At 39.5% G+C, this 144,179-nt stretch overlaps 1 protein-coding gene and 1 long non-coding RNA gene across 4 annotated transcripts; one reads left to right on the top strand and one right to left on the bottom strand.

Moving 5' to 3' along the window:
- Positions 1–32,426: 32,426 nt before the first annotated feature.
- Trim44 (TRIM family member 44) lies at positions 32,427–115,454 on the bottom strand. Its single transcript, XM_090347880.1, has 5 exons — positions 114,460–115,454; positions 96,514–96,591; positions 71,058–71,297; positions 65,838–65,857; positions 32,427–33,164 (listed from the first exon to the last, which is right to left on the bottom strand). Exons 1-5 carry the CDS (start codon positions 115,141–115,143, stop codon positions 33,137–33,139), a joined length of 1,050 nt encoding a protein of 349 aa, XP_090204006.1. The 5' UTR covers positions 115,144–115,454; the 3' UTR covers positions 32,427–33,136.
- LOC150052970 (uncharacterized) lies at positions 45,147–49,580 on the top strand. Of its 3 annotated transcripts, none has more exons than XR_016538052.1 (3): positions 45,147–45,722; positions 46,245–46,367; positions 48,696–49,580. It is a non-coding gene; the product is annotated as an uncharacterized LOC150052970 (long non-coding RNA). The 3 variants fall into 3 exon arrangements; XR_016538051.1 differs by having other exon boundaries at positions 48,978–49,580; XR_016538053.1 differs by having other exon boundaries at positions 45,147–45,696; positions 48,978–49,580.
- Positions 115,455–144,179: the final 28,725 nt, after the last annotated feature.

The following is a 144,179-nucleotide window of genomic DNA, read 5'->3' on the forward strand; positions in this document are numbered from 1 at the left end:
CTCCAAGTCCTATGATGTAAATTCAGACAGAGCAGTTGCAAGTGGAACTGAGAGAAAGAAACAGAGACAGAGACAGAGACAGAGAGACAGACAGAGAGACAGACAGAGACAGAGACAGAGACAGAGAGATAGAGACAGACAGACAGACAGACAGAGATTGACTCTCCAGTGTGCTGAAATAGCTAGCTTCCTGCCACTCCAGACCCAGAGAATCCATGGCACTAGAGGTAACTAGGTTAGATAGTAATTCTACAAGAGATGCAGTAGAGACCCCTAGAGTTCTACAATAAGCCTAGACCAATGCCTAGACTTTAACATGTCCTTGTACTCTGTCCAAGGTTTCCATCTGAATGTGGGATGTCACATAACTACATCTACCACAGATGTTCTCTGAGATCAGAGTCTTAGAGATGGAATCAGTCAGATGTTGGGCGGATATAGCAGTAAACCGCTTGATGATAAAGGATGATGTATTCAGGATTTGGGCCTAACCAAATTCAGAAAGCCCAAGTAAAGGATGTGAACAGATGGCCCAGACTCACATGGGACTTACCTCTTTTGCACCAATCTGTCTCTCAACAGAGAAGGCCTACTGCTTCCCTTGCTATGTACATGAGAACTGCATTTGCCCTCCCTATTATTATGAGAAAGAAAAAATAATAATAATTGACCATAACAACAGCCACATCTCCGGTTTCAGAGGTGCCACAACTGGCAGAGCAGCTGTACTGAATTGAACCTGCCACCTGGTGAGGCTTACTGTAATCCATCCCTACCCGCGATGTTGTGTCTGATTCTAGCTGAGCTACAAAAGTGAATTGAATTGAATCTGGGAGTGCTGGGAGCCACTGTCCCTGCAACCCTAGACTTTGGAAGCAGTAGGTTCTCTATTTTGTGCTTCGTCTTAGAATGAAGTATTGCTTCTGCTACGCAAGCAAGCCAGGACAAAAGGGAATTTCCATAGTAGCCCTTCAAATCCAGAATTGTTTACTGAATAAGCCAGGTATGGGTAGGAGGGATAGATTGTTTATGAAGAGTATTCACTCAAATAGGTATTCTAACCAGAGAAATAAGTGAAAGCTGGATTCCTATACGTTCCTCCAGAGTGCAATTGTTCTGGCTAAAGGAGATGTGTCTCTTTGGGGACACTAAATTAGAAATTTATATTGGTAGCAGGTCACCTGTGGCTCATGCCTATAATCCTAACTACCCAGGAGGCTGAGATCTAAGGATTGGGGTTTGAAGTCAGCTCAGATAGGAAAGGCAGTAATACTCTTTTATCTCCAACAAATTACCAAAAAGCCAGAAGTGGATCTGTGGCTCAAGTGATAGAGTGCTAGCTTGGAGCACAAAAGTTCTGAGACACTGCTCTAGCCCTGAGTTCAAGCCCCAGGACTGGAAAAAAGAAGAATAAATTTATATTAGTATTTTCAATTTAAATATAAGCGTATTGAGCTTGAACTTGTTTAGGATATTTTATTCATGTCTTTTGTCTTTTGTCCTGAAAAATGTTGGTTCATAATAACATTAGCAAAAGTGCTAATTTGCAGTGCTTACTACATCCACAAGAGAGTTTGAAAACAGCCCCAGCGATAGTGCCAGTCTTTGCAGAGGTTAAACATTCCTACCCTTTTGAATTAGGCTGTGTGACTTTCTTTGGTCAGTAACTTACAAACTATAATCAGCCAGGAAGCTGAGATCTGAGGATCCCAGTTCAAAGTCTGCTGAGGCCGACTCTTGCCCACAGGTAATCATCAAAAACCCAGAAGTGGAGTTGTGACTCAAATGGTAGGGTCAACCTTGGGGAAAAAAAAAAAAAAACAGCTAAGGGGCCATGTCCAGGTCCTAAGTTCAAGCCTCTTTACTTGCACAAAATAAATAGTAAAATATTCCAGGTCGAGGCTCTTCTCCTAACCTGGGATACAGGGGAAAAATGGTGTGGGGGCAAGATGGAGCCCAACATGATCATCAGTCAGCATGGAACCATGAAGAACCCTGACTGGGTTAATTTGTTATGGCAACATAGTGTCATCCAGCTCACCCTGATTTATGCTGTTGAATACAGTGTGAGATTTCTTCTTGTCCTTTTCTGAAGACTTCATATCTTATTACAGGTTCAAATGGAATAAAGACATTTACCTTGTAGAAGGGTGCAGGGTTCTGGTAATAGTTCTATCCTTGATGTTCTTTTTCCGTTCTTACAATGCATATGGAGTTTTTCAACAGTAACTCTTTCTTTGTGTGGCCAAATCACTACTAATTGAATACAAAACTATCAGGTCATTTCTTTCTGATTTTTCCATCTTTATGAATTTCTTTTCCAACTTTAAAAGTTTTGAATTGGAAGATTCACATGGTTCCAAAGTTAAATTATAAAAGAATTATGTTTATTGAGTACTAGGGATCTGTCTATTCCTGCCCCACTACCCTGTTTCTTCCGGTTTTTATGGATCTCCATTTTTTTTGTGTGAGTGTGTGTGCTTTTGGCTAATCTCTCTATTATTACCTTTTGATAGTCTAAGTGAATACATTTATATACTTACATATTCTTGTATTCTAAAGGGTACTATAGTATAAAGACACATTTATTTCATACCTTGTCTTTCTTACTTAACACATATCCTGGGAATAAGTCCACATAAGTAAATATGGATCCTTCTTATTCATGTTTTTATAGCTGTAGAATACTCTATTGATTGGAGAAACCATTATTTACTCAACCAATCCCATACTGATGAAGACTGAATTGTTTGTCTTCTTTGTCTATTGCAATTGTTGGCAATAAATATCCTTGTAAGTGTTGTTTGGTATTTCTGGCAGTCTACTTTTGATAGAGATTCATTGAAGTGGGATTTTTTTGTGCCGGAAGCTAGATAAACTCGTAATTTTGCTAGATGGTCTAAATTTTTCCCCTTCAGAAAGGTTACATCCTTTTATATCTCCACCAACAACTCATGAGAGAAAGCATCCTCAAATAGTCTTACCTATAGGCTGTGTCAGACTGGACTTTTGCCAATCTGATAGGTGAGAATGATATCCCAGTACTGTTTAAGAAACTGAGCTTTTTACCATATGTTTAATGTCCATTTCCATTCCCTATGCAAACATTCTGCCCGTTTCTTTTCTATAGGGTTGTAGTGGCTTTCTTCTTCAATTTTAGAAGCTCTTTATCCATTAGGATAAAGTGTTTAGTTAATGATATAAATTGCATGTTGGGGGATGTAAAATGATACAAACACTATACAGGAAAATGTGGGAGCATGTAACATAATTACTAAGGCCTCTTCCCTTTGACCCAACAAGCCACTGAGACACTGGACTTATGATAGTTTGTGTATGTTTGTGTGTATATTTGTTTTTGTTAATTGAAGATGTTCTCAAATATTGAACATTTGTTTATACATCTGCTTTTTATAGATGTCAGACTATCAGATTGTTATCAATATTTCTGGGTTTTTTTGTTGTTGCTTGTTTGTTTTTTTAATCCTGGGGCTTGTCCCTGAGTTTTTTATTCAAGGCTAGTACTATGCCACTTTGAGCCACAGAGCTACTTCCCATTCTTTGGTGGTTAATTGAAGGTAAGAGTCTCACAGACTTTCCTCCTGGACTGGCTTTGAACTGTGGCCTCAGATCTCGGTCTCCTGAGTAGCTAAGATTACAGACACAAGCCACCACTGCCCAGTTTATTGTTATTAATATTACTCTCAAGGCTTTCTTCTTGAATAGGAGAGTAAAGAACATCTCCACTGTTCTTTCTTTCCAATCACTATCTACCATCTTTCTTCTCCTTTTTATACTTTATATTTTCTTTCTTTCTTTCTTTTTCTTTCTTTCTTTCTTTCTTTCTTTCTTTCTTTCTCTCTTTCCTTCTTTCTTTCTCTCCTTCTTTCTTTCTTTCTCTCTTCATTCTGATGGTATCCTCACCTGGTGATTCAAGTAGTTAACAGTAGGCTTTGAGGCACAGAGCCTGTTAAATGATGCACATTGTGAAATGTCTAATGTAGGTTTCCCAGTGCTTGGCAAAAGAGTTCCCATTGATGTAGTTTTGAATAATGTCTCCCAAAGGCTCAGGTGCTGGGAACTCAGTCCTGAGCAGTGCTAAGAGATTGGATGGTAGGGGGAGGGGAGGAATGGGGAGAGGGGGTTGATGGTTGATCCATTCATAGATAAATGAGTTCATAGATCTATGGGTTAGTGTCTTGTTATAAAAGCAACCTTTCCTCTCCTCTTCCCTGTTTCTCCTCCCCTCCCCTCCCCTTTCCTCCCCTCCCCTACCCTCCATCTGCCCTCCTGTACCAGCTCAAGCCCCTTTAGCTGTTTGTCTTTATAGGCTATAACCTCTTTGGTCATCTAAATGATTTGTCTTCTCTCCTAGCCTACCTAGATCTTGTCTATTTCAAAGGGTTCTTAATGCTTTGGCTCAGCTTATGGCTGTGCTTATCATTTCCTGTGCAAGATTCCAACTTCAGCACTCAAATGTGTTGGCTGTACCCTATAGAGATATATTCTAGGATATTTATTGCAATGTCATTTGTACTGCCAGAAGTTATTAGAAATTACATGAATGTTTCCCAATAAGTCCAATAAATGATTGTGCATGCAGACAATAGGGTGACGGTGCTGTTCCTGAAAAACAAGTTTGAACTGATCTATTGACCTGGAGGGATGGTAGGATTGTAAGATATATTGCAGTTTAAAAACTGCATCAGGGAGGTGAATACCGGGTTCTCTCTCTCTCTCTCTCTCTCTCTCTCTCTCTCTCTCTCTCTCTCTCTCTCTCTCTCTCTCTCTCTCTCTCTCTTCCTCCCTCCCTCCCTCCCTCCCTCCCCCCCCCCTCTCTCTCTCTTTCCTTCTTTTGTGCCAGTCTTGGAGCTTGAACTCAGGGCATGAGTGTTGTCTCTTAGATTTTTTTTTCAAAGATGATGCTCTACCAGTTGAACCAAAGGTATACTTCTGGCTCTTTAGGGAAATAAGAGGCTCATAGACTTCCCTGGCCTAGCTGACTTTGAACTGTGATCCTTAGACTTCAGCCTTCTGAGTAACTATGAATATGGGAAAGTGTAAGACACCAGAGCATGGCTCAGGTTCCTGTGAAATATACATCTTTCAAGCGATTCAAAAAACACCCTACTTCCATTTGAGGCTACAAATTTGTTTATATATTTTGTGTATCTTAGCCTTCAATTTCTTCATTTGCAAATTGAGTATAACATTAGGTTGTTGGAAAGATTAGAGGAGTACTAGGAAATAATATGGCAAGCACAAGATGCATCTTGTTACTAAGTAAATGTTCACTGTTATCTTAACCCAGCACAGATATATAGACAGATGTATCAGAATGTTACAACTAGTTACATTGTGGCAGAAGAGAAAGAAGGAGAGAGAGACACACACTGATACTCGTTACATACTCGTTGCAAAGCAGAATTATTATTTGTGGTTAAAAAATTAAAGCAGAAATGTGGAAATTAGCATTCTACGTTATAGCTATAATGAAATGAAAATGGAAAAATTACATAGGAATGTAGAAAAATGTAAATATGGATATAATTAGAAGATTGGAACACAGGCGTTTTTTATCTTGGATTCCGTGGCTATTTCGATGCTGCTTTTCCTAGCAACTATTTTAAAAGAGGGCCCAGTATAGCTCCTGGCATATATGTGCTCAATAAATGTCAGCTCTTGGTATGATAATTTTATTTCAAGAACTGCTTCCCCAGCAGCTTCCTGTTCTTGGACTGCCTCCCAACACCACAATTCCTCGCAGACACCCTTCGTGACTCCTCGCCATCCTGCCATCCTGTTGTGCAGCTGCTTCATCCTCTGTGTGCTGGCTTATTCTTGCTCTCTGATACCAAGTGGGAAGTCACACGGATGACTGTGAGATGGGGCACTAGGCTGAATTTTCTAGGTAGGCCCATACAATCTGAGATGAAGGCAGGATGTTAAAGCTGAGCAAAAGATACTGTGATGACAGAGGCTGGAGCGATGCAGCCATGAGCCAAGGAATGCTGGCAGCTGCTAGAAGTTGGAAGAAGAAAGCAGTGGTCTTCTCTGGAGTCTTAAGGAGGAACCCTAACAGTAGCTGAGCCCCTAAAGATTCATTTCAGACATCTGACCTCCTGAATTGTAAGAACATAAATTGATACTGTTTTAAATCATAAGTTATATTAATCTGCTTTATCACTAATAAACTAATACAGGCACCTTGGCTATTACACCTGTATGTATGTGTGTTCACATGTGTGTGTGTATGTATGTGTCTCATAACAAGTCCCACAGGTCTAGATTCTCCTTTTGTGGCTGGTTAATATCAGTGACAGCAGTCAGGAATGGGCTCTGGGCCAGTTAGAGTGGATGTGTCTTCCAGTAGAGCCAGCAAGGCCTATCCCAGTAACAATGGACAGTCAGCAGGCTAGCTCTGGGGAAAGGGACCTCTTTCTGTCCAGCACAGGGATAAAACCCACTCTACTGACAATCTAGCTCAGGAAGTGTGATCTTCCAACTCTGGCATTTTCTCTAGTCTCCCTGAATGGGAGAAAAGCAGAAGAGAGAATTGAAAGTGGCATATATCGACTCCTTTTCTCACCAAGAAAAGGCCCTCTTACCAGTTCTCCCAATGATAAGTATTCAATAGTGAAAAGGTAACTCAGTATGAAAGAGGCAAAAGTACTTTTTCATCGCACAAATTATATTATTATCTGTTGGGAGCCGAGTACAGGGTCAGGTTGGCCCATGAATCTGTATCACTGAGTAAGGTAACCACACAAAGAAATGAGCTGTCATGTATGAACGTCATACCTAACTTTGAGCTACATCGTCGGTATTGTGAATCACTTTCTGCTGAGACTTGATTACCGTTGGGTACGAATGTGTTATTGCTTTATCACTCTCTGCTGAGACCTATAGTGAGAGTAAACATGTGGACCTTCTCCACCCTGCCCACCTTTGTGCTGATAGGCTCCTGCACCCTATATTAGCTGAATGTACTTCCTTAATAAACAAGTTCTTGCCTTGACGGGTCTCCCTGGCATGTCTGATTGTCCTCCAGCGAGGAAGGGCTGAGTGCGGGCTGTCAGTTGGCCCTCTCTTTCTCAGCTTGTCCTGGTCAGGGCATGTTCTCCCTATCCCTCCTGTGGGTCGGGAGGGATGGAGGACTAAAAAACACAACAATATCACTGTTCCCTCATCCTCTCAGGAAGTCAGTGGATATAGCATGGTTCTTGGCACCTGGAAGACCATTTAATAAAGGTTATTGAATGGACAAGGCTGTAATTTCCAGAGACATTCAAAATCCAGAGACCCAGGAGATTCAATACGGCAGGAAATAATTTGAATTTGCCAAGTTTTTCCCTTGGGTCACAAGGTTTAGAAAGAGCTTGACATGAGTTTCAGTTCTACCTCTTCTTACTTCTGTATTTCAGGTCTGGATTTTTCTCCTGGCTCCTTTTAGTGATTTGTTGTAAGGGTTCTGTGGAGCCCTAACCACGGTGGAGCCATTTAAAACTCAGAGTCCATTTTAAAGTTCCCAGAAAACCCACAGAGTGTCTCAATCATGTTTTCCCTGAAACTGCCTCAGCAATGGCCAGTCACCTGCCTGTCACCGGGTGACATGACAAGCCTCAGAGTTCCAGATGTTGCCCAAAGATAGCATTGTTATTAGCCCCTAGACCTAATTCTGTAACCTATAAAAACCCCTCCAACTGGAAGGTCAGGGCTCTCAATTCTGACCCGTGGCATGGGTGGGTGGGTGGCAGTTGGAAGCCCAGACTCGAGCTTGCAATAAATGACTCCCTTGTGCTTACACCAGATTTGGCTCATTGGTGGTCTTTGGGGACCCCGAATTCTGGACATTACAGTTCAAAGAGGTGATTTCCATCAAGTTCATCAACTGAACAAAGGAGTCCGCAATACCCTCTCAGAGTGGGCTTCTTTTGCTGGACATTGGGGTTTGGTTTCTCAAAGGAGAGGCAGCAATATCCTGAGTCCACTAAATTTACTCTTGAGCCACAGTACCACTTTGGGCATTTTCTGTGATTTAATTGGAGATAAGAGCCTCAGAGACTTTCCTGCCCAGGGTTGGCTTCGAACCCAAATCCTTAGCTCTCAGCCTCCTCAGTAGGTAGGATCACAGGCGTGAGCTACTGATAACTAGGTTTTAATTCTCTTAAATACATTTAACTACACATCTGTGGCTTGAGTAGAAGGTATCCATCTTACATTAGTTCCAAGGAAAGCGGTCCTGGGCTGGTGTGGAGGTGTAGTAACATTTGAACACATTTCTTTCTGTGTCTGTGCTTTACTGACCTGGAGACCCTGTTTATAGTCTCGTGATCGGAAGGTGGCCACTGTGACCCCAAGTGTCACCTCTTTGTTCTAAGTAGGAAAGAGAAGGAAAAATTCTACCTGCAGTCTGTCTCCGTTTATGAGAGAAATGAGGGATTCCCAGAAGGTCCATCCTGACAGCTCGTGTGATGTCTCTAACCAGAGCTGTGTCCCAGACGGAACCATGAGCTAGAAGTCAGGATGGGAGTTGGGCCCCCTAGTCTACAACATCTGCTGCTGCTGATGAATACAAGTTGATACTGTTGCAAGATCCGTCATCCCTGTGGGAATTATGGCAGTCTGCCGATCTTGTGGTGACCTGCAAAGAGGTTGTTCATGGAGAAGCATTCCCCCATCTCCCAGACTCCTACAGGATTGGGAGTGCCTGGTGTTGAAACACTCTGGTTGCTCAGCCTCAACGGATCCTCAGGATGTGGCATTCCCAGCTGCATGGGAAGCCTTTGTGACTGACCACATTTGCCACGGATGCCTTTGTGCATTTCTGCATTTGGGGATGGGGGGGTGTCTCAAGGAACAAGGGAGTGAGATAATTAGATTTTCAGGCAACATGAGTGTGAGGCAGAGAAGTTTATGATCTCAACTACTAAAGCAGTTAAGCTTCCCTCCATTTAAATGCTAAGTTGCTAGGCTAGGAAACTTAAGAGGAGCTAAAGGGGGAAAACTGCCCCTTTCCTTTGTCATGGTAAAACGTTGACAGCTCTCTGTAAATGGATAGAGAGACCCATATGAGGAGCAACTGAGCTGAGAAAAGGAAACCCTAAAGCTCCCAATTTTCCCAATGTTAGGGTAGGCCCAGGGACATCTCCATATTTTAGAATACCAAGTAATGCCCACCTCTCCTAGTCAGAATCTTTGCCTAAGGATTGTGGATGGCTAGAGGACAGGAGTCTTTCAACTCCTGTTTCCTGCATAGGGAACAGGAAAGGTTTTTCTCTTTCTCCTCACTTTAACCTTGTGATACCAAAATAAATCCTTGCTGAAATTTTTACTGGGCAAAACTGACTCTCTCTCTCTCTCTCTCTCTCTCTCTCTCTCTCTCTCTCTCTCTCTCTCTCTCTCTCCCTCTCCCTCCCTCCCTCCCTCCCTCCCTCCCTCCCTCCCTCCCTCCCTCCCTCTCCCTCCCTCCCTCCCTCCCTCTCTCTCTCTCTCTCTCTCTCTCTCTCTCTCTCTCTCTCTCTCTCTCTCTCTCTCTCTCTCTCTCTCTCTCTCTCTCTCTCTCCCCTCTCTCTGTCTCTCTCTGAGTCTACCTTTCCCTTTCTCTCTTTCCCTCTCTCTTTCTTTCTGTGTGTGTCTCTGTGTCTGTCTGCCTTTGTCTCTGTCTCTGTCTGTCTCTGTCTCTGTCTCTCCATCCTGAGACATCTTTTTATTTGTCACATTCTAAGGATCTGTGGTTTGGGGTGGAAACTAGGAATGTGGCCTCAATCAGTCACCTATGGCAGAAAGAGAACAGGACTGACCATAGGGCTGTGGGGACGGTGTGTCCTCTGAATAGACATGACTCGCTGAGAGCCTCTGCTATGTGAAGGACCTGTGTCACATCACCACTAACCCTCCAGGAAACTGCTGCTTCCACTTTGGTGGTGTGAACACTGAAGCACAGAGAGGGTGAATTCCTTGTTAAAGGCAGACACAGGGTTGGAAAACAAGACTAGAGCTACAAAAGTCACACTTCCTTATTGCCCTCTGGATGCCTGAAAATAAATTTGAACACTTGTGAACCTCAAGGATTACAAACAAAACCCATGAAACTAACTTTCACATCCTAAAATTCCACACAAAAACATCTTGATATCTGAGTTCCATTTGAAAGGTATAAATTTGGAGACTCTGGGCCTATCTTCTAATACATTCATTGTTGTAAGAAACTGAGGGACAGATGGGAGATTCCCTCTCATTTATTTATTTTTTGCCACAGTCCTTACTATACTTTTTTTTTTTTGCCGGTTCTGGGCTTGAGCTTAGGGCCTGAGCACTGTCCTTGGACTTTTCTCAAGGCTAGAGCTCTACCACTTGAGCCTCAGCACCACTTCTGGCTTTTTTCTATGTATGTGGTACCAAGGAATTGAACCTGGGTCTTCATGCATGCTAGGCATGCTAGGCTAAACTCCTGGCCCCTACTCTACTTTTTGATTCTCAACACTGAGGCTGAGAATGGGATGCCATTTCTTATCTTGCCTGGACTGTTAATTCTGCTTATCTTTAGTCTATTCCACTTGGCTGTGTTTTCTGCTTGGTTCTAGTGAGCATTTGGCTTGGGCCTCTAACGTGCCCACTTCACAAATGATACAAAATGATCTATTAAGGGGAAAGGAGTATAGGATCTTTGTGTGTGTGTGTGCTTGTGTCTATACTGGGGCTTGAACTTAGGGTCTGGGTGCTGGTTTTTAGCTTCTAGGCTCAAAGCTGGTGCTTTACTACTTGAGTCACATGTCCATTTCCAGAGTTATGGTGGGTAATTGGAGATTAGAGTTGTATGGATTTTCCTTCCTAGGCTGGCTTTAAACCACCATCTCAGATCTCAGCCTTCTGAGTAGCTGGGATTCTAGACGCACGCCACCAACACCCTCCTTTGCATTGGATCCTCTTATTTATGTGTATGGCCTTTTTCTTTTTTAATGTTTTCATTCATGTTTTATAATGTACTCAACATATTAATACAATATGCATGGCTATACTTATAAATAAATTATACTTGTATCTTGGAAGTATTTGCTCAGGATCAATTTTCTGATAGGATTTTGAGATAAAGTTTGAAGATGACTGTTTTGACTTTCACGATGGAGGGTTTTTGCTGTTGTTATTGCTGGGCGTTTCTCTTTTTAATCTGGGAAAGGGAGACTGTCTACTAGAAAAGTTGCTTCAAAATTCCAGACACCCAACAAACTTTCCAGCGCTAAGCAATTAAAGCAGAAAGCCACCCTGGGATCAGGAGGAATATCCCTGTACTTTATCTTCTCCCATTATGTGTTGACCTGGAGTAGAGACCTGAAAGCTCCCCGCAAGGTGCAGGATGTTACTGACCTGCCCAACCCCCCAGCCCAGCACCAAGGATCGATTTTCAGACTCATTAATGCTGTTGATGAGCTTTTAGGTGAGACAATGAACTTGCTCTCATTAAATAGAAAAAAATAGCTGTCCCATTTCTATTCACCTGCCCTCACCTCCAGCCCACACCTGCTCTTCCACTGCCTTTAACCCTTCAACCCTTCCAGCAGCTTTCTTTGTCCATGGATTCCTGACAGCCTGGAAAGAGTCAGGATTTGATGGAGATCAAATTTGAGTGTGTGCCTTAGCCATGGGCATAAGACTTGCTGCATCCAAAGGGAAAAGGTGATTGTCTAGAGGAGGGAAGGTGAGTCTGGGAGTGTGGTAGTGGTAGGTCACACAAGATTTTGGAGCAGGCATCAGGTATTGCCTAAACCTCGAGGACAAGATGCCCCAAACCTTTGCTTTTTCATTTCAGTTTACCAAATATGAGTCTGTTTTATTCATGTTAGTGTGGGTCCTGGGGCTTGAACGCAGGACCTGAATGCCTGAGCTTTTTTTTTTTTTTTGGTTCAAGGCTTATACTCTACTACTTGAGCCACAACTCCATATATATTGGTGGTGGTTAACTGAAGATAAGTCTCATGTACTTTTCTGCCTGCGGTTGGCTTTGAACAGTGATCCTCAGATCTCAGCCTCACGAGTAGCTAGGATTGTGGTGTGAGCCACTGATACCCAGCCAGACATGATTTTAGAACTGCCACAATCCCTAGGGTACAGACAGGATGGAGGATGATGTGCTCTGAAGGAGTGGAGTGAGATGAGCAAAGGTCTTGCAGCGCTGTAAACAGAGCTTGCACACCGGGGGTTTGGAACTGGAATCCAAACTGCAAAGTGTCGCCAGTGGCCACGTGCCACACTGCTCCTCTCCAGGGCCTTCAGTGAGACAGGGAGCTCCCTGAGGTCATGCCATGTGGCAGGAGGAAAGAGAAGACTGGATACAGGAACAAGACCATCGCACGGTTTCTCTCCCTGCCTTGGAACGGGCAGAGCCAAGCAGGGACAACGGTGTCTGTCTTGCAGGGTATGATCCAGCGGGAAGAGGGCTGGTGGAGCCTGTACAGGTCTGGAGCAGTGGAGAATCAGCTGGCCCATGACTTCCATCCAAACCCTGGTGAGGCAAGTGTAACGGATGAGGGAACTGGCGTCTTGAGAGGCTCAGAAGCCTCCTCAGTTCCCACCTGATAGAATCTCTGCTGACCTCGGGTCAGTTTGCTTCCCAGTACCTGAAATTCCAACCATTGAGTGACATCATCTTTCCAGATGAAGCTATCGGGAACACATGAACATTTTCAAAATGTTGGGTGGCAATAGTTCATGCCTCCCATCCTAACTATTCAAGAGGCTAAAATCTGAAAAAGCTAGCCTGGGTAGAAAAGTCTGTGAGAATCCATTTCCAAAATAACCAACAAAAAGCAGAGCTGAAGGCTTGGCCTAGGCAGTAGAGCACCAGCTCTGCGACTGATAAGCCCTGAGTTTAAACCCTAGTATCACCAAATACATACAAATAATATATATGTACATATATAATATGTAATATACACATGTATAAGGTAGATATGTGTATATAATACATAAACACACATGTGTATATTTATATGTATGTACGTATATAGATATGTAACTATTATATCTCAGTGGCTGATAGAGGTGAGTGTGAGGTGGTTGAAGTTTGTTCAGCCTTCCTGTACCTTTTGAATAACTTCTATTTTCCACTCTTGGTTGGGGTTAAGGCAGGGAGAAGGAGTTAAACCTTAGTGTCTTGTGTTTCCAACTTATTAATACCCAGTCAGGAGAAAAGGTCAAAGTTGTCAAGTGTGATGAAGGTGTTTGTGAATTTCAATTATCCACCAGAACCTTCCATCCCTTAACTCAGACAGTCTAGGGCTAAATCTAGATACAGGAAAGGTGGACTGGATGGAACCTGCTTTCATGTGCAAGATTTCCATGGTGTGGTTGCTGGTAGGTCTGGAGCCTGTCAGTTGGAGACGTTTGGGTAGAAGCTGCATTGCCTCTGCTTTGAGGCTCCAATCAGGTCAGTCCCTGGACCTGATAGGTGGAGCCAGGTTATAGAAACTTCAGGACAACCCGCTTCTTAGACAACCTGAAGTGATTGGTATAAAGATGATTTACAAAATGCAGGCACGCATTAGGCTCTCAGTCCACAGGAACTATTTGGGACTTGGGAAGTTCATAGGTCTGCTATGCTGGTGACCACAGATGGCTAGATTCAAAGTGCCTTCCCTTAATTGTATCTGGATCCATTAAACCTTCTAATTAAAGGAGAGGAAATTACCTGAGATTCTAAGATAACTGGAGCAGCTCAGGTGGTTGGTATCAAAATCACAGCATCGTCTATGAAGCCCCTCTGAATCTTCATTGAATATGATTCTCTCTCTGTCTCTCTCTCTCTGTCTCTCTGTCTCTCTCTCTGTCTCTCTCTCTCTGTCTCTCTCTCTCTCTCTTTGTCTCTCTCTCTCTCTCTCTCTCTCTCTCTCTCTCTCTCTCTCTCTCTCTCTCTCGTGTGTGTGTGTGTGTGTGTGTGTGTTGTGTGTGTGTGTACTAAGGCCTAGGGCCTTGCCCTCTTACTCGGCACTCTACCACTTGAGCCACTCTTCCACCTCTGGCCTTTTGTTGGTTAATTAGAAATAAGAGTCTCATAAACTTTTCTGCCTGGGTATCTCTGAACCTAAGGCCCTCATGTCTCCAAAGTAGCTAGAATTACAAGTGTGAACAGGTGTCTGGTTTGAAGTTGACATTTTTTAAAAGCCTGTAACATGAATCTTTTATTCTCCAGTGTATAATAACATATTCCTTTTCAGTTAGTCCTCCTAACCACCCTGGATTTAAAAGCAAGTTATAGTCTTTCCTGTGACATTACCTATGACAACTGGTGTCTGTAATGACTCTGAGCATGGGTGGAGCCGGGCTAGCTGGGGTCAAATCTCAGCTCTAGGAGCCAGGTGCTGGGGGCTCCCAGCTACTCAGGAGGCTGAGATCTGAGGATCAAGGTTCAAAGCCAGCACAGGCAGCAAAGTCCATGAGACTCTTATCTCCAATTAACCACCAGAAAACTGGAAGTGGCTCTGGGGCTCCAAGTAGCAGAGCACTTCAGGTTGTTATGATGATGCTTACAGCTCTGATTTCGATGGTGAACATAGAGAGAATGGTTGGGTGTGGATAGATTGGATGGTGACCACTTCCTGCCGTCCCTTGGAGGAACAGCACATAGAACACGGCTATGTGGAATGAAGGAACTTGGTAAGAAGAATGAATTTCATAATTGAAAGTAATGACAGCATGGCTGTCCAGAGTGGCAACAAGATATAAATAGTTGCTAATAAAATCGGCCTAATTGCTGCAAAAGTACAATTCATAATGGGGCTAGATCAGATAAGTGTTTGCACAAGTCCTTTAATTGCTTTGTTGGTATGGAAAATTGCCAGTTCTGCCCAACTCACTGTGCAATTTCAGGCAACTCTCATCACTTGTCTGACTTTCGCTTTCCTTGGCCACAAAATGAGAAGACAAATGTTATTTCTTGTAAGAAAGTGATAGCTGGGCCAAGTGCTGGTGGTAAATACCTAGAATCCTGGCTACTCATGAGGCTGAAATCTGGAGAATTAATGTTCCCAAAGCCCATGTGGACAGAAAAGTCCATGTGAATCTGTTTCCAATGAACCAGCAAAATTTTGGACTGGAGGTGTGGTTCAAATGGTGGTGTGCCAAGACAACTGACCAAGTGTGCCAGGCTCTGAGTTCAAGCTCTGGTACTGCAAGTGTGTGTGTGTGTGTGTGTGTGTGTGTGTGTGTGTGTGTGTGTGTGCACGTGCTTACACACACACAAGCAATAAACCAGATGAGATAATGTATGTAAATGGATATTTTTTAAAATTGGAGCAAATAGGACTTAAATTTAATAATTGTTGTAACTAATAATTATCCACAGGAAAAAATGTTTAGAGGTGATTTGAGCACCTCATTTTAATGTGTGAATGACCCCAAGATACTAAACTCATGTATTTTTTTTAACAATAAAACATTTCATTGGCTTTTTGACTGCCACTCTAACATAGCACCTTGGTTTCCTTGGCATCTTCTTTTGAGACCAAACAGAAATTGATGACTTGTCTCCAGCAGAAATCTGGACTAGAATCTCTTGGACATGGGCAGCTTTCTATATGAATATATTTTCTGGGTAAACATGAAAACTGGGTTAAACCAAGCACTTCATTGTGGGTAAGGAAAATCGATGTCCTGTGGGCTAGGCTGTTCATAGTTTCACTACTAAGATGGATGCATTATTTATACCTATGAGTTCTGCTCTCTCAACCATGGCTATTAGCTCCTCATTCAAGTTCATTCACAGAGCCATCACAATGGAGAGCCAGTCAGTTTTAGTTAAAAGCAACTAATGTCAGACCCCTGCTGGTCTCATCTGGTACTGCATGGGGGGAACAATCTCCAACTACTGATGAAGGAATTGGCTAAGGAAAGAATTCAGATGTCAGGGAGTCCAATTTTGCATGCCCCCTACCCCCCTATACAGCTACCAAAGCTCATCAAAATTTTTCAGAAATGAGATCAAGAAGGTTGGATGTGATTTATGACAGAAATGATTCTTAAGAGTGAGCTGCTGATCACAGTCTCCCTTCAGTGCAGCCTGTCCTCACAAGCTTCATTGCTAATAGCTTATAGTGTAGCACTTCATTTTTCCAACATGCTTTCATATTCATTGTTAACTGCATACTTTAACCTCTAGGGGGTGGAGAGCCTTTCTCCCCAGCTTCACCTCTTAAATGCGAGGGACAAGGAAGGATGGACGGCAAGTATTGTGCTCCAGGATATTTTAAGAGGATCACTGTGAAAATAGAGTTTGTGAGCCACATTTTTCTCCCCACTTCTTATAGACTGTCCTTTCTTCTCTTGTTCCATAAAACTGAAATAAAATAGGGTCTGCCTCCAGGAAACAACGAGAGTTTGGGGGAAAGGAAGTACAGGCCAGACAAGATTCTGAGTGTGATGTTCACCACTCTAATCCTAGCTAGTCAGGAAGCTGAGATCTGAGGATCAAGGTTCAAAGCCAGCTGGGCACAAAAGGGCCTGAGACTCTTATCTCCAATTAACCTCTAGAAAACAGGAAGTGGGGCATGGCTCACAGGTAGGGCAGTAGCCTTGAGCTGAAGAGCTCAGGGACAGTGCCTAGGCCAAGTTCAAGTCCCATGACTCACAAAGAGAGAGAGAGAGTTGCAAGAAGGAACCATGCATGATATCCTCAGAAGAGAGTAAAGTATAGCCTAATGGTAGAGTGCTCACTAAGCCCTGGGTTTGATTTCTCTGTACCACATACACAGAAAAATCCATAAGCAGTGTGTGTCTCAAGTGGCAGAGTACTGGCAAAAAAATGTGGCCAAGGATAGTGCCCAGGCCCTGAGTTCAAACCCCAGGGCTGGCAAAAAAAACCAAACCAAACCAAAAACAAAACCAGTCTTCTTTAGGATAGGAGGCTGGGCTCTTGAGGGTGAAGCTTCTGTTGGAAATAGCACCTTCAGTCTTCATCAATAAATATTTGAGTTTAATTCTGAAATGAAGGCCCAAATTCAAGGTCACAAAAGGATTTTTCTTCAGCAGTGAATAAACAACTGCTTATTATTATTATTATTATTACTACTACTAGTATTATTATTATTACTTTGTTAGTCATGGAGCTCTACCGCTTTGACCACAGCGCCAGTTCCAGTTTTCTGGTGATTCATTAGAAGTAAGTCTCATGGACTTTCCTGCCTTGGCTGGCTTCAAACATTGATCCTCAGATCTCAGCCTCCTGAATAGTTAGGTTTACAGACTAGAGATTATGCAACCCTTTTCTGAAATGCATAGTCCAATCACCCAGGTTTATTTAACCGCTGCCGAACAACTGGTTGCAATAATCATTTTCTAGTCCAAGTAACAGTTCATGTTGGTGTTCTGTTCTGTTCATGCCATGAGACAGGGATGATAGGTGGACCCAGTTCCAGGCCATACTTGGTGTCCACCCCTAAGAACCATGTTTTTCGATAGGTGTGAACCCTCACTGTGAGAATTGGGATGCACTCACACGCTCTGCCAGGCATGTGTGCTGTCTGCTTTGTGTGATGCTCTTTGTCTCTGGGAGAGAAAGAACAGGAGGAAGCCGAAGAAGGGGGGAGGGGGAAGACAGCTGTCTTAGCAAATGGGGATATTTACTCCTTATCATGGCTAAATCCTTCTGTGACATTCCAGTGGGTCTCATAATCTCCTAAGAAAATATCAATCCTGGGTGGTGGGTGGGGGGAGGGTAATGGGTACCAAGACATGTGAAAGGGTATCAATGTATGTGAATTAATGCACCATCTATCTGGCAAAATCATGTAACCTTTTTATTAATTACAATAAAAAATTATTTAAAAAAAACAAACAACAAAAAAAGAAAATATCAATCCTGTCTCCTTTTGCTAGGAAGGGAATGACCTCTGAGCAAAGACAGCCCATGACCACATGGGGGTGATCTGGGTGTCACCTACACTTTCTGTAAGAGGATTGGGATCCTCACTGAATCACCAGCCTGGTGTGCACACATACACAGGGCATGTGACACATGCCAGGGCATGACCAGTCTGTTAGGGTAGGGGGGCCTGCGGGGGGGTGGTGGCGTGCTTGTAGGAGGTGGTAGAGATTACTTCCGGGAATGCATTCCAGGACAGGAATTGTGTGGCCTTCCTCACAAGGAGTATTTAGAAAGCCATTTAGAAGGAAAAGCTGGAATAACAACAGATGCTCACAAATGGTCTTCTACAAAGGAGGCCTTTTGTTTCTGAGTGTGGCGCGGGCAGGCAGGGGCACAGCTTGGATGACCTTCCTCCTACTGCTACCCTCTCCTTTAAATACATACAGCCTCATGTTGAGAGAATTACAGTTCAGAGGGGCTCCAAGTTATAGTGCTTCCTGCTGTGCCTATGGGTATTTCCCACCCTCGCCCCACCTCCAAGGGCTTTGTGTCAAGACCAATGCATGCCAGGGAAGGCACATGAGATGGCTTTGTAGTCACCTCTGTTGGAGAAAAACACAAAATCTCATTGTCCATGACCTCAGATGTCAGTTTCCTCATCCCTAACATGGATGTCATCCTAATTGAAAAGAGGTCTGCCCAAGGTAGAACACCTTCCCAGAGTCCCACTGTGTCAGGATCTCCAAGTCACATCTTCATCTTGCCACAGCAAGAGTAGGTCACCCCAGAGGGTAGCTTGGAAAAAACAGCCAGGAAAGAAGAGGCAGGGGAAGTGAAAAAGGAGGAGAAGGGAGATGTGAAAGGGAGAGAGGCAGGCAGAGCTTGTCAGAGCTGCATGGCACATTAGCAATGGTGCCCCCGACACAGATGCCACACTCACACAGAGCAGTGTTCTCTCCAGAGACCCCAAGCCCTGCAGGTGCTAGCCCAGAATGAGGGAGGAGCACTGGATGTCTCTGGCAATGACTGCTGTGGGACTGGAGTCACTTAACAAGATTTCTGGGACTAAAGGGCCAAATCCAGAGAAGAGCTCTGGTTTCTCAGTAGCCACATCACTCAATCTCCTTGGGCTTCAGTTTTCTCATCAGTTATGGAAGCTGAGTTGGACTCTTTTCCAAATTAGCATTTCCTAAAATGGTTCCTTAGAACATGAAAAACCCAGAAAGTGATCATACTGAAGTTCTCCAATGCACTGGGACATTTTTTGTTTTGTTTTGTTTTTCCTGTCAGTCCTGGGGCTTCAACTCAGGGCCTGGATGCTGTCTCTGAGCTGTTTTTGCTCAAGAATAGCATTGTGCCACTTGAGCCACAGATCCACTTCCAGCGCTTTTTTTTAGTAGTTTATTGGAGATAAGAGCCTTACGAAAGTTGAACAATGGTGACTCACACGTGTAATCCTAGTTACTCAGGAGGCTTCAAAGAGTGATCCTCAGATCTCAGCCTCATGAGTAGCTGGGATTACAGGTAGTGGGTGCCCACCTACCAGGACATTCTAAAAGCCCCCTCTGTGGCAGAGGGAGGAAGTCTTCTTCATTTTGTTAGTGTATATCTTCACAGCTAGTAGAGATTTGAGGAAAATCTGGTCTCTTACTAGTCCATCCGTAAAGCTATTTCTCCTGACACAGCCTTAATGCACATGTGTGCACATGCACACATGCACTGAGGCACTTGTGTATGCCTGTGTGCCCACACATGGACACACAAACACATATACACATGTGCATATGCACATTCCCACACATGGAGAGGAAAATCAAGCATTGAATCTCCCAGAAGCATCTGTTTGTTTTTCCACTGCCTCTCACTTTGCCAAGATCTTACAACGTCAGTACTGGAATAGAATAGAAATCCTCCAGCAGGACTGACTCCATCACTCATCTGAGGGGAATTTAGTGGAAAAGCATGGCCTGCCAAAGGCCTAGCAGGTTATTTGTGCAGAGCAGGCATAGGAGTTACATTTCTTACCTGCCTTCCTTGTCTTCCTGGGGAAAGCAGCTATCTTCTGGTGGTACTGTCTGCTTTGGATGCTGGTGGAGACCTAGCTGATGCTGTCTTCCAGTTTTCTGCATCCAGAGTAATCTGGATCTGCATACTAGCCAGTGAGTCCACAAATATTGTGTGTGTGTGTGTGTGTGTGTGTGTGTGTGTGTGTGTGCACTGGGCTAGAACTCAGGGCTTCATGTTCAAACTTGGCCTTTTCACACAAGGCTAATGCTCTATCACTTGAACCATATCTCTACTTCTGGCTTTTTTTTTCTGGTTAAATAAAGATAAGTCTCACAGACTTTTCCGCCCAGGCTGACTTTGAATTGTGATCCTCAGTTCTCAGCCTCTTGAGTAACTGAAATTACAGATGTGAGCCATTGGCACCCAACAGCTACCATTATTTTTAAGTACTTAGCATGTGTCGGTCACTATACTAAATATTGTAGACCTTCTCATCTAAAATTTTCAGAATTAGCGGAGTACAGTGCCAGGACTAGAGCTAATCTGTCTGCTTCTAAAACATAGTATCAAGGGCAGGCCCATTTCATTTTCTAAAGCCAGAAGCCTGCACATTGCTCTTTCATCCTAGAGATGCAACACGAGGGTTAAGGCATTCATCATGCTAACAGGATTACCCAACAGCTATGTCCAAATTTTGCTTTTTAGTTCATTCTTCAGTTCATTACTCTTAGATCTATTCTCTAGAGACTTTCTGCTCCCCCACTAACGCACGCAAAATCAATTACATTGCATTATCTGATGCCAGTTGTGTTTACACCATAGAAGGGAGTAAAGTGTGTTTTTATGAGCAGAGATTTTGCTTTTCTATTTTGTTGCCTCCTAAGGGGAATGTGAGTACTTTTGTGGAGGTTAGACAGTGTGTGTGGTTTGGGAGGAGAATTGGGGAGGGATGTATGCACACCACACCTTATTTACTTTCTCTTTTGCGAAGAAGGGTTTCACTGTTTTTCCCCCCTCCTAAATCAAATTCTCTTACTCTTGTAGAATGACCCAAGCTGAGAAATTTTCCAAGCATCTGAAATCTGAGAACTTGTGTCTGGAATCCATGAGGTTCATGGTTTCCAGATGGAGAGATGGAAGAGAAGGTGGAGAAGTACAGGGCAGAGAGGTAAGTGGGTAAAGAGCAGTAAACTTTGGATCACTTCTGCCTGCCTGTGAAGTAGGCTAGGCCTCTCACTTGCTTTGCACAGCTGCCATCTGATAGCGTCCCAGGCTGCAGGATAGGCAGCAGTTATGCTTCTTCATGGGGCTGTTCCAGGGATTATTAGGAAATTATTCATTGTGAAACTGTCTTCTCCAAGGGCACTGATGGGCCTCAGCAGAAAATATAAAAGGATGCCCTGGGCTTGGCTTTCAAGAGGGGCATAAACATGCCACCTGGATTTTCTCACCACCTCAGAAATGGCAGGCCTCCAGGTGACCTAATTCTTCCTGTACATGTTTTTGCCCCCATACTAGAGGTGAGGGGAGAGGAGTTTTTAACAGGTAATCTAGTTAATTAGTTCATTGGTTGTGGGGCTTGAGTTCAGGGCCTGGGCACTGTCCCTGAGCTTTTCAGCTCAAGGCTAGCACTCTACCCCTTTGAGCCACAGCATCACTTCTGGTTTTCTGGTGGTTAACTGGAGGTAAGAGTCTCATGGACTTCTGACTGGGATGGCTCTGAACCATGATCCTCAGATCTCAGCCACCTGAGTAGCTAGGATTATAGGCATGAGCCACCAGCACCCAGCTCCTTTTTTTTTTTAATTGAAAAAAGTACTTGTACGAAAGGGTTTCAATTCCACATTATCAGTTTATGAGAACAAGGAATCTAGATCAGTGTCACTTCCTCCATCCTTCTCCCTCATCTCTCTCATACCCACTCAGTCCCTCTAGTTACTTCATTTTGACATACGTACAACAAATATTCTGACTGTATTCACCTAACCCTTTGGTCTTCCCCCTCTCCTTGACTTCCTTGCTCCTGAACAGCACACAGGCCATCTTTTGATGCTGTAAGTTAGCTGCTCGAAGGAGTATCATCATTGAAATCCTCCCCTGTGTACACCATATTTTAGTGGATACGTTTATATATATATATATATACACATATATATATGTGCATATGATCATGTATCTGTTTTCATCTTTATAATTTAGATCTAACTTCCACGTATGAGAGAAAACACACACTGTTGATCTCCCTGACATTTTTCACTTAACATGTTTTTTTTTTTTTCCCCCAAGTCCATTCATTTCCCTTAACAGGCAATCTTGTTTGGAGTAACAGGAAAGTACTATTTAGCTACACATGTTCTCAGAAAGAATGCCTTGATTTAATCAAATAGACCAATGTCTCCCAGAGAAAATGGCTCAAAAGCCTCTGGTTAGGAAATTAGAAATTGTCTTAAATGGTGTTAAAAATACCCATTTTTAATTGTTGGTTTTGGTCTTGAGTTTTTGAAACACGGCCTCACTAGGTAGCCTGGGTTGCTCTTGAACTCTGGATCCACATACCTGAGTGCTGGGATTATAAGGTAAGCACTACTATGCCCACCTTCATGTTTAACTTTTTTTCCATATATTTTTATTGTAATTAATAGAAGGGTTACATTATATTCACCAGATAGAAGGTGTATTACTTCACAAACATTGATACCCTTTCTCATGTCTTGGTCCTCATTTCCCTCCCCCCACCACCTCTCATCTTGTTTTCTCCCCTTCCCTATCCTATTTCAAGTAACCAAATATGCATATATACAATATATCAGATAACCAGGTAAAATACTATAACAATATGAGATAACCAAGGGACAGCAAAAGAGATGAGAGATAACATAGTACATTAAGGACAACAATCACTCATTATATGGCTTTTGTTTCCATATCCTGGTGGTCCTTTCATTTAGTGTCATTCTATATGGCCTTATGTAGCTAGGTTTTGTTCTATTGTAAATCTCTGCTAGGAGAGCCCAAGGTTTCTACTGATTATGACAAATGAGGGAAACTATTGAGCTCGAGTCTGGCTTACTTCACTTAATATGATTTTTTCCAAGTCTTTCCATTTCCTTCCAAATGGGTCGATGTCGTTCTTTCTGACAGCAGCATAAAATTCCATTGTGTATAAATACCACATCTTGTTGATCCACTCATCAACTGAGGGGCATCTGGGTTGGTTCCATATCTTTGCTATGGTAAATAGTGCTGCAATGAACATTGTTGTGCTAGTGGATTTAGTATGCCCTTGTTTCTGGACAATTAGGTAAATGCCAAGTAGTGGAATTGCTGGGTCATAGGGGAGCTCTATGTTTAGTCTTTTGAGGAACTGGATACTGCTTTCCATAGTGGTTGAATGAGTTTGCACTCCCACCAACAGTGTAGTAGTGAGCCCTCCTGGCCAAATCCCCTCCAGCATCTGTTGTTATTAGATTTCTTGATCATGGCCATTCTAACTGGCTTTTTTTTTTTTTTTTTTTTGGTAGGCTTGAACTTAGGACCTGGGCACTCTCCTTGGGCTTTCTCAATGCTAGCACTCTACCACTTGAGCCACAGCACTACTTCCAGCTTTTTTTTTTCTGTGTATGTGGTACCAAGGAATTGAACTCACGGCTTTGTGCATAATAGGTGAGCACTCTATCACTAGGCTATCTCCTGGCCCTCATGTTTAACTTTTAATTGACTTATTTAATAATTATCTGTGAGGAATGAGCACTAACTTGATTTGGGGGTTTATAGATACAACAGATTACTTGGCCATAAAAAGCATAAAGCCTATCATAAATGGAACTGGAAAACATGGTATTAAATAAAAACATTAAGGCCAAATAAAGGCAAATACTTCATGTTCTCACTCAGAGGAAGAAACCAACAAGTTGCTCTCATGGAAGTAGAGTAGAGTAGTGGACACTAAAGGCTAGCAAGGGCAAGGAGTACAGGGAGCTTTGTAATAGTTACTAAAACACAAGTATACAGGAGGAGTTAAATGCCAGCTTTTTCTAGCGCAACAGGACTATAATTTTACAAGTTGTAATACAGTTTATAAGGAGAAAATATCATCAGTGTTTATTATCTCTATCCCTAACCACCCCTGCAGCCTTCCCACCACAATTGCCACCACTACATCTAAGAGCAATCTTTTCCTCTCTTATAGTTCTGGAAAAAGTTGACTGTAAGACCTAGAATCTAGCCATCCACTTGGTTCCAAAAGGTTGTATCATGTGTGGGAAGAAACAAAATATAGGAAAGTTAGTTCCAATAAACACCTCTAATCTCCAGATGTCCTAATAAAAATAGTGTGTAGCCAACGGCCACCCTTGAGCTGAATGTTTGTAAGAGCCATCCAAGCAATCAATTGCTTCTTAACCTGATCACCAGGCCTGGGACACATAAATGTTTTACTACGTCCTGGCTTAGGGAAGAGAATAAGCAGAGGTGAACGGATCTTATAATAGCATGCCTTCCACAGCCCACTCATCACACCGGGAGGTCTGAGACTCTCCTGCCTCCTAGGCAGAACAGTGTCTAGAATTTATGAACTTCTATGGAGTATGATGTGAATATGGGGCCTGAGCCAGGCATTATCATTGGCAAAATATGGACCATTTCCCTCTCTCTCCATCCTTTTCGTATTGCTGATTTTCCTGTTTTGAAAGAAATTGGGATTTAACCACTTCTGTTATAGGTGTTACAAAATGTTGGTTTCAATGAAGTAAAAAACAAATTCTAGGAGTGATGACTGGAAGAGAGGGTTGGTATTGGAATGGAGGGGGATAATGATAAAAGGAGTGTTATTGAACAAATGCATTATAAACTGACACATTGACTGGTAACTCCATTTGTACAAATAAAATAAAAAGTGAAAATTGATTGAGATGGATTTGTACACATGAGTAAAGTGAGCTCCCTGTACACATGTATGCAGACTAAGAAAAAATGGAAAATGGTTAGTTAGATGGACATTACAACAAATGACCAAATCCAGGACTACTATCAGCAAAAGGATAGGCATAGAAAAAAATCTTTGTCTGTATACAAATGTGCACCTAATAGACTATTTCTATAATAACCAGTGTGGTGTGTGCCTTTAGAATCACGCAGCATTGAAAGCAATGCATCATGGCAGAAAGCTAGTTACATGTATCTCCAAACTTTTCTTTTTTAATTTGAGTCATCAGATTAGGACAAATTTTATCATGAAACTCAATTTCTGTGAGAAACTGTGTCTTCTTTCTAGGGCTTGGCATACACATTACATCACTATTAGAAATAAGCCATCCAAGGTGGACAGACAGTTCTAGTGTAGATTAAGGTCAAAAGTGGCCCCAAACCACATTCCCTAGGGAGAGATCACCACACAACTTCATGTTTACTTTGCTTCTGAACTCTTCCTTTTCCTAGCAACAAATAGCCCAGCAGTTTTCCAGGCTGTTACTGTTGACCTAAGATGTATTCTTTTTGCAGCAGAGCTGGAGAAATACAAGGGAAAATATTGTTACAGGTTAAATTGTGTCACACCCACCTTGTAGAGAGGGGCCAGTTTCTTTTTATTATATTCCAATTTGGCTGTAATGACTATTGCCTAAAATAAATGGGCAATTGACAAGGGCTTAGACATAATAGAGATGCTCAAAGTGGCTTTTATAGTAGCTGTATTTGTTGTCACAGAATTTGACCTGTATTCTGGTTATTAGTTTTATTCATCACACTGAAAACTTGGCACTTCTATTGTTCATGCCATTATATGCAAAGCACTGTAGCATGAAAGTCACTTATAATTTAGAAAAAACCCTCTCTAAGCACAAGAGGTTCACAGAACAATAAAACCTCTGCTCCGGGAGGTGCACGTTTTGTTTAGCTCAATGTTCTGGATTGTCAAAGATTTATTTCTTTTAATACCACTTGTGAAAATTCCTGAAATACCTATTATACCAGTTGTTGCCTTCTGAGCATAATTTGTGTGTGTGGTGGTTAGAGTCATTATTTGGGATATAATTACATTGTCCTATGATACAGCGATGCCATTTTAAATGTCCCAATAAAACAGGACTTTTGGAGCTAGCTCTTCAGTCCACTAAACTGGTGTGTGTGTGTGTGTGTGTGTGTGTGTGTGTGTGTGTACACAAGCATGGATATGTCTGTGTGACAGTACTAGGGCTTGAACTCAGGGCCTAGATGCTGTCCTTAGGTTTCTCACTCTAGACTGGCACTCTATCACTTGAGCCACTACTCCACTTCTAGCTTTTTCTTGGTTAAATGGACATAAATATTGCATGGCCCTTCCTTCCTGGATTGGCTTTGAATCTCAACCCTCAGATATCAGCCTCTTGAATAGTTGGGATTATAGGCATGAACCACTGGCCCAGCTTCCACTCAACATTTGTCTTCTTGTTGCACTTTTTCTTCCTTGACTGGTTTCTTTGGAAATCTGTTCATCTCCCTTGCTTTTAAGAAACTTTTTCTAATCATGGAGCTTTGAACTCAGGGCCTAGCTGCTGTTCTTGAGCTTTTCACTCAAGGTTACAGCTCTACCATGTTGAATCACAGGGCCACTCCACTTTTCTGGTGGTTAACTGGAGATGAGTCTCTCATGGACTTGGCTTTAAACCTCAACTCTCAGATCTCAGCCTGAGAAGTTAGGATTCCAGGCATGAGCCACCAGTGCCCGGCTTCTCTTACTTTTTCTGGTGTAAAAACCAGAAAATGAAGCATTCAGAATTGAGTGTAAGAATCTGATAGGTATCTGATTGATGGGTAGCCTTTTCTCTTACGTGTTTGCAGTGTTTATTTCAACTGGTCAGAGAGCTAGGTTGCTTCCTACTTTTCAGGCATTTTTGAGTGGGTTGAACTTTTGCTTAGTTTTGTTCCAGTTCTATCTAACTACTCATCATTATTTACTTGGATTTAAGGTTGAAGAAATAAAGACATGTGATGCAGTCAGACTGCTTAAGACTAGGTAAATAGGCTGGTACTGAATTCTAAAATGGTCTGCAGGTTGGGAACCATTTGGTTTATGGTGGCCGTCACTGCTGAACTGACAAGGGACTTTAAAGTAGCTTCATTTACCATCCCTTCTTAAAAATGGAAGCTGTCCCCAATGTCAAACTGTGGGCGCCACTTTCACCATATTTAATTACATGGGTCTCAAGTGTCAAGAGTTTACTATTTTGATATTCTAAGACCAAAGCAAAAGAAGCCGCAGCATCGATTTCATTATTTATGGCCTTAGAATAAAGATGGTAAAGCAAGTCAAATAGTTCTTTCTTTCTGAAAGTGCAGTTCCAGGCTAGACAAGGATTTCATTGCTGTCTTTAGCCTTCCTGCCTTTACTGTGTACTGTACTTCTGGGGGCTAGCAAAGGCCTACCTCATTTGCTCCAAGGTGATACTGAATGGGGAGTAAAATGGGGAGAGATGCCAGTTCAGTACAAGGTAGTATCAGCATGGCTAGGAGAGATGAGCAGAAACTGTAGTCTGATAGACTACAGTTCAAATCCTAGCTTCCACTTAGTAAAGTCCTTTGATTATAACACTTAATTGTCTAAATATGATTCCTGAGCGATACACTGAGGGATGATGGTATTAGTGCTATGAGAATTAAATAAGATGTAAAAAGCATCTAGGAGAGTGCCTGGCCCAGACAAAACTCCCTAAATGGTAGCTATTATTGCTAAGAAAAATGAATGTGTTGAAACTGCAAATTGCAATATTGAATAAGCAGTGAAAGTCAGTGTTGCCTGTTAAGGACTTCTTTGTTTGTTTTCTTTGCTGTGATGTCTTCCTCCCCTATTGAGGGCTGGTAGCCTGATTTTCTATTGGGTGTACCTTCCTCTAGTGCATTGTGAAGGCTGGGAGATATTCCAGACAAACGGCAATTTTATCTTTTATGAATAAAGGAAATGAGACCATGTGTAAGATGGATCAAGAAAAAGATCAACTTAAAAAACAAGAGCTGTTGCTTTCTGAGGGAAAGATCATGAGGACTGGGGCTGGAGGATGAAGTGTTGAGGTACTGGCACCAGGAAGTAGAGGAAGGAGCCTTCAACCCCACTGTGGTTTATTGAAACACTGAAGACTCTCAAGAGATTCAATACTGCATCCCTGGTGGAGGTAATGCTTTCAGCAACTGAAGAGGAAAAAGTGGGGACTAAGGATCAATAACAGAAGGCAGTCTGCTGTTCTGGGCTGTATCAACCTGGGTGACACTGAGTGGCTTCCCCCTACCACCCCCTCAAAGTCCTGTAAGTCTCCAGCTGCAAAAGTTCAATGAAGATAAAATTTGATTGAAATTTAAAGCAGGCTTCACAAACTATAGCTCCTCCAGACCCTCCTCCTGGCTTCTAAGATTCTACACATTTAATCTGATGCCTCTGGAAAGGGCTTGCACTTTCTAGTTCACAGTCTGACTGTTCACATGTGGCTCCTGAAAACCTGGCCCTAATGCTACAAACTCAACTACTTATAATTTAGTACATACATGAAAATATGTACTCCTGAAGTTCCACAAAGATGATTTTGTGGCTCATCTGTACTACAAAGACTTGTTTTTCCCTCAAGGTTAGAAATTGAGTTTTCTCTGAAAATTATAACGTTTCAAATGTTATTTTAAACATCACACAGGACCAGATAGTCTTCACATTATAATCTATTCAGCTAACAAATGTAATCTAGGAAAGGCTGTGTCTATATGGAAGAGAAAACATGTCTCTATAGAACAATGGACTTTAATCTGTCCTCTTCCCAGAGATCCCCTAAGGCACTCTGGGGAAGTCAGGAGTAAATTAGGTCCCTATATCCAATAACCCAAACAATCTCATCTTCAGCAATACTACAGTTAAATATGCAGGTCATCATGAATATTTACACCTAACAGGTCCTTTGTGCACAACTCAGAGAGACAAATGGTATTTCCAGTAATAGTTTATTGATTTTCAAATATACAGGGGAGGCAAGTCAGAGCATCCTGGGATAAGCAGTAAATCTCTTACAAAATAATTTACAGTATGAAAATGATAACCTGAAACATTAACTCAAATGTGTAATTCCCTTGAAAGACTGAGTATTCCCTAGTCTTGTGTAAAGAGAGGAAGGGGAAATGACTAAGGAGGGAATGTGACGATGAAGAAGACAATGGATGGGTTGGTTCTATCCACTCATGCAGTGTGGTCTGTCATTGTAAGAAGATTGGTCAAGTTAAACTCCCATCAAGTATAAATCTGCTGTCCCCTCAAGATCTTATCAAGTCCGGCCTGGGCTCACTGGTGCTTTTTGCACCAGTGTATCCACAAATATTTTCAATTATCTTTTTTTTTCTAGCTCAACCACTGTTTGCTCTTTCTGGTGTGCTCTCAGTTTCTGTTTCAGCAGGTGCTGCCCAGTATCCTAAGTGATCCTTTTTTACCACAAACTGCCAGGGAATGAGGCTTTTGGAGTGGGCTAGGGTGGGGGCTGGAGAAGATACATTAGTGAGATATGGACTTCATCTACAATGAGATTTTTGTTTTTAAACAGAAAAATCTGAATACGTTCAGCACACAAAAAACAACAATTTTCTTACAGAAGAGCACACGTTGAACAGCTATTATGTGAGGGTAAAATGTTAGGAATCAGCAGGAGGATATTTTCTAGGTGGGGGAGGATTTGCTGCCAGTACTACAGAGTGTGAAAACTAAAGGTGCGTCCTCAAGCTCACTTACAGGACCTAAAACATCATAAAAATGGGTGGGTACCCAGATTTTCCATGTGATTTGACAGGTGAGAGGAGGGAAGGAAAGAGTGCAATTACCTGCAGGACTGTCATCTTGGCTTGGTGCTTCAGGAACTGACATTTACTGAGTTATTCCTCTTTTAAGTGAACACCTATCTTCTGATTTCCTAGTGGCATGTGTATCTGGTTGGAAGAAGCCTCTATGATAGAGGGTAATGTAATTAGGGGCTGCTTTGTTTCTTGTACTGAAATAGTTTGTGATTGTGTGCATGTGCATATATATGCGTAATGACACATGTCACATTTTTCATTTCACATATAAGTGTACATACACACACATTTGCACTCGTACACCTATCAGCAGAGGAGTCCAGGTTCACAAGACTCTGAATTGACACACCCTTAGAGAATATAGATCTGGTAGCTAGGTTTACTAAAACATGGAATTTCCTTTTCCACAAAAATGAAACAGTGGATAAGTTGAGAAGTTCTACCCTATGTAGGCCAAGAAACAACTTATTTCTGGAGGCTGACACTAAGGACAAAGGCTCTCCCACTCCTGCAGGCAGGCTCCAGCTTTAAGCATTGGCTAAAGCTGAGGATCAAGGCAATCTTGATGTATTTTGCGGCTCAAACTATAGCCACAAAATGTCCTCTTGAAAAAGAATTCATAGTGGGGGAAACCTGAGTCTCTCTTGCTCTCCAAATTTTAATTGGACACTGTTGTGGAACAAAGGGCTGTCCACAAAGCAGGGAGAGCTGGGACCAAAACTGGCTCCAGCATTTCATAGCTGGGCAACTCAAGTTTTATCACCTAAGGAATGGAGGGTAAAACAGGGCCTGGCTCACACGCAGTCCTCAATGCAGGTTATTGTCTTCCTGGGCTGTCAGAGCTAAGATTTCAAGTACTTTTTAGGACTGCTTCAAATTTAGTGATATCAAATCAAAGGGTAAATCTCTCTGTGCATCAAGAAACCCAACATTTGGAAGTGAGCCAGGTATGGCTAAGTACCTGATTCATTCTGGGGACATTCATTACCTGTAATTCTTAATGACTTTTCCCTAGGGATCTCTGCAAACCAGTGAGCACACAACTCACTGACCTGGCTGGAGGGAAGCCTCATTGTGCTGGGGCTTAAGGCCAGGCAGCATGTTCCAACTCTGGCAGGAAGCTAGTCCCATTGCAGGAAGCTTCCTAGTTCTTACACTGACAAATGCTGCCAGCAGGAACTTTGGAGCCTGGGCAGAAGCTGCTGTGTGGTGTTTAATGCTTCCCTGGTTAAAGTTTTATCAGGTGCTGAAGACAGCAGGAGCCCATAAAGCAAATCTGAAACCCTTTCTAAGTAAAAGCAAAAGTGCTTTCCTTCAGGATTACAGACATCAGATAATTTATTGAGACAGGTTGGCACATATTTATATATTTTCATTTATATCTACCACATAAGTGCTTGAATTTTCTAAACACTGGCTTAAACAGTAACAGATAATCAAGTATGGACAGTCAATGATCTGTTCATTGCTAATACAAGGTTATCATTTGGAGATTAAACAATGATTATGGGAGAAAGACAACATGAACTTCCAAATACTAAAGTCTTCATTTTTCTGATAGTCTAAACTCTCAAGAATGGCCATTGGTCCTTCTTTTAGGATAAGATATAGCTGGAGGTTGTAACTAGAGTCTCCAGTTTTTGCAGACAGATAGGTAAAGCACCAAAACTATCTCAGCCATTTGTTGGACACCAGATAAGAAAAAAAGCACTTTTCTTCTCAACAGTTCAAACTCCTCTCTGATACACTATCTCTGTGTAGTGAGCTAGGTAATCTTAACCTAGAATAACCTAGAAGCATATGCCTTCCGGCTCAATGGAATGTCATTCCCATAGCATGCACGGGTTTGAACAATGATCTAAGCAGGACTCCTACATAAAGCATGTATTATTTCTGCCTCAGAACTATCCTGCACGCACACACACCAGCTGGCCCTAAAGCTTTGTAATACAGTATACAGGTCACACGCAGGCAAGCGGCGGGCACGCAGGAAGGGAGGTATTCCCCTCAAAGCAAGCTCCTGGGTTCTGCTTCAGAGGCACTAGAAGTCTAGACCCTTGGTCACCTGCAACTCCAAGGCTGCGTGGATATAGTTCCTGTATTCCTCAGAACTAAGGGAACACATCACCTACTTTCAAGCAAAAGCTGCCTTCCAACTTAGCCGTTTTATCTTAATAGTTTATATGTACTAATAGATGCTTGTTTCATATAAAAATAAGGTCATCACCTGACTTCAAACCGCTTGTCAGGAGAAACTGATGTTAACAGGAAGATGTGTGTTGTGAGCATAGTTCTGTATTCTCTTAGCACATCTGCTGCTTCCTTTGGAGGTAAAAGGCCTGGTCGTAAGGAACTGTGATTTGGGAGTGGGGCGAGGCCAGGAAATCCAGCTCTCGGTGCCTCCCTTCATGTTACTTGAAGAGAGGAGGGCTAAGTGTGAGAGATGATCTGAAGATCTGTGGGTGGTTAGTGCCAAGGAAAGATTCCAGCCATCATAAAATGAGGGACTGTCTGCTGGGAACTGGTGAAGAGATAACTGAGCAAGTTTGCCAGAGTGGCGAGACATTCCTCATACTGCATGGAAACTAACATGGCGGCAGAACTGGCAAAACCTGTGGTGAAATTCTTCATCTGGCAATAAATGTATACATTCTAGCCATTCATGATGTGACAAGCTCATAAAACCTACAGAACTCACCCAAATAACTTGTCTTAAATGAGTGTTTTTGAAACTCAAGCAATTTGAAGTCAGAAGTATTCTGACCAGCTTTTAATCAGCTTTCTTTGGTCCTCTTCTCCTGCTCCCACCCCTTCAAGGTCATTTCCTTTCTAGGTCTTCAATCATTTTTTTTTCATTTCCACATCACTGAATTATGAATCTTAAAGTCCTGGATAACCTCACATACTAAAAATATCTGTATCTTTCTAAGCTTTAACTCTTTCTCCAACCCCATTTTCAAGTCACTCATCCTAATTCACAGCATGGCCTTGTAGAACTGGACTGTGATAGACTGGCAACGTGAGTCAATTCAGCCCTACTTTGCCCTCCCTTGTTTCATGCTTCAATATAAATGAAGTAGGGGTTTTGTTTGCAGGCAGGCAAAAAACCTCCTCTTTCAAGATTATTCCAGATCCTTCCTAATGAAGTGTTACTGCTGACTTACATAGTATTATTGGGGCTTGCTTTCCCGAGTAAGTGTAAGCAGCCTTTGACAGGATCCTTGAAGAACCCTTAATTGCTATAGGTTCATCCAAGGGGCTCTTTCCTTGACCTACCATCACAAGAGAATGAGAAGCACACAGTCAATAAGCATAAACTCGCTGTTCCTTGGAGAGATGTGTGCCTGTTGCGGATCTGGGAACATATCCGGTAAAAGGATGTTTGTTGCTGGGCAGCTTTCACAGACATCAGAAGCTGTTACATACACGCTGTCACACACACACAGGGGAGGGATGATTTTCCACAGAGAATGTAAGTCTTCATGTGTCCTCTTCTTCACTGGCACCACTACAAAGGAAAAGAAAAAACAGATGAGTTAAGATGTCACAGGAAAGGAGGCAGCACAGTCCAAGTGGTTAATGGCACTGGATACATCTGGATTTAGATTTTAATCACCGAGAGTAGGTGGTGTGGCCATAGTCAAGTGACTAAACTTTCTCTGGGTTCTGAGATCTACTTCTGACTATGACAAGAAGGATGATAATAATAAGTTTGCTATCTTAGATTATTAAATTATTAAATAAAAACACAATGGTAAAATGTGGCTGGTATATAGCAAGTGAATATTTAAAAGAGCAGGGAATATATTTTTTAAATAATTTAACTGATAAAAGAAACTGCTGGTGAAAATCAGGAATTTGATTTCCTCTAAGCCCTACGCCATCCCTTATTAGGAGAGAAAACCAAGGAGACACTAATGGCACTTCACATGTGGAATAAGAGCCACGGTTTCAACTCCTAGGTTTAGATGTTTTATTTTCAGAGAAGATTCTCTGCCTAACCAGCACTCTCTGGTTATTCTCTTCCTCTTTCTTATTTCCTTCATAGCTCTTATCACATCTATGGTTTGCTTGCGATTTACTCTGCCTCCACCCAACTACATACTACTATCTATGTAGTAATAGTGCCATGAGGTAGCTATACAAGGCAGAAAGGGAGACAGGGACAGAGCTAGAAAGGTCCCTCAATACTGCCCTAATCAGTGGTCAAAACAATGAGTTGTAGATTCCCAGGCATGACTATTACTTCAGCTAATCAAGAGGTAGACCATGTCTGGTACCAGAGAAAAGACTGCCCATGCAGTGGAAGACATACTCCTGGGAGGGCAGGGTCATCTCGAGGTGAAGATATGTGCATTTAGAGTGGGCAAAAAAAAGTAGCACACTTCTTTGAGATTCTTCTCATCCACTCCCTAAAGTCACTATCTTTAAAATAGTAACAAGAGCCAACTTGATCGAATGTTTACTGTGGACCTGAGGAAAAATTCTACTCTTCTTTACTCAGTAATTTTAATTTTTTTTTTGCCAGCCCTGGGGCTTGAACTCAGGACCTGGGCACTGTCTTTGGACTTTATTATGCAAGGACTAGCATTCTGCCACTTGAGCCACAGTGCCACTTCCAGCCGTTTCTATATATGTTGTACTGGGAATTGAACCTAGGGCTTCAAGCATACTAAACAAGCACCATCAGTAGGCCATACTCAAAGCCAAAAGTTGTTTTTTTGTTTGTTTTTGGTCGGTCATGGAACTTGAACTCTGAGCCTGGGCGTTATCCCCGAGCAGTTCAGTTCAAGGCTACCGCCCTGCCCCTTGAGCCACAGTGCCACTTCTTACTCATTCTTTTATTACTCTTCACACCAATCCTAGGATGTAGGGATTCTTACAACTCCCATTTCCTAGATGAAGGGTGGAGCTCTAAAAGATGTAAAATTCAAGAGTTCTTAAAACAGAAGGTTTGTTTTGTTTGGAAAAAGAGAAGTGGTCATGCCAGGGAAAAAAGAAAAGGACTGCAGTCTACCAGCTCCTTGCAATGACTCAGAATCTCTTCATCTGACAAGAAATTCACTGTGTCTGGAATAAGATCTGTACTCTTCTACATCCATCTGAAAAAGTATCTTAGAGACTCTTACTACTTCCACTGAGGATCAAAATAAGTGAGCTGACTCTAGAAGCCAGAAGTAAGAACTTAACAACCTAGGAACTCAACCCTGGGAAACTGGCCTGTTTTCCACCCCCTTTCCTGCTGCTTGTCCGTCATGGGATGTGGTGTACATGTAGGAAGGGCTGGCCCAGTGAACTGTCCTTACAGCAGCATTTGGTGGCACTCACACCCTGCCCCCCCAAAGGGAACAGAGGGTCTTTTACGAAAGTTTCTCCACAGAGTCAAGGCAGAGCTGGAACCAGTGCCATAATTTCCCCTTTGGCATTCTGTCCAGAGCAGGCCTGCATTGTTCCTTTGTCAGTTCCCCTTCTCATATGAGAGAGAGCTGCATGGTGACTGTGCCCTTTCCCTAAGCTCAGTTCACTTTTTGGCATTCTTGTGATACAGTTTAAAAGGTTCATGAACCTACTGAAACTGTGTGCAATTCTGTTTGTGTGGCTCTTTGTTTGAGAAAGGGCATCATTTACATCATCTTCTCAAAGAGATAACAATCTCTGCTCCAAAATGGTTACAAATGATCAGATTAATGGACAAATTCTTTTCCAGCTGTCAGGTTGTTTAGTGTGAGATGTAGAAAGTGGCTTAGAGAAGTGATTAGAAATTTTAACTGATAATATTTGTTCTCATTACCCTAAAGGAGACCTATAACTGGGTCTGAAAGATAAACTTTATCTCAGTTTAAAAATGAGATTTTAAACTCTGACATATCATTCACTGATTCCTTCAACTGGCTAATTATTTATTGACTGACTATGCTAGGCACATGGCACATAGTAGCAGACACATAGTAGCAGGCCCACCAAAGACCGGGTGAGACAGGTAAGCTGGGGTGGGAGAAGGAGTAGAGGATTAAGAAAGGAAATTTTATCAGACTAGACTCTTCGAAGATAGTATCGTATTTTTATAAACATCTATTCTTCACAATAATGAAGAAAAATGATCTTAACTAAGACTGTAACAAGAGTCTACCTCACCGTGTGTGCGGACACTCTGGAAGGAGAGGCATCATTGCTTCTGCTGCACTCTCCTTCTCGCCTGATACATGAGCTAGACTGTAGTACCCTCTATAGGATAGGCACATTATGGAATGATTCTGAAGTCATCAGACTGACTAGATTCAAATTGAGTGAATTCCTAAGGTAAATCACAGTTTCTTCATGGCAATACTCTCTTACAGTGTTATTATGAAAGCTTTATGTATTTTATGCAACACACCTGTGCCCCCTTCTCATCCTGAATCAAAATCTACCTCCACTAACTTTCTCTCAATGCCCAATGTTCTAATCTGAAAGATTACATTCCACAACATGTATGTACCTATCCCCAATTCCCTTCAATTGTCTGACTATAACAGTATACCATTTTGCTTGGTGGGAAATGTTTTTTTTTTTTTTAATCAATCATAGGGGTTTAACTCAGGATCTGGGCATTATACCAGAGCTCTTTTGCTCAATGCTAGCACTCTACCACTTGGAGCAACAGTGCCACTTTGGGGTTTTGAGTGGTTAATTGGAGATAAGATTCTCCTGGGTACTTTTCTGCCTGGGCTGGCTTTGAACTGTAACCCTCAGATATCAGCCTCCTGATTAGCTAGGATTATAGGTATGAGTCACTAGTGCCTGGCTTGCTGGAGATTTTTTAAAAATGACAATTGAGCCTAATGAAATTTAGGTATTAGATAGAAAGGCTAGAAGTTCCATGGCTCTGACCCTTCTACGTGCAGTCTTCTAGAAAGTCCATCTCATGGCAATAACAGTTGTTATTGTGTAGTTGTTACCTGGCCTCTGTGTGGTCACTGACTAATCTAGTTTGTAAGCACTGTTCTATCTATAATTGGTGACCTTAAAACTGCAGTATACATCCCCTGTATCATGTAATGATGTCCCTGAAAGTGCTTGGACTTAAGAATAAGACAAACATACAGATTCTTCTGTATGTGCTGATTCCTTTCCAAAAACACATCTGTGCTCTATGGGTTCTTTTTGCTACTCCCACTTTCGCAGGCACCTTGCTATCACTTTAGAAAAGCATCAAGTACTTCTCATGTTCCTGGATCTTACAGACTGTCTTGCTTCTAAGGGGTATCTTGTGAGAGTGCAGGGTGAGAAACATCCCTCATTTTATCCAGGCAACAAATACTCTTGGCAAGATTGTGTGAACTAAGATTCCCCCCCCCCCACCCCAGTCCTGGGCTTTGAACTCAGGGTCTGAGCACTGTCCTTGGGCTTTCTCAGGCTAGAACTATACCACTTGAGCTACAGCACCACTTCTGGCTCTTTTCTATGTATGTGGTACTGAGGAATCGAACCCCAGTCTTCATGCATGGTAGGCAAGCACTCTACCACTAGGCCAAATTCCCAGCCCCATGACCTAAGATTTTAATTCAGAAGTAAAAAAGCTGTCTTGTGCTATGTCCTAATAAGCTTACTGAACTGGAGAAAATGAAATCAGACTAAATCTGACAGGGTAGATAGGTCTGGCCAGAAGAACTAGTTCTGGTAGTTAGATTATATACAATGAATTGTTGCCTATAAATTTAATAAGCTAAGTCGATAGTGCCAAATCTCATACAAACTATGCAATTTGTTAGCAATGACATCTTCTGCAACTATCTTAAACTTGATATAAACGTTAGGAATAAAAAATGGGCAAGGAGGTACATATTACTTTTTAAATTCTTTCTGGGGACATACTGGAAGCTCCTACCTTCTGAATGATCTGGTGGTGTAAGATTTAATACCTTCCTGGTTGGCGCTACAAAATGGGAGTAAGCAGTCACAGACTGCAGGACTGGCTAAGAAATCTTTTCTGCCTTTCTATGTATGATAGCTGTGACATTCAAGAGCTGTCACAGGCCTGCCACAAGCCTCAGCTACACTCAACACCTAAATACCTGCTGATAAAGTAATTTTGATGGACAAAGTTTTCACTGCCTGACAAGGTTTTATTGAGTCCTCACAGGCAGGCAGTTTTGCTTTTTAGCCTCAGAACAGTAGAGGCATAAAAGGAAGTTAATAAATGAACAAGATGGCAGGTAATCTGAATTCCAAGTTTAACAGTTTCTTTTCCTAAGCATATAATACAACATAATTTGATCTGGCATCACTCCTGTCTGATGATTTCTTAGCTATTAATTAATTATTATTGTAAAAGGATTATTCAACTCAAGAGAATACAGAAATTAAGAGGTACTGACATGAGTGAAAGGCTAGATTCAGTCAGGATTAAAGGATAGATTGAATATTCGTAAAAAATTAGGCCACACAGGCATTACACAGGAGTTAATTAGCAAATTTTGAGCTTTATTACTGGAAGAAGTAACTGTGTAGTTCCAGCAAGTATTAGATTGGTGCCACCAGAGAGACGTGCGCGTGCACGTGTGAATGCATACCAGTCTTGGAGCTTGAACTCTGGGCCTGAGCATTATCCTTGGGCTTTTCTTCAAGATTAGCGCTCCACCATGTGAGTCACAACACCACTTCTGGCTTTTTCTGTGGGTGTGATAAGGAATCGAACCCAGGACTTTGTGCATGCTAGGCAAGCACTCTACCACTAGCTCATACTTTTATCCTACAAGCCTTTTCTCCATCAATATTTGTCATTATTCAGGGGACTTACTGAATGTCCATGAACTGTATTAAACAATTTATATGTATAATCTCACTGAATGAAAACAGTAGTTTCTCATATTACCTCCAATTTACATATGAGAAATCAAGGTACTATTATTGCTTCTGCTAGGCATTATTATTTCCATTCTGTAGAAAAGTTGAGGCTCAGAGAAGTTACATGATCTACTCAGATCTTACAGTTTGTAAATAGTATATTTAGGCTAAACAGACTATAGTAATAAAACTGGACTTGGATGAGAAGTGAGCCTTCTGATCCCTAGCTCCCCAGCCCATAAGTAGCAACCATTTAAGTTTGAGATTCGTTTTATAAATGTGAAACAGGATATTTTCTTTAAAAAGTCATCACAAAAACCATGTAATGAAACAGAAGATACATGCAAGTACTTTTTAAAGATAAAAGAAACAAATAAGCAGGCCTAATGTCAGAGTGCTTGCCTAGCATGCACAAAGACCCGGGTTCGATTCCTCGATACCACAGATGTAGAAAAAGCCGGAAGTTGTGCTGTGGCTCAAGTGGTAGAGTGCTAGCCTTGAGAAAGCTCAAGGACAGTGCCCAGGCCCTGAGTTCAAGCCCCAGGATTGGCAAAACAAACAAAACAACAACAACAAAAACAAACCAACAACAACTCATAACAAACGCCAAGTAAGTGTTGGGTTCCTACAGAAGAAGAAAATACAAATCTGAGTTGGTCTCTTGGTCTTCACACCTGACTTTGATTTTATAGACTTATTTTGAGACCATCAAGAGAGGCTGGGTCTGCAGCATGGCTTCAGATCACAATGCCAAGTTTGATCTCCATAAACCTTGCAAATCTACTTACCTAATCCTGCATAAAAGCACTAACACTGAACTTTATAGATGACAAAAATGAACAGAGAAATAAGTGACAACTTAAGGTTCCACACACAGAACTGAAACTACAATCAAGGCCTGTCCTTTGTTTTAAAGTGGGCGGGAGAGTGATGAATTAAGTCAGCTTGGTAGTATTTATCTAGCCAGGTTCCAGGTGATGCCTCATTACCAGTAGCAGAGGGAGCAAACTTTGTAGTTATTAAGGATTTTCCAGGGCCTTCACAAACTCAGATTGTTTGGAAACTACTACCTTCATGCTAGGGAAATCTCAATAGTCTCTTAAAGCGCAGTTAAATTTTATTCAGTTTTTGCAACTTTAGTAATTCTTACCTAGCTAGAAGGTGGCCATTTCTTTCTCATTTCAGTTCTTGTGAGCTCCAGCAAATACAGCCATGCAAAAAGCCTACTAACAAGACAAACTCCTCTAGACTTAGGATAGTGTCTTTCCAGGTCAATTTCAGCCTCATTTGCCTTGAAGTAAGAGGCAACAAAGTCTCAGTCTTTTCATTTGGTTGCAGAGAGAGTATCTTCAATGCCTTCAGTGGATTTTCACTTCGTCCCACTGGAGAATGGAGATGATGTTGCCTTGCCTGCCTTCAGGGAACTGTTGATGGAGGCAGTCTGATAGATCCCCACTATGCCCTTGAGCCCTTGGGGCGCAGGTGTTGAGCATGCCTTAGCATGGTTATAATTAAAGTGTCAGTCTTTGCCATTTTTTTGTGCTCCCTGGACACCAAGCCTGATTCTCATTCACACCGTGTTTAGCAACATGCCTGGCACTCAGGACACACTTGGTGGCTGACACACAGTATTTATCATTTAGCTTGGTGAGGTGAGAGGTGGGAAAAGCAGACTTTCAAGGCAAAGAAAGTACATCTCATTAGGAAGCAGACCTTTTCCAAATAGAACTGAGCTGTCCATTGGAGAACTCCTAAGGGAGGCAGTATAGTATGTTATGATTGTCTATTTAGACCTGAGACTAGTACTTAGAAATAAGACTAGGACTCCTAATTAAGTTCTTCCAGCTGAGTGGTGTGACTTTGGGGAAGCTATATGGCTTCTTTATCTGTAAATAAGTAGTCAGAGGTTCATTTACTGTTTTAGTGAATAAATAATTTATTGAGCATATACATGCAATACATTATGTTAAATACTCTAATAGGTGCTAGCATTATAGCAGTGAAATAGCCTGGTAAGGTTCTTGTAGTCATGGAATGTAATTTCTAAATATGCAAAGAAAACAAATGAGTAAAGCAAATAATTTCAGATAGTCAAAAGTACTATGGTGAAAATTAATCTAGGATTGGAGATGTGATTCAAGTATTAGAGTGCTATCTTAGCACGTGTAAAGCCTCGAGTTCAGATTCCTTAAAATTATTAGCGAGATAATAGAGGTTAATGTGTGTAATGTATTTCTAGGTTTTTTTTTTTTTTTATTGTTTGGTACTAGAGTTTGACCTCAGGGACCTCACCCTTGTTCAGTTCTCTTACTCATGGCTGGCACTCTATCATTTGAACCACGCTTCCAGTCAGCTTTTTTGCTGGTTAATAAGTCTCATAGACTTTTTTTTGTCTGGCTGGCTTTGAACATAGATCCTCAAATCTTAGCCTCCTAAGTAGCTAGGATTTATAGGTGTGAGCCTATAAATTTATTTTTTTTAAACTTTTATATCTGAAAGCCAATCATTTCTCTTAGATTCATGGTAACTGAGTCCCTACTTCATGAAGGTGACAGACTACAGAGGTGTATCCATTAGGGTTTCTATCCTTAAGATCTCATAGTCTGCAAAGAGTGCACCCAATTTGCTTTGAGAAAAAAATCCCAACTGCAGAATAAGTGGCTTTATTACTCAGTGTTAGCAGATGGATTGGTATTTTCTAGTAACATATCAGGGCTAGGAGGAGGGCATGACAGGTGGAAGGAACAGCTTGAATAAATTCCTGAAGATGTGAAACAGCTTGGCATGGTCAGAGAGCTGTGAGAAGTTGAGAATGAGTAGAGATAAAGCATGCTTGAGTAGACTGAGATGAAAGAGTGACTCATTAGCAGCTGTTAGTGCTTCTCTCCATGGGTCATATCTAAGTGACTCCTAAGAAGATGGAGGAAAATGGATGGGAAAGAATAGAAGGGGATCAGGACTCCATATGGCATCTACTCTATTACAGCACTCTAAAATGTGAACAAGGGCTATGTTTACAATATTCGAACTGTGTTCTGTACAACACTCTCTGAGGCCTCACAAACAAATGTTTCAGGAAGGAAAAACCCAACACACCAGTGGTTAACTCAATATAAAGCCTTAGTAAAGGAGGGACAACATTAGGCTGCTCAACTGTGATTTTTTTTCCATTAGTACACATGTGAGATTCTGCGTGGAGGTGACACACAGAGCTACTGGGACCATACTGTGATGATAATGGGCGTTTGGAGTAAAGGCATACTTGCTTCTAAGCAGAGACTAAGGTTTTCTCTCTGCCAAATGACCAGTCACTTGTCCAGGCTGAGGCCCAGGCCACAGACAGTGAGAGAAGTCTCAAATGGAGAAACTAGAAACCATGAAGAAGTATCTTATTTTGTAACCAGGAATCTCTGCCAGCATACCTTCTGCAAGACAACTATGACTGCAGTGTATACATCTGGTGAAGGGAACAGAAAGTTCTCATTCTATTTCCCGCTTCCTACTCAGCTATCAATCAAAAGTCACTCTTGTCATATATCTCCCCAGGAAAAAAGGTAAGCAAATCTAGACCCCTTTAACCTATCCCCAATATTCTAAAAGCTCAAGATACAGCCAACAGTCTAGTAGTGGAGGAGATGAACATAGTATCCAGTTACTTTCAACTTATCAGAGGCTTTCTTTGTATTACAGCTTACTGCCATCAGAAGAAGCCAGGACTAGTCTAGTCATCACTAGATGATTCCAAACATGTGACAATTCCAAAAAGGAGCACTAAAGAAGGAGGGATGGGGGAAGAAATGTAGGAAGAGGGAGACTGAACATTGTTACCTTTTATTTCTGTAATCTCAAGACTGAACAAAGCACAGTGTTCTAAACTCAAAGTCCCCCGGATATTGGTATAGGTAAAATATGCTCGGAACTGGTGGCTTATGCCTACAATCCTAGCTACTTGTGAGGCTGACATCTGAGGCTCGAGGTTCAAACCCAGCTCAGGCAGGCAAGTATCTCCAATTAACTATCAAAAAGCTGGAAGTGGAATTGTGGCTCAAGTGGTAAAATGCTGAAGCTCTGGGATATCACCTAGCCCCTAAATCCAAGCCCCAGGAAGGGTATATGCATATGTATATATGAGTGTACACGCATACGCACATGTGCACACACACAGACACAGAGTGGTGCACTTAGAAAGTTCTAAGTTATTGCTGGGTGAGCCAGCTGTAATTTTTGAAATTGATGGGATGAGGTGGTGAAATAAGAATATTGACCTAACTGGCACCACCTTGGCATCTTGGTAGATGATAAGGAGTTGGGTCTAACTGGCACCACTTCGATTTCTTGGTGGTTGAAGATGAAGTCCCACCCCCAGGAGATGGGCTTGGCTGAATTCCTAGAGGCAGGGGTGGGGACTGGAATAACAGGTTACTGGACCTGCCAATCCTGTGCCATGAACTGGTGAGACTCTCAAGCTCCCTGTGATCCTGCCCCGACCATGACCCTATTTAGGTCCTGACCAGCTCAGCCACCATTTTTCACCATGCCTCGTGTTTCCTGACTCTCCTTAGGGCAGCATGACATCCCTCTTCAGCCTTCCATTAAAGCTGATCAGAGACTGTTTTTCTTTGTTTTACTACTCTTGTAGCTTGGTTTTCTAGCAGTATTAAGTGTATTTGAGGTTACAAGTTTTCTGGGGACATGTGTCTGTTTGTAGTCACTGGCTTTCTAATAAAGACTCCCAATTCAACCTCTCAAAATTGGCTTCTCTGTATCTCACGATTGAATTCCCATGTAACAGTGGTAGAGGATTAGGTTTTGCTAGCGATGGACAAATGACCACTGTTAAAGAGTCAGTAGAGGAGGCTGAAAGAAGCAGACAAATATTATTAAAGTTGCATTTTTCCCACTTCCTAGATTTGCTGGGACATCCAAATGACATAATCCTACTACTTCAGATCTTCTCATCTATATGCAAAGAACCTACTTATGGCTTAGTTTTGATATAAATCAGAGATTAATTTATGGTACCTGGGTAAGGAATAGTTCTCCACTGGCCCAATTTTACAGGGCCCAGCCAGAAAGTACAGTCCAAATACCCAAAAGAACACCAGGGGAATAAATACATCTCTTAGAACTAAGGCCAAATTGTACTCTAAGATTGCCTAACTCAAGGATCTCTGTCAACAATTTGGATGGCAAAGCTCCTTGCTTTAAAAACTCTTGACTATTGTCTTTGAACAGATTAAAAATAGGAGCACACTCCTTGAACACTTATTAAACTTGTCATTTAAAATATGATGTAAAAATCAACATTAATAAATTCTTTAAAAAAATAGGAGCACAAAGTGTACTTTAGGAGAAACAAAGATCTGACCCCAGTTTTTCCTTTTACCAAATATACATCCCTATACAAATCTTCCCTGAGCTTCTGTCTCCTCGTTTGTTAAGTGGAGTCAATGAGCTCAGGTTCCTTCTGAACATAAAAGTATTTAACACATGAGAAATGCTATCTAGTGACAGTTTATCTCATGAAATGATCTGGAAGACAGTGCCTTGGCACACGTTAGACTTACACCACATAATGATTCTGTTTTCTTATTCCTCTTCCTATTAGATAAGTCCTAACACTTTTACATTTTAAGTCTCAGTGAGATTCAAATTTAATACTGAAGAGTAAACACATCAGATGGGTCTTTTATACTAGTATAAGCAGATAACAGAATACATAAATCCTTTGCTTTTCCTGACAGTTTACCTACCCACTACTTGAAACATTCTACTGCAATTTTTCACTCAGTCCATCAGAGAAGAGTAGTGGCAACAAGTGGGGTGGGCTTTCATAATAAAACCAGTATTTCAGCAAACCACATAGGGAAAAAGAAGAAAGAATTCTTTGGGGCTGTTTTTTTTTTTTTTTAATTTAAAAACATCCTCTTTGACACAATAAAGCCACTCTTTTTTAACATCTATTTTTAGGGCCCTTGGTTAAAACATATGTAAGAAAGGAAAAAGAAGTTACAAAGAATGATAATCCTGTGTACAGAAACATAGCCTGTGGAACCATTTGTTTAATATCCAAATAGGGAGAAAAGGGCTTATTTATTTCCTTTCCAATCTGCTTCTTCAGCCATGTCTCCAGGGTCTGAATCCTGACAGTGCTATGAGCCCTGATGGGCCCTAGGCAGCTAATCACTTGTCTCTTCTTGCCAAGTGAAGGTGAGGGGAAAAGAAAGGCTCTGAAAATTGGGCCACATTAAAAGTAAGGGTCTAGCAAATAACCACTGGTCTAGGTAATATGATCACCCATTTAAGTCTCATCTGTTTTAAATGGCACGAGTCATCACAAAATAATTGCTGGGGCTCAGAACAAGACCCTCAAGAAATACAGAAATATAGAAACTGTTTGAAAGAGAGCAAAGAAACTCAAAACAGAATTTCATCCTAGAATCTTCTTTCCCATCCCTCCCCCTTTCTTTTATAATACCATGAGTGAAACAATTCCATTATTAGATCTTTTCTTTCTTTTCCTCTTCTCCTTAAACTATGTGCCTCTCTAGTGTTAAAACTGTAATGGCATTAAAGTTCAGGCACAATTCTTAAATCTCTGTGGCAGCTCTAGTTCTAAACTCCATCACAATGGCGTTTCCAACAGATGGTAGTAGCAATTCATAACAAAGGCCTTTCCTGCTCCAGTGTGGAATATTTATATTTTCCTTTTCTCTTTCCAAATCATTCCCCAGCCTTTGACTTAATGCTTTTATGAATACTGTGCCAAACCACTCCAGCCTAGAATCAACTTGTCTGTCAACCACCCAGGCTCACTGAACTGGGATCCTCTTTCTGAGGATAAGGAAAACTGCAAGAGAAATGTAGGAGTCAAGGACTGGTGAGACCAAGCTATCTGGAAGTAACCTAAATTAAGGAATATGTATGAACTACTAATGCTGAGACCAAGCTGGCAGCAGAGGCCTGGGAAACCATCCACACTTAGGCACAGGCAATACCCAGGATGATCTGATTACAAATGCTAAGATATAATGTGCAACATAAATGCTCTGGAGGGATTTAGAATGGAGACCGTGAACCATGATGGGACATTGGAAACTGCTTTGAAAAAGTCTTCACTGTGTGATTTGGGATGATGCAAAAAGATTCATGGCTGGGCAAGAAACATTTACTGTGAAGTTCATTTCCTAGGCACTAACTGCCCATTACCTCAGGTATTTCCTGCAGTGATATTAACTAGGTATGGATATCTAGCTATTTCTCCCCTAATCAGCAAGTTACAGCTTGAGGGTATGTGGTGTGTCTAAGATTTGTGAAATGAAGATACAACAGATTTGCCTTTTTTCCTTCATTTCCTGAATCTTAATCAGAGAAGGGTGGCATTATAGGTCCCCAAGTAGCAGGCTGTGGAATAGTGAATGGCTGTTTCTAGCAGTATGCATTATGTTCCTAAATGTAGACCATTTCTTCTCAAATAACAGTGACACTGACAAAATGAACTCCTAGCTCCCTGTATTTATTCATATTTATTTTTGTATTGCTTTATACTTTGGCTGGTGTTAAGAATATCCAAGTTTGCCTGTAAACAATCCTTTGCCAACTATACTTCTAGAAACTTCTACAGACACCGAACCAAAGTGGTAAAAGACATGAAAGTGCCTTCAGTCACTCTTCCAGATACCTGCCAGAGCTCAGGGATTCACGGTGTCATTTTGCTGGAGCAGAGCAAATTTTGCTTTCTCTTCCCGTCTCTTTCCCACAGGTACAGCTTTCTCAGAGGTTAGTTCACATCAAGCAACAAGCAGAAAATACAAATTGAGTGCCTGCTGGGAATATCTTTCTAGTATTGAGCATCTATTAAAAGCATGTAAGGAAATCTCAAGAGGTAAGTAAGAAAATACTCAAGAGATAGGATGGGGAGGGCAGAAAGGAAAGCATCTCCCTATAATGGAGGGGAAACCCATAACTTAAAAGAGCAAGCTGGTCCCAAAGAATGGACCAATCTTTGGGAAACTGAAAAAAACAGTTATCTTCCAACTACTTTCCTGCTATGATGTAAAAGGTGACTAAGAAATCTTTTTCTATATGTTTATTGTAATTAATAGAAGGGTTACATTATATTCACCAAATAAAAGGTGCATTACTTCACATACATTGATACCCTTTCTCATGTCTTGGTCCCCATTTCCCTCCCCCCACCGCCGCCCCTCATCTTGTTTTCCTCCCGCCTTCCCTATCCTATTTCAAATAACCAAATACGCATATATACAATATATCAGAAGGTGAAATACTATAACAATATGAGATAACCAAGTATAGCAAAAGAGATGAGAGATAACATAGTACATTAAGGACAACAATCACTCATTATATGGCTTTTGTTTCTATATCCTGGAGGTCCTTTCATTTAGCATCATTCTATATGGGCTTATGTATCTAGGTTTTGTTCTATTGTAAATCTCTGCTAGAACAGCCCAAGGTTCTACTGATTATGACAAATGAGGGAAACCACCCAGCCTATGTTCGAGTCTGGCTTACTCCACTTAATATGATTTTTTTCTGTCTTTCCATTTCCTTCCAAATGAGGTGATGGCCTTCTTTCTGACAGGAGCATGGAATTCCACTGTGTATAAATACCACATTCTTGTTGATCCACTCATCAACTGAGGGGCATCTGGGTTGGTTCCATATCTTTGCTATGGTAAATAGTGCTGTGCTGCAATGAACATCATTGTGCTAATGGATTTAGTATGTCCTTGTTTCTGTAGTGGAATTGCTGGGTCATAGGGGAGCTACATGTTTAGTCTTTTGAGGAACTGCCATACTGCTTTCCATAGTGGTTGAACAAGTTTGCACTCCCACCAACAGTAAAAGAAACCTTTTGTCAACACAGATGATGAGGTAAAATTTTAAGTAACTTTATGTATTTTAAACATTTACTCAATGAACACTAATTATATCAGTACTCCTATACAGTCTCTTATCCAATTAGTATTGCATCTCTGTGAAGAAGGTATGATTGTAATTGCATAGATGTAGAGAATGCAGTTTAGAGAGGACAGATAGTTGACCACATGAAACATATATTTGGTCAACTGCAAAATCTGTGCTTTTCCACTACACAGATGATTTGGGCTGATTATATTCTTGTTAGGTCTGTATCACTGTGAGTAGGTTAATGAATAGAAGGGGTGGCAAGAGTCTCCATGGCTTTTCCTGTCCACCTAATTAAAGCAAGTGTTAACCTATCAATACGAAATGAGCTAATGCAGTCTCTCCAATGAATCTTTCTTCCATTCCTCATTGATACCATGTAAAAGAATTGGAAACTAAGACATGTAGATAATGTAGAGTTGGGAAGATTACTTTCCTCTTAGTTCCAGTATCCTCATCCATGAGAAGCATCCAAGAAAACCTATATTATAAAATTTTAAACACGCCAGGTGTGGTGGCTCATGCTTGTAATCCTACCTACTCAGGAGGCTGAGATCTGAGGATTGTGGTTCACAGCCAGCCGTGGCACTAAATACCAGGAGACTCTTATCTCAAACCATTAGAAAACAGGAAGTGGTGCTGTGGCTCAAGGGATAGGGAAGTAGCCTTGAGCTGAAAGGCTCAGCGACAATGCCCAGGCCCAGAATCCAACCCCTATGATCGAAGAAAAAAAAATTAAATACTAAATAGTAAACTTTTTAAAAGTATTACTAAGTAATATATATCTTGGACAAGGTAAATATTTTATAAACATCAGCTATCAATGTAACTTCTAATTATTTACGATGAACAGCTTTGTACTGTTGTGCCAAGATTGTTCCATGTTCTGGGAATGACCCTCCCCCCCTTGTTTAGGGCCCATGTACTTGAACCCCAGATGGTAACAGCTTGGTGCTCAGTGGTTAGACACCTGAGCTCTGATTCGACCAGTGGTTTGAGTCAAATAGCCAATCAGGTAATTGTACTTTCCCTATAAAAGCAGTGTAAAGTTCTTGCTCAGGGCCTTTTCAGTGTTGCCGGCTGCTGGTACACGGAGGCCCGAGTCTAGACTCGTAAATGAAACGACCCCTGCTCTTTCGCTTTGACTGTGGCCTCTGGTGGTCTTTTTGGGGTTCTAGGAATTCGTGTACAACAGCACAATTTTTATATTTGATACTTGTTTTTATTTAGAAGGTGCTATTATAGTTGAAAAACACTAAAAATTGTGAATCTGTTTCAGAGCTAAAAACTACTACTACTACCACCATCACCAAAACCCATCAGTAGAAGTAAAGATGACTTGAATTTGGGAAACAACTCTTTGGTCTTGGGGACTGGTCTTCTTCAATATGGTTCAATTACCTTATGCAGTTGTAAACTGTCTTACAGAGCAGACTGTGAGCACCATTATTTAGAGAGTAGGAACTAGACTACCTACATAGATGGTAGGGAACCTTGAATATTTCAGGGTGCAAAAAGACACGTGTAAAGAAATCTCAATGGATTTTTATCTGTTATACAGTCCCCTGAAGGCACACTTGCTAAGAACTCTTAAAATGGACAGCTCTTGAGGAGTACAATTCAGGATGATTCAGTTTCAGTGAGCAGACAGCAATGAACTCACGGGAGAATCAGGATGTCACTGTGTTGTACCTGCTCCACACTGTAAGGGCTAAGGTCTAATCCCAAGAGAAGCACACGGACAGAAGTTCTCTACAGGTTATGGTCTTCTGCCATTCTGACACAAAGCTGTGCTGATGGTAAACTGCATCGGCCCTTCTGTGCTCTGTCTACAAAACCCTGAAACCTATGCTGTAGGGAAGCTGCTTCCTGAATCCTCATTTCTGCATCCTTTTCAGACAATTTCTAGACTGAAGCCAGACTAACCCTGCCCAAGGCAAAAAGAAAATGTGCTTCAAATCACTGTCCCTAAGGAAACGATGAATGGTACAGCAGACTGCTTGGACATGCAGGGCTCTGATTGGTTTTGCCTCTTGCTGTTTTTCTTACAGAGGATGTGGCCTAAAATACTATTCAGAGTCACAAAAATGAAAAATGTGGGACTCAGAGACTAAATTCACAGCTAGTCATTTTCATCTTTACTAATCTCTTCCCTCTCCCCCACAAACAGTGTATTTAATGCTACAGAATTTCTATAAAATAAACATTTCTATAAAAATTTCTATAGAAATTTTCAGTAGAGGACAAGTATTGGTAGTTCTTTGGTATAAAAGAAGCAAAACATAACTTCATAAAAGATTACTGCACTGGTTTTATCTAGGCTTATACCTCTAGATAGAATTGAGGAAACTAGTTCTTTCAAGCCTGTCTTCTAGCTGTTGACATGGAGTCAGGTGATGTAAAAATTAAAGGCTTCAGAGACTCAAAAGAGAAAAGGGCATTCTCAGTGAAAGATAAATTGAAGACATCAAAATTCTGAAATCTAGTTTTTTGATAGTAGATTTTCAGGAATAAAAATCTGGTGAGATTTTAAATCATTTCAAAGTTAGAGAGATGAATTTTACTTTCTCTCAAGCCTAATTTTAGAAAAGGTCTCAGCCTTGAAAAGGTATTTTTTTTGTGTGCTGGTAAAGGCAAAATAAGTATTTTCAGATCCTTTGATACGTGTGGCGATTATATATGTGTATACACATACCCCCCTCTCTATATATGTATATGTATGTATATATATATATATATATATACACACAAACATACACATTCTACTTTTGGTTCTCAACTACTATTCATCATTTGTTTTACCCTGTAATTATGGAGACAGTAGTCTTAAATAGAGAAGCCTGCTTTTATTGGAGACAACTCCTGTATATCTGGAAAAGGTATGCTATAAACATGAAACACAATATTTAAAATGCCCTTACATTTTGTATACCAGAAATTCTCCCTTTTTAACTTCCAGATTTTTTTTTGTCAATACTGGAGCTTGAACTCAGGGCCTGGCACTGTCCCCAAACTTTGTTTCGCTCAAGGCTAGTGCTCTACCACCCATATGAGCCACAGTGTCACTTCTAGCTTTTTCCGTTTAGGTGGTACTAAGCAATCAAACCTAGGGATTCATATTTGCTAGGCAAGCACTCTACCACTAAGTCACATTTCCAGACCTAATTGCCAGAGCTTTTTAATGAGGAATACAACAAAACAAAACACAAAACAACAGTGTTTTTTGAGTTATTTCCCAGTATCCTTTAAATGCTGAGATTCTCTGCCAGATACAGGTGGCTTATGCCTGTAATTCTAGCTACTCAGGAAGATAAAACCTTGGATCCTCGTTGAAGCCAGCCAGGGCAGGAATGGCATGATATTGTTATCTCCAATAATCTACTCAAAAAAGCCAGAAGTGGATCTGCAGCTTGAGTGGTTGAACACACCCTGAGCAAACGAAACCCAGAGACAGCACCCAGGCCCAGATTTGAAACCTCAGGACTGGAAAAAAAATAAATAAGTACTGATATCCTAGGCCTCAAAAAATGTTTGGCATACACACTTGGGCAAAATAAACAAACACACACACACACACACACACACACACACATATTTATTCTAAGGTATTACACCAAGTATCTCCTACAGATCTATTGATAGCCTGAATGTCTACAACATTATGGCCTCCACAAAGGCCATTCTTGGACAGATGGTGTCCCTAGCTCCTGTCACATGAAGCTACCACTTGCACAATTCAGAGCCTTAGTGCCTGCTACATGCTCTATAGCTTGGGACAATTCTCACCATAAAGGTGAACTCACATAAGTAATCCTAATCCTAGTACATTCTGCTTTCCAGTGAACTTCTGCCTCACTCTTCACCCAGAATATTGACAGCTACGTCAACATATGGCTGATTGACAGGGTGATTGCTGATCTTGAGCCCATTAGCAACCTACGGTGGTTGTGCACAAGGGCAAGGAGATACTGGGGCAACCTTAAACATGGATCCCCCTAACAAAACCTGAGTACAATTTGTGCCTACTAATAAATAGACCAAATGTTCATTCACAAAAAAAAAACCTGCTTGCACAGGTTTGCAGATATGCACAGTAAATTACCCTCAATATGCCCTTCCGGGAAAGGCCTAGACTCATTTCAGGCACACAATTTATTCTGACCAAAACATTCTATCTGCTGTATGAATGCAAAAGCATATTCACACACATAGGGCGCCCCTCATTTCCTCTGGAGTAATGGGAGCTTCGGCAATACTTTAAGTATTCATTTTCTAACATAAATTGGAATGGAGCATCCAAAACACCACTGACATCTGCACAGAAACCAATATATTCATTATGGTTGGTACTATTACAATGAAGGAAAATGCATTCATAATGGGAGGACATTTAAAATAATGTGTTGTTGGATTCTGTGTCCATAAAAACAATAATGAAGAAACAAGAAGGAGTCACGTAAATTAAAAGGAGTTAACAGGGGTGTGGGGTACCTTCAAGGGCTCTGGGAAAAGTCAGTGAGATGGAAGCTTGTGGACCCATAGGGATTAAACTTTGATAGCTAAAAGGCAGAAGGGAGGCCAGGTACTAGTAGCTTATGCCTGTAATCCTACCTACTCAGGAGGCTGAGATGTGAGGATCATGATTTGAATGAATCAATCTGAGAAGGATAGTCTGTGAGATTCCTATTTCCAATAAACTACTCTTGCCCCACCCTCCCCTCCAAAAAGCCCAAAGTGGAGGTGTAGCTCAAGTGGTAGAGTACTTTCCTTGAGGAAAAGCAGCTCAGGGACAGTACGTAGGCCCTGAGTTCAAGCTCCTGGACTAGCAGATAGATAGATAGATAGATAGATAGATAGATAGATAGATAGATAGACAGACAGACAGACGGATATAAATAAGACAGAAGGGGAAAGATAGGGATCAGGCTGGCACTGTGCAGAAGATGTGAATCCTATTTCTGCTATATCTAGTTTTGAGAAATTAGGCAAATTCTATCCATAGCTGTCTCTACCTCAAATGTTATCAAGTATAACACATCTAAATAACACATAAAATGAGAGCTAACCCCCCCCCCCCGCCCCGCATAGGGCCTCAGATAGAGGAAATGAGACAACATATGTAAATGGTACAAAGTCCAATGCCTAACAGGTATATATACAATCAACAGTAATTTCAGTTTTTTCATTGCTAAATATACGTATGGCTCTGGCATCACTTAGTGTCCCCAATTTGTTTCTTCTACAAAGTAAAACCATAAAACCCAGTCTTCTACCTCATGAGCTTATTATGAGAAACAAATAAAATTATATTTTTGGCAAGTAATATTGACTGGCTGATTCAGAGGCCATTTTTAGAACGAGACGCCTTCTCTAGGTGAGGGGCAGGTTTCCTGAGAAAATGTATACTTCCTTGGTTAACAAGAGACACAGCACAGTCCTTCTTCTGACCTTTCCTTCATTCCTGATTATGACTACAATGCTCCAAGCTGCTGATCTTTTTCAGTCATAAGGCAACAAGCATGAGAAAAAAGCCTAAGAAACCTCAGAGAAACATGGCAGTTGTGATATCAGCCACTGAAACAAAAGCTAGCAGTCACCTTCCTGCACAGTTGTTCTTTAAAATGTACATATATTCATTCTGTAAAATATACATACTTTGATTTACTTAAGCTACTTGTGTGTTTTCCGTTATTCAAAGTTAAACATAATTTTAACTAATACAATGGTTAAGTACTCTTTAAAACAAACTAAAAACCACATACTAATGTATATAATCTGCCAAGAATTTTATTCCCTTGGATTCACTGGGCTAATTATGTATGTATTTTAAGATTAAGATTTAGCAGTTATCTCTTCTAGAAAGTAACTTCCCTGGATCAGCATCCTCCCTACCTCTGGGACATCTCAGAGCACTCTCTAAACACCTCTATCAAATGTATGCTACATTGCTTTGTAACTACCCACTTATTTGCTTTGTCCCAGTATATGGGTAAAATGTCTCAACATGAGGAATCCTTATTTTAGAGATTTAAAACATTTTCTAGTATTTAGCCTAAAACCTGGTATTATGTCTACTGACATAATAATAATGAAATAATAAATAAACCAATGAAAGATATACCTGTAAGGGCATGAAATGAATGATAAAGCTGTGCTGCCTTTATAACGCATATTTCTGAAACACTGCAAACAGCTTTTTGTGGGTGCACGTGCCAGTCTCAGGGCTTCCATTCAGGGCCTGGGTGTTATCCTTGAGTTACTTTGCTCAAGGTTAGCACTCTACCACTTAAGCCACTTCTGGCTTTGAGCAGTTTATTGGAGGTAAGAGGCTAGCTCTGAACCACAATCCTCAAATCTAAGCCTCCTGAGCAGCTAGGATCATTGATGTCCGGCTCAAACAACTGTCAGGAACTCTGTTGAGAAAACACAAGTCTAGGCAATAATTTTGTCATTTCAAAGGTATTATAATGAATTCTTGTTTGAGTTCACCACATTCCTATTCCTAGTCTCTAGATGATGTTCTGCCATATCTTTAGTACAAAAAAGTAACTATTTCATTCTTTCCTGTTTTAGAATTTTTATTTCCCTTTTTTTGTGTGTGTGCTTACCAAAGACATCTTGGGAATACTCTCACTTGGCACCAAAACAAATGTCTGCATCATCCAGCAGTGACTTTCTGATTTTCACCTGCTTGACTGAGGTCCAGAGGCTTCCTGCTGCCTCAAGCACATCTGGATTCTGACTATTTCTGCTGGAGTAGCAGTAACTAAGGCTAAACTGCATCAGGGGTTGGCAGTATAAGGCCAACTGGGTCCAGTGGTGTGTACCTCTCATCCAGAGTTACATAGGAGGCCGAGATGGAGGATTATGGTGCCAGAACAGCCTAGGCAGAAAAGTCCATGAGATTCTGTCTCTCTAGAACAAAAGCTGGATTTTGTATCACAGGGATATGATCCTAACAATGATGGAAAGCCTGAAGTGGGCAGATCAGGAGTGCACCCAAGTGGAATGTGAGACCACATTCTTAGAAAAAAAAAAACAACCAAAGCCAGCAAAAAAACAGAGCTGGACTCATGGCTAGGCAGTATTGTTGCTGATGCCAAGGAAGTGTGAGGTCAAACCCTGACTACTACCCTACAGATTACACACACACACACACACACACACACACACACACTCACTCACATATTCACTTAACATTTTAAACAATGTGTTTAGCGTTGCTTTGTATTTAGTAATGTTTCTTGTCAATGTCCTAGTCTTTATTGAATACTTGAAGGGCTTCTCTATGCTAGATGATGTGTTATCATAGCTCTACTGTTAAATAACAAAAGGGAATTGTAGTGTTTAAATGAAAAGAATACAAAACTTACTTAAGATACTAACTTATTTTTATATGGAATTATGGACAGTCAAGCTTTTTTAAATGTAGATTTAAAAATTATGAGGTTCTTTGGAGGCCTCCTTCCCCCAGAAGAAAATATCAGTTTTATCATTTCCATACTGTATCCTTCTACATTCAATTGTGACAGAAATAAATTACAGAAGTAACAATATTGAAATAGTGTAGAAGACCTAGATATTTGTAAGTAAAATACAATGAGGAGACTTCAAACTACGGAGAGGTGGCCCCTTATTTCTTTTTGTATGCCAATACTGGGGCTTGAACTCAGGGACTGAGCTCTTTTTGATCAAGGCTAGTACTCTGTCACTTGAGCTACACTGCCACTTCTGGTTTTCTAGGGATTAAGTGGAAGTAAGAGTCTCACAGACTTTCCTACCCAGAATGGCTTTGAACCATGATCCTTAGATCTCAACCTCTTGCATAGCTAGGATTATAGACATGAGACACCAGCACCAGGAAAATTTTGGAGTTTTAATTTAAACAAAGTATACAGATTCATTACTACAAGGTTGCTCAAATTTTTAATTATGCTGTGATACTTGTAGAATTCAAAAAGGCAGGTAGGTAAGCAACCTTTGCTCAATTTATTTGAACATGTAACTCTAGTTTAGGAGAGTACATTCACAATTCAATCCATATTCAGGTTAATATACTTGGGAGGTTTCCATCTATATATGCAGTTGATATATATGATATCTACAAATATATATTAAATAGTAGATATATGTAATCTTTTTAGAAGCTACTGATTCTTCAAGCTTGCAGGTAGCCGAGGATATATAGAACAAAGTATACCAATGAAATGTGGAGGAGACCATCAGCAATGTGGTTAGGAAACCAATCACTCTAAGGGCTGTACCTGGTTTTGCTTTCTACTCCAACTCCAATATACAGCATTGCCTGGCACAGAGTGAACACTGGATACAACTGTTAAATACATAAAGGATCGAAGGTGACCGAAGGCTCATAGATATTTTAAAATGAGTCATCAGTTTTTCTGACTTGGATTATTACAATTTCCATACCTAGACTTTTAGACAGTGTTGAATTTATTTTCTTAGAACAAAAGTCTGAGAATTATTCTAACAGCCTTTTGCATCATGACCCTGATCTAATCTAATAAGAGAAAGGTTACATTTTTTTCTATTGATGAAAAGCACATTAATGTCATCCTCTTGAAATAATACCATTTCTATTATGCGGACAAAATTATATTTTCCCAGTGTAATTACTGTGTCAAACTCCCAAATTTTAATATTATTTCACTGGTACATTAGCTTATTAGTTTGTCAAACCTCTGGAAAACCATGGGTAAACTCAAGAGTTTTCAGGTATGATCTAAAGTTATTTTCAATCTATATTGTTCCTTTTATTCTATGCTGTGCAATTTTTCTCTCAGTCAAAAGGTTTTTAATTTCCTATAACAGATCTTAAAATAAGGATTAACAGGGTTCCTAAAAATGTTTTTAATTTAAAGACCAGTTGCATTACTAAACCCTTGAGATTTTGAATAAAGCCCTTTGAATGTTTTGTTTAGAACTGTATTCCCAGTAGGTGTTTCAGAAATACTACTGAATTAATTCTATTTCTCTTTGCACTAAACACTAGTGTTTTAAAGTAAAACCTTTCTATCTCTTCACCTTTCTGTTAATCTCATACACATGAATATAGACATGCATACGCACACACACTGTCACCTTGGAAGTTTGGTTAAAACAGGTTAGAGACAATAGATCTTCTGAGAAGTTTGGACCAACCGACTAGTACAATGTCTCCAAATCATCTTGTCTTCCAAGTCTTAAGCCAGCCTGTGCCACAGAAACAACTAGGTAAAAGAGCCTAATTCATATCTAGCTATTCTCCCCTGACCAGGACTTGAATATAGGGCTAATCTATGAACCTAACAGATTTCCAAAGCACAAAAGAACACTCTTCAATATTTTTTATTTAGGGATTTTTATTTTCTGACCTACAACTAAAATATTTTTTAGAAAACATTTTCCTTTTGTTATAAATTATTTACATCCACTTCAATTTCCTTTTGCAGCAGTACATACTCTACTTTTAAATAAACTCAATAGGATAGCAGGATTCAGTAATGACTTACAGCCATGGGACTGTGGTCAAAGTACTGGACATCTCTGGTCCTGTTAAGGGAATAATAGTTCTTCTAGGTTGATGTAAAGATGGAATGAGATAATGATCATGCGAGTGCTGGGCTACTTTCACTAATGCAGTCCCTGAAGGACTGGTAGACTAATAACCATACTCATCAAGTATCTAAGTAAATACTCTACAAGTTTTATTTCCTACAAGTAATTCTCCAATTTTAACCAAAGAAGTAGAAACTCACAAGAGGCATATTTTGTGTGCCTTATTTTATCCCAAGCACAATTTTATTTTATTATCTCAAGAGTTGAGATAGTTCTTTCTGGATTGTTTCTGGATAGGTAGTATCATTTTGGATCACCTGTTATCTGGTCTTTAAATTTCTTCTTATAGCCTGTTACATTCCTCTTTAGGCATATGGTTCCCTGAAGACTTGACTGACAGGGAATCAGATCCTTCACTTTAGTTTACCAAAAATTCCTTACCAGAGGGGATAAGCTCTGAATACTAGGGGCATGCTGGGCTGGAGCATCTGTGCCTGGCCTTTTCATCCATGCAGCCTGGCATTAATTGCAAAGTTTTCCCTTCTTCAACAATTATACCCCCATCTCTCTCCCCATCCCCATTTAGCCCCCCCCCCACCCAGTTAATTATCAGTTCTGGAATTAAAACTGCTTGCTTCTCCTGTGGTTTCCATAGCAACAGTTGGCCTGCACCTGCCACTGGGTGAACAGTGGCTCTTTTAGAAGAGATGGCAGTTGCTTGGTTTACAAAAGCCAGGGAGTAAACTAATGTTTACCTGTCTAGGGAAAGAAGTTTCTATTTATTCCACCTCAGGCATTTTCCTGGCAAATCTTATCTCAACTTTCTTCTTAAATTGCTTGTTGGTTTTCAACTAAGAAAATGAAAAAAAATCTGATAAAAATTGCTAAATCCCTATTAGTCTGTCACAATCCTGTATCAGTTTTACTTATTCCCTTCCAACAAGTTGAAAGATATAAATCTTACATCTCCTGACAAGCAATATAGTATAATGGTTGAAAGCATATTCTCTTTCTTTCTCTCTCTCATATTCTCTCTCATATTCTCTCTCATATTCTCTCTCATATTCTCTCTCTCTCTCTCTCTCTCTCTCCTTCTTTCTTTTTTCTTTCTTCTGCCAGTCTCAGAGCTTGAATTCAGGGCCTGAACATTGTCCTTGGGCTTTCTAAAGGCTAGAGCTCTATCACTTGAGCCACAGCAGCACTTCCAGACTTTTCTATGTGTGTGGTACCGAGATATCAAACCTAGGTCTTTGTGCATGCTAGACAAGCACTCTACCACTAGGCCAAACTCCTGGCCCAAAAGCATAGAACTTTTAAACCTAATGGATCTGGATTCAAATCCCAGTTGTGTAATTTCCTAACTATATGACTGTGGCTTAACTGCCTAACCTCTCATAGTATTATTTTCATCACACAGAAAAAAGGGACCATCATACTCTACATCACAAGTGTTTAAAAAATATACTAATATAAAAACATACATTAATGTTTAATATGTTGATATAGAAATATATTAATGTATATTAATATAGAAATATAGATATAACTCCCACTTAGCATTCCATACATGGGCAGGTCTACTGATATTGCTAATTAATCTACCAATTTTGGACAGTCCAGAAGCTAGAGAAAAGTTAGCTTCTTGGTCAGGTTTTGTTGGTGGTTATGGTCATTTAGCTTTCCCCTTCAAATTAATTTCGAATTTTTACTTGTTGATTGATAGTGCTGGGGCTTAAATGGCCTCATAATTGCTCAGCATGTTTTCTTGACTGGTGCTCTACCACTTAAACTACTCCTCTGTCTAGGATTCTTGCTTGTTATTTTAGAGATGGAGTCTCAAGAATTTTTCTGCCTGAGCTGACTGCAAACTGTGATTCCTTAGATCTCAGCCTCCTGAGTATCTAGGATTACAGGCATGAGCCATGGTACTTGGCTTAAATTAGTCTTTGAAATTTTTCAGTGTAGGGATAAAAATATTAATCATTCTTATATTTCTGAGGCCTACCATAAAGCCTGGAACACACCAGGCACTTTTAAGATGTTTGTTGAATAAATGAATGAGAAGCCTTCTCTGTAGTCTTTCCTGTCTGAGAACGAAAGGAATAAAACACTTTGTACAAAGTGTTTTCCTGATAAGCTGAGGTCAAATACATAAACGTGAGCCTGACAATCATAGCTACCACACTGGCTGGCAAACAAAAGCTGATCAGAGTAGAACCGCAGCACAAAAAGTGACAACAGGCTCCCTCCTACTGAGCCTTGTTCTCCATACTATAAAATCAGAAAAAGCAGGCACATGTATGATAGAATATAGGCTGCTCCTGGACAGCATTTCAATTGGAGGCAAATGCAATGTCATAAAAACCTCAGCTGAATTTGCCAGCTGTGAATGGATTCTCTGGTTAATAAACCAACATGCACAAAATAAAGTTGTGACTCTTTCAGGCAGATTTCTGAAAATCAATTATTTTAGCAAAGAGGCTTGGTTTTGGTACATACAGGTGTACAGTGTATATATAGCATAAAGTAGCGGATAAACAATCCAGCCTAGCATGGAAAAGCAAAGTAAGCCAAGGCTTTGTAACATGTTGGTTACACTGAACAAAAACTTACATGTTGTGAGGGGCGGGAGTTTGGCCTAGTGGTAGAGTGCTTGCCTAGCATGCCCGAAGACCCGGGTTCGATTCCTCGGTACCACATACATAGAAAAAAGCCGTAAGCAGTGCTGAGGCTCAAGTGGTAGAGCGCTAGCCTTGAGAAAGACCAAGGACAGTGCTCATGCCCTGAGTTCAAGCCCAGGACTGGCACCAAAAAAACCCCAAAACAACAAAAAAAACCTTATATGTTGGAATCCTATTCAGCATAATAAAGATTCCATATAGCTCTACCTCATATCACAAGTGTCAGATCTATTTTCTTCAGCTTCTAGACAGGCCTCCTGAAATGAAAATAATACAACAACCAAACCATGAATATACAATTAGAGGACAAAAGAAATCTAACTGTATCACTGACTTAATCTTTTTCCACTATCTCTAGGAAGTCAGTAATATTGTATCTAAAACAAATGGCTATTTATTTAGAATAAGTAAAGAGTCTATGTAAGCACAGATAATAACCAATTGAAATTTTAAAAATAGCTAACAAGTTACTTAATGTATATACAGATATCTTTCACTCCATAAGATTCATGAGTTGTATTATTTTTTACATTCTCCCAAGTGTTATATGCTAAATAAAGGTGTGGTCATGAGCTTCGGATGCTTTGAAGAAGTTGTACAATCTTAGGAGTAGGCATTGGTGAAGGAGATACATTATTAAGGGGATACTGGGGCAATGTCCCCTAACTCTCTTTGCTGCCCAGATACCACGAGGTGAGCAGTTTCATCCATCATGTGCTCCCTGCCATCGGCCCAAAGCAACAGGATGAAGTGACCCTAGACTGCCATTTCTAAAACCATGAGCCAAAATAAATTTTTTCTTCCTTCAAGGTGTCTGTCTCAGGTATTTCACTGAGCAACAAAAAGGTAACTAATAGAATCCTTGAAATAGGTAAGAGGTGTGAATGTTGAGGGGGGTGGCTAATACTTACATGGAAATAACAGTACCAAAAGGTTAATAACTTGCCCAAGGTCACACAGTCAGTCACAAATACAACCAAAAATAAAAGTGAGTGAGGTGTGCTGACTCAACTGCTTCTCCTTTGGAACATGCTTCCTGTTTGAGCACGGAATCAGCATGGGTCACATTCACCCTGATCTCAGCAGGGGCTTTTTGCCTAAATAACAGCCAGCTTTGAAGATGAAAAATTTTTCAGAAGTTCCAAGTATGGCTGATACTATTAAAAAGCCATTTTCCTCTTAGTTTAAAAAGAAAATTACAGGAAACCTCAACAGCAAATCAAAATTTAATCCTGATTTTATTCCTTCTCTGAGCACAAGAACTTAAGGGTCTTTCTCTCTCTGATTTGCTCACAATTGCCTTCACACCAGCAGATCATCTGCCACCCCCCTTTCCTCAAATATATATTACTTCTCAGCAGGCTCAGGCAGGAGTAGAGAAGCAGCCAATCTGTGAGGGAGCGAACACAAGATCTCTCATAATAGCATAGTGAGGACAGAAAATTGCTGCCAAAAGTGTAAATTGCTTTTTTGCTGGGGGAAAAATATTTCTGAGCTTCAAAGACACCCTCTTACAAGATGATTCCACAGTAGTTAATATCCATGTTCTATTATATATTAGGACTTTTGCTCTTCCATGCCCTCTGAGAATCCCTGTCAGCTATTTGAGTGTGTACTGTGTGCAGCTATTCTAAGGGGTTATAGAAGAGTAAAAGCCATCTTACCTCTGATCAACTCTAATATAAAGGTTTATTGTAAATAGTTAATCCATATTAGTAAAAAACTGAGAAATTAGGGGCTCCAACAAGGCCAGAATGACCTGAAGGCTGACTGAGATCATTTAAGAAAAAAAAAAAAAAAAGCATTCTATGTTATTTGGCCTAGCTGCACTAAGATAACCAAGATCTGGATGTTCCGAGGAAAATATGCTTATATTACACAAACTTACAAGGATAACTGCAAAATTTTGCTTCTGTCACTGCTGACTTGCTTAAACAAAATCTGTCTGGCAACTTGTGTGTAGTTTTTGCCTCTATAAACCCAGTTCTGCTAAAGCTCAGGGCTGCACTGAGATTCTGACCTTGGGGTATAGTCCCAGCGTATCAGTCCTTCCCTTGCTCAATAAATTTTTAACACCTCGATCATGTTGTGGGTGGTCTCATTGCCCGCCAATCTCTGGACCCCATAACTGGGTCAAAGGAAAGGCTTGGTTAGCTGTTCCCCAGAGAGGACGCCTTTTGCTACTGATGCACGGAGGATGATGTGTGAGGTTGAAACAAAGAGTATCTCTATATAATTATAGAAGCCAAGGAGAGAAGTAGCTTGCAGGAAGCAAGCCACAGCAATTCAATGTCAAAGCAAGTAAGAATCCCATGTTTCAGGAATCAAACCAAAGTGCCCTTTGAAGACCATGTGTAAATCCCCTTGGTTTTTATATAGTGTCAGAGAGGAGATGGCCTCTTGGAGACAGTCCAAATGGTGGTTGAAAGCATGGTCCCTGAAACTAGGCCAAACTCAAGTCCTAGCTCTGCCACTTACTAGCCATGAAATCCATGGCTATTTAAACTTTTTTGGGGGGCCAATCATGGGGTTTGAATTAATCTAAACATTTATTCCTACATTTAACAAGTGGGATACTTACTATACCACAAAACTTTGTATGAGGATTAAATGATAATATATAAAAAGCTATTTTCACAAAACAAACTTTCAATACACGACAGCTATGATATTATTTTACTATTATTATTAATTAGCAGAAAAATTATACCAAAAACCTTACGGACCAAAAGCACAGCAGTTGGCCATTTCCTATCTAAAAGCTTGGGAAGCCTATAAAGAGGGGAGAAAGCAGGGAGATTCCAACTAGTAGAAAGGAGAGATAATCCATTACAGATTTCCACAAGACAGGAACTTTTCTTTGTTCCTTCCACTGTGGAGACTGGTTGGAATCTATTTCTCCTTTGACTTTTTACAAATCCAGTGGGGATGGGACCGTGTAGAAAGAACACTAGCAAAGGAGACAAAAACTATTATTATCCAAGTAGAATTGGCACTCAGAGTCTCTAGATTCATTTCTCATCTAGCCTCTGCAGGGAGACCTGCATTTCTTCTGCTTCCCTTGCATATCAAACCCTCATTTAATGTCAGCAGTACAGAGCCTTTGGAGCAAATTCTGTTTGGCTTGATGGAATGGTAAAGAATATATCATAAATGAGAACAATTTCAGATCAAAGATAATCTGCTCTAAGTGTTAATTGAAATAAATTGAGCCAAATAGTAGATCTACACAAATAAGCTGAATGGAACCCACAAGTACGAATTTAAAGGTTAAAAAGAAAGCTTGACTCCTCTTCACTTTCTACCCATGTACTCTTCAAGTGTTCATTGTACCAAAAGAGTTCTATCAAGCTCTAATCCAAGAGAATGCTGCTGACATCCATGGCATTCCAGCTTAAGGGAGACAGCTTGACATCTTAGTTGCTAGTAGAGAAATTCTATGCCTCACCACTGCCCTGTCAAAATGACACAAAGGTATCTGCAATTAAACTCTAAAGCCAGTTTCTCACACTGAATGGTATCTTTGAGGGGAGGGAGAGGATTAATTTTTTCATAAGGTCTTTATATTCTAATCAATGTATCTCTGACATACAGACATAAAGAGTAGATGAAGTGAAGTGTTCAGTCTAAGCAGGTTGTCCTCAACACAGAAATAACAGTGCTCTCCTATGAAGTGTGCACATTACTATTAGGATGTTTTCTGGAAACTCTTTCTGGAACTAAAGATGTGCTTAATCTGTATTCTAAGGAGCTTTGGCAACTTTTGAGAATGCAACAGATGAAGTGCCAAGGCTATTTGATATCTATACCAAAGACCTGTGCAAGCCTGGGTCCCATCACTGCTAGCTCAGAGTTATAGTTTAGAAGTGATCTGTCTCCCCAAAGTTCATGTGCTGAATATTTGGATGGGGGTTCATGTAATGTGATTAGATCACAGGGACAAACTTTTGGAAGAGATTAATTCAGGTTTTACATAACTGATTTAATTCCAAGACAGTGGGAGCCTGGCACTTCATGTAAGTCTTGTGCACATGTTCCAGACTTTGTGATCTCATCCACCCTGAGGCCCTGGACACAGCCAATTAGATAGGAGGACTATGAGCAAAATCTTCTTTTTTTTTAAAGTACCTGGTCTCAGGTATTGTTATAAAATACAAAACAAAGACACCTAGTCTTGTAAGCTCTTAACCTGCCATTTCCATTCTTTAGCCACACAAATTTCTAAAATGCCCAACTTCTTGGGTTCATTCCTGTATAAAATTTGTTCATGGCCTTCTACTGCTATCAAGATAGATTTTAAATACCTCAAGAAGGTTTTTAAGGCCCTAAATGACATGGGCTCTACTTTCTACTTTTCTCATGTGTAGCTTTTACATGTTTTTTCTTCTAGCTACAATAACTGACCCCTGCTCCTCCCCTGACTACCTGTCTTACTATTCAGACCTCTGTTTATAAACTTTTCTGCTAGGCCTCCAAGACTGCCTCAGGGAGTCCTTCCAGCTGTCTGGACTTCCCATAGTGTAAGTGCTCAGTTATGTGCTTCCCTTTCTCAGACTTGGGATCCATAATGGTAAGACCATGTCTGCTTTAGTCATCATTACATACTCAGTGTACACAGTGCCAGACACAAACCAGTCGCAAATACCTACTAAATGGATAAGAGAAAAGAAAAGAAGACCAGGGCCCGGGAGTTTGGCCTAGTGGTAGAGTGCTTGCCTAGCATGCACGAAGACCTGGGTTCGATTCCTCGGTACCACATATGTAGCAAAAAGCCAGAAGTGGTGCTGTGGCTCAAGTGGTAGAGCCCTAGCCTTGAGAAAACCCAGGGACAGTGCTCAGGCCCTGAGCCCAAGCCCAGGACTGGAAAAAAAAAAAAAAAGAAAAGAAGACCAAAAAGCTTATTCCTGAGCATAGCTGAGAGATAGAACCTGAGGTAATTCTCTGAAGTTCTACAGGTTTTCAAACAAGGTGCCTGTGACTCTAGCCATATCAGAAAAAGTTAGAAATGTTCTTACAGTATAGGGTGGAGGGGTGATGAACACTGTTGTCAACAGCAAGAAGCAGCAGGAGATATAGAATAATGCATGTTACTTCCCAAGGAAAAAAGCTCAATTTCTAGGGAGGAAAAAAGAACTATATACTTTGCTATGCCCAATCAACGCCTGGTTCAGTAAGATAACACTAGACAGTTCATTTAGCGTCGTTTCATGAGGAATTGGAGATAGACCAGTAATTTACAAACTGAATTTTGAGGAATCCTGTACTCTACAGAAGCCTTTTAGGGTCTATTGGGATGAAGAAAGTTCACCAATAGAGTTAACCCTAAATCTAAACAGAGGGGAAAAAATGATTTTCTATATTGAGATTCTACTTTGTTTGGGAAAAAGAAAAGGGGGTACTTATACAAAAACAAAAAGTTGGAATAGCAGTAGCCTTTCTGACACCTCCCAGTGTTGAGTACATGAACCTGTATGATATATAAATCCATGCATATATTTTATTCAGCACAAATAGCCTTGACTGTGGCAATGGCCCAGCTACAATATTTCCTAGAGTCTGTTCTTAATGGCTAAGCAGAATAACTAGAAAGCTAAGCAATCCAAAGTCCAGATTCATGGTAAAGGAGAGGCAAAAATGAAATAAATGTATTTTAAATTTTCATCCAAATACTAATACCGAGAAGCACAGAGATTTTTCCCCTTTCTAAACAAGGTCAGGCATTTCTATGACCTAGGCTTCATTAACCAGTGTCTTAGGTGAGACACAAAGATGTTATAATAGGTCAGAAATAAAGACTGTTTGATCAAGAACATGTAAAAAATTCTATTTCAATAAAGAATAGAATAATACAAAAGTTTATTTACTGGGTAGCCTAATTACCATTTAAATGTAGTGCCTGCTCTTCTTAGCAAGGTTTTCTAAATGTGCTAAAGAATAAAGCAGTCACTGTCATTACATATTTGTCAAGTCTACCTTTATCAGAAGATTACAGGCAGGAAGTTACATAGATGAGGGGGGAGGTAGGAGTCTTATAAAATAAGAACTTCAAAGCCCTGGCTTATGATGGAGATCTCTTTTCTGTGCTGTTCCTTCATTGCCCATATTTCACAAGGCATTAAAAGCCATAAACATCACTCTACTTCAATTCTGAGATCAGACAAGCAGCAATAGTTTGGTCTTACCTGGGTCCTTCCTCGTCACCCTGAAAGGAAAAAAAAAAAAAACAGCATTAGAAACTACCAGTAGAAATCAACTTAAGCATCTTTTTTTTCACTCTCTAAACCCAACCATAAAGCAGAGATTGTGTTTTGTTTATTGCTAGAAAGATATGTCTAAAAGGTAAGACATGGGCTATGTCTTACCCTATAGTCCCAGTTTGAACATTTTCTTCCTATGTTCAAACTGCTCAGCAGAGATAAACTGAGAATGTGACCCTATAAACAGAGAAGTGAATGCACAGACTTGGTAGGCCTAAATAACACCCTTTCCTTTTTATTTGTATAGCTGGTAGTATTTAAATCAGAGCCCTAAAATAACAGATCTTAGGCAAAAACTGACCAGCTCCAAAAGCATCAAGCTGTGTCCTTCAAAGACTAATTTCTTCCCAGTCTAGTATTTTTTTCTTCAAACATGAACATAGTAACTCAAATATATGGCATATTAGTGGGAAAAAATTGAAATGGACTCAGAAAATTAGAATTCTAGTTCAACCTCTGGAAAGTTATTCACTATATGTTTGTAGGATAGCTAATCTAGACCTTGATCCTCTTTTTTTTTAAGTGGGTAATTTGGGCAATTGATGATTTGAAGCATTGTTTGGCTTTTCTCCTTTTCTTATCTCTTTTGCAAAATCATGTTCATGTTTATATTGTCTTACCCAAACTTTATCAATAATATCACAGCAGGTCCCTTTGAGCATCCTTCTCTGACCAAATGAGATCTTTCAAATGATTCTGAAGCCTTTTTAAGGGACATCACTCATTTTTGATGAAAGAGTATCTTTTGCATTGTCCTCTTCAGTTATTTAGGGGTAGTCTCAATAGAGACTGCAGCTCTGGTTAGAGGTAAACATTGCCTCTCCTGGAGTAGCAAAGAAGACTACATGGAGAAGGTCACATTTATAATGCTCCTTGAAGACCATGATTTCTCAGAGTGACAACAGAGGGACATTGAGAACTGAAGTGCCAGAAACAAGGGCACAATTCAAAAAGAAAACAACAATATGTAATACTGCTTAGGAAAATTTTGAGTCCTATGGAACTGGAGAATGGAAATGGGCATATGTGTGACTTTGACAGGGACAAAGGCAAACAGAAACCTATCTGACAATACCATTATGAAAACAAAACCATAAAGAATCCTCATGATTCTTTATAAAAATCATTAATATTAGAAATATGAATAATTTGGGGCTATATACTGGATACACTGAGTTATATTACAAAAATTTGTTTCTATTTAACCCTTGTTTTGTACTACAGTCAACCTGTTTATGCCTTGGGATCATGTTCACAACCTGTGGTCCAATCTAGCAAACAAAGTCTCTGAAGTGCTATTCTAGTATGCCCCATTCCTAAGTCAGGACTATACTTACAGTCTCCCTACAGTTAGCTGAGAAAAAGGAGAGGCATTAACTCATTACTATAGGGTAGCAGCACAAAATAAAAATCTTACTCACAGGGGCTGAGAGATTGGCCTAGTGGTAGAGTGCTTGCCTAGCATGCACAAAGATCTGGGTTCAATTCCTCAGTACCACATACATAGAAAAAAGCCAGCAGTGTGCTGAGGCAGTGGTAGAGCTCTGGGCTTGAGAAAGTCCAAGGGACCTGAGCTCAAGCCCAGGACTGGCAAAAAACAAAACAACAACAACAACAAAAAACTTACTTGCTAAACCCACTGGGGAGAGGCAACAACTAATCAATGTAGGGTGGAGTTAAGAGTTGTAGCTATAATCTCCACAAGGGAAGGAGGAATATGAATTCCTTACAGTTAGAAAGACAGGAGTAAAGTCAGAGTTCCACTTACAAGTTTATGGAAGATAGGCATTACTTACTACTGAGAGGGAAGGGTACAGCAGAAATCAGTTTCACCCACAGGCTCCACAGGGAAACAAAGACACTTTGATACCTCAGTTTGTATAGAAAAATAGATTCAAGGGTACTGGCTCCACTACAATTGTGCCAGTTTGGTCTGGGGAGGGGTGTTGCTTTTTCTTCAAAAGGCTTCTCTGTGACAGGATAACCCTCTCTAGATCTTTGGCCATAGACAGTAGATTTTTCTTGAGGATTTTCTGTATCCATTGGTGTTTCCAGTTTTCAGAACACCCAGTATAGGATATACAGGAAACAATGAAATCTCCAGGTTTCTCTATTTTTTACTTCTTTATAGCCAAAGGTCCTTAGTCTGTATGCCATCTTTTCCCAACTTTAAGAGTCTTCTGGTAGGTTTTGTCTAAGGACTGTTGCTGTAATTACTGGAAGAAGTAAAAATGGAATGTGTTCTAGTTTAAGATGCTTCATTTTGTTAGCATCAAAGATAAAACAGACTGAGTGAAAGGTTGGAAAGATGGTTATAAAAGTAAAGCAAGCATGGTAGACTGTTAAAGCATTGGACTCTAGAGGGGAAATAAATGGATGCCACTTGTAAAATCCTTTCAACTACACTGTATGTTTGAAAATTTTCATAAGAAAATGTTGGAAGAAGAAATCTTTTGGCTAAATTAAAAATGAAAGTGATTTTAAAAATCCTTATTATGTAAACAAAATGAAAAATTTCCTCTGAATGAAAGATAAACATTAAATGTGCCCTAAATAGTATGTTAATAGATTAAAATGAGAAGCTCTTATATGGTAAAGCTCTTTGAAAATGCTCTGGCCAGAACAATGCTACTTCTTATTTTTAGTAGTTTGCTATGTCCATGGCCTGGTCCTTGAGTCTTGTCAGCTCTTGAATCCTCCTAAAGAATAATTCCATCCACTGAAATGCTTAAAGAAGATTCAATGTTGTGAGAGGGACTAAAAACATTATTTAGAGAGTAGGCTACGTTGCAAACTAAAAATTATTTTTTTGAAAGAACCAATAAACACAATTGTGAGAGTTCAATTGGAGGGGAATTTACGACAGACTATTGACTTCTTGCTTGAATGTTTTGTTTATGAAGACACAAAATGTCTACTTTATATTGTAAGGTCTTAATATATGCAAATACACTTTTCCCACAAAACACAAACAGGATATTCAGTGTGCAACACATAGTAAGGGAAAAGCATAGGTCTTGAAGTAGGATAAATTTAGATCTAAATCCTGACTCTACTTACTAACTAAATGGTTGTTGGCCATAGTCTCTAAAGTTCTCTGAATCCTGCTACATCTCCTATAAGGTGGAATTGATGAATGTTGAAATTAAGGCTAAATGATGAATCCCAAGTATTCTCTTGTCTACTTACAAAGACATTTAATGCATACTTTTAAATTTGCATATACTTTTTTAATTCTAGAGAGACAAAATGAAAAACAAATAGGAGCTGTTCTTTTCACATACTAATGATAATCAAGAATCCTAGCTGGGTACAACACTCCTACATACTCCCATATGGCTCAATAGTCTCTTCTATTCTTGTCAGTCTGACCTGGATAACTCTTTGATTACACTGTGACTCTTCTGTTCTCCAGTTAATTCTGTTGTCAGAAAAGTGACTGTTAGAGCTAGGTGTGGTGGCTCATGCCTGTAATCCTAGCTACTCAGGAGGCTGAGATCTGAGGATCTAAGTTCAAAGCCAGCCCAGACACTAAAAAGAGAGAGAGAGAGAGAGAGAGAGAGAGAGAGAGAGAGAGAGAGAGAGAGAGAGAGAGAGAGAGAGAGAGACTTACCTTCAATTAGACTGTGGCTCATGGGCTAGGGCAGTAGCCTCGAGTGGAAGAGCTCAGAGATAATGCCCAGGCCCAAGGGTAGTGTGGTAGCCTTGAGCTGAAAGGCTCTGGGACAGCACCCAGGCCCAGAGTTCAAGCCCCATGACTCAGTAGAGGCTAAGCTCAATGAGTCAGCAGCCATCAGAAAGCTCACAGATTTCTCCTAGGCTTTTTTCTAGATGAATATCTAACATATACTACAATTTTCACCAAATACTATAAAATCTGATGAATAGTAGTATCTTCCTTGAGGCTGAAAAATATATTTTGTTTTATTAAAAGTGGCTAGCTTATTTTTAGAAACATATTTCGAAGGAAACATATGTTTCTAAGTAATGACTAGACATTTTATTCTATTATAAAGCAAAAGTGAATTTAATAATATATTAACAACATTTGTACACTGATTCATACTTACATTGTGTCTTTCACTGGCCCTTTGATTAATAAATCAATCAAGAAATCTGTTGCTTACTGATATTGGGGATTGAACTCAGGCCCTGTGTGTTGTCCCTAAGCTTTCTTGCTCAAGGCTGGCACTTTACCACTAATTCCAGCTTTTGCTTATGAGCGGTTCATTACAGTAGGAGTCTCACAGACTTTCTTGCTTGGGTGGGCTTCAAACTGGGATCCACTCAGTCTCTTGAGTAGCTAGGATTATTGAGATGTACTGCTGATGCCCTACTTTTTTTGTTTGATTCTCACATATCCTAGCCCACATGCTATTCTTTTTTAGTGTTTCCCTTTTTATTTTTTTCATCATGAGGCTTGAACTCTGGGCCTGGGCACTGTCACTGAGCTCTTTATTTTTCAAACAGTCTTATATTTATGTGATAGTCAGTCTGAACTGAGATTTTTCTATCTGCTATTCTCATGTATCTGACATAACAGTTGTATACTACTACACCAAGGTTTTTGTTGACATGGGCTTTAATGACTTTTTTCCAGAGCTAAACCAAAATCATAATTCTAGCCTCCTGAGTAGGTAGGATTTTAGAATTTAGCTATATACTTGGCCATATGCCACTCTTAATCCAACAATTATGTCAATTTAGATAGCTGGCTCTATATAAAAAGCCAACCTGAAATACCCTTTTACTATACATAGAATAAGTCCAAAATCTTTCATTCAGACCTGCTTTTTGCTTCACTTCTGTCTTGTTCTCATTCAGCCAGGTTCTCACCTCCGTATTGACTTTATACATTCACTTCACAGTTTAGGGTGTATCAACTGACGACTCAGCTGTTTCTTATTTCTGGTTTCTCTCGTAAACTATGACATAGTGAATAGTTTGCCAAGCCCTGTCTGTAGATGCACCCTAGTGACCAGTATTTCCATACTAGTTTTACAAACAAGTGAAACATTTATACCCTGTCTAAGTTTTTACATTCATGATGAAGGTCACAGGGAAATTTCTCAACTAACAGATATACATGACAGCCAGGTTCCTTCTATTTCTCTTATTACAGTAATAATGGACATATTCATTTACCTCTGCTTTTGGCTCAGCTGATTCATTAGAGGTATCAAGTTGTTCCTTGGCCTGGGCCATCTGAGTCATCAACCTATCCATGTGGGACTGGATATCTGCTAGTATCTCAGTCACATGCGCTGTGGCCATTGCTTCCTGGATGTCCACTAGATGAAGGGCCTTCTGCTCTTCATCAGCGATCACCTTCTGAACTTTCTTAAATTCTTGCTGTATAAATATTTTCATCTGGTCCCGAGTTACCTACAGAACACAAACAGGTATGAGAAATAAGATGTATATACAAAAAGGAAGTGTAAAATTATTGCCAATATAGTACTACTAGCCCTGGACAAAATACCAACTACAGTTCTGAAGTCTTGGGTGTATTCTTGAACAATCTTCCCCTAACACCTTTGATAAATTTCCTGATAATCTTTTTGTTGTTTTCATTGTTCAGGAAATAATTCTGCATCCTTTGATTTGCTTTTATTTTTACACAAGTAACAAATAAATTCCTACTTTTAATTGTGTGTGTGTGCGCACACATGCGCACACATACATGCACTCCCAGGGCTTGAACTCAGGGTCTGGGTGCTGTCCCTGAGCTCTTTTGCTATTTGAGCTATAGCTCTATTTCAATATTTTTAGTGGTTAATAAGAGATAAAAGTCTTACAGACTTTCTTGCCTGGTCTGTCTTGGAATTGCAATCCTCAGGTCTTGGCCTCTTGAGTAGCTAGGATTACAGGTGTAAGCCACTGGTACTGGTTAATTTCAATGTTTTTAGTAGATGAGTACATATACTAAAAAATAATAATAATTCTTCTTGCCTCTCTAATGTTAACATTTTGGTACATACTCTCGCTTTTCTGCCTAAACAAATGCATGTATATTATATAAATTTTACATAAATGGACCACATAAAACAATATGGTCTATATTATGCTTTTCTACTCAAAATTGTGTTAATGCATACAGACCAGCTTCATTTTTTAGCACTTTTTACTATCTGTACAAGTGTGCACACACACATAAACAGACATATGCGCACACACACATATTATTTAACCACTTATCTCTCGTTTTTTTCCCCCCCAGTCCTGGGGCTTGAACTCAGGCCTGGGCACTGTCCCTGAACTTATTTTGCTTAAGGAAAGTGGCCCCACAACTTGAGCCACAGCACCACTTCTGGCTTTTTCTGAGTAGTATATTGGAGATAGAAGTCTCAGACTTTTCTGCCAGGACTGGCTTCAAACTATGATCCTCAGATCTCAGCCTCCTGAGTAGCTAGGATTACAGGTGTGTGCCACTGGCACTGAGCAACCATTAATGGAAATGCGAGGCCTTTCCAGATTTTTACTGTTACAAACAAGCCAGTAAAAACACCCATGAATTCTCAATATTAACACATGCATTTTCTTAAGAGATCTATGAAATTACTGAGTCAATTTACATATACATATATACTTTGAAAATACTGATAACATCAAACTGCCTTCTAAAAAGGGTATACCAATGGCATTTCTATAAATGCAAACATGTCCATATATTCTCACTGATATTGGATAATATAAGATAGATGAAATGGTAAACCAAATAAAATGAAACTGTGGTTAAGACCAAAATAGGATAGTCTGTTTTTCGTTTTTTGTTTTTTTGCCAGTCCTGGGCTTGGGCTCAGGGCCTGAGCACTGTCCTTGGACTTTCTCAAGGCTTAGCACTCTACTACTTGAGCCTCAGCACCACTTCCAGCTTTTTTCTATGTATGTGGTACCGAGGAATCGAACCTGGGTCTTCGTGCATGCTAGGCAAGCATTCTACCACTAGGCCAAACTCCCAGCCCCTGTTTTTGTTTTTGTTTTTTAAACAGACCAACAGATTTCATTCTGGAGTGAAGGCTGGGAAGATCAACCAAGTTTCCTTCAGCCTGGCTGAAGGGGAAATGGCACACCTGCATACGACTAGGGTTATTTAAAAATTAGAAGAGAGAAGTCAGTGGGGGATAATGGAAGTGGCTGAGATGGAAGTAGGGTAGATGAGGATATTTTGAGTAAGGAGTTTCAAGGTCACAACAGCCTGGATGTTAGTCAGGGGCATCAGCATCAAACTGGACTTGGTCTCAGGCCCTCTTCTCCAAAAGGAGAGGACTTAGCAGGGTCTACAGCAAGGACAGTTCTAAAATACAGATGTCCAGGGGGATTGGACATCACTTTCCATCATTTCTGACTCTAGAAAAGCACAGGAAACAAGGGGAAGGGATCCTGCTTTCTTGTCTGGCTACTTCCTGCTGATGTGGGGGCAAGGAAGCAAGTGGTCTCATGCTGTCAGTCAGGTCTTGAACTTCTGAGCAGAAAAGATGGCTTTGACACGCTCCCTGGTTGCTGCCTGAGGGATAGCTGTTATGTAATTGGTCAAGAACTTCTCTGTAGGTCTGACTTGAATGCTACAGAGGATTAAATCTGCACTCACAAAGGACTTTAGAGAAGTTATGTTGGAAGTTTGAAATAACTTTTTATATAATTTAATTATTTACTAATTAAGACTGACAATATTGTAGATGCCAAGGGTCATACAAAGAGGAACACATGGATGTAAGCTTGCTGGTTATTTTTTTCCAGCTTTGTATCCAAGGTGGCTTATATATTTGGGGAGCATAAATATTAGTAACAATGGTTTCATATCAGTGTAATTAATTTTGGCCTTAAGGGAAAAAGTCTTAGATCAGTTTTTTTTAATTACAGACAATTGCATGCCAATTTTACAATGTTATAAGTTCTGACTTATTAAACTCAACATATATTCACATCAGCTTCTACTTACTCACAGTATCTACCACTTATTTGAACATTCTGTGATTTGTCATTTCTCCCTTTTTATTTTCCATTTTGGAAAAAAATGCTGCAGAGAGTTCTTATTTCCCCATTTTTTTTTTTGTCTAAGGGAAACTGCTTATTTGTTTCCTCATCTCTCTTTCCAAAGTCTTTCTTTATATTGTTTTAAAAGCTCTGTCTTATAAGACTCACCATACTAACATCCTCCTCCACTTATTCACATCATCTGCTAGTTTCTCAAACATCCTGTGGTTTGTAATCAGTTCTTCCTTCTGAGCAAGCAAAACAATTCTTAGTTTCCAAAGTGTCTTTTTTTTTTTAATTATCAAGGTGATGTACAGAGGGGTTAAAGTTACATAAGTAAGGAAATGAGTACAATTCGTGAACACTGTTATCCCCTTGCTTCTTTTCTCCCACTATCCCTACCCTTTCAAGTTGTAAAGTTCATTTCTAACAGAGCTTCTTTTGAGCATCATTGTCGCACTGGTTCACCCTTTGTCTTTGTCTCACCATTTCTGTGATTCCCCTTCCCATCCCCAAATCAGATAAACCTGTATACAATACAAAGGGTACCAAAATTAAAAAGTGACAATGGGAGGGGGTTAACCAAAGGAAAAATTTAAATGGGGATCACGGTATGAGAAAGGGTATCAATGTTTGAGAAGTTATGCATCTTCTATCTGGTGAATATAATGTAACCTTTCTATTAATCACAATAAAAATATTATTAAAAAAGAAAAAACATTTTGATAAGTTCTAAATACTAAGTCCCAGTAATTGTAAATAGATTCCCTCCTTGAAAAAAAATAAAAAAAGAACTGCATACAGTACACTAAGACAAAACAAAAAAACCCTCGTTTCCATATCTTATAGTTCATTTCAATTAGCATAATTTTAATTGTATTTTATTGTCAGAGTGATGTATAAGGGGGTTACAGTTACATTCATCAGGTAGTAGGTACATTGATTGCCCTTTTCCATGTTTTTTCTCCTACTTTCCCTCCCCTCACCCTCTCCTAATCATCTTGTTTTTCCCAGGTACCAAAGTCAGATACGAGTAACAATATGAGATAAACCATAAGGGGGGAAAAAGGAGAAAATGAGTAACTTCACATAGTACATTAAGAAAAACAATCACTAAGATAAACCTCTTGCTTTCATATCCTGGAGTTTATTCCGCTTAGACTCATCATAGATGGCCATATGTACACAGCTTTTGAGCTACTGTGATTCTCTGCTAGGAGAATCCTAGACCTATACTAATTACTACAAATGAGGGAAACCATGGAGCCTATATTTCTTTGGGTCTGGCTTATTTCACTTTATATGATTTTTTCCAAGACTTTCTCCTTACAAATGGGGCGATGTCATTCTTTCTGATGGGCAGCATTGTATATAAATACCACATCTTCTTGATCCATTCATCTACTGAGGGACATCTGGGTTAGTTCCATAGCTTAGCTATAGTAAATAACCAATTAGCATCATTTTATAAGGTCCTATGTGCATAGCTATTGAGCTATTGTGATTGTTGGCTAAGACTATCCTAATTATATATACATATAATTTTGTAATATATATATTACATATTAGGGAAAACATATGGTTTGGCTTACTTCACTTAATATAATTTTTCACCAAGTTTTTTCATTTCCTTATGAATGGACAATGCCATTCTTTCTAGTAAAAGCACAGCATTCCATTTTGTGTGTGTGTGTGTGTGTGTGTGTGTGTGTGTGTGTGTGTGTATCACATTTTCTTGGTTCAAACATCCATGAGGGGCAGCTGGGTTAATCCATGTCTTGCCTATGATAAATGCTTCAATGAGCATGACTGTGCTGGTAGTTTTAGTGTGGCCTTTTGTGTGGTGATTTGGGTAAATGACCAGGAGTGGAATTGCTAAGTCCTAGGAGAGCTCTATGTTTGGCCTTTTAAGGAACCCCCATACTGCTTTCTAGACTGGTTGAATAAGTTTACATTCCCACCAACAGTATGGTACTGTTCACTTTTGGCCATATCCCTGCCAACAACTGTTATTTTCTTGATAAGGGCCATTCTAACTGGGGTGAGGTGGAATCTCAATGTTGAACATTTCTTCATTTGTCATTTCTTCAGGAATGGCCATTCTTATTTCCTCTTCAGAGAAATCTCTCTTTAAGACTGGTTTTGTTTTATTTTTGTTTGTAGTAAAGGTGATAAACAGGGTAGGGTGAGAGTTATAAAAGGTAATGAGTACATTTGTATATTTCTTTTTAAACACTGCCACCCCTACCTCATTTTCTCCTGCTTCTCTTTAGTCCATTTATTAATGGAATGGGTGCTTCTTTGAGGATTATTTGGAAGGGAGATTAATTTTTGAGCACTAATTTTTTCCATATGAGGTCTTTGTTGTGTAAAGATCTTCTCCCAATCTATGGGCTATATATCTTGTGATGTCCTTTATTATGCAGAAGTCTTGCAGTTTAATACACCTCATTTATCCAGCCTTTTTAAAATTTGTTGTGTTTCTGGGGCTTTACTGAGAAAGTTTAGACCTGTGCCAAGGACTCCTAGTGTTTCCCCTATTCTTTCCTGTAGTATTTTCAGGGTATCTTATTTTACATTGAGGTTTTTGATTTATTTGGAATTGATTCTGGTGTAGGGTGATATATCAGGATCCAAATTCAATTTTCTACACATATATACTCAATTCTGCCAGCATCATTGGCTGAAGAGGCTGTCTTTCGTCCATCCATTTTGGTTCCCTTATCAAAGATTAGGTGGCCATAGGTCTATAGGTTCATTTCTGAGTCTTCAATTCTATTCCATTGAGCCTCAAGCTTGTTCATGTGTCAGTACCAAGCCGTTTTTTTTGTTTTGGTTTGTTTTTTATAACTATGGCTTTATAATAAAGTTTGAAGTTTGGTATTCCTTGTGGTAAGGATTGTTTTTGATACTTTGGCTCTTCTATTATTCAATATGAATTTTTGGATTGCTTATTCTATTTCATTAAAGAATTTTGTTGAGATATTGATGGGTATTGCATTCAATTTGTAGATAGCTTTTGACAGTACTGTCATTTTCACAATGTTAATCCTCCTAATCCAGAAGCATGGGAGGTTTTTCCACTTCCTTAAATCTGCTTTAATTTCCTTTTACAAGTTTTTAAAGTGTTCAGTCTAGAAGTCCAAAGGAAGATATTCTTAGGAGAGGAACACAAAAGTACAATGCCTATGTGCATCTGAGCATATAAAATATTTATCTAAATGAATTCCAAGAAATGGAAACAAGAGGGTTTGTCTTCATTGCTGTTTTTGTTTTCTTTTTATTTGTTCATTTATCTGTCTTTAGAAGGGCAAGGAAAGGGCACAGAAACAGAGGGACAAAGAATAAACAAATGCAGCAGTGGTACTCACTAGACACTTAGTTGAAAATGAACTACAGAACTTATAGGTGGGGACTGGATGGAAAAACTGGGAGAGAGGGGGAAAGGGTGACAATGTCCAAAAAGAAATGTACTCTTCCTGATTTATGTAACTGTACTTCCTCAGTATATCACCTTTATAATAATAAAAACTTAAAAATAACATAACTGTACACGTAAGAAAAAGGAGAGAAACTAAACTTCTAAACACTACAAATTTTGAAGGCAATTATATTTACAGATTCATAGTGTCTATACTTACTTTATGGGTGCTTTTTAAGGTTTTGGGGGGTACTGATAGAATTCAGGGACTAGCACAAGAGAGGCAAATGCTCTAATACTGAGCTACATCTCCAGCCTTATGAGTATTTGTGTGTATGTATGCCCGTGTGTGCGTGTGTGTGTGTGTGTGTGTGTGTGTGTGTGTGTACTGGGACTGAACTGAGGGCCTTTGTGTTCTTACTTATGTTTTTCACATAAGGCTGGCATTCTAGTATTTGAATTATTCAGCTATTCTTCCACTTCCATATTGTTTATTAGTTAATTGGAGTTAAGAAGAGTCTCATATATTCTTCTGGGCTGGCTTTGAACCATAATCCTCAAATCTCAATCTCCTTTGTAGTTATCATAGGTCTAAGCCACCCTGCTGGGGAGTTTTATGAGTACTTTTAAACAACTATACATATAGTCAGAAAGAGAAAGGCCAGAAAAGGACAAAAACAACTTGAGATGTGGAAAACCACATATTTATTATCTCTTCTTTTATAGATAAGGCAATGGACACAGCAGTGAATGTACAAGAAAGGAAAAGATTGCAACCTTATCGATCTTTGTCTGGTGCTCTGCTTATATTGTATATAGTCTGTCAGAAAAGAAACCCAACTGGGAAAACTTAGACTATAAAACTAAGAAAGAGAAAGTCTGGAGGAGAGGGAGATGAGGCCATTTTAAATTAGTTTCTTAAAAACTGAAAGAAGCTTATTCATCTATTAAACAGCTTTTAATACTGCCATAAGAATGCCAACATAAGAAGGACTCTATAACATATAACCAGTGATAGGGCAAGCAACAAGGTGGCATAGGCCCTTAGGAATTATGTCTCTCCAGGTCCTCTCCCTGGTGCTACATATAAAGGAATGGGAGTATTAGATGTTATTACTGACTTAGTAAGTTCTGTTTCAGACTGAGAACTATGACTTGTTTTCATATAATTTCTTTTTATTTCTAGTATACGTATTTCAAGGCTGTTATGCTTTACTTGTTATCATTTATTGACACATTTCTATCTACCCTTGAAAATACTAACCAGAAAGTATTCAATAAGGGATGAACTCTCCTGAGTGTCTAGGAATTTCTCTAAATAGTCTTAATGGCTCCAAGTGAGTAAAAATGGAGATCATAATTAAAACTGTCTGCAGTCTATTTTATTAGGTATTTTATACAGATGCAGTTAAATATTAGGAAGCTGGCATCTCAGTCAGAAAAACTGTGGACTAGAGAGCAGTAGGTGAAATAATCCTACGTTTTAAAATTTTCTATTTCTATTTCTTATTGCTTTCCATATGTTTTTCAACATGACACTTATATTTTATACAGAGCAGACCACAAATTAGACCTGAAGGCAGAATAATCTCCTCTATAAACCCTTTACACCTACTCTCATTCTCTATTAATTAACAAATGGATATTTTCCAATTTTGTTCAAAACTGTAAGAACTTCCGGGTCATACAGCATTCATTTAAATTCAGAATCTAGAAAAAATATTCCCTGGGAGATAGAGTATGTGGAAGGTTAAATTTTCTGGAATAGGACTCCTGCTTTAAAAATTAACTTTCAGGTTCCATTTATCTTGTCATCTGAATCCCACTCTGATTAAAAACTTCACAGTTCTCCAAAAGCAACAGGATTTTTACTTCATGCTGCTGTCTGCTATCTAGAAACTTCTGATATCATTTTCAAGTGTTTCTTGGGATTTCTTCCTTTTGCTTTGCAAATCCTCCAAAGTAAGTATAATATTCTTATACTCCTGACTACATATGATTTTATAAAATGGAGAAAAATCTACACACTCTTAGAAGAGAGAATGCTAAAATACTACAGAAGAGTGAAGTTGCTGGTGAGAAATGTTCTTTTTATACAATGTCAACTAGTAACTGTCAAGCTGTTTTAAAGGCAAAGACTTTGATGTGGAACCTCAACATATAATAAAGCATAAAACAGGACTATTCTGATTAAAAGAAAACTCTCCGTCTCCTCTTTCAAGAAGTAGGACAGTGATAAGGTTTGAATATGAAATGTGCCCTACAGGTTCATGTGTTGAATGCTTGGTCCCCAGCTTGTGGTGTTATTTTAGGAGGTGATGAGAATTGCAAGGGTGGGACCTAAGTGAAGAATCTCATTCTGTTTGGACACTAGTGGCTCACGCCTGTAATCCTACTACTCAGGAAGCTGAGATCTGAGTGGTTCAAAGCCAGTTGGAGCACAAAAGTCCTTGAGACTCTGTGAACCACCAGAAAACTGAAAGTGGCACTGTAACTCAAGGAGTAGAATGATATTCTTGAGCTGAAGTACTCAGGGACAAAGCCTGGGCCCAGAGTTTAAGCCCCATGACAATCAAAACAAAAAAGGATCTCATTCTAATGGCATCTGGTTTTTTGCATCCATTTTTTCCTAATAGAGATGCTTTTGCAGTTAACAATATGCTTCTCTTGTTGTTCACTTGAATGTTATTCCCAAGTGAAATCTTGGGGTAGAGGATTTACAACTGAAGAGTTAAATTTTACTTGGTACTATATGTTCTTTGTTGTATTTACTATTTCCAAGCTAGACCAAATTCAAGAGACATCTAGACTGGCACTTTACATGTAATAATTAATTTAACACATAAACTTTGGATTAAGCTTGTACTTAAAAACAACACCCAGTCAATGTACTTGACATGGGCTGAAAGCCATTAACTACTAGTTAGCTAGCCTATTGGAAACTATGGTTATTTTCCTCTATTAAAATTAAAGGCAAGCCAAGCGTGGTGGCTCACTCCTGTAATCCTAGCTACTCAGGAGGCTGAGCTCTGAGGATCAGGTTCAAAGCCAGCCTGGGCACTAAAAAGTCTGTGAGACTCTTATCTCTAATTAATCACTAGAAAACCGAAGTGGTACTGTTGTCCTTGAGCTGATGGGCTCAAGGACAACGCCAGGCTGAGTTCAAGTCCCACAACTGACAAAAAAAAAAAGAAATTAGAGGCAAATTATAAAAACAATAAGCCTAATTACTAGAAAGCATCATGGCTTATGAATGAAATAAAACAGCCACTATTTGTGAATAAAACTGCCTAAGAAAATTATCTTGCAGCCTGGAAAAAACAAAAAAAAAACCAAACTCTGAATATCTTATCACTAACATTCTCCATGATGTCATTCTTTTTTTTTTGGTGGTTCATGGGGCTTGAACTAGTGGTGCAGTCCTCATGCTCTTCAGCTCAAGGCTATTGCCCTATCCCCAGGGTCTGGGAGTTGTCTCTGAGCTCTTTAGCTCTAGGCTACCACTTTACCCTTGAGCTAAGCCCATTTTTCCAGAAGTTAAATGGAGATAAGATATAAATCCTTTTGTACCAGAGCTGGCTTTAAACCTTGATCCTCAGATCTCAGCCTCCTGAGTAGCTAGGATTACAGGTGTGGGCCACTGCGCCCTGGCCAGTAATGTGATTCTTATGACCTAGTTAGAAACCTGACTTGCTTCAGTTTAACAAGGTAGTTTTGAGATTGGTAGAGGAAAAAAATGTATGTGTGTGTGAACTCTATTTCTCATTTTCATTAGAAGACTGTTGTCATTTGTATGTTCTTCACTATAATCATATGTGTTTTGTTAAGCGCACCATGTAATCTCTAACTCAGTTATCCAATTAGTTACTTCAAGTGTCCACTCACTGAATGATAGCATTTACTGATGCCAACAGGAGTTATTTCTACTATAAAAGACAGTAATAAAGGCAGTTATATTTTTGGAAAAGGTAAGTAGAGTAGTTATCTCGGAGGAGTAGAATTTGCTTTTCTTCTCTATTGGGTAAGGCAGAGGTTTGCTGTAGAGTGAACCCAAAGTCTTGTGTATAGCAAGCATGCACAGTAAGTATACATTCTTCAGTATGACCCCTTTAACAAATTTCTACAATAATCTACAATATTTATTTTTAAACATTTTAAAAAGAAACATGTTACAAGAAAAGTTACATCCTAAAATATTAGCAAATCAAGTCCTCTAATATCTAAAAACAATTATATACCAAAATACAAATGAGGAAATTATGCTGAGTATACAAGGCTGGTTAAACATTTCAAAGTCAGTTAAAGAAGAAAAATCCCATGATCAAATCAGTAGATACAAAAAAACTATTTGACAAAATCCAAAACCATCATAACAACACTCAGAAAATTAGGAATGGAGGGCCTAAGTTAGATATACGTTCAGATTGCTCCTAAGACCATCTTCTACTTAACAGTATAAACAATAGCCTGAGATTTAATGCTACTGTGTTTACACAAGATCCTAAAATGTTTGTATTTTATTTAGGGTATGCTGCATATTTCTCAAAGCTCAGTAATTTCTCAATTCAAGTCATTCACTGACTAAATAACTAAGATATTTATATTGACACACAGTATGATCAAAGCCCAAGCCTGCAAATGGGGGGCTAAGCAGAATGGCAGTATGAATAATGACAATATTAAGAGATCTACCATATTTAGGTTGTGTTCTCATTTAATGCTCAGGTAGGCTAGAACAGTTCATTTTATGTTAGGGGAAAACAAAAACAGAGTTATGTTACTGGCCTAGTATTACATGGCTGGTAAGCAGTAAGGCAAAGATTAAACTCGGACAGTCCACAGACAACTACACTTTATAACATCTTGTTTCTCAAAAGGAAACTGACCCTCTGAGAACCAGGACTAAAACAAGGATAGTGATAATCCACTCAGTATAGTGGAAAAAACTCAGGACGGAAAAAATGAAGCCCTGAAAGCCAGCCAGCCTTGACTTTTGCAAATGACATACTATCTGACTTTTGTGCAAGACAATGAATTTTTCAGGGTCTCATTTATGTTTTCATTAGGGAGAAAAACATGTATATATATATGTACATATATATGTATGTATACATATATCTGCATAATTTATTTTGTTCAACCATAGGGCTTGAGCTCAGGGTCCAGGCCTCCTCCCTGACCTTTTTCACTCTAACATTCTACCACTTGCAGTCACAGTGACACTTCCAGTTTCCTGATAGTTAGTAGAGATAAGAGTCTCCTTTTCTGGACTTTCTTGCCAGGGCTGCCTTCAAATCACAATCCTCAGATCTTAGCATCTTGAGTAGCTAGGACTATAGGTATGAGCTACCTGTGCCTAGCAACTACATAAATTCTAAGACAGAGCAATATTTCATCAATCTAGCTTTGCCTCTAATCACATTAGTTGCCAAAATAATAGGAAGAATTTAAGGGTCCAGAATCTAACGTAGAAGTTGTTAAGAGTGCTATGACAAAAATAAGAAATAGGGGGGCCGGAAGTTTGGCCTAGTGGTAGAGTGCTTGCCTAGCATGCACAAAGACCCGGGTTCGATTCCTTGGTACCACATACATTGAAAAAAGCTGGAAGTGGTGGAGCTCTAGCCTCGAGAAAGTCCAAGGACAGTGCTCAGGCCCTGAGCCCAAGCCCAGGACTGGCAAAAAAAAAAAAAAAAAAAAAAAAAAAAGAAATAAGAGGGGAAAATACTAGTAATAAATAACAGTAATGAAAATGGGAATGGAATGAATACACCAAGAATATTCAACTTACATATGTGAAAACGGAAGGGGAAATGTGGAATGAGTTTAGGGGGAGGGACTAGATAGACAAGGACAAAAAAAGTAACTAAATAAGAAGCACTGGACACTTAGATGGACTTCTTAAATTGTAATCCTCTTGGTACAACCTTTTGAAGTTCAAATAATTAAAGTTTAAAACTATAGATCTTCTTAATGTCAAAAATAATCTGTATTTATCAGCCTGTCTGGGGAAAAAAAAAAACCAACAAAGAAAAACATGGAATATCCCTTTCCTTATTCCTTTGACAATGTTGTACTTTGAAGTTATAATCCTACCTCATACCTTTAACCAAGCTTGCATCAAGTCACATACATGTGCTGCCCATTCACCTCTATCACTAAGGAATGTCACCACCTCCATCTATTTTCACTTAGGATTCATCTGCAGCAGCACTGCTGATACCCTTAATTCCTCTAAATCTCTCTTCCTATGGTTACTGGACATCTTGAGGTTCCTGGTTAACAACTTCCTTGCTGCAATTCTATAACACTCTCCAGGTAACTTTAGATTGAGAAAATTCTCAACATTAGTTTTTCAATCCTGATCCTATTAACATTTGGAACCAAGAATTCTTCATTGTGAGGAAATATCAGGGTAATGAATATGAGTTCCAATAGCATCCCTTCAACAGTAGCAATCTCTCCTCTTAGTTCTGACACATAAGTCCTAGTAAGACAGATATTGCCAGGAGAAAAATCACTTTCCTCTAAGAAGCACTGCACTACACTATCTTCCTTAGCAATTTCATCTACCTTGGAATGTAACTGTTACATTCCTTGGGCAACAGCCCTTACGCTTGACTTTTCTCTCCAGGAAATCAGTCTAAAATTTCTCTCTGCTTCTACACATCTCCACTGGATACTCTTACTAAGTCATCAAATCCTCACCCCTCCTGCTTATTGTGTTTTTTTAGTTCCTCTCATATTAGATATCATTTTTCATTGTACTGATAAAGAAACTAAAGTTAGGGATGAAATTTGCCCTCATATACTAAGTAGTAGATTGGAGTCTGAACTTGTACAGTTTGATCATATAGTCTGCTTTCTAAATGTAATATTCTTCTACATTTTCCCTCCAAATGTCTGCATGCTTCCCTTGCTCCAATTAATGACATTCACAGTCATCCAGACTACAAACTCTGTGATCAATTTTATTTTCTCCCTTCAGGTCTCTTATTTGCCATGTGGAGGAGGGTGTACAGAGCCCTGCATATTACAGCAGGCAGTATACTCTAAGTGAAAGGCACAAGCCATGCCACATCTAACCCCCTACTTGTCTGGCTGATGAAGAAATCTTTCTCCTTATCTATGAAATCCATTCTTTGCATTTTTATGTTATTATTCTCTATTCAATATCTAGACTCATTACTCAATGCCTATATTTTAGTCTTACCCTCTGTAGGCCCTTTACCCTGGTTATATACTCTCATGTACCACTAACTTGCTGAAAAAAAGTCTAAATCACAAAGAGATTCTGAGTGATTTGAAAAACTGGTCAACTCATACCACAGTATCTACCTTCTGCCTTCTTAAGGGTTTTCTTTTTCTAGTCTGTCCTTCCTTCCGTCCTTTTTTTCCCGCCTTCTCTCCACTTCGTTCTAAATTCTTTGCTTTCGGATCTTGCCCTTAAATTCTATCTTTCACACATAGTGACTGCACACCCTTAATCCCTCCTCTTTAGCAATTATAACACACTAGCTTTGGTTTGGCTTGTGCGTCCATCCGTCCGTCCATCCATCCATGTGTGTGTGTGTACCGATCCTAGGACTTGAACTAGCCTGCGTGCTGTCCCTGAATTTTTTGCTCCAGGCTAGTATTTTATTACTTGAGGTAAAATACCGTAATTCCACTTCTAGCTTTTTGATGGTCAGTTGGAAAAAAGGGTCTTAGTACTTTCCTGTCCAAGCTTCAAATTGCAATCCTCAGGTTTTAGGATTACATGTATAAGACAACAGCATACAGCTTTGACTTGTACTTTGACCCACATAATTATTACATCAGATACCCAAGTTTCAGTTAAACTATTCCATTCTCCCTGTAATTCTGCCTATTTTTCCTTGAGACTATAAATGTCAGTACTTGAGACCTAGTAATATATTAAGAGATTCATGATATGACTGTTTCTTTTGAATCCCCTTCCTTTTACAGTTTTCTCTTCTAAACATACAGATATAAATAAGCATGCCATGTATATATGCATCTGTACTCACAATAGAACCATACTTCCTAGAGGTTTTGTACTTGAAAGAATCTGATAAGCACTTGAATTGAGCCTGTTAATCAGTTGTGAAGTGAATAGCAAGTGTGCACTCCAGTTATCTGAGAGACAGTCACAGCTGTCTGATGAGTGAAATGGAACTGCCTCAGCCACCATGGTGTGACACTGTTGCCAAGCACTCTTCCTTCCTGCTTCCTGCTCCCATATCTGCTTGTTCAAGCTGCCCGGTACTCTGACTTTAATGCCATGCCATGATATGTAACCCAGTTACATGGTACAGAACTGGATACAGCAGCTGGGTTCACTTTGACTTGGTATTATTGCTTGTTCTTAAGATACTTTGCTCTTTGCCTGACCATAGAGTGGCAACAAAAAAAAGCAAACATAAGTTCTTGAGTACCACTTTGCAGTGAACAAAAAAAAATTCTGGTGACCTGTCCTACAAAAGTGTAAAAGTGTAAGAATGAGTCTCCAAACACATTCGATAACTGTCTGTCTATATAAACAAGAAACAAAAGTGCAAGCTTCTACCCATCTCATTTTTCTGCTTCTTTTCAATGTGAGCCAAGCATAAACTAGATAGATAGCTTCTACTTCAGGAGATATTGTGTAGGAAGTAGGAGGTGGAGGTGACAGTGAAAGTCTGAGGAGGCAATAATACAGAATTTATACTATTTTTAAGCCTGTTACATTTGAACAAAGGAGGCTTATTCTACCTGCTGAAGACAAAGAAAAATTTAAAACAAGACTTAACTCCCAAGTTCCATTCCAGTTCTTTTCCTGAAAGTTTGCCCTATGAAGCTACTGTTATGTGTATTCTGGGAAAGTGTAAAACCAAGTAAGTGTATGCCATCAGGAATCCTTATAAAAGATTCAGTGAGGAAAGCCTTATCTCTTTTCAGGACCTTCTTTGATAAGAGCATCATAATGGCAAAACGTATGGAATTAGATGTGGTAGAAAGGAATGTTCTGGACTGTTGTAAAATGGTAATAGGATAAAATATTTACATAAAATACATGGAAAAAACTATATATACTCTTCAAGCACACAGGAACATCAGCTGAATTGTTTAGCCGATGAGAGATAATAGTAACTGAACCACTATTGTGAGCTACCACATAGTACTCAATGAGTTCCCACAAAGAGCTCCTAACGAACCTCTTAAAAGTTCAGCTTCTAGGGCCAGGAGTTTGGCATAGAGGCAGAGTGCTTGCCTAGCAGGCATGAAGACCTGGGGTTCGATTCCTTGGTACCACATACATAGAAAAAGCCAGAAGTGGTGCTGTGGCTCAAGTGGTAGAGCTCTAGCCTTGAAAAGGCCCAAGGACAGTGTCCAGGCCTGAGTTCAAGCCCCAGGACTGGTAAAAACAAAAAAACAAAAAAACAGCATGTCATGTGCAATGTATTTGCCCTGAGAGCTAGAACAAGCTCTACTGTAATGATGTGTGGTTTCCAATCCATCTTTAATAAAAATTAATATTTTATAAACTATTAATACTCTATATAGAAATCATAAAAAGGAAACATATAAACAGTGACCTTGCACAAGTCACTTCAATTCCTGTTTATTCCCCTGAAAATTGAGGGTTATAATGTTTAACTAATTGGGCTGAGTCAGGAATTAAAGAGGTATTGCAGAATCTATTTCATATGCTTCAGAAATAAATCAATTGGATTGTTGGGTTCAATGGCTATTTCTTCAAGCTACAGAAATTAATTTTTCCCTGTGGCTAAATACAAGAGAGAAACATCAGTTTTCAAATTCTATATTTTCATATAAGCATCTCCATATAACCTTGAATTGTGAAGATTTATCCTTAAAATATTGAAGAAAATGCCTCTTTGTTGAGTATCCATTAGCTTTTACTTCCTAGCTGAATGGAAGGTGTAAGAGTAAGAATATAGGGAGGGATAACAAGAGGGAAGTTAAGACTCTTAAAAATCTAGCTGGTTTTATCAATATTATCACAGTCAAGTTATCCAGGCTCCTAAATTAAATGTCAAATACAATCCAGCACTGAAAACACAAAAGGTAGCTGCTATGAGGGAGATCTGGCATCTCTACCCCGCTTTCTAAATTAACCACATAATCAACTTTGGAACCTTTCAGCAGAGTACACTGTCAAACCTCCTGCAAGTTCAGAGAAGAGCTGGAGCAGAAGGAGGAGAAGGACATCACAATGAGTTAACTTTATTAAGTTCTTCAATGCACAATCCTTTTGCTTTCTAACAATGTTCTAGGTGACTCAAAAGCTATGTCTCACTTAGCTTTAAAACGGCTATAGTAAATATTTTTAGAAGTTCAATTAGGAACTTGGAACTCCAATAAGAGAACAGTCAAAGGGTAAATTTGGGAGGGAACGGAAAAGAAGAAATATGAAGAAACTATCTTATAATGTGTTTCTTAAATCTGATTTATTTATTTTTCTTTTTATTTGGCATTAGGCAATTGTGTTAACTAGAGAATGTGCTGTATAACAATAAATCTAATCACTTATGCACTGATTTTTTTGCTTCTACTGGGAATACACAGACACCAGTAGTACACTTTCAAGGTAGATATATATGCCTTAACATGCATAAGCAACAGAGCTATGCTGATCTAAAGTCAGTAATTTTGCACCCAGGTCAGGCCCACAGAACAAGCCTACTAGAGATCCCAATGATGGGGATTAAACTTAATTTATTTTCATGTCTTTATCACTGAAAGAAGTATCAATGGCCCTTTAAAACTTGTGATCTGTGTTATTAATCCTGAAAAGTATTAATTGATAAAAGAATAAAATGTAGTTTTTTTGTAACAAGCGGCTCCTTTGTATTTACTGCTAAGGCTTGGACAGTCTCCTCAACTTTGTAGGGAGAAAGCTGTCCCCATATCCCTCTTCTGCTTAAAGTACTGGAGGTTCTTAGGAGATGTCTAACCAAAATCATCAAACATGAATTATCTCATATAATTTCCACTATGACCTATGAAATATGTACTTTAACCCCCTATTTTAAAGGTGAAACAACAAAACACCTGAATAATGAAGGCACCTGATCCAGGATTTGCCCAGAGTTGCATAGCAATCAATACTGGAGGTAATGGGCAAGGGAATTCATTCCAGAGCCTGAGCTTCCTAAAAACTGCTATGCATTGCTAGAGATTTCTGACAGAATGTCAGATTTCTGGCCCTCATTCCTGTTTGGAAGGAGAAAAGAACCCACTATTCACAGCTGACAAGTCAAATTGAAGGGTGAAGAAAAGTGATTCAGGCAGTAATTTCTTTGTTTTTCTCAAGAGTTTTATTGAGATATAATTCACACCTTATAATTTATCCATTAAAAGTATACAATTCTGTGAGTTAATATACTAACAGAGTGATATAACCATCATCATCATCAATTTCAGAGTGTTTTCATCATTCCAAAAAGAAGTATCATACCTTTCCTTTCAGTACTAAACAGCCTCAAGTTCACTTTTATAACTATAAATTTGTCTACTCTAGGCATTTCATGTAAATGGAATCAGAACACACATAAATTTTTTCACTGATTTATGGAATTCAAGATGTAACACCACAATATAATTATAAAAAGACAAGAATATACTATCCCAAGATAGCTTCATTGGGGGATTATCTGGATCTACATTTGGCAGTCCTAGGGTTTGAACTCAGGGCATAGCACTTGCAATGCTGATGCTCAACCACTTGATGATCTAGTTACTTTAAGAAAGAAAAATCATACTTTCTTAAGGGAAATTCACAGTCTACAAAGAAAATCTTCACCTCAGCAAACAAGCTGAGTAGAGAGCACAAGGCCCTGAATTCAAGCCCTTGTACTGTCATACATGCACATGCACTGGTCAGATCAAACTAAAGGATACTCTACTCTGAAGGATACTGAGGAAAATTACAAAAAGCACATATTATTATTACACTTGGGAGGAGAAAGAAGAAAGCTGTTTTATTTTGTGCTGATAAAGGCCAAAGAATGAGTAAGAAGGGAAAAGAGCTTATTTCTTTTCCTCAGGGTACCTAAGTACTTCTAAGAATGAAAGGGACCACATTTCCACCCCCCCCCCCGGTTTGTTTCTATGCCTCAAATCTTACAGGAGGCCTGAGAAAGCATGAATATTTTCCCCACCTAGTATCTTCTACAACTTGGTCCAACTAGCTAAGCACTAGAGTTTGAAATTTTAGCCAGAGCCAAATGCTCTTGGGAGTGATGATTCCTTTGCCATCTCCTCACATTTTCCGTTAGAAAAGGCTATTCAATCACTAGTCCCAGTAGCTGTGGCTGATGAATCCCAATAAAGAGATAAAAAGAACAGTGTGAGAGAAAAATAATCCATGAAGGATAGCACTAAAAGGAATGACAGGGTATCTGTACATTTGCATGTATGACAAGAAATATATATCTACACATCTATGTACATATATATACAAATATATACATGCATATGTATGTGTATTTGTAATTTATGTTTACTTGCCCACTAATTTAAAAAATGAAAGTTAATTCCCAATCCCATCTCTTATTAGCAAAATATTTTACCTCCTAACACTCAGATTGAACATCCTTCAAACGGGCCAGATTTTTATTTTCAGGGACAGATGATACACATTTACTACTATGTGCTAGACCCTGTGCTTGACAGTTAAGACTACAGAAATAAAATAAATCTTGCTCAAGATTCACTACTTAAAGCTTTATAAAAGAGTGAGTAGAGAAATAAGTTGACAATTCTAATAACCTCACAACCAAAGTACACTTTCATACATTCAATAGCTGAACCATCTCTAATTTTCAGTTGGTTGGACAACACTGCTCAAGTAAATGTTTCTACCCTAGTGAAAATAAGAAGCAGGATGAAGCCGGATTTTATCTTTGTTAATAAAACAGAATACTAAGCCAAGAATTCAAATTAAGTTTTGATTACATTCATTACTACTTGTAAATAGAAAATCTATGACATTCTGATTAGCACAAAAGAATGAAGGACTAGACTGTATTCCATGTCAATGATATCAGCTATGAAAAAAATGACTATAAAATTATTTTACCAAGTATCATATCAGTACTATACAAAAATAATAAATGATTCTCAGATCTAATTTTATGTTGCTAGGCAGTTACTTGGCTTCACCCTTCTGGCAATTAAGGAAAGGAAAACACAATTTGATACATTTGAGACAGGTTTAAGATGACCATCCAATGTAAAGAAAGACACATGGATAAGATTTTAAGATGCTATGTTTTGGAAAATAATTTCCTGTAAGATTTTTTTGTGTCTATGTGCAATCACTGGGGCTTGAGCTCAGAGACCGGGCACTATCTCTTAGCTTTCTCACTCAATGCGGGTGCTTTATCAGTTGAGCTACAAATTCCAGGTCTGTCTTTTTGGTGGTGAATTAATGGTAACAGTCTCACAATCTTTCCTACTTGTGCTGGCTTTGAATTGTAATCCTCAGCTCTCAGCCTCCTGAGTCAGTATGAGTATAGGTGTGAGCCACCAATACCTTGTAAGATTAACACAAACTTGAAAAATATGTGTGTTTCTAATAATCTGCTTCAAACACAACAGTTACAGGAAACACAAATGGTTTATCCTCCGAGGGTGGGGCGGGGCGGGGGAGTTGTTAGTACTTAATAGAGAAAGTGGCTGTTATTAACTGCATCATAAGAAGTTAGTTTGAGTTCAGAATGTTATGCTTGCCTTCAATGCTTTCTGAGGGCTGTACAGAAAGAGAATAGAATCAATCTGTTTTCTCAGTATAGGATTCCTCTAGATCAACTATGAAAGATAACTCAAGAAAACAAAACATAAAGAAAACTCCAAGGATATGAGTATATACATACACAAGTGCAAGTACATACCCACAAACACATGTGATTAACTATATCTTTTTATTTCCCCAGCTTACTATAAATATAAGAAACCTACACACCAAAGTCTTTCTTTGTTCAACAGATGTTTCTGAAAATGTGGCTAAAAACATTTTTCTTGGAAAACAAGTTATGTCTACTATTTAAACCATTTTCCAATAATCCTTTGGACAAACTAGCTTATTAAAAGTGGGGTTATGACTCAAGTGGTAGAACACTGGCCTTGAGCAAAAAGAGTTCCAAGACAGCACTCAGGCCCTAATTTCAAGTCCCAGGACCAGCATAAAACAATTAAGTTAAATTAAATAAAAGTAATCTTTGCTGGGTGCTGGTGCCTCATGCATGTAAACCCACCTACTCAAGAGAATGAAGTCTGAGGACTGGGACTTGAAGCCAGTCCAGGCAGTTAAGTCTATGAGACTCTGATCTTCAATTAACCACCAAAAAAGCCAGAAGTAGAGTTGTAGCTCAAGTGGTAGAGTGCCAGCCTTGAGCAAAAAAAACTCAAGGACAGTGCCCAGGCTTCTTCTACTAGATAGGAGGTGCCTGGAAGTATGCACCAGGGTTCATCAAAGCCACAAACATGTGCCGGTCCAGAACCATATTTTTCCACCATCACTGCCTCTGACTCCTGCCTTCAGGCCTACCACTAGAGGCAGTGATTTGATGCTTCCTGTTGTTCCTGTGGTTTTAAAACGCAAGCTACTCCTAAAACACTGCATGAGCTTTGATTATCCTCCTAAATCTTGACAAGGATCCCTTCCCTCTTTTTGGCTTTGTTATTTCTCTTTTGGAAATAACGGTTTAAAGCAATCCTGTCCTGTTAGGCAAACTAAGTTGATTTTCTGCCTCTGCTCAAATTATTTGTTTCCTAAGCCTAGATTTCTATGCACCTCATTTACTTTTTAAAGTTAAAATGATTTAGTCTTAATTCTAGATGCTCTTCTATTTGCTGAAAGGAGAAAAACATCAAAGGAAGACCTAAGGAAAGCAGCCAAGGTCTAGCACAGCTCTTCTCAAAAGTATAGCCCCTGAATCAGCATCAGCATTGCCTGAGACTTGGACAGAAATGGATAAACACTTGATAAGCCAGACAAAGTGAATAAAAACTCCAGGGATGGAATCAGACCTCTACATTTTAATAAATCCTCTGGGTGATTTTCATACACTCTAAATTTTAAGAATCACTGGCCAAGAGGGAAAGAAGACATCCAACAAGTGTTTTGGATAAAATGAGCCTTCTATATCAGAAGAATTAACTCTATTATCAAAGCAGAAAAATGTTATAATATTCCACATAATGAAAAGAGAAACTGCAAAATCAAAGGCATGGCATAAATTTTTGTATAAAATTTAAAAAACAGAAAAAAAATGTCCCTCTGCACGATTATACATCAAACTACTAATAATGCTTAACTTGGGGGAATTTAACCTTTCCTTATGAATATCTGTATTTTTCATCTAATATATTATTTTACAATTGTAAAAAGTTAATCTAGGCATTTCCCCCTGTTCTTTGGCAAAACTTACAGTTAAAAATTAACAAAGTCCCTAGTAGACTTTGGTGTCTGCACTAATCCAGCTTTGTAATGCTTTAGGGGGCTCAAGAGGAAGTGTGTCAGAGATACTGCTCAGTCGTCCATGCCTCAATCAGTGTACCTATGTAAGGAAGCTGTGCCAGGAAATGATAGGTAATAAAGTCTGAGAGATTCAGCCCTTCTTAAATAGGCCAACTCAAAAGGGGATGGTAGGGTACTGTGGAAAAACAGAACAAAATGAAAAGTGTTCTCTTGGAGGACACTAATTTATATCTGAGAAAATTTTATTGTAGGAATCATATATTTAAGTAGCCTAATTTTCATAATCCTGACCTGACAATCATTCTGAAATTATATTCACTCTTTTTCAAGCTTCAAGTATCCACAGCAAATTCACATGCCAATGACTTACAGATAGAAAGGTGTTCAATGTGTATATATAATACTCATGCCCAAAACAGGTTCTACAGCTATCTTTTAGTTTTTGGTGCATCAGGGAAACCATGAGCCTTTTTTTTTGGTCAGTCGTTATGTTGGTTGTGAGGCTTGAACTCTGGGTGCATGCTATCCTGGAGCTCTTCAGCTCAAGACTATCCCTCTACCACTTGGGCCACAGCGCCACTTCTGGATTTTTTTTCTCCTGGTGCCACTCAATCCTTCCACTTCAAACAAATTTCTCATCAAAAAGCACTACCTGTATTTACAAAGGAAGCCTGTATTTACCTGTATCATGGCTCCTTCTTCATTGTGCCGATTACAATCACAGGCGTAGCAAAACTGGCTAAGAAAAGCTATCAACAGCCTTTGACAATTAACTGGTTCATATTCACTTAAGGAAAAACTACTTAAAATTTTACCAGGTTGAAATTGGATAGGGAAGGGGGGAAAACCAAGACAGGGGGTGGGGGGGGGAGGGTAATGGGGACCAAGACATGTGAAAGGGTATCAATATATGTGAATTAATGCACCTTCTATCTGGCAAATATCATGTAACCCTTTTATTAATTACAATAAAAATAAATAAATAAAAATTTTACCAGGGATCCTCCTACTGTGAGCTAAGGTAATTAATAAAGTTTATGTAAGTTTGTTTTTCCTTTTCTCAGTCAATATATTCTACCTTGAAGCCTAACTACCCGAAAGGAGAGAGAGAACTAGCACTGCAACGTCATTCAAAGCAAAAATTATTTTGTATATTAGTGGCCAAAGCTAACTTTGGAGAAGCCTGTCACTGTCTATAGCTCAGCTTCATGTAGTGTTTCAGCACAGGAAACCAAGGCACAGTTGGATTACATAATAGAAAGAAGATGATACCCAGTTCTGGATTTATAGAATGATACAAAACAAAGATTAAGGGCACTGGTGTCAATTGTTTGAATCCCATCTCTATAATATATCAAATTTGAAGCAAATAACTTATTAACAAAACAGGAATAATAAACTATAAGGTTGGTGCAATAACTAAAAGCATGGTAAGAGGAAGAGGAATGATGAATTAGTGTTTAACAGGTAGAGCTTTAGTCTGGAATAATGAAAACATACTAGAGGTGGATGGTGCTGATAGCTACCTAAGTGTACATTTTAAATGGCTAAAATTAATAGACACATGAAGAAATGTTCCAACATGTCTGTCCATAAAAGAAATACAAATCAGGGGCCGGGAGTTTGGCCTAGTGGTTAAAGTGCTTGCCTAGCATGCATGAAGACCCAGGTTTGATTCCTCGGTACCACATACATAGAAAAAAGCCGGAAGTGGTGCTGAGGCTCAAGTGGTAGAGCTCTAGCCTTGAGAAAGTCCAAGGACAGTGCTCAGGCCCTGAGCTCAAGCCCAGGACTGGCAAAAAAAAAAAAAAAAAGAAATGCAAATCAAAACAACACTGAGATTCCACCTCACTCCAGTTAGAATGGCCATTATCAAGAAAACTAACAATAACAGATACTGGTGGGCATATGGCCAAAAGGGAACACTATGAAAATGTTAGTAGGAATGTAAAATTGTTCATCCACTCTGGAAAACAGCGTGGATGTCCCTCAAAGACTAAACACGGGGGACAGGAGGTTAGCTTAGTGATAGAGTGCTTGCTTAACATGTACGAAGACTGGGGTTCAATTCCTCCATACCACATACACAGAAAACCGGGAGTAGTGTTATGGCTTAAGTGGTTAGAGTCCCAGCCTTGAGAAAGCCCAAAGCCAGTTCTCAGGCCCTGAGTTCAAACCCAGAGCTTTCCTATGACCCGCAATTCTACCCCTGGACATTTATTCAAGTGATCACAAACCAAGACATGCTAAAGATATCAGGACAACCATGTTTATTACAGCATTATTTAATATAGCCAAGCTATGGAATCAACCCAGCAGACAAATGGTTCAAGAAATTATGGTAGATACACAATAGAATTCTATTCTTCCATCAGAAAGAATGATACTGTATCACTTGTATAGAAACTGAAAGACTTGGAAAAAATAAGCCAGGCCCAAAAATTGTATAGTTTTTATAGATTGTATAGACTCAGATTGTATAGTTTCCATCATTTGTTATAACTAGAAAGTATCTATAAATCTACAAGTAAGAAGAACAGATAACAAAAGATAAAACAAATTATACTTGGACATAATAAATTAAAAAGGAATCTAAACATTCACACAGCAAGACCAAAGGAAGATATTCTTAGAAGATTTCTTGTATGTAAGTTTATTTATTTGGGGGAGGATACCGGGGAGCACTGAAATGGTGGGACACAGGGTGAACTAATGCAGCAGTGATACTATGTTGAACATAAACTATGTAACTTGTGGGGGAAAAGAATTGGGAGGAAGAAAACAAGGGAAGAGGTGATACTGTTCAAAAAGAAGTGTACCTATTACCTCACAGATGTAACTATAAACCCTCTGTACTTCACCTTTATAATAAAAAATTTTAATACATAAAATGGCTAAAATTTTATTGTGTATATTTATCACAATTATGTAAGGCCCTTAGCATAGGACTTAGCTCTAAGGTACTCAAGAAATGTTATCTCTATTACCCTATATAGATGAATTTAGGGAAAGGGAATAGAAATGAAGTAAAATAAAATCATGCTCCTTTCCCTCCTTAATTTTAAAAAGCACTGAGTTTCAAGCAGAGTCTGTTAATCTCAAGACCAGCAGTAACACAAAAATATCACTATCGGAAGGAGAAGCAAATTAGTCATGATTCCTCTGGCAGTTTCTCAGCCCACCTCCACCCAGGTATGGCACCTCCCAGAATATCCAGTCTCCAGCCCCAACAATGCTGCAAAATAAAGAAGCTAAAATACTTCCTAAAGCAAATTTCAGGTCCCAGGTGACAAGGACAAAATAATACTCAGGAGCAGCTGGCTTTTACATGATGAGAAGCAGGAGGTTAGTAATGAACACCAACTGGATGGATCTAGATTCTGTTCTACTGTCCTGTATTATGATGATCGGTATCCAGGTACCTTTGGCTGGATTTAATAGGAATGGAGGACAGAAGCCTCAAAGGCCTGGTAAAGACAGATTAAAAATGTACTTCTCTGCAGTTCAAATTACTGATTATGAATAGTAAGTCATAAAATAGAGGAAGGAAAATAAATTATTTATCTCCAGGCATATTAGAACATTTTTAATGGGCAGTCTTAATTGGATCTTAATGTAAAGTTCAGAGAAATAAACATTAACACTCCTCAAACTTAGCTCAAGGAGAACAAAACATTTGAGTGCCAACACCCAATCAATTCCAAAACATTACTTACTTTAGGGTCTGAGCTCTTGAACTTTAACCTTTCCACCAACTCTATCATAGCTGCCTTCAGTCCGCCTGAGTCTTTGCTCTAGGAAAAAGAAAAATCCAGGGTCATTAAATAGCATTTTATTGTTCTCTCAAATACTGTTTATATTTGTATTTAAGAGAATAGTGAAATGAAAAGCATTTTTTTTTCTTCTTACCAGCCAAGAGAACTTAATGACTAAAGAGAGCTACTCAACTACTCTTTTCCTTCTCTGTGGACAAAGAGGGTCAGGACATAAATTGCCCAGTGACCAGAGAGAACTGCTGGAATGGAAATTAAATGCAATTCATAAGGGCTGATTCACTGTTTCGTTCCAGACTCAACACTGTTCCTGCTGTTCACTGAGGGCCAAGAACCTGGCAAAGAGATATTTTCATCATATGGCCTACTGATTTTTTTTATTTTCAAGTTTTTTGAGTCCAATACAATATTCAATATTAAATTTTCTTATAAAAGTAAAAAGAAAAAAATAGCCTTATATTTAAATAAAAATGGAATTACAGTGTACTGGTAATAGCACAAGTGTTTTCTCTTGCTTACTGGCAGTGCTAGGGATTGAACTCCGGGCCTCACACTTACTGGCACTCTGCACCTCAGCTCTTTTGCTTTAAGTTTATCTTCCAGATAAATCTGTTTTTGCTTGGGTGTGGTCTCTGATATCTTTCTGCTTACACACACACACACACACACCCCAAGTATGGCTGGGATTGATAGGCATGAATCATTATGTCCTTTTCTCTTTTTCCCCTGTCCTCCCTCCCACTCTCTCCACCCACACATGCACACACACATGCATTCACACGGTGTGTGTGTGTGTGTTGAAATAGGGTCTCGCTGTATACCTCCAGGATGAACTTACAATGTAGCTTGGGGTGATATTGATCTTGAACTCCTGATCCTCCTGCCTTAGTGCTGGAATTACAAGTGTGTGCCACTATTCCCAGTTAAAACCACTAGGTTTTTGAGCAAGGTAACGTTTCAAATTTGAGTCTATCATTATTTAACTAGTAACTAAGAGAAAAGCACAAAAATTCTCAAAACCTGTTCTACAAAACAGGGATAATACACAAAGTTACTACAAAGGTTTAACCAAAATAGTATTTGTAGAAGTATTAATACAATATATGTCACACAAGTGTTCCAAATGTCACATGGTTTTTATTGCTATTACTGCAGTATAATGATCCAGTGAAGTATAGTCTAAAAATAATTAGCCCTCCAACAACAAACCTACAAGTAATTTTAAGTTTTATTATAGAAGCTACAATAAAAGTGAATTCCATGTTAACATATTTTATTTAGTAAATCTTAAACATTTCCAACACAAGTTTTATATGCATAGATATGTATGTACATATGTATATATATATAAACTATGTGTGTGTACATGGTTTTAATATGAGGTCTTTGAAATCTACTATTTCTAGACTTTCAGCCCAATCTAATCCCTATTACAAATATTCCAAAGCCACATGTGGCTAGTAATGCAGTACTGATCAGCACAGACTTATTTTAGACGGTAGAGTCCTGCTGCTTGGATTCAAATCTTTATCATTAGGCAAGTTACTTAATCTCCTTGTTTCTCTATTTCTTTATCTTATATGGAACTAACTATAATAGTACCTATTTCAGGGGTTTATAGTAAAACTAAGCAAGTTAATATATAACAAGTTGTTTAGAACAAGGGCCTACACCACAAGGCAAAGAGAAATTTAAGAAATTTTTACTGTTTTCTCCTTGATTTCTTAAGTTCCTTAAAGATAAGAACTACATGTTTTGATCTCTGCATCTCTTTCCCTATCAGTGAAAGACCATGTAAAAATTCTACTAAACAACTTGAACACAGCATTTTAAGAAATGACTGTCCAAATGAGTCATCTCAACAACTGTATGGATAGAACAGAAACATTAATTTTACCAGAGGAAAAGGAAACATAAAAATGTCATTGTTAGGGGCCGGGAGTTTGGCCTAGTGGTAGAGAGCCTAGCATGCATGAAGACCGGATTTGATTCCTAGGTAACACATACATAGAAAAAAGGCAAAAGTAGTGCTGTGCCTCAAGTGGTAGAGCTCTAGCCTTGAGAAAGACCAAGGGCAGTGCTCAGGCCCTGAGCTTAAGCTCAGGACTGGCAAAAAAAAAAAGTCATTGTTAGCACAAGAATAAATATTACATACATCTCTAATTCAGATTTAGCCTCTAGATCAATGAGTGATAAGATTCAAAATTTGCAGAATCATTTTCAACTCCTCCAAATAGAAAGTGCTTTGTTAAATTCTTTTTCCTTCTACCTCCCTTCTCTCCCATAGAGTAGCCTAGTGATAAGAGCACTCATCTAGCATGCATGAGGCAGGCCTGCATTTGATTCCTCTGTACCACATACACAAAAAATAGCCGGAAGTGGCGCTGTGGCTCAAGTGGCAGAGCACTAGCCTTGAGCTGTCCAAGGACAGTGCCCCAGGGCCTGAGTTCAAGCCTCAGGACTAGCAAAAAAAAAAAAAAAGTTTGATACCATATGACTAACATATGCTTTAAATATGCTCTCTGGATACAGCTTAGATTACATACCCATTCTAGCTGTGATTTGAAATTATAATTATTTTTAAGTGAGGTTCTTTATTTCTCAACTCATTTACATCTGCATTCTTATAGCAGACAGTTGGGAAAAAGTAATCTAGAGGTAACATACCAGGGTGAGACCTTGAGTACCTACAAAAGGGTTAAGCTGCCAGACACAATCCTGCTTTTTACATGATGTCCAGACAATAAAGACTGTCTGGTGATATCATTCCTCTAACTTGCTTCTTATTGGCTGAACAATCAGGTCACTTGTCCCTGGAAAGCTCTCTTCCCCACAGCCCAGATGCCAGCCAGCACCCATGTATTATGACTTTCCCTTTGGCTCTAGCGAATGAAAAGGAATGCACAAACTGTGCCTCAAAATCTTCAGTAACGAGGGCCGGGAGTTTGGCCTAGTGGTACAGTGCTTGCCTACAGCATGCACGAAGACCCGGGTTCAATTCCTCGGTACCACATACATAGAAAAAAAAGCCAGAAATGGTGCTGAGGCTCAAGTGGTAGAGCTCTAGCCTTGAGAAGTCCAAGGATAGTGCTCAGGCCCTGAGCTCAAGCCCAGGACTGGCAAAAAAAAATAATAATAATAATTAAAATCTTCAGTAAAGAAACAAAAACACAGAAGGAATCCCTAAGCAGCAGAACCTGCAAACAGGCAGATGTGCCTTGTACAGACAGATAAGGGAACCCTTCGTCTTCCTTCATAAAAATGCATCATCAGCAAAATTCTTCCTCTTCATCGCCTTCCTTCATAAAAATGCATCATCAGTAAAATTCTTCCTCTTCACAAAACATCAGAAGTATCACCAACCCACAGGAGAGACAGGGAGATAGATCCATCTTAGCCTCTCCTCAGGAAATTCACACATTCTACCTCCCCAGCTGACTCCCCGGGAATTATTTTCAAAGAATAATTGGGCTAATTGAACCTACAGTACAGTCTCTAAATGAGTGGTAAAAAAAAGAAACTTCTCCAATGTTTTTGTTTTGTAAACAAAACTTCTTCCCAGAACCTTTGTTTGCCAAAGAGTCAGCTGACCCTGACAGGTCATAGAGCTCTTACAAGAATCCAAGTGGAAGATCCCCGTGCAAATTCAGCCTATCCTCAATCCCTGTTTTTCCTCAGACTTAAGTCCTGGACCTAAAGGTCTCTGTGTAGGTGTTTAAAGCCAGTGTCCAAATTCTAAGAAAACCACTCTCATATATACTCCTTTTGGCTACTCCTGAGACCTAAAAATATGTACCAAAGGAAGAATTCAATGACTTGATTCACTGAACCAGGCAGACAAACTCAAGAAGATCTGTGGACTCTAGAAGCGTACAGCAAAGAATGGAGGGCATGGAGTTGTTTGGGTACAAGGGTGGTATCTCAGTATCCCCAAACCACAAAGTAGTATCTACCCTATTTCAATTATTTGTTTGCAAAGGGAATCTTGAATCAAAAGGTTGTCAGCAGGCTGGGGGTTTGGCCTAGTGGTAGAGTGCTTGCTTAGCATGCATGAAGACCCAGGTTTGATTCCTCAGTACCAGAATATCAAAAAAAAAGCTGCAAGTGGTGTTATGGCTCAAGTGGTAGAGTTCTAGCCTTAAGAAAAGTCCAAGAACAGCGCTCAGGCCCTGACTTAAAGCCCCACAACTGGCAAAAAATAAATAAATAAAAGATAGCACAGGAGACTGCACTCTCTTATGTTACTTAATCTGTCAGGAAGAAGAGCTTCTTCTTGAAAACAACAGAGAACAACTGGAGGGTACAAGGAAACAACTCAGGGAAGGCTACTTCTAACCTCATATACATCTGACTCCAGTCTTAGGGGGGCAAGCACCATGACCAGTGGAGAGAACTCTCTCAATATCTGTATGTCATCCTCTTGTACTACTATGTCCCAAGAACCCAGCTTAAACAGGCATTCCTTGTTTACAGGTGTCTTTCCTCCCCTTCCTCCCCTAAGAGAATACAGAATAAAGAAATGCACATGGCTGTGACACCCACTTCTCACAAAGCATTTAAACATATTTTTTCATTGGAATTTTACAATATCAAAAAATTTACAAGTAGTCTATTCTTACTTTACAGCTAAGAAAAAAACAGCTGGTAGAAATCAAATGAGGAACCAAAACTCACAGGACTCACCCATTTACTAGCATTTTACATTAACAGAATAATTAAGACACAGTGAGTTCTCCCAATAGAAAAAAATGGCTTTGTGGAAGCCAAATGCTGTCCACCAAATCCTAGGGCTAGACAGTGGAAAAGCCAGCATTGGAGAGATCTAAATAAACACTATCTTTGTATGCTCAATCTTAATTAAGAAACTAACAAAGGAATATGTTGAACCAAATCTAAAACCTTCTTGTTTCTAGCTATAATACAAGTCCAAGCAGTAATTTGTACTTTGAACAATATATTAATATCAATAATATATGGGAGCTAAGTGCCAGTGGTTTGTGCCTTTACTCTTAGCATCTCAGGAGGCTGAGATCTGAGGACTGAGATTCAAAGACAGCTGGACCATGAAAGTCCATGAGACACTTGCCTCCAATTAGCCACACCAAATCTAGATGTAGAGCTGCGGTTCAAATGGTAAAATGCTACCTAGGTCCTCAAGTGAGAGCACCTAGGCCCTGAGTTTGAGGCCCAGGACTGGCATACATACACACACCAAGAATACATGAAAAAAAATACATAAGGAATTCTTTTAAATCAGAACAAAAAAAAAAGCCAGGCACAGTGGCTCACACCTGTAATCCTAGCTACTCAAGAGCCTGAGATCTGAGGATAACAGATCAAAGGTGCCCAGGCACAAAGTCTAAGACCTCTAGAAAATGGAAGTGGGGTTGTAGCTGAAGGATAAGGCAGTACCCTAGAGCTGGATTGCTCAGGGACGGCGCCCAGACCGAGAGTTCAAGCCCCATGACCAAAAAAACAAACAAAAAACCAAAACAACATCAAAAAAAACCTAGCAAAGAACAGGAACATATGAAAGTGTAAAATAACTAATATTTTAAAAATCATTCCTCACCTATCAGACTGAAAAAAATTAACATGTTAATACCAAATGTTAATAAATGCTTTGAAGAAATTAGGGACTTTCATATGTTATTTGCTAATGGAAACATAAAATGTAAAAGCTACTTTGAAATCACATAGCTAGGAAATCTACCTCTGCTTTCCTCTTAAAAAACACTAAGACTCAGGCATGGTGGCTCACATCTATAATTCAAACTATTTAAGAGGCTAAGATTAAGAGAGGCATGATTCCAAGCCAGCCCCACCAAAACAGATTTTTAAAAACTACGTATTAAAACAAATTGGTAATAAATTGGGCGAGATGACATAATCCTAGCTATGGCCGGAAGTATAAGATAGGAGAATCACACCCCGGGCATAAACCCAAAGTAAAAAGGAAGACTTCACTCAAAATAACCAGTTCAACAAGGGACTCAAAGTGTAGCTGGGTGGTAGAAAGCCTGAATAGCAAGCATGAAGATGCTAGCTCAAGCTCCATTCATTATAGCCTAAAAGAAACAGTAAGACATGTATCAAGAGCAAAGGTACAATATTGTAGCACTGTTTATAATACTGAAAAATTCTAAATGCCCTAAGCATTCATCAATAGTAGAATGAAAATAGAATTAACAGACTATGGAATATGACACAAGAATATATGGCTTTATACCAGACAAGATCTATTGTGGAATTTTTTTAAATCTTGCAAAATGGTACATATAATAAATACTGTTTCTCATAGGTGATATATGTATGTAAAAGACTACAAAAGCAATTACTGCTGGAACTAGCATTAAAGACAATAGTAGAAACATTTTAAACACAATTCAATGTACTCATTACTTTCATAATTAGGATTTAAAATATAAAAAAGTCAGACAGAAATATATGCAGAGTAAAAAACAGAGGTAGAAAAGAAATCAGGCTTCCTGCTTTAAATGTCTTTTCCCATCAATCTGCCTACCTATGAATGTGAGGGGGGGGTCTTGTTTTTATATTGCAAATATGAGTCAACAAGTCTAAGGGATGGATTTTTTCACCTGGTATTCATGTGTGGGTGTCAAGAGATTTGAAATTCCCCAAATATATACAAAATTTGCAATGTACATGTTATTTTCTAGATAGATATTACCTTTCCTCAGACTGCCTAAAAAGCTTAACTTTCCCAGTGTAACATGCACTACACAAAGAAAATGGAGACTCATTCTATTCTTAGATCTGCCACAATGTACTGTGTGTCTCCCCCGTTTCTATTTCTCTATATCTAAATAATGAAGACTAACCAGATCACAAGCTACAAATCCAGTCCACAGCCTGTAGAACTATTTTCTTTGGCTTCTAGTGTTTCTCCCACACATCACACTGGGAATTTTAAATGAGCTGCCAACATTTAAAAATCAGAAGATATGTTACCATAATAAAGATTTTTAATTTCTTTTCTGAAAATTTGAAGGGTACATTAAGCTCACATTCCCACATAGCAGAAATCAGCTGATTAAGTGGCAGTTACCTGATTTATACAAAATCAGATTTATATCAGTAATAACAGAAGAAAACTCATGTGTTAACAGTAAAGTATATATAGACCACATAAATAACCTAAACTGGCTCCTAAATAATGAATTCTATATTCTAAATAATTTTTTTTAAAGCAGCATGCAAAAGAATACTGGCTGTTTGGGGTTTCATTTGTTTTTCCCTATCCCACCAATCTTGTATTGAGATGATGCTTCAAAAACCAAAAATATTATCTCAAGTTAGGCATAGTGGTCCATGCCTACAATCTCAACAGTCAGTTGGGAAGTTGAAGCAAGAGAATTGTGGGAAATGGTCTTAGGATAGAATTAAACATCCTCATAAAGAATCAAATCATTAAAGAAATTGGGGGGGGGCAGTCCTGGGGCTAGAACACAGAGCCTGGGCACTTGAGCTTTATTTATTTATTTGCTAAAGACTAACACTCTAACACCTGAGCCATAGTACCACTTGTGGCTTTTTCTGTGTATGTGGGACCAAGGAATCAAACCCAGGGCTTCATGCAGGCTAGATAAGCACTCTACCACTAGGCCATGCTCCTGTCCTAAAGAAAACTTTGACAAAGAAATATAACTAAATTGTAATAGCACCATCTTACAAGTGAAAGTTTTTACCAACTTCATATCACTTCAATTTCCAACTCAAACCCAGTCTCTACCTATGCTGGCAACCTTGCTCAAAGCCAAAATCATTCTTGGATCTGAAAAAAAATCATCAGGTCTTTTGAATCAAGGTAAAATATATGCCATATCCAACTGTTCTTTGCTATTTCCATTACTCCTCAAGAACAGCAAATACCAATATTGCTACTATCCTTGCTATTCAATACTCCAGTCACACAAAGACACTTTGTGAGGTTTTAGGAAATACACATCAGATCATTCATTGTCTTGCTTAATCAGTGGAAGGCCAGTCAAAATCCAAAATCCTTATCATGGCCTACTTGTATTCTTACCTCTTCTATTCCTCAGTACCGCCCAGCCTTGCTCTCAATCATTATACTCCACAGAGGTAATGTCTACTACCTTATTCAGTTCATCTAATCTTAGGGCCTTGACACTCATTACTCTTGCCACTTGTCCCTGGATCTCCACAGCCATGTCATTATCTCAAAATAGTCCTTCTCATATGCCTGAACAGTCTTCCTCTCATTCCTTTGTCATAATCCATCACTCCCTATCTCCTCCTTAGCGAGTTTATTCAGAGTCTCTAACATTATCTAAAATATTATTTATTATTTACCTCCCTTACTATCATTTTGTTGAAAGAATATTGTTAGGTTCCCTACTGTCAAAAACTATTCCTCTTGAAACCAGGCATGATGGCTTGGGCATGTAATCCTAGCCACTCAGGAGGCCGAGATCTGAGGATCAAGGTTCAAAGCCAGCCCAGGCACAAACGGACCTGAGACTCTATCTCCAATTAACTTCTGGAAAATGGGAAGTGGGGCTTGGCTCAAGGGTAGGGTGGGAACCTTGAGCCCTACCCTTGAGCTGAAGACCTCAGGGACAATGCCTAGACCCAGAGGTAGGGGGGTAGCCTTGAGCTAAAGAGCTCAGGGACAGTGCCCAAGCCAAGTTCAAGCCCCATGACCCACATACACACACACACACACAAAAAAAAATTCCTCTTGATCAATTTCAACCTTTCAGTAAATATATATTGAATGAAGATAAAAAGTAATTTCCGGGCCTGGTGGTAGAGTGCTTGCCTAGCATGCACGAAGACCAGGGTTCGATTCCTCGGTACCACATACATAGAAAAAAGCCAGAAATGGTGCTGAGGCTCAAGTGGTAGAGCTCTAGCCTTGAGAAAAAGACCAAGGACAGTGCTCAGGCCCTGAGTCCAAGCCCAGGACTGGCAAAAAAAAAAGCAATTTCCATGAACTTCAAATAATTTATATCTTAATAAGTATTCTACCTCAAGGTTGTGTCAAAATTAAATGAAATGAAAGAAGTGCTGAATAGAATTGAAAAAAGCCATTTGTTAATTATAAAATGTAAGCCAGCCAGGTACTGGTGGCTCAGGTCTCTAGTCCTAGATACTCAGGTGGCTGAGATCTGAGGATCATGGTTCATAACCAGCTAGAAGAAGAAAGTCTTAAGAGATTCTTATCTCCAATTATCTTTCAGAAAACTGGAAGTAGCACTGTGGCTCAAAGTGGTAAAGTACTAGCCTTGAGTGAAAAAACTCAGATCAGAGCCCAGGCCCCAAGTTCAAACGCCAAACCCTCCAAATCACCTCCCCCCTCAAAAAAAGGCTAGTCTATAGACAATCTTAAAAGAATTCTTCAGAGAAGTAGGAATACTTTGTGCAGAAATATGTTGAAACACTTATTTTTTTTCCTTAACAGAGGATAAATGTCAGAAGAACATATTAGTGCATCTTAGAAGGCTTAAATGTGAGTAGAAATAACTAAGAGTACAAGTAAAATGATATGGTAGAAAGACTACACTTTGATGTCACACCTAAATTTAAATCCCAATACTTCTACTAAGTAGCTGGGTGACCCTCAACAAAATCCAACCCCTTTGATATTTGTTTCCTCATCAGTAAAATGGGAAAACATAATACTGAACTGTATTGAGGATCCCATGAAATAATAATATATGAAAAGTACCCAGCCTCAAACAACTCAAATGACAGGATCTTCTTATATAAGAGTCTGAAAATTTAACCGACTAAAGTTCCCAGTCTCTGTTAATTTTATTAACCTCAGCCAATGGATAGCATTTTAAACTATTTACACACAAAACTAGTAGATGAGACTCTACCAGTTAACACCAGGCGTGGTGGCTCACCCCTGTAATCCTAGCTACTCAGGAGGCTGAGATCTGAAGATAAAGGTTCAAAGCCAGCCCAGGCATAAAAGGACCCTAGACTCTTATCTCCAATTAACCTCTAGAAAATGGGAAATAGTACTTGGCTCAAGGGTAGAGCAGTAGCCTTGAGCTGAAGAGCTCAGGGACAGCGCCCAGGAAGAGTTCAAGACCCATGACCCACCAAAAAAAAAAAAAAAAAAAAAAAAAAGGACCTACCAGTTAATACAGGTTAATACAGGTTAACACAGACCCAAAGTGCAGAAAAGAAAAAGAGTGGGTGACCTATATGAATTTATCCCTCTATCTCTCTCCATGATTGCCTACTGGAAATATGTTTTCTAACCAGAAATATAAGGGTAAGTTGCCCCACAGTCCCTTGGTTTCTATAAAAATTTCCCACAGTTAGAACATAAAACAAAATCTAAACAAGACAACTAGAAGACTTGTGAACCTAAAATTAGACTTACCAGCTGTGTTTTGGTTAGCTAATGCATAAGAAGACACCAGCAGGACACTGAAATACACGGGAGCCTCTTCTCTGAAGACTAATTTTTCACTAGCCGATCAACTCAACAGATTAGACAGAAAGAGCAGAAGGAGAGGGGGCTGAACAGTTTTCACCCCAAAGAAAACTTGGTGTCCTGAACACCAACTGCTGCCAGACTAACTTGTCTAGAATTGAACTCAGAATAGAACCTTAAATTGCTCTCTACCAGTAATACAAATAAGAACCACCAATTGCTAAGAGTTACTCATGCTTCAGGCATTGTGCTTATTAATAAGCTTTTTATATCTATGATCCTTCTTTTCTCTATCACCACCTATTCAGGAGAAAATAATCACATCCATGTTAAGAAACCCAAGATTCAGAGATACTGACTGAATTACCACTACACTGGTGGAAGGTATAAGAGCCAGGACTCAAGTTCACAAGTTGCAAATTAAACTGAGATAAATGCTTCAATATTAAGTTACCAAGGTTCATTGTTTTCATAGTCAATATCACCATCCAAAAACTCAATTCTACTCTCTCTCTGAGAAGCTTAGGGTATTGTCCTTTTCATCAGGTCAGAACAGGTTAAGAAATTTCGTTCTGAAGATTAAAAGATTAGCCTACAATGGGTATCTCAAAACTGCATGACTATCACACATTTAAGGGTTGATCCAACTAATGATAACAAAGCTGCCCTTCACCTCAGTTAATTTTATTGGTTCAAAACAAATAAATAAGCTGAGTGCTGGTGGCTCACACCTGTAATTCTACTCAAGAGGGTGAGATCTGAGGATCTCAGTTTGAAGGCAGCCCAGGCAGAAAAGTCTGAGACTTTTATTGCCAATACACTACTCAGAAAAAGCTGCTGTGGTTCAGTGGTAGAGCATTAGCTTTGAGCACAAAGAGACTCAGGAACAGTGCCCAGGCCTGAGTTCAAGCCCTACACTAGCAAAAATAAATAAAATAAACAAACTTTATATGGAATTACTATGTAGCCAATGCTTAATGCTCTTCCTCAGGATATTATATCTTATATCCTTTCAGAAAATAGTAATATATATATATATATATATAAGCACGTTTCAACTTTCTCTTTACCACAGCTGCATTAAATTAGCTAAAAAGACAGAGCCACCAATTACTATGAACCCACTACAGCATCATGCTACAGCTAGCCCTTTCAGAGTCACAGCTATTCTGAGTAAAGGCTTCTATCTTTCAGCAATTGTGTCAGTAGTATTTCCTCAACACCGACCCCCCCCCACAACTCTACATGTAGTTGTTTCAAGTATTAAACAAAAATCTCTCTACATATATCTGTCCATAGAGTGGCCATTTTAAGAACTCCTAAAATGCTACAGACAATAACTTTTCTTCACTCTTTAATGGTACTGGGATTTGAACTCAGGATCTTATGTATGTTAGGCAGATACTCTACAACTTGACTCAACGCTGCCAGCAAGAATACACCTTTTCTTTTTTAGGGTGAACTGGACAAGTGTTTTAAAACCACAGAGTATGACCATAATGTGCTGCAAAATCAATTTAGTAATTTTTTTTAAAAAATCCAAATAGAACAGAAATGACATATGCAATCAAGTAAATAGTTATTTGAGTTTTATGAAGGAGTACAGGGGTGTATGTAAAGTAATAATTAAAAAGTATTCCCTTCATAGTAGGTTATATTCAAGATAATTTTATGAACTACTTTTCAAGAATACTGATTAGATCTAACCATACTCTTATTATTCAACAAAAAAGTTAGTATTTGTAACTCTGAATATAAATTCCTTTGACAACATAAAATATGAATAAATCTAAAAAAAGATAAAAATCCATTATCAGATAAAGATCCATTATCAGACCAAATGACCCATTCTCAAGGCTAAGAATTAAAACAAAAGAAACCCATATATCGAGATGAGAAGTCATGACCCAGATGAAAGGCCTTAAATTTGCTGTGTAATTACTTTTCTATGGTAAATCTAGAGCCCAGGTTCAAATCAATTTTGAACCCACAAAACCCTCTAGAGACCAACTTCAATGATGCTGGATTGCAATAGCAAGGTCCAGGAGCAGAAGCAGAGAAGAAAGCAGAAGAAAAAGCATTAGTAACTAAGTGTTGAGACCAGTCTCTTTTTTCCAAGTGCTAGGAGACCCTGCCAATACCCTGGCTTTCTATCATCTATACCAGACATTTACACACTGGGTTGGCTTTGGAATAGTGAAACATAAACTGTATAAATTCTCCTCAACTCTAAGCTTATGTATTTAGTCAGATTCTTCATAGTAAGTAATAAGAACAGAGCACTCACAATGTGTTAAATACAGGAGTCTCTAAGTAATAATTAAGCCATTTCATTTTCACAAAGATCCTACTTCATTTCTTTTTTGGGGTGGATACCAGGATTTGAAGTCAAGGACTGCACTGCCAGGCAAGTGCTCTACCACTGAGCCATAACCCAGTCCTTTTCTGTGCTATCTATGTTTGAGATAGGGGAGGTGGGGCCTTGCTTCCTGCCTAGGCATGTACCTGGACCACAATACATAAACTAGGTTTCCCATTGTAACTACAATGATACCCATGTCCTACCACATATCCAGCTTCTTCTGTTGAGAGTGGAGTTTTATGGACTTTTCTACCCTGGCTGGCCTTGAATTAGAATATTCTTAATCTAAAACTCCCATGTAACCAAATTATAGGCATGAGAAACTGGCATTTTGCCTTGATTTCATTTACCTTACCACCCATTTTGAAAATATGGTCAAGTGGTGACAAGGTCAAAAAGTTGCAGAACTAGGGCATTTCTTGTTTCCTTTCTAATCCCAACAGTTTAATTTTTTTAAATCTATTAATACATGTGTTTGTGTATATATGTGTTATTAGGGCTTAAACTAAGGGCCTTGAGAGGTCATTGATTTTTTTTTTTTCACTCATGGCTGGCACTCTACAAACTGAACCATTTCTCCACTTCCCGATTTTTACTAGTTAATTGGAGATAAGAATTTTGTAGATTTGTCTGCTAGAGCTGACTTCAGATACTCAGATCTCAGTCTCCTGTGTAACATAAAGATTATAGGTATGGGCCACTGACACCCAGCTTATTTTGCTTATTTATTTTTTATTTCTCTCTATAAAAACGTAATCTCCAGGAAAACTTAGAAAGATTTTCTGTTTTCTTCATCGTTATTTTCAAAGTGACTAGTAAACACAAAAACCACAAAAACACCTACCCTCAGCTGATGACCAACACTTGCTGAACAAATGAATAAATGCAGTACAATAATGTTTTTTTGGTTACCACCACACTAAGTTTCTTTTATTAATCCAAAATACTTTTTGCCAATATCAAATGTATGCTCCACTCAAAACATCTTTAAACCAGAGGAAAACTGAAATTAGACTTCAATGAAACTCCCCTCAAGTTGAAATCTTTGCTGAATTACAATAAGCATTCTCTAGCCTCAAAACATAAAATAAGATCTTATCTTGAAAATAATCAATACAGAAAGGATTACTGGAATTACTCAACTGATAGAACATTTGCCTGGCAACACTGAATTCAAACCAGCTAGGCTATAAAATATATCACTTGCTGGGCACAATGGCTCACCCCTGTAATCCTAGCTACTCAGGAGACTGAGATCTGTGGATCAAGGTTCAAAGCCAGCCAAGGCACAAAAAGACCTGAGACTCTTATCTCCAATTAACCTCTGGAAAATGGGAAGTGAGGCTTGGCTCAAGGAGGGCAGGGTGGTAGCCTTGAGCTGAAGAGCCCAGGGGTAACGCCCAGGCTCAGGGGTAGGGCAGTAGCCTTGAGCTGAAGAGCTCAGGGACAGCACCCAGGCTGAGTTCAAGCCCCATGACCAAAAAAAAAAAATATCCACTATGACGTCTATGTAGCCTTATACTAAGGGCTCTATCCAGGAAAATAGTCAAGAAAAAGCAAATAATAAGTATGAAATTAGAAAAAAATATTTGTTCCCCTTCTCAGATAAATACCATCACTTATATAGAGTGTACCTACAAATGAATTATTAGAATGTGTAGGAGAATTTAGCAGATAGCTTAATAAAAAAATCAACAAAAGGGGGCAGGAGCATGGCCTAATGGTAGAGTGCCTGCCTAGTATGCACGAAGCCCTAGGTTTGACTCCTCCGTACCATATACACAAAAAAGCTGGAAGTGGTGCTGTGGCTTAAGTTGTAGAGCACTAGCCTTGAGAAAGCCCAAGGACAGAACCCAGGCCCTGACTTCAAGCTCCAGGACTGGGAAAAAAAAAAAAAAAAAAGAAAGAAAGAAAGAAAAACAAAAATATCAATAAAATTAATCATTCCTATATACAATGAGAAAATGATAATATGAAATCATAAAGTATCTAAAAGTAGCTTTCACAATGACATATAGAATTTTTCAGAATAAAATTTTATTATGCAGCAATTTAAAAAACCTAAATAAATGGATCTGATGTCTACTGTAATAGTTTAAATTCTGTCCATGAATTTATAAATTTAGTACAATGCCCAAAATATACCTAAAAATTTTCCATGCACATGCTTTCTATAGTATGATTCTAAGATATATAAGAATGAGATTAGCAGAAACATTTTTTTTTAAACAGGTCCAGGGGCTTGAACTCTGGGCCTGTGCCCTGTCCCTGAGCTTCTTTTGCTGAAAGCTAGTGTTCTACCACTTGAGCCACAGTGACACTTTTGTTTTTTTCTGAGTAGTTTATTGGAGGTAAGAGTCTCACTGGGGCTGGCTTCAAATCACCATCCTCAGAGATCAGACTCCTGAGAAGCTAAAATTAGAGGTGTAAGACATCAGCACCTGGCTAGGACACTCATAAAAGAATCAAAATCTGTTCTACTACATGTTAAAACATATTATAAAGCTATGGTAACTAAGAAAGCAGTTGTTAATTATTTTTTTCCTGGTCATGAGGCTTAAACTCAGGGCCTGTGGACTGTCCCTGAGTTTCTTTTGCTCGAGGCTACCGTACTACCACTTTGAGCCAAAGCTCTACTTCTGGTGTTTGAGTGGTCAATTGGAGATAAAAGTCACATTGGGACTTTTCTGCCTGTGCTGGCTTTGTCTCTCAGGCCTCAGATCTCAGTCTTCTGAGTATTATTACAGGCGTGAGGCACCAGCGCCCAACTGAGAAAGCATCTTGTTTGCACAGAAATATATTAAGAGATGAACACTGCAGAATAGAGCCAACAACAATCACACACCTGACAAAACAGGTGGCACAGCAATAAATGCTGGGAGAACTGGCGGTATGGGGCAAAAAGGAAATTAAATCACTAATTCTGATACACAAAAGTTAACTCTAACTGGAACAAAACAAAGCATTAAACCATAAATAAAATTTTTGAAAAATTTTTCCATATTAAAACCAACAACTTCTATTTAAGGTATAATTTCTAAAATTAAAAAAAAAGTAGAAAATACAACCCATATAAGCATCAAGAAACCAGAAATGTATTTTAAATTAAAAAAAGTGACAATCTTAAAAGTAAAATGAACAAAAGACCTAACAGTACTTCACAAAAGGAAATACAAAAGATACATTGTCACCAGGGCAAGGAAAATTAAAATTACAGTAAGATACTAATTCAATGCATAACAGCAAGAGTGACAAAAATTAAAAATATTGTATAGCAAATGGTGGGAAGACACAGAGCAACTCTCACACTCTTCATGATGTTAACTGGTACAACCACTTTGGAAAACAGTTGGCAATATCTAGCACTATTGAAGAAATATATGACACAACAATTTCACTCCTATTTTTACATTCCATTTTATATTAAGTATGTGTACCAGAAAACGTGCCCCCCAATGTTTATATGTTATTTTTAAAAGCCCAAAACTCCAGAACCTAAGAACAAGTCAAATGTTCATCTATAACAGAGTAAGTAGCAGGGGATATCCAAAAAACAGAATTCAATACCACAACAAAAATAAACCACAACCAAAGGGTAAATCTCAAAAATGTTTAAAAAATGAGGCAAAACCAAAGAGAGTGCATGACTTAAAAAATATGAATCCAACAGTGACAGGTCCATGTAAGTTTAGGGATGCATACACTTGTACTGTGAAGTATAAAGATAAGCAAAGATCTCTCAGCCCATAAGTTATGATAATGGTTCTCTATGGGAAAGAGAGATGGTTATAAGTGGAAAAGGGAGTGGTAGGGGTTAATATTGTCAATTCTGCTCTATTCCTTGACCTGAATGGAGGTTATATCAGCATTTATGTTATAATTGTCTGTGCTTTGTCATTTACTTGCTTTCTGGATATGGGTTTTGTGTGTGTGTCTTGTCTGTTGGATGTGTACTATTGCACACACCACTCCTGGGGCATCAACTCGGGGCCTAGATGCTGTCTCTGGACTGTACTGCTTAAGGCTATTACCACTTGAACCACAGCTCTTTGGGATTTCTGGAGTTTAACTAGAGATAAAAGAGTCTCATGAATTTCCTGCCTGGGTTTGGCTTTGAACAAGGATCGTCAGATCTCAGCTCCTAAGAACTTAGAACTGGAGGGATGAGCCACTGGTACTTGGCTTTGAATGTGTATTTTTTACAATTAAAAAACAACAACAAAAAGAATATCGAAGGGAAAGTGTCAACACAGGAGACTCATTATATTTGTTATCCCAATGCCAGCAATTGTATGGGTGCTTAGAGAAGTGAAAGTCATCCTCATATGACAACATTCGTGAATGTTCATTTCTTTAAGTAAGGAACATATCACATAAACTTTCCTTGACCTGGTTAACACCAGAAGCTTTTCTTACTGACAGTAAACATTTACAACAGAAATAAAAGCAAATCGCTTGCAAACTCATTTTTTTTTTATGTCTGCTACTTGTTAAGCACTGTTCTAGCCAAGTCTAGAATGGACAAAAGCTCACAGGAAAAGCATGAGAACCTCCATACTACTTGGCCTTCCCCTCTCTTAACGCTCCTTTCCTACCAAGTTTCAAAACACGAAGAATCTAAAAGCACCTTAAGGCACACATCCAGTCATTCTCAAAACTCCCACATTGGGAAAGTCTAAATCATAGCTTCCCATGTTTTTGAGGCAGAGATTTTTATATCAAGAGTCCTGAGACAAGGCCCTGATCTTAGCCATGGTGCTCTTGTGGACATGACTGGAGTGGGGCGCAGACTTCAAGGAATGCTTTACCTAGGTACCTATAGTTCATTCAGATGCTTGCAGAGGAATTATAATCTGGGTTTTGTGTGTACCTGTCAAGAGTCCAAAATTTTCACGGGATTGTCAAGGAAAGGGGTCCCGACCCAAAAAAAAAGAAAAAAAAGGATAAATGAATACTGATCCCAACAAGATGAATAGCCTAGCTTTTGATGGACGTGGCGAACATGAATTTGGACCCACACTAAGCCTACGTGAGGTGAAACTCTGGCGCCTAGACGCCTAGACCTAAGCTCAGCTTGCCGGATACTTACTCTCAGCTCTTCGAAGGCTTCATCTAGGGTGGAGAGCTGGTGGCCCTGGTGACCCCCAATGACTGGACACAGGACACAGATGAGCTGCCTATCTTCCTGGCAATAGGTGCTCAAATCGAGCCCATGGTCCGGACACTTCCTCTTGGCCACTCTCTCTGCTTCCATTTCTATTTCGGGATCGAATTCGCTTTCTGCCTCAGTTTCCCCTTCGGCCTCCGACTCTCCCTCTTGGTTGTCTTCCTCTGCCTCGCTTTCTTGCTCATCCTCCATTTCTTCCTCGCTGTCCTCTTCGCTGTCCTCGTCGCTCTCCTCCTCGTCGCTCTCTTCCTCCGTCTCGCTCTCTTCCTCCGACTCACTGTCTCCCTCGGATTCGCTCTCTTCCCCGGCCTCGCTCTCTATCGCCCCGTCGGCGGCGGCGGCAGCGGCCTCCGCCCGGGCCTCGACGTCTTCCTTCCCCGGGCCCTCCCCGGGGGCCCGCGAGGTCCAGGCCTGGACGCCATGGACGTACTCGGCCAGGTGGTGAGAGAGGAATTTCTGCTTGTGCGCCTCGGCGTGGCGGTGGCAGTAGCAGAAGCCGCATTCCCGGCACACTTCCTCGGCCCCGGGAGCCTCGTCGGGCTCGCACTCGTCACACGTGCCGTCGTGAGGCAGCTCCTCCAAGGCCGCGCCCACTCCGGAGGCCATGTGGGCGCCGGGCTGCTGGCCGAGGCCTCCGGGGCGGGGGCGCTGCGAGCTCGCCGCCTTTCCCCGGGCCTCGCGGCCTGCTCGCGGCCTCGCTACCCGTCCCCGGGTTCCGTCCTCCACGGAGAGTCAACACCCGACCCGGCTGGGCGGGATCGCACTCACTACTACTGCCGCCGCCGCTGCTGTGGCGCCGCGACTCGGAAGCAGGGCCTTCGGGGGGCCCGCGGCAGCCCCGGCCCGAGCCCAGAGCGCCAGGGACTTCCGCCCGCTCGGCCTGTGACGAGCGACGCGGCGCTGCGTTTCCGCCCCCGCCGGTCACTTCCGGTGTGGCCGCCCGCGCGCCCCGTCGGCCCCCGCGCCGCGCGCGCAGTTCGGCCTCGGGACTGCCCGGCTGCTTGGCAGCTTCTGCCAGTAGCAGCTGCTGCTGGCCTCGCACCGCCGCCCCGGTTCCACTTTCCCTTCACCGGCAGGCGACCTCCTTTCACTTCCTGAGTCATTTAAAGAGGCAAAGGCCCATTTCTAGGTGTCCTGTGGGACGGGGCTCGAGCATCCCGAGCCCCAGCATCCCTGCAAGAAGGTGGAGATGTTGGATGGATGCATGGATGCATGGATGCATGGATGCATGCATGGAGCCCCACCTCCCTGACTCCCTCCCTGAAGGTGTCAACCTGACTTACTACAATCTTCAGTCTGGAGTCCCAGTGGACATCAGTCTTTCTCCTGACAGTCTGATGTATGGATGCATGGATGTATGATGGATGAATGCATGCAGCCTCACCTCCCAGGCTCCCTCCCTGCAGGTATCAATCTGATTTCCTACAATCTTTATTCTGGAGTCCCTGTGAACTTTCTCATGACAGTCTAAAACTTCCCACCACCATCCATGACATTGTGCAAGGTGCCAGACAGGACCTAGTCGTGACCAGGCTGACCATGACTTCTTGGGACTTCTTCAGGGACCCCCAAAAGGGCTGTGTTTGTTCTGGGCTCAGGAAATCTGAGTCCGGTTGAGCAAGCAAATATTTTCTATCTGGAGCAACACTATGCCTCCTTTTCCACAACTGTTTATATGTCCTGATTCCTAGGGGGTCAGAACCTCTGGGGCTGTGGCCTTTTTCTGAAACCTTGTCTTGGATGAGGCTGAGATGTCAGCTGAAGCTAAGTAGAGAGAGAGAGTTATTTGTTCAGTGGGCATTCCCAGCTCTTTTGTGTAAGCAGTACCTCTAGCCTCTAATTGGGCTTCAAGAGACAAGAAGAGGATATTATATATTAAATAGTACTAATGTGCCAAGTGTCAACCATGGATTAGTTAATTCACCATTCCATTTTCCTCTTTAAAAAAAAAATAAGTAAAGTGGAGGCAATAATACCTACATCATGGAGTTGTTTTGTGGGTTAAATAAAAAAAGTGCGTACACTGTAGTGTTCAGTAAGCTTTTCTGGTATTGCAAAAATCATATTGTTAATAATGACCCTTTGAAGAAAACTTTTAAATATATAGACATTTGGACTCTGTTGACAATGTACACACACACACACACACACACACACACACACGCAAGCACACACACATCTGTACGAAATATAGAGGGCTGTCCATTCACAGAAAAGCTTTTGTTTAGTATTAGAAGAGCGGAAAAAGGACATTTTGATCTAGTAAGGGGAGACAATGAGGTGTGGTTAGGAAGAATTAGAGGGAATGAATTGTGCCTATTGAGTTCTTTAGATAACTTTAAGCTAGGATTTCCATGAGTAATATGTGCTTAATCTTTGTTCAGCTTTTATTTTTTTATGAAACCTTTTGTTTTTCAATCTCAGAACTTAAAGTTTTGTTATTCTTATTCCACACACTTCTGTTATTTCTGTTTTCATGTGAAACAGACAATGGTGCACCATTCTGAAAAAACAAAAAGAAAAAAGAAAATCAACCAATTTCAAATATCAATTTTAATACACAGTGTTTAGAAAACAGTGTACCTTGTTTTGTTATTTCCACTTTCTTCCCCAGGTTTAGAAAGAACACAACTTGCCCTTTGCAAACATAATGTTATCACATCTAGGATTTTTTTTTAAAAGAAAACTTACTTTAATGTTTTGAAAAGACACTTTTGGAGGGCATGGATGTGAGAGCCTGTAATCCCAGTTATTCAGGAAGCTGACTACAAAGATCTTAAATGGAGCTACATAGGAATTTGAGTCCAGCCTGAGCAATTTAGACAGACCATGTCTTAAAATAAAGTTGAGAAACAGCCGGGGGGTAGTTCAGTAATAGAGTACTTGCCTAGCATAAATAAGGCTCTGAGTTCCAGAGTTCAATCCTAAGTACCTTAAAAGAAAAAAAAAAAAGAACATTTTGAGGATCCAGGGTCTTCAGTGGGGGTGAGGGGAGACAGAGTATTGCTGTTATCGTCATTATTACTGTTTCTTTTTCATTTTAACCTAATAAAATTTAAATGCAATTGTGTGTGTGGTTCAGTAACTGACACTTTTATTCTTCCTTGAGCCTTCTGTGGACACAGGGTCTTACTAACAGAACCAAATGAAAATATGTGAAGTAGATTTCATAAAGTTTTATTGATACCCTATGGCAGATTTAACAAGGTGATCTTCTATATTTTTCTCCTAAGCAAGCACAGACCCATCTGGTTCTCCAGAAATTGAAGACTTTGGATGCATCAGAGATAGCACCATTGTTAACAGTAGTCTATGACTACATAGGCCAAAATTACCTCAAAAATATATATACATATATATATCATCTTAAATAATGGACATGTTATCTCATAGTTTCTGTGAACCAGGAACTTGGGAGTGGCTTAACTGGGTGTGTCTGGTTTAGGGTCTGTCAAGTGATTTCAGTAAAGATATTAGCTGTACTCCAGTCATTTGAAAGCAAACCTACAAATGTACAATTTGCTTCGAAGATGGTTCATTCTGATGACCTCACCATTTTGATTATCTTAGCAAATCACCTGTTTGCTTATCCTAGAAAATATAGTAACATTCTTCTAAACCAAGAAATCCAAGAGAGGGTGAAATGGAAGATACAGGTGACCTAAGCTCAGTAACCAGGAATCATCATTTACTAATATCAGATCTATTCAATTCCGAAGGTACTTAAGGACACATATCAACACATGGTGCTGGGGGCGGGGGCGGGGGGAGTGCAGGGATGGTTTACGCTTTAGTCCATAATGATTCATGTATCTCCCAAATGCAAAATATTCTCACTTCTCTCTTGACCCCTCCTCCCCAAATGTTAATTCATGGCATCATCAATCCAGAATCTTAACATCTAAGTTAAGTGTAGGTATGGATGAGTATCTTAGATATAAATTTAAGCCAAGCTTCTCAGCTGTAGACTCTTCATCTTAATACCTGTGTTTCCATTCTCCCAAACTACAATGGTGGGACAGACATAGGATAACTGGAATGGCATTTTTGTTTAAAAAGGAAGAAAGAGGAGGCTTGGAAAAGTTATTAGATTATGGAATTTTTAAATCCTATGGCATCCGCATTGGAATTTCTTTGATTAGGGCTTATATCTACTCCTGCCTGGGAATGACTCTCTGTGGTTCTTGATTTTACCTGTTAGACTTTTGATTATATCCTCAAAGTAAACTTTCATTCTCATTAAAACTATCACATGTTTGTAGCTCTAAAGTTTTGCCAGTTTGCCTCTGCTGGTTGAATTCAGAGGCTTCAAAGACCCCTTTTCATTTTGTGCTCTCTTACTCTAAGTTGGCAGCATTTTTGCCAATGTAATTGTCTTAACACTTGGTAAACCCTTCTATAAATCTAACTGGACTCTCTATGTTGGAAAAAAATTGTATCTACAGCTCTCTTGAAGGAAAGCCCTTCTCTACTGTGGAGAGTCCTCCTGCTGTGTCTGATGAGGTACAACATCCTAAGTAGCCTCAAAGCTCTGTTGTTTGTCTGAATAATTCTCTGAAATCACTGCTCTAGACCTTTCTGAAATCACTGCTCTAGACCTTTCTGAAATCACTTCTCTAGACCTTTTGAAAGTCTAAAAATTCAGTCTTACAGCCAATTGTTATTTCATCATTTGATGAAGAAATAAATCATTGCTTATGCTTATATCTCATACCTAAAGAAGCTGGGAATTTTCAAACTAGCAAATTCTTTAGACTTTATTTTTTTAAGTTATTTCTTTAGATGGTCATTGTTGTCCCTTCCTTCCTTCCTTCCTTCCTTCCTTCCTTCCTTCCTTCCTTCCTTCCTTCCTTCCTTCCTTCCTTCCTCCTTTCCTTCTTTCCTTCCTTCCTTTCCTCCTCCTTCTCTTCCTCCTCCTCCTCCTCCTCTTCCTCCTCCTCCTCCTCCTTCTCCTCCTCCTTCTCCTTCTCCTTCTTATATTTTTGCTATAAGCAGCAAGAAGATAACAGCTGGAACCTTAAAATCTGTAACAGAAAATACCTTCCGCTACAAAACCCAATTTATTGGGCATATTTTCTACCTTCCACATATCTGTCTCTACATAACAATTACCATTTTCTTCCACTTCTCCATTACATTTTTTTCTCATATATACCCTTTTTGAAGAACAACAGAATTCTACAGTTTCTTCATGACACCAGTCTTTTACTGCCTCTGCTTCTAGCCTCTGCTCACTGCCCAGTTCCATATTAACGTTCCAGCACTGCAGATGTTGGTTAGGGAAGAACCTCACTCCATAAGGAAAATCTATATTAATGACCTATTGCTGCATATCAAATTACTCCAAAACCTTGAGTCACCTTAGGTATGATCATTGCACTTGGTGTTGGCATCGTTCTCACTGGTTAGCAACAACTGCAAAGCATCTTGAAGATGCTCAAGCAGACAGTCGATATGGACGAGATAAGTTGAAGCCAAGACTATCTTTTGATTGCCTATGGGACTCTCAGAAACAAATGGTATATTCTAATAGCTCTTCAGTACTGGAACGCTTTATTTAAACATAAAGAAACTAAGTTCATAATTTTGATTAAGTTCTAAATACTAAGTCCCAGTGATTGTAAATAGAGATTCCCTTCTTGAACACTTGTTTGTTAAACTTGTCATTTAAAATATGATGTAAAAATCAACGTTAATAAATTCTTTAATAAAAAAAGAAACTAAGTTCAGAAATTTCGAGAGGTGATCAAATTTGAGTTAGACTTTACCTAGTCAGAAGGTAACTGAGGTAGGATTCAGATTCATATCTAACTCCATCTTATCATAGCCCCCAGTGGGACAAATAAAAGATACCCTAAATTTCCAAGCTGTTTCCTAATAATGTTACCCATCATTTCCTTCCAGTTGTGAAATCCATTTCTCTTTCCTTCAAATCGAAGAACCGAGTTTCCTAACATTTCATAACAGTACAATTAATTTCAGAGAACCCTTTAGAATTCGGTAAGAGAATTTCAAAGTCCACTGTTTTAGGGAAGGTATATGCACCATCTAAGCTGGTCCCATTCTTTTGTAATTAGGCTGTCACTGCATTGATTGATTTCATTTCTCCCAATGAGTCCAAGATCACCTACATCTCATCTCAAGCTGTTATTATATTAGCTAACATCTGAGCATATTATGTCAGTGTGGTGAGATATGCTATTTTCTAGCCCATCCTATCCCTGCCAAAATATAAAAAATGAAGTCTGTAAGACTGGGCCTGACTGCTCCACAGAAATTGTAGCTAGACATACAAAATAAATCCTTGACTCAACATTCTTGTGAATGTTTTCACGTAATTCAGTGCTTAAAAGTGAATGGTTCATTGCTTGGTGATATTATTATGTTCTAAACACTTTCTCCTTGCAAAATAAACATCTGCAAAGAAACTCCAGAGAAGCCCTGATCAAGATGGTTTCTCAGCATTCATTTAGTATGTTGTTTCCTAAACAATACATTGTTTTTGTAACCATCATTTCATTCACTGCAAGAACTGAAAGGATTCCCCTAGTACTTGTTTTAGCATTCTTCAGATAGGATGTAGGCATTCTCTGCTAATGGGTGCTTCCATTTCAACTGCATGTAAATGACAGGCTGAGAGAATTATCTAAAAGAACATCCAGCCAACTGGGAGTTAATCTCTGATTTCCTTCCTAGTCTTCAAGTGAGCCCCCCAACCCCTGGGTAATGTTAATTCTTTTTGTTAGATGATTTTTTTCAAACTCTTCTGCTTGAAACTGCATTCTTAGGGGTGGTCTTATTTGGCTTTTATCTGAGTGGGCTGCAAAGAAGGAAGGCAGTTAATCATCCGTAAAATCAGCACTCTTTTTGGAAGGAGAAAAGTCCTTAAATTTGCCTTCCATCTCTCCAGTTGGAAAAGCACATTCCTCTGAACTGGAACTAATTATAGACTTTGAATATTAGCGGTTAGTGCACTGCCCTTGTAAATCAGGGATTATGAGGGGAAATCTCCCTGAAGCTGTTCTCTTTGTTTATTTATTTATTTTGGAACTTTGGTGCATATAATCACACTACTCAGATCCTGAACTGTTTCTAGTCCATACAAGGCATATTTCTTATTTTATTTCACTTTCTTTTATTTCTATATTATCTCCAAACTCTACTTCTGTTTTCCAAAATCACTTCTAATTTCTTTCTACAGGAACACTAATATGTTTGATACATATCCTTGTGCATATATGTATCTTTCTAAAGTGTTCTATTGTTTTATGTATGTATTAAATTTTGCATAAAATAACTGAATTATTTCTGTTTCATATACACACCCCCCCCCACACACTGTGGTGAATTCTTAAAATCTTGGATAGTTATTCCTTGACAACATTTGGTATCACCTAACTTGCTGGCATTTTTTGTCAATCTGAGGGATACAGTGATAATTCATTGCAGTATTATTTTGGTAGTGTCCTGGGATATTAACAAGGAAGAATATAACTTTATACTTTTTAAAATATTTTTATTGTATTTAATAAAAGGGTTACATGATATTTGTCATATAGAAGGTGCATTAATTCACATACATTGATACACTTCCACATGTCTTGGTCCCCATTACCCTCCCCCCCCCCTCTTGGTTTTCCCCCCTTCCCTGTCCAATTTCAAGTAACCAAATACAAATGTATCCAATATATCAGATAACAAAGTGAGATATTGTGACAATATGAGATAACAAAGGAATAGCAAAAGAGATGAGAGATAACATAGCACCTTAAGGACAGCAATCATTTGTTATATGGCTTTTGTTTCAATATCCTAGAGGTCCATTCAATTAGCTTCATATTATATGGCCTTATGTATCAAGTTTTTGCTCTATTGCAAATCTTTGCTATTAGAGCCCAAGGTTTCTACTGGTTATGATGAATGAGGGAAACCACTGAGCCTAAGTTCCTTTGAGTCTGGCTTACTTGGCTTAATATGATTTTTTTCTACGTCTTTCCATTTCCTAACAAATGGGGCGATGTCGTTTTTTCTGACAGCAGCATAGAATTCCATTGTGTACAAATACCACATCTTGTGGATCCATTCATCAACTGAGGGACATCTAGGTTGGTTCCGTGTCTTTGCTATGGTGAATAATGCTGCAATGAACATTGATGTGCTAGTGGATTTAGTATGCCCTAGTTTCTGGAATAACTTTATACTTTTGTTACACACATAGTCTTATAACTTTTGCCTATTATCTACTCTCTTTTTTTTTTTTGCCAGACCTGGGCTTATACTCAGGGCCTGAGCACTGTCCTTGGACTTTCTCAAGGCTAGAGCTCTACCACTTGAGCCTCAGCACCACTTCCAGTTTTTTCTATGTATGTGGTACCTAGGAATTGAACCAGGGTCTTCGTGCATGCTAGGCTAGCACTCTAACACTAGGGCACACTCCCAGCCCTTGCCTATTATCTTCTACCAATCTATCCCCTGCCAATTTAACATTGTCTATTATAGGGTCTCTTTTGTTGTTGTTATTGTTGTTGTTGTGCTGGTACTTGGGCTTTAACTCAAGGCCTAGGGATGTCCCTCAGCTTTTTCACTCAAGGTTAATGTTCTACCACTTCAACCATGCTTCTACTTTTGGCTTTTTGTTGGTTAACTGGACATAAGAGTCTCATACACTTACCTGCCCAAGCTGGCTTTGAACCATGACCTTTAGATCTCAGCCTACTGAGTGACTGGGATTATGGGTATAAACTACGAGTGCCTAGCTATTCTATTTGGAAAAGAGTGCTATGAATGGATATAGTCGAATCTTTTCTATTTAAGAAGTTCCTCTCCATCCTAATATTCTAAGTATGTACTCCCAAATCTTTTTTGTCTTTGTGGCTTTAATGTTCACATTTGAGTCCATTTCGTGTAACTTTGTATGTGGTTTAAGTTAGTGATCAAACTTTATTTTTCTGTGTAGAGTGAAATTGTTTTCTCAACAGTCTGTATCAACTTATCCTAAGTTTGAATAGAAAAGTTTGTTTGGGATGATATACCTAAAAAGAAACTGTAGTGAGCTTGGGTATATATAGGCAACTTATTTCCTCTAGCATCCTTTTTCCAAAAAAAAGTTTTGAAGTTATATATTGTTTTATTTGTCATCTAATCTGTGATGACAAGACATTACAGGAGGGAAACTGAAAAAGGTAGTGGCTACCTTAGGAAAGATATATAAACCAGAAGGGTCATATAGTCAAAAACAGAGGAACTACTCAGAAAATCCTTGATTCAGCATCTTTCTGATAAGTTATAATAAAATTCAGAGCAAAGAATTTTACTGTAGGCTATTAATTTATTACTCATTCATTCACTTAATTAGATTTGATTGCTTTCTATGAGCCAGGTACTCCTCTAGGTTCTAATAATGCTAACAAAACAAAGTTATATGAATGCTGCCAGCACATTCATATTTTGTACAGAAGTTGATATTCTATTTTTTGGTTACCCCCCCCCCGTGAAATTACATGTATTTTGGTTTTCACCCATAGTTCCTGGCTCAACAACAGCAGAGCCCTTCCCTAAATGACCATAATCATAGGGTTAAAGATGTTGCTTTTTGTCCTTGGTTCCTGAAGCTGGTTGAGAATAACTTCAGAGCAATAAAGAGAAACCACAGCCTTTTGCTATAATGTCAGGTCCTTTAGGCCTCAGAAAGCAAAGTCTCTCTCTCTGATCTTCTCCAACCCCCTTTTTACCTGATCCTCTTCTTTTCAAGATAGACCACAGAAGCTAGAATTTCTCTAAGGCAGATAAGAGAAACCAAATATACACTTTAGTCTTCACCTTTGCTGCTCTGTCTTAGAGATGGCAATAAAAAAATTCTTTGACCTGGGCCAGGAGTTTGGCCTAGTGGTTAAAGTGCTTGCCTAGCAGGCATGAAGACCCGGGCTCGATTCCTTGGTACCACATACATAGAAAAAAGCCAGAAGTGGTGCTGAGGCTCAAGTGGTAGAGCTCTAGCCTTGAGAAAACCCAAGGACAGTGCTCAGGTCCTGAGCTCAAGCCCAGGACTGGCAAAAAAAAAAAAAAAATTATTTGACCTAACTTATCTGATCATAGGACCTTTATTTAGAGGGGGGTCTTGCCTTATACTGGGACAAAGGAATATATCATAGAGATGCCATGATGAATATGAGCAGATGGGACTTGCTGGGTTGTTGCAGTCTAATTTTTTTTGGTAAGAAGACTTAGTGAAGCTTATTAAGTAAGTAAACAAGCAGACAAGCAGACAAACAGACTAGCAGAGGGACAGGGGGCACACTTTAAGAGCGTGGGTGCTCTCATAGGGAGATAGAGTCTATTACCATTTGATCATACCCTTTCTGTGCAGTTGCATTTCCACAGGGTTGGCCTTGCCTGAATCATACCCATGAAATCAAGTCTCCATAAAACCTAAGGACACAGTTCAAAGAGTTTCTGTATCACTGATACAATAAGGGAGGTTCCTGGAGAGTGGTAGAGGGTAGGGTAGCTACTAACAAACACCTTCTTACTTGCCTTGCCCTATATGTCTTTTCATCTGTATCCTCTGTATTATCCTTTATAATAAAGCTGTAAATTAGGTCTTTGTTTGAATTCTGTGACCCACTCAAGCAAATTAATCAAACCTGAAAAGAAGGTGGTGAGAACTTGGATTTATAACCAGTAGGTTAGAAGCACAGATTAAACAACCTGGGGTTTATGATTGGCATTTTAAAAAGAAGGGCAGTACTAAGACTGATCCCTAAGCCTGTGGGATCTGATGCTATCTCCAGGTAGACAATGTCAGAATTTGATTGGAGGACACCAAGAGGTATCCACAGCAGAATTAATTGCTTTCTGAATGTGTGGAGAACCCTCCCCACTATACAACTGATGTCTGACATGATCTGTACTCTAAGAGTATAAAAGCTAAATTTGAGTGTGTTATTATTCAATATCCCCAGACCCTCCATACTATCAGCAGGCTAATTCTTCCAAAATGCAAATTTAATTAAGATATGTCCTTTTTTTGGTGGGCAAAGGGAAGTGTTGGTGGTAGAGGTATTTGAACTCAGTATTAATTTGGAAAAGCCAATTCTTGTTGTTGTTCAAGTTGCTTTGGGGATTTTTTTTTTTTGGTGTTGAGTTTTGAACTCAGGGCCTTGTACCTGCTAATCATGTACTCTACCACTCACCTACATTTCCAAGCCATAGATATTGATTGTGTTTGTCTCTCAGATTTTATAAAATAACTTCGTTGCAAGTCATTAGTAGCTCTGCCTGTCTTGAATATTCCCAGAGCCACTTTTTGAGTCATGAAGTGCAGTTTTTTGGAGGATATCACCTTCACGAATTTCTATAAGGCCTGTAGCACAAAAATTTTTGGAAACTGTGAATGATACAGCCATAGGCAAGGTTAATATTAAGTGCTGAGTGCTGTCTCTTTCTCTCCTCCCAACATCCATGCCCTAATTTTACCTTCCTCCTTAAATGATAATTTATCTTTTTGAAAACAGTCACCAGGAAAATCACTTCATAAAATCAGGTTCTTTGGGATACCCAAAATATGAGATGAACTTTTTTTGAAAAATATCTTGATGTAGGAATTGCACATTTCATGTGGCCATTGGGAATGGCCAGTTAGCATGTTCTCTGAGCCATACAATGTTTGCCCTGTTCTACCCTTTGCACTTGCAGCAGAGTCTTCTGAAATATTTACTCCATTTCTTTCCTCAGCTGCCACTGTACCTTACAGTGTCTGCTATTGTGCTTTGTAAAGCAGAAAGATGTATGTCTCTTCCCCCGCCACCACCCCACAGTGAACATGGTGAGGGCAAAGCTGGCCTGTTGACTCTAGTCTTTAGTACCTATGATAGCAGCTACTGCCTAGCTCTCCTCATTAAGACCTGGTGTGGTGAGCTAAGGGTGTCATATGATTGACAGAATCTCTGTAGGATTCACTGTGCAAACTGGGAGCAAAATGGAGCAATGTATTAATAATCATGCCACTGGGACTGCCTTGAATAAACAGTCATATAATATACCTGGTATGGTGACAAGTAGAGGCAGCCTTACATTTCTAGTCCCCAAGTATCCCCTCTAGACTATTCTGTTTTTCCTTTGATTGGTCCATTTTCCTTCCTACAGATCCCTTTTTTCTCATTTCACTTCCCTTCTATATTCTCTTTCCTTGTTTGGAAAGACTATATGAAATTTCTAAGCTACAATCCTGCAATTCTCATCCTGAACCCTTCATGGTTAATTGAAAGATGAAGAGAATCCACAAATTTTAAATGCATCTAGTCTGAGGGAGGAGACAGTCTAATGAACAGGAAGCTTTTATAAGGGATTAGCAACTCAAGACTTTTTAAGTCCTAGTGACTCAGAGCAAATGTACAGTAGAGAAAAACTCTGAACAAGCCAAAGTTATCTGCTTGGACTATGCTCTAAAATCCTTATCTACCCAAAGGCACATTAAAGATGTGGTGAAGGTTGAGTTGAATGGAATCATTGCATCACACAGGAAAAAAAAATGTTGACCTGCTTGGAAGATGCTCTTGTGAGTTACTGGAAGCTGTTTATCTTGGTGGCTAATCCACAAACATTCCAGAGCCTGACACACCTGGACTTGAATCCTGGCTCCACTGTTACTTAGCCAGAAGACTTTAACTACATTGTTTAAACTCTTTAATCTCAGTTATCTGTAAAATCTGGGGGTACATCAGACCTACATTGTAAGTTCATTGTTAGGGTTGAGTTAATATACTTAGAATTTAACTACATTGTTTAAACTCTTTAATCTCAGTTATCTGTAAAAATCTGGGGGTACATCAGACCTACCTTGTAAATTCATTGTTAGGGTTCAGTTAATATACTTAGAATTGTGCCACCTATATAATAAACTCAGTGTGAGTTATTACTTTATATCCACATCAACAGAAGTGACAATTGCACCCATTTTTGTCTAATGAAAATAGTTTCACCAGGTTAATGGTGAAGCTGAATATGCAGAAATCTGAATTCTTGACCAGCTTCGGTCTCTACTAAACTCTATCTCTAAGCAAGTCTTCAGTTCATTGGCTTTTCAGTCTGAGAAATCAGTGAGCTGAAATAGACTTCAGGGATGATTTCTATTTTAGGTGTTTGTTTTAATGTGGTACTGAGGATTAAACTTTGGGCCAAACACTCTACCACTGAGCTACATCCCCATCCCTGCCTTCCCAACCTTCCCCCAGCTCCCCTGCTTTCTTTTTTTTTCTTTAGAGACTGAGTCTTTCTATGTAGCTAAGGCTAACCTGAAATTCACAATACAGTCCAGGTTTGCCTTAAACTCACAATCTTCCTTGCCCAGTGCTGAGGCACTGAGGGGGTGCACCATCAAACCTAGCTCCTCTGTCTCTTTCAGTGCCACACACCTCTCCAAAGCTTTGAGGTTTAAAACAATGACTCAACACTCTGTGAATCATCTGGGCTCAGCTCAGCAAGGTAGTTCTTCTATCTTCCATAGTACTGGCCAAGGATGAGTGTCTGCGGATGATTGCAGCTGGATGCATAGTGGAGAGCAGGAATATCTGAAATGGTGTCACTCTCAAGCTTGGTAGTCTCAGTCTTCTCTGTGCAGAGTCTCATCTTCTAGGGCCATTCTATATCTGCATATCCCTTCCAGCTGAATAACCTAGACTCCTTCCATGGCAGCTGGCTTCCCACATGGCACAAATAGATGCTTCAGATTTCCTTAATACCAATGCTATACAGTTTCACAAGTCAGAAGCCAATCAAGATTGGGAGAGGGAAAAGGCTAATCTCCAGAAGCTACTCAGTTTCATTACATAGGGCACAAAGGGTGGGAGGGATTGTGGAGAACACTTCTCAAAGCCATTGCCACGGTCCATATGGTATGGACCAGCTCTGGTGATCCCCATTTGATCCTAAAGTTCTGAGATCATGCCACTTCTGCTCAAGTTGGTTAATAGACTCTAAATTCCCTCAATAAATAGCTAGGATGTTCTAGGTCTTGAAATTTCCTGCATTCTACTTAGCTCCAATAAACATTCTTGCCCAATAGACGCCCAGAATCCTGTTCCTGGAAACCAAATGCCCCAATTTCCCTCTAGACTCAGCTGTTGACAACTCCACTGCCACCTCTAACCCCCATTTAATTTTACATCTCTGATTTGTCCATGTTTTTAGCCTTGGGCACAATCCATCATAGACCTAAACCCATCATGAGACTCTCGTTCCATTTTTTTTCAGTAATTGCTTTTGAGGTGCACGTATGAAGAGCTCTGCTAATGAAGCATCAAGACAAGTCTCCCGCAGAGTGTCTGGAAAAATATTTTCTTTCCTGAACAAAAGAAAGGGACATATGAAAAGCAAGTCAGGCCCATTCCTTCTTTCTTTAGGATCTCCCCCTTTCCTTCCTCTGCATCATTGTGGCTCTACTAATGTACATTGATACCAGCAAGGAATGTATAATCCAGCATTATGAATCACTGCACGCATTCACCTGTGCATAGTGATGATTTCAAAGATTGTGCAGGGACTGTGGCAGTCAATGAGAGGCAATATTATTTTCCTAGGGACATCAATGCAAAAGGCTTTTTAATTGTATTTTTGCACTAGACCTAAAAGCTGAGAGAAGATAGCAGTTTTTGCTGATATGACCATTTTGCTGTTATCTTTTTTTTTTATTATTTGAAGAGTCAACTCAGAGGAAGGAGGATATGAAAGAAAGCTTGATAAGATTATTGGGCTACTGAATCCAATGGTGCCTGAAATTCTAATTCTTCATTGTTTAATTTACTTGACCTACCTCATTTTTTGGAATAAACTGTCTACATGAGACTTTCTGTCACTTGAAAGAAAAGAATTGCAGCTGAATGTGTGTAGGTATGTATTATTTAAAAAAAATATCATCCAGTACACAGCCAATTTGATTTCAGACTACTCTCTGAAATTTTTCTTTGGAACTTATGCTCCTTATTCAAGTTCATCCCATCCTGCACGTAATATCTAGCATTATGTGGACTAGCCATTAAGAGGCCTTTGGGGCATGGTCATAGGTTCAAATCCCAATTCTTCCAATTATTAAATCAATGACCTTGGGCAGGTCTGTTAAGCCACTGAGTTCTTTAGCTTCAGCATATGTGACATTAGGGCTGTAATGGCTCCTGCTTTGTTAGGTTACTGGGTAGATAAAAGCATTGGATGGATGCAAAGTGCTTAGCCAGCAAAGGGTCTGACACATATTAGTATCTTACAAATGCTTGATATTATACATATAAAAAACTTAGTGTGATTGGCAGACTAATGGCCCTACAAAGATATCCACATTCCAATCCTCAGAACTGTGGGTATGCTGTGTTACAGGGTAAAAGGGGAATTAAGGTTGGAGATGGAATTAAGGTTACTAATCAGTTGACCCTATAATAGGAAGATTATCCTAGATTATCCACTGGGTACAATATGATTATAAGAATTGTTTAAAATGAGAGGAAGCAGAGGGGATTGACAGAGTGGTTCATATAAAAAGGATCCAAACCTTTCCTTTTGACTTGGAAGATGGGGACTATGAGTTAAGGAATGACAAGGAAGCAAATTCTCCCCTGGAGCTTTCAAAAAGAATGTAGCCTCACTGGCATCCTGACTTCAGTCCAAAGCACCTGCTGCTGAGCACTCACAGTGTGGTCTCAGCCATGAATGCGACAGTCCTCACCCTATCCTTGAGTATGTGTTTGGTGGGAACCAGGACTCAGTGAAATCATATCTGGTTAAGAACATGTACCTCATCTAGGCCAATGAGAAAATATAAGTCAAGACAGCAATGCAGTAGATAGAGAACAGAGAACCTAAAGAAGGAAGGTAGAAGTGGCATTTAGGTTGTTAGTTGGAACAAAAGCTAATGTAGGGCCAGGAATTTGGCCTAGTGGTTAAAGTGCTTGCCTAGCATGCACGAAGACCCGGGTTCGATTCCTTGGTACCACATATATAGAAAAAGCTAGAAGTGGTGCTGAGGCTCAAGTGGTAGAGTTCTAGCCTTGAGAAAGTCCAAGGACAGTGCTCAGGCCCTGAGCTCAAGCCCAGGACTGGCAAAAAAAAAAAAAAAAAAAAAGCTAATGTAGTAGCTATTGACAACTCTGAATATTGCCAGGGACTGAAGTTTGTACCACCCCCCTCCCCAACAAAGAAAACTCATGTCAAAAATTTTACCTTCAATATGATGATATTAGAAGGTAGAAACTCTGGGAGGTAATTGGGTCATAAGAGAAGAACCCTCAAGAATAGAATTAGTGGTCTTATTTTGGAAAAAAAAAGAGAGAGAGAGAGAGACTCAGGAGTCTACTTCTTTTATATGTGAACATCAAGAAGGAAGCCATCTACCAACCTCAAAGTGAGTTCTCAGCAAGCACTAGGCTTGCTGGTGCCTTGATCTTGAATTTTCCAGGTTCCAGAGCTCTATAAAATGTCCGTTGTCTACTTGATCTGTGGTAATTTGTTATAAGAGCCCAGCTAAGACACTATCTGCAATGGATGGTTTGGCTTCTTCGGGTTCAAAGAGGACAGAGATGTCACTCTAAGAAACATGACTATGATAAAGTCATGATTAGAATGAAGTCATTGTCTTCTATGTACCAAGCTAAGAGCCAAAGCGGGCTCTTCTTCTCTATATGCTGTGATGTCTTTGATTCTTAACACAACATTCCAAGAGATGTCATTAGGTCTCTTTCATCAAGGAAGAAATGAGGTTTATGCAAGTTAAATAACTTGGGATATGTTTGTACTATAAGTAAGTGGTGAAATGGAATTTTTAATTAACTAATTAAATTTATTTTTTTTGCCAACAAAAAATGACAAATCCACTCCATATCTGTTGACTTAGTTGTTTCACTGTTCTTTTTACTATATTGTCTGCCACACACTGTAAATTATCCAGGGGCAAGAAATGTTTGGGCTCATTTACTTGGAAGAGTGCACTGACAATACTTAATACTATTATTTCATTGAATCTTTGATACTATCCAGTAGAATAAACACCAGAATTTCATATAGCACCAAGAAAGGAAAAAGATTAGGTATGTTTATGTTACAGATGTCTAAATGTGGAAAACTATTTATCTTGGAGTCCATATAATAGAGCAAAATTTTCTCTATGATGATGAGATGTAAAAATTCAATTTGCTAGCACACTTCTAGGCTTCCATTGATGATTGAGGTTTCTTATACTTTGGCCCAAATAGTTAAAAAAAAATGTCTCATGTAAGTAGCCTTTGATCAAGCCTATTTGTGTGTGTGTGTGTGTGTGTGTGTGTGTGTGTGTGTGTGTGTGTGCCAGTCCTGGGGACTTCATCTTTGAACTCAGGGGCCCTTTGACGTTTTCGAAAGCTCAAGGGTTCTACTGGTTGAATCACAGTTCTACTTTTTGTTGCCCAGCTTTTTTTGGTGGATAGTTGGAGATAAGAGTCACACATATTTTTTCTGCTGAGACTGGTTTTGAGAATCAGTCTTCAGATCTAGCTAGGATTATAAGCACCAGCCGCCGACACCCAGCTGATCAATTCTTCTGTAAGCCTTTTTGTTGTCCAAAACACAGCATGAAGTATCTCCACAAGTTTTAACAATAAGGTATGCCATTTATTACACACTGGGCATTGCTAAGTATATTCGATGTATATCTTGATTTTTTTTTCCTGGCCATTTTATGAATAATCAGATTTTTATCATTACTATAGACAATGCAATTGAAACTCCTAGAAATATCACTATTTGTTCAACGAAGGCCACATAGTCAACAAATGGCAGAAATAACACTTGGAGTTTCTTCTTGGATTCTTTGGTCCTTGTGCCCTTAATCACCATTTCAAGCAAAAACAGGGAAAGGAACGTTCTATTTTCCTTTAAACTTTTCTTTTTTCCTAGACCATAGTTCTTTGGATCATATAATTGACGTCTGTGTTGCTCTCTGCTTTTCTGAGCTACTTACCCAGTTATCCGCCTCCCCAAAGTTCTTTTTACCTCCTAGTACTTATTTGTTCTTATTCTTTTCTCAAATACGTCTCCAGAATGTTAATCATTCTTGGCTCACTTCTATGACAACCTAACCAAAGACATGTATTGGAACTGCAGTCAGAAAAGTACCCTGAAAAATTAAACTATCTATCCCTCCCTCCAACTTTTATAGTCCATCTGATCTACACCGGAAATTAGAATACACACCCACTTAACTGGAAAAATACTTGAAAAGAAAAGTGAGATTTTACTGTTATTTAGATTTTGATTAAAAAATGTTTATCCCTTATCTAAGGCTTGGGGACACTGGAAATGAAGAAGCTGAATGCCTGCTCGCTTTATAGAACTTTAATGATCTTCTCTTATTATGTTATATTACTGTTTCCTAAGCCTGTGGTCAAATACAATAGCTTTATTAAAGCTGTGATTCAGTTAGAAAGGGGAATGAATTTTTCTGCCACAGGAGCACTGGTGAGTGATGAGAAAAGAGGGTCATGCTGCTGGGGGAAAGCAAACCTGAAAGCAGATAGGAAACTGACATCAGCAGCTCACCCACTGGGGCATTTTCTTCTTCTCTCTAGGAGCTAAGCTTTCTTGAATCACTAAACAGCCTAGGGGTACTTAGCTGGCAGCCGGTTTGGAGAAAACGTAAACAAAACAAAGCAGGAGGTTTAGGTTGCAGTTTGGACAGGGCATAAAGCTTGCTTATGTTGTGTTTCTCTAAAGCATTGCTAATGATGCTTGGCTCACATCTGTCAAGCGTTTACAATGGGCCAGGTGCTGCTCCACAGTACATGGTCTTATTTCTTGCATCATTTTATCCTCTGAATGATCCTAGAAAGGAGATGATATTTTTATTTGCATTTTACAGATGGGGAAACAGGCATAAAATAAAATAAAATAAAATAAAATAAAAAGGTAACTTACCTGTTTACATGGTGGTGGAGCCATGATTTAAACCCTTCTTTTAAGTCCAGAGACCATGCATTTGGTCTTGCTCTTAAGTTGCTAAACATCCATGTGTTTTTGCTAGCAGGCCAGGCTGTTGGCTGGGCAGGGAGCCTCTCTGAGAATCAGTAATTTCAATGCAGCCTGAGGAAAAAAAAAAAAAAAGGCTTTGGAGGAAATTGTTGTGAGGCCTCCTAACTGAACTGGGGCTGGCTGCCTTTGATGGGAAAAGAAATGGAGCAATTTCAAAGAGTTGGGAAGGTTAGAGGTCATGGCTAAGCCACCATAGCTAAGAGATGTAGAAATACAAGTCTGTCGCTGCTGACATGACAAAATAGAATATCAAGAAACTTTCAAAACAATCTCACCACAATTATTTAGGAAATTAGCTAATTCTTAGACATCCTGGTTAGTTGTGTCAGGGATATTATGACATCATGGACAATTACTGATGAAAAAGAAAAGGAATTGAGACATGGAGAAATTTACCCTTCTTGGAGCCTTAATCATTTCTTTTGAGAAATGAAACTCTTAATACCATTTCTCTTGTTCTTGCAAGAATTAAGTGATAATTGATAAAACATAGGCAAAGTACACGATAAAATATACCATTTGCAGAAAGTTCCCTCTATAGATTGATTCTCCCTTTCAGTCTCCTTCTGTTCTATCTGTCCTAAAGCTGAATCTATTTGTCTTGAGGAAAATATTTTACTTACTCATAAAAAGAGACTTTACATACTAATTATCTAACATTTTTTTAATTGTTTGGTGCTAGTCCTGGGACTTGAACTCTGGGCACTGTCCCTTAGCTTTTGTGCTCAAGACTACTGCTCTACTACTTAGCTATAGTTCCATTTCCATGGTTTTAGTGATTAACTGGGGTTTCTCCCAACTTTTCTTGCCTAGGCTGGCTTTGAACCACAAGTATGAGATACCAGTGCCTGGTGAACAATTTTTTTTTTTTTACTTCAGTAATTTGAAATTTATTTGAAGATGGTGACACTAAATGATGTTTTCTGTCGATATTCAATTGAAATATTCAAATATATTTAATTAATTGCAATCAGTATCTTTTTAAAAGGAAAACTATTTTTATGATAATACAGATATTTCTCCTGATGGGAACAAATACATATCCCACAACTCCTCAGAAATAATGAACTCTTTGAAGTTGTTGGAACTTTCCATGTCCCAAGTGAGATGCTACGTGCTTGGATTCAGTTTCTAGTCTGGTGGAAGCAGCACATTGGAAATAATAACTAGATTGGCGCAATGGAGGATGCAACAAGGCTGTGTGTAGCAGGGGTTTAATATATGTCGGAGGATTAGAAAATGCTTCCCTGAAGAAGAAATTGATGCATTAATGTCAGGTAATTGGAAGCAAGAGGTCTCCAGAAGTGATGGGAAAAGCTGATGTGAGACCTTAGAGTCAGTGCAGAGAGAGACAAGTGAAGAGAACTGGGAGTAAAGATGGCCCTGGGGTGTAGAGCCTAGAGAGCCCCAATGATGGGTGTTGGGGCAAGTCAGAGAAAGAGTTAGAGGTTTTTACAGCTCAGTTGATAGTTTAGAATTTAAGCTAAAAAATTATAGAACTCGTGTGTGTGTGTGTGTGTGTGTGTGTGTGTGTGTGTGTGTGTGTGTGTGAATTACTCTTCTCAGTTAGAATTCAATAGGGAAAACAAAGATTGATTAATCCATGTTCAGTCATTCTTGTTCATTCATTCTCATTGTACTGTAGTATTCCAGTAGCCCTTATGGTTACTGTGAATAGAGAGCTATGATGAACATTTCAACACCTGTCTTTTGTGAAGTTATCACACATTTATGTTGGGTATAAACCTATGAGTGGAACAGACCATGTATCCAGCTTTAGTAACTATTATCTTGCTTTACATGTCTGGCACATAGAGGGTATGTTTCTTTGCCTTTCAGAGATCACAACAGCATTGCTCAGGAACTTTTTCCAACAAGCTTCTGGATAGGATTTGAACCCAGGAAATACTCTATGGGGAAGAAACTGAATGATGCAGGCACATTATCTCCAGGCAGAAGAAAGGGTTTGGAGCTAGTGACTATACAACTGCTCAGTGGTGTTGGGAGAACATTCCATTGCAAACGTCCTTCTTTGCTTTATCTGGACAGACCCAAAGGAAGTAGCTACAGCAGCCTCTTATATACACCATTGGATTTTGCAGCCATGGCAACACATGTTTTACATGCTATCTTATTTCAAACAAGGGGGAATTAAATATTTGATGTGAAGCAATGTCAAGTTTCAAGTTGGAGTTTGGCTGGGGGGAAGGGCAATTCTACCTCTCCAAGTGGCAACTTGTCAGATGGAATGCCTAATGCAATCCACTTAAGGAAAGGTATGGATAGAAAATCTCCTTGTTCTGTGGTATGCATAGAAATGTTTCTCACTGCCTGTTTCCCTCAGCATTCCTGCCTTTGCAGGCTGATTGTGTCTCAGAATGTAAAGTTGAGTGTGTATGTGCATGTACCACAGGTCACTCTCACAGATATGAGCAGCAATTCTAAGAATGAAGCAGAAATATATATATATATATATATAATATACATATATTAAACTACCTGTATTTAGAATGTTAGCTCTTTCTTTTGCCCCCTCTTTGGCAGGAGTGGGGAAGCTGGAACTCCCTAATTATTTAGTTAATAAAGAAACTCAGTAGAGGAAGGGTGACATTGGTGATTGTGCTTCTGTTTGTCCAGTTTCTTTTCTTTTTCTCTCTCTCCTCTCTATTTTTCTCTGTCTGTCTGTCTGATGATAGTGTTGGGGCTTGCACTGAGGACTTGGGCACTATCTCTTAGTTTTTTCACTCTAGACTAGCACTCTACTACTTGAACCCTGGATCTACTTTTAGTTTTTTGGTGGTTAATTGGAGATTAGAATCTCATGATAAATTATACAGGTCTCTAGGCATTCACACAGAGTGAGACCAAAGGAGGATATTCTTAGAAGAGGATCACACAGGCATAATAGCTGTGTGCATTTGATCAGATAAAATAATATTTATCAAAATGAACTCCAAGAAATGGAAATGAAACTTTTTTGTTGTTCTTTCTGTTTTCTTTTCCTTCTCTCTTGTTTGTTCATTTATCTGTTTTTGGGAGGGTAAAGGGGAGGGGGGGGTCCAGAAATAGATAAAGCGTAGGTAAATGCAGCAGTGATACTTGCTGGCACTATGTTGAAAATGGATAATACAATTTATGGGTAGGGTTAGGAGGGAAAAACTCTGAGAGAGTGAGGGAAGAGATGACATTGTTCAAAAAGAAATATACGCCTGGGGCCAGGAGTTTGGCCTAGTGGTTAAAGTGCTTGCCTAGCATGCATGAAGACCCGGGTTCAATTCCTCGTTATCACATACATAGAAAAAAGCCGGAAGTGGTGCTGAGGCTCAAATGGTAGAGCTCTAGCCTTGAGAAAGTCCAAGGACAGTGCTCAGACCCTGAGATCAAGCCCAGGACTGGCAAAAAAAAAAAAAAAAAAGAAATATACGCTTTACCTGACTTACATAAACTGTAACCATTCTATATATCACCTTTATAATAACAGTAAATAAAATTTAAAAATAAATAAAACTACAAAAATAAAAAGAATCTCATGGGCTGGCTTTAAACCTTATTATGTCTCTTAATGACTCAATCTTTACTCCCTAATAAGAGTGTTTTGTTTTTTTTTTAACAATTAGGGGTTGTCTCTCTGAAGTTATATTTTAAATTAGTTAGGCAGCATATTTAACAGTTCTCAGTGTCTATTAATGCCAACACGTACAAGAGCAGCCGGCGGGCATAGAGAACCCTGTTTCCAGTGACAACTGATGCCACTCTCACTCTCTTTTTTAATGTATTTTTATTTTCTTTACCTTTCAACATCAAAAAAGAAGGGATGACAAACCTGTGAAAACATTCAGGACAAGAAATTAACTTCAATAGTGTAAACAAATAATATGCTCTTGCCTTTCAAGTTGAAGTCACCCATGAGAACTGCAGGCACATGGTGACAGCTTTATTGGTGCAACAGATAGGGAGCTATGCTCTTCTTTCTCAGCAGCATTTGGCTGAAGACTGAAGGGTCTCAACTCGTCATTTGCAGGGCACTTTACAGTAAGGATAGCTTTTTGTTTATCTGATGGACACAAATAAACACATACACAGCCACGTATGTATGAATGAATGCCTAATACTTAGAGAGTCAAATCTGGCAGGTGGAAATGAGCCCCTTTGACACATCTCTATTTATTGTGTTATTTCGCCAACAAAGGCTGAAATGCTAACTAGCTTTTGTGAATAATTTGTGGATGGGAATGTGATCATTTTTCTAAGTCAGCCGGTGGGCTCAGTTCATTGCACTCCCCACCTAAAAATAAATTCTCCAGCTGACTGTGAACATACTGATACTTGCTGCAAGTGAGGTAAACTTATGGGGACCATTAAAGTGCCAGGGCTTTGGAAAATAACAGTGAAGTGAATGCTGATTTGCATTTATGTCATAAAATAACTTGTCACCTTCAATTTATCATAGTAATTGGTACCAGAGGAGAATGCGTGATGCTAATACTTGGTTCAAAGCCACCTTTCCTCATCTCTCCATCCATGTTATCCTCTCTCCTGAGAGGGTAGTGGGTGGGTTTCTAAAGATAAAGGATTCTAGATCTTTCCCACATCATTAAAATTAGTGAAATGAACTGCATGCATATATTCAGAGAAATTAATAATAATGACTAATATGCACTGTATGTTTTACTGTTAAGCCAGGTATCATGCTGAGTAGTTTTGCTTACTAGTGCTCTCAACTTCATAATAATGAAGGAAGTTATGTATCATTATTATCTCCTTATCATATAAGAAGAAACCAAGGCATGGAAAAGTGAAGGAGCTTATCTAAGTTCATTTAATCAGTAAATAGTAGTACCAGTATCTGTACCCAGGAGGGAAGATTCCTAACACCCACAATTTTAAATGCTATATTGAACTGCTTGGCTTAGACGGTAATGTACATCCTAATACAAACATTGAGGCTCAAATCATTATCTGAGACTATACATCCTCTAGATCTTCAAATCTGCTGAGCATCAAGGATCACACTTATAATCCTAGCTAATCAGGAGGATGAGGTCTGAGGATCATTGGAGCCAGCCCGGGCAGACAAGTCCTCAAGACTTATCTCTAGTTTATGAGAAGGTGTGGCTCAAATGGTAGAGCACTGGCCATGAGCAAAAATAAAATAAAATAAAATAAATAACAACAAAAGCAAGCAAAAGGCTTAGAGTGAGGACCAAGAGTTTGGCCTAGTGGTAGAGTGCTTGCCTAGCATCATGAAGACCTGGGTTCAATTCCTCGGTAGCACATACATAGAAAAAAAACTGGAAGTGGTGCTGAGGCTCAAGTGGTAGAGCTCTAGCCTTGAGAAAATCCAAGGACAGTGCTCAGGCCCTGAGCTCAAGCCCAGGACTGGCAAAAAAAAAAAAAAAAAAAAAGGCTTAGAGTGCAAGCCCTAATACTGGTGTGTGTGTGTGTGTGTGTGTGTGTGTGTGTGTGTGTGTGTGTGTACAATATCATCTAATCTATAAAAAACATAATGAGTATGACCTAGCATTACCTTCTTCAAAATAAGAGAGAGACTTAGCTAGGGATAAATAAATTATTCCTATTGGGTTTAGAAAAATAACCAGTGGTCTGTGGTTGTGGCCAATGCAGTCAGGACTTGATTCTCTTGATTACAATAGAATGCTTTGAATCCTGTTATTCATTTCCATAAGCTAACCAATGCTATACATGTTGCCTTTCCACTAGGTAAATTTTCTATATTTAGCAATTATTGGAGTAGACCATATATTTTAGTCTGTGAGTTATGTTTGTCATCTCTTAATGAATTTTAACATATTTCTGAGCTTGTATTTCCTGTGTTTCAAGGTCAGGTCGATATGAATTTAGCTGACTGTCTGGCATATGAACATCTAGAAAAGTGACACAGTTGTAAGCATTTAGGTAGATGTAAAGTGTACTGCATTTGATAACAAAAGAACAAAGATTTAAACCTTTTCTCTTTCCTCCAGTGGAACCTGGCCAACTAACTTTACCTCTCTGAACTTGGATTTCCTCCTGGGTCAGAAAAATAATGGTGAAATCTCCATTAAGAGACAGTAAGTTTGGAAGTGGCCCTGTGGCTTAAGTGGTAGAGCGCTAGCCTTGAGCTAAAGAGACAGCTCCTAGGGACAGTGCCCTAGGCCCAGAGTTCAAGTCCCATGACAATGAGAAGGAGGGAGGGAGGGAGGGAGGGTGGGAGAGAGAGGGAGGGAGGGAGAGAAAGAGAGAGACTGACAGAGACAGAGACAGTCAGAGAAAGACAGAGACAGAGAGAGACAGAGACAGAGACAGAGACAGGGACAGAGACAGACAGACAGAGAAAGGCAGGCACTGGTGGCTCATATCTATAATTCTAGCAACTCAGAAGGCCGAGATCTGAGGATCACAGCTAAGAGGAAGCTAAGGCACTGGATCAAATCTGTGAAATTCTTATCTCCAATTAACTAGCAAAAAACTGAAGTTACCTTTGCTGTCCTTGGGTATCTCATATTGTTACAGTATCTCACTTTGTTATCTGATATATTGAATTTATTTGTATTTGGTTATCTGAAACTTGATAGGGAAGGGGGGAAAACCAATACGGGGAGTGAGTGGTGGGTGGGGGGAGGGAAATGGGTACCAAGACATGTGAAACAGTATCAATGTATGTGAATTAATGCACCTTCTATCTGGCAAATATCATGTAACCCTTTTATTAATTACAATAAAAATATATATATATAAAAAAAACTGAAGTTAAAGCTTGGTTCATATGGCAGAGCCTCAGCCACGAAGGTAAAAGTTGAGCTTAAGGCCCTGAGTTCAAATACACACACACACACACACACACACACACACACACACACAGAATAAAGCCAAACAAGTATGCATGTTTAGCTAACAACTGTAAAGCACATTATAGGTTAAGACAATGAATGCCAAAGTTGCCTTTCATTTGACTCATGCTTTTCAGGATTGTAAATACTGCATACTCTATGCTAGGTATTTTTATAATGTAGCAAAATATGTAGAACATTAAATTTACTATTGAAACCATCTTTAAGTGTGCACTGTGGTGGCATTAAATGAACTCACTCTGTTGTGTACTCATCACCAAAAATCAGTTTTCAGAACTTTTTCATTATCTCAAACTGAAACACTGTATGCATTAAATAATAACCCTCCATTCCTTCCTTCACACCCCCTGGAAAAACAACTATCCTATTTTCTGTTTTGATGAATCTGATTACTCTATGTACCTCACATAAGTAGGATGACACATATGGAATGAATATCCTTAATCCAACATGTTCTGAAATCGGAACCTTTTAGAGTTCTAGCATGATGGCATAAGTATAAAACTCTACATCAAGAAATTTTGTGTTATGTTCAAAATCCTACAACATTTTAAATAAAATTACTTTCATGCTATAAATTTATATTTTTTTACTTTTACATTTTAGCCCTATCCCCATGACCTCTCATTATGTCTATGCAAATATTCCAGAATTACTTCTGGCCCCAAGCACTTGGGACTGGATAGGCACTATGAACCTATATTTGCCTGTTTGTGTCTATCTTTTTTAACTTAGTATCATGTCAAGAAGATTCACTCTCATATGATGGAAATTCATTCTTTCTTGGCCAGGCTCCGAAGGTTAGGCCTGTAATCTTAGCACCTAAGGAGGCATAGAGATTTGAGGGCAAAAAGAGGGAAAATGTTGTCCTGAAACCATCTCAATCAATAGATGGACATGGTGGGTGATGGTTCTTGTTTTCATTAGAAAATACAAAGAAAATCACAGTCCAGGTAAGCCTCAGATAAAAATGTGAGACCCTATCAGAGCAATGACTGAAGCAAAAAGTGCAAAGAGAGTGGCTAAATAAGTAGAATGTCTGTCTGGGGGGCGGGGTAGGAGAAGAGGGAAGAAGGGAGGAAGAGAGATAGTACTTCTCCTTATGGTAGCAAGTCTTCTATGCTGTATGTATGATCATAACCTACTTGGCTCTGTGGGCATTTAGGTGAAATGTGAATAATTAGGCTAATGTGCTGCCGTGAACATCGGTGTACAAACTGCTGTTCCACTCTCTGCTTTCACTGCTTTGGAGGTATATGGCTCAATAAAGGATTGCTGATCATATGGTAATTCTATCTTTTTAAAATGTTTAGCTTTTTGAGGCTGGGTGACTTTTGTATGTATGTTTTGGAGTAGGAAGGATATGGAGAGGTACCTTGTGGGGGGATTTTTTTTTTTCAGTGCTCCTACGGGACTGCCCTTCCCTTACTTACTCTGCTGATAAGGTCAAAAATCTACAAGGCAGTGATATAAAACCTACAGTGTGCTACTTAGTCATTTAGGCTCTCTGACGCCTGCCTCTCCTCCTCAGTTCCACAAGACAGATTGCCAAGAGCAGGGGAAGAAATCCCAAAGACATTAGTATGCAAGCCAGAGCTGGGAGCAATAGGGTTTAAAACTGCTTCTCCACTGTTTTGCTATGGATATGTGTCTGACTGTGATCCCACCCCCAACCCACCTCCTCCACTCTACAGAGGGAAGGCAGGCACATTAAGGTGTGTTAACCCTTTCAGAGCCAGTCTCGGCGAAGCTCTCAGTGTGCTTGCTGTTTCAGCCACCCTGTCTGTGAACAGTACGTTAGCCTGGAAGCTGCCAGTCACTTGCTAACATCAATTGTTCCCATAACTGACGGACACCAAAAAGTCTCATTATCACCAATAAGGAGAGTAATTCATCCATATCAAACCTGTCAAGGCAGTCAGGTTGGGTGGAGGATATATCTGGCAAAAACTGGCTCTAGCATCACAGACAAGGAGAATCCTGAACTCTGGTGATGCACATCATCCAGTCCAGCCCTGTGCCCAGAGGGAAGTTGCAGAAGATCAGAAATCACCAGTCTTTGGAAAACCAAAGGCATGCTTTTGATGTTCCTTTTAAACCTGCTGCTTCTCTTAGCTGTTCCAAGAAAGGTGTTGACTTTGGGGATCATCAGCCAATGCCAGGAGGCTTGTTCAAAATCCTTTGAGCTACACAGTTGCAGTGGGTTCTTTGTCAGTCCCTTAGCAGAGACACTTTTCTTCATTGTTCAGTCAAGGATTTCTAGGAAAATCACTTTCAGCTGTGATATCAGGAAACACTTTCATGAGGTGTCATTGGGCCTGGTGGGACTACCAAGAAGATCATGGACTATGGCAGTGAATGAATTAGGGTTTGCATGAGCACTGAATAATATCACATGAAGGCAAGTTAAAACTATTTCACCCTTTTCCTCCCTCTTTCCCTTTCTCCCTTTTTCTCTCTCCTTCCTTCTATGTTTTCTTTCTTTCTTTCTTTCTTTCTTTCTTTCTTTCATTTTCCCCTTCCTTCCTTCCTTCCTTCCTTCCTTCCTTCCTTCCTTCCTTCCTTCCTTCCTTCCTTCCTCCCTCCTTCCCTCCCTCCCTCCCTCCTTTTTTGCTCCTATTCATTATTGAATCCAAGGCCATGCACAGCAAGGTAAGTGGTCTGTCACTGAGCTACAATTCCAGCCTAACTGATTTACCTCTTTTGTGTCCAATTTACCATCAATTAAATACATCATTTTTGTATGTTAACCTTTTATTTTTTGGTTGGTTGCAGAGCTTAAACTCAGAGCATGGACACTGACTCTGTTCTTTTCCCCTCAAGGCTAGCACGTTACCACTTTGAGGCATAGAGGCACTTGTGGTTTTCTGGTAGTTTACTGGAGACATGAGTCTCACAGGTTTTCTTGTCTTGGCTGCCTTTGATCCTGGATCCTCAATCTCAGTTTTCTGAGTCGGTAGGATTACAGATGGGAGCACCAGTGCCCAGCTTAGGTTAACTTTTTTTTTTTTTTGGCAGTCCTCAGCTTGAGCTCAGGGCCTGAGCCTTATCCTTGGACTTTCTCAAGGCTAGAGCTCTACCACTTGAGCCTCAACACCACTTCCAGCTTTTTTCTACATATGTGGTACCGAGGAATCGAACCAGGTCTTCGTGCATGCTAGGCAAGCACTCCACCACTAGACTAAACTCCTGGCCTCTTAGGTTAACTTTTAATGAGCTTTAGTTTCCTGATCTGTGGAATGCAAAGACTAGCTCCTACCTCTAAACTAAGGATGAGATGAAATGCAGTAAGCCAAGCATGGTGACACATACCTATAATTCCAGAATTTGGGAGCCTGAAGGAAGAGAATTATAAATTTGAGGCCAGCCTCAGCCACACAGCTAGGCCTTCTCTTAAAAAAAAAAATTGAAATGGTGTAAAATAGTCATTTTACCCGTTGTAAGCTATATTCTATCCTTTTGATGTTAGATGAGATATAACCAGAGTGTACATACAGAAAATATGATGTACACTCAAATAGAATTTATCCATGCTAAGCTTCCCTGGGGACAATGTTCCTATCATTTCTGCCAAGATGTTTCAGTCTCGCATCACCTTCCACATTCTAGAAGGCAGATCCTTTTCATAATTCAATGCTGGTGATCAGCATAAGGTCACAAAGAAGTGAGTCACCCCTGAAGTCAATTACTAGGGATCAAATCATGACACCTCAACTTCCATGCCTTCACATTTTGAATAATTTCTTA

The sequence above is a fragment of the Megascapheus bottae genome, chromosome 16, assembly GCF_031878675.1.
Source record: "Megascapheus bottae isolate mThoBot1 chromosome 16, mThoBot2.hap1, whole genome shotgun sequence".
Classification (NCBI taxonomy): domain Eukaryota; kingdom Metazoa; phylum Chordata; class Mammalia; order Rodentia; family Geomyidae; genus Megascapheus; species Megascapheus bottae.

Coding starts and splice junctions, on each gene's coding strand:
- Trim44 (XM_090347880.1), bottom strand. CDS start 115,143: ATGGCCTCCGGAGTGGGCGCGGCCTTGGAGGAGCTGCCTCACGACGGC. Junction 96,592..114,459: donor AAGCCTTCGAAGAGCTGAGA/GTAAGTATCCGG, acceptor TCTTTTTCCTAG/AGCAAAGACTCAGGCGGACT. Junction 33,165..65,837: donor GGTGACGAGGAAGGACCCAG/GTAAGACCAAAC, acceptor TTTCCTTTGTAG/TGGTGCCAGTGAAGAAGAGG.